This window comes from Leptodactylus fuscus, chromosome 4 (assembly GCF_031893055.1).
Source record: "Leptodactylus fuscus isolate aLepFus1 chromosome 4, aLepFus1.hap2, whole genome shotgun sequence".
NCBI classification, from domain to species: domain Eukaryota; kingdom Metazoa; phylum Chordata; class Amphibia; order Anura; family Leptodactylidae; genus Leptodactylus; species Leptodactylus fuscus.
This window is the reverse complement of record NC_134268.1, coordinates 69,623,277-69,744,378: the sequence shown is the minus strand read 5'-3', so window position 1 is coordinate 69,744,378 and position 121,102 is coordinate 69,623,277. Positions and strand designations below refer to the sequence as shown.

At 41.6% G+C, this 121,102-nt stretch overlaps 1 protein-coding gene across 1 annotated transcript; it reads left to right on the top strand.

Annotated features, from left to right (window-relative positions):
* The first annotated feature begins 7,345 nt into the window (after positions 1-7,345).
* SMCHD1 (structural maintenance of chromosomes flexible hinge domain containing 1) lies at positions 7,346-108,073 on the top strand. Its single transcript, XM_075270624.1, has 48 exons — positions 7,346-7,627; positions 14,606-14,681; positions 18,002-18,163; positions 20,343-20,425; positions 20,826-20,956; positions 22,671-22,785; positions 24,233-24,352; positions 28,453-28,616; positions 28,730-28,817; positions 29,105-29,315; positions 29,565-29,691; positions 30,636-30,819; positions 35,555-35,752; positions 41,564-41,677; positions 42,688-42,794; positions 43,019-43,101; positions 53,244-53,357; positions 55,053-55,130; positions 55,926-56,045; positions 58,704-58,845; positions 60,494-60,590; positions 60,798-60,870; positions 62,648-62,787; positions 65,498-65,632; positions 66,266-66,493; positions 68,266-68,414; positions 69,905-69,993; positions 70,403-70,521; positions 72,481-72,639; positions 74,591-74,716; positions 75,323-75,402; positions 78,484-78,641; positions 79,504-79,619; positions 80,916-80,977; positions 85,724-85,811; positions 85,896-86,027; positions 86,345-86,497; positions 88,187-88,316; positions 92,439-92,558; positions 93,054-93,139; positions 93,254-93,376; positions 96,969-97,159; positions 100,726-100,835; positions 101,765-101,835; positions 102,983-103,154; positions 105,294-105,452; positions 106,033-106,173; positions 107,955-108,073. The coding sequence occupies exons 1-47, from the start codon at positions 7,463-7,465 to the stop codon at positions 106,149-106,151; spliced, it is 5,967 nt and encodes a 1,988-aa protein (XP_075126725.1). The 5' UTR covers positions 7,346-7,462; the 3' UTR covers positions 106,152-106,173; positions 107,955-108,073.
* The last annotated feature ends 13,029 nt before the right edge of the window (positions 108,074-121,102 follow it).

Genomic DNA, 121,102 nt, shown 5'->3' with positions numbered 1-121,102 from the left:
GGATGCTTGTCATCCATCCAAGGTCTATTATTTTGAACAGGTACCAAAGTCCTGCACCCCGGATTTTCGTGTCCGCAAAAAATAATGTGCATATGACGGATTTGATATACATGGACATTAACGGACAACAAATAAAATCCCGAATCAATGAGATTTTTAAAGGATTTATGACAGTTCTGTTAGTGTCTGTTGTTAAAGGGGCTCTATCATTGGGAAAACTCATTTTTAACTAAACATATACTTGCATAGCCTTTAAAAATGCTATAACTGTTTGAGGTGACCCTCCCCTTCCCTCATGTACTCAGGGACACAGTAACATTCAGGGAGAGACAGTGTAAAAATGCAGGATTTCACAGAAATAATCCAAAATTTTTATAATAAAGTATATTACAAAATGAATGACACAAATAATGCTAATTCAAAAGTTGTCCAAAAAGTTTAGTTATGCTTTAATACAATTGTTATAGAAAAAATGGTCTATAATTATACCAGAAAAATAGCGAGAAGATGGCAAAATATGTCAATATATATATTGACATATATTGCCATCTCCTCGTTAATACAATTGTTGCCAAGCTTTACACTTATTCAAGCTCTATTATTTCTTCCTTGTACACTGGTGTCCAAAACTGTCCACAATAGGGGGCTAGACTGGATGCTATGGGATACGGGCTCGTTCACATGGGGCAAGAAGGGGCAGATTTTGACGCTGAATCCACATCATAATCAGCCCCCTCATAATGGAGTTCTCATGATGGAATTTTTCATGAGCGGCAAAAAAAAGTGAGCTGCCCTTTCTTCAGATGGATACTGCGGCTGATTCAGCCCTAGCATCCGCCTCGCACCCTCTGGATTAGGCCCATTCATTTGAGCCTACTTCGGAGGGGGAGGCAGTCACTGTCGGAAGCCGCAACAGTCGTGGCAGGGCCACTATTGTGATGCGGTTTCCTGCCTCACTCTCAGGACCAAAATCCGCTTTCCGTGTGAACGGGGCCTTATACTCTTTACATGTGAAAGGAATGGCCCAGGAAATACAGTTTTCCGCAATGAACCTGCATTCCGCCGCGTTCCAGTTCTGCTGTTCCCGGGGGCTTCCTGGCAGAAGTCCTCACCTCACGTGCCCATTAAGGCCATAAACCTTAGGAAATGAACTGGGCCATCACTCCTATACTTCACCTGTGACATTACGTGTGGCGAGGACTACTGTTGGACCAAGCCTCAGGATCGCGGTGGGGCACACTGGAGCATCGGAACAGTTTTTATTTTTTTTAGGCCCCGTTCACATGAGGAGCAGAGTGGCGGATTTTGGCCCAATGCAAAAAATGCATCTGCCACAACTTCCCCCTCCGGAGTAGGCTCAAATGAATGGATGTACCCCGGAGGGTGCTGCTGCGAGGCGGAAGGACAGCTCGTTTCCATTGCAAGGGGGCGGATTAAGACGTGGATTCAGCGCCATAATCCTCTTGCCCTGTGTGAACTAGCCCTAATGTTCCACTTTCCCCGGCCCTCTTGCCCCTGTTCTGTATTTCCTGGGCAACCCTTATTTAACTGGTTAAGGACCGCTGGCCGTAAATTTACGGCCTGCGGTCCAGGTACCTAAAGACCGGCCTATTGTAAAAATACGGCCGGTCTTCAGAGACCTCCTTGGCGGGGGAGGGGTGCGGGGGGGGACAGGGGTTAGGTGTTACTAACACCTAACCCCTTCCTCAATAACGTCCAGTCAGAACTGAGTCCGACTGGACGTTTTAACCCTTTCGATCGCGCCGTGAAACATCACAGCGATCGAAAGGCATCCGCCGACAATTTAATCAGATCGGCACCCCCCGCGGTGAGATCAGGGGGTGCCGATAGCAGTAAAAGGTAGTCTGGGGTCTGGCCAGTGACCCCAGACTACCGGAGCCCCCACATACCTGGTGATCCTGCCAGGACTTCTGATGTCAGGCTCTGCGTCTGCACAGCCTGACATCCTGCTACGGAATGCCATGTGGGACACGTGCATGATATTGCTGATTGAAGTGTCCTAAATGGACACATGAGAAAGTAAAAAATAATAAAAAAAAATAAATAAAATGAAGTGTATGAAAAAAATTAATAAAGTTATAAAGCCCAAAAATCCCTTTCTCTCTATAGAAAATGAATTATATAAAAAAAAAAGAACTAAAAAGTAATAAAAACAATGCATATTTGGTATCGCCGCGTCCGTAACAATCTGTGCAATAAAAATGAAATAATATTTAATGTACATGGCGAACGCCGTAAAAAAAAAAAACGGAAAAAACTCGCCGGAAGTAATGATTTTTCGCCATCTCACCATACAAAATATACTATAAAAAGTGATCAAAAAGTCATATGCACCTGACAATAGGACCAATAAAAAGCGCAGGTTGTCCCACAAAAAATAAGCCCTCAACCAACACTGTCAACCGAAAAATAAAAATGTTACGCCTCTTAGAAGATGGCGATGCAAAAAACATTGATTTATGTCCCCAAATGTGTTTTTCCTCTGCAGAACTAGTAACACATTAAAAAATACTATAAATGAGGTATCACCGTAATCGTACCGACCTGCAGAATACAGGTAACATGTTACTTATACTGTACGCTGCATGGTATAAAATTAAAAAAGTAAAACTCAATGCCAGGATTGATTTTTTTTTTTAAATCCAGCAAAAAAGGGTTAATAAAGTGTATTCAATAAGTTGTAGATACCCCAAAACGGTGTCATTACGAAATGCATCTCATCCTGCAAAGAACAAGCCCTTATATGGCCACGTCACCGGAAGAATAAAGAAAATATAGCATCTAACAATGTGAAGACAAAAGTCCGCAAAAATCGCCAAATTATTAGAACACAACTGGCTGCGGCACATAGGGTATAAGCTGTGCGAGCAAATATCAGGGGACTCCCCAGATTTACAGCTTATGAGGGAAAAGACACCAGAAGTGACCTCCAAAGTGACCCCCAGAGTGACTCCCCCAAACATAGGAGCTACTGGGACATAGTAGGGAATTTGGTGTTTGCAATGTTCTCCGCACAGCTTACATATTCCCTCTTCGCCATCCGTTGTGCAGTCACGTCTGGGATACTAATACTCACTACGCCCCCTGATAAATTCTTTGAGGGGTGCAGTTTTCAAAATGGGGCCACTCCTGGTACCCCATGGAATCCACTTTTCTGGTACCTTACAGGCTCTACAAACATGACATGGCGTCCAGATACCAAACATCTGAATCTGTACTCGAAAAGCCGCATAGCGCTCCTTCCCTTCTGCGCCCTGCTGTGCCCAAACTGCATTTTATGCCACATGTATGACACAGGTGTACCCAGGATAACGGACGTAATGTCATATGTGGGTGTAAACTGATATTAGGGCACAGCCGGACACAGAAGGGAAGAAGGGTCATTTGGTTTTTGGAGCACAGACGGTTTGGTTTTTGGATGCCATGACACTTTTGCAGAGCTGAAGCGCCAGTAAAGTGGAATCCCCTGATATGAAACGTTATTTTGGAAACTACACTCCTGAAGGATTTATCCAGGGGTACAGAGAGCATTTTTAACCCCCAAGTGTTGCTATAACTTATTATCCATAAATGAATACGAAGCTGATTGTAAGAGGTGAAAATGACCATTTTTCCAGGAATACGTCCTTTCAGTGCGTAATATGTTGTGTCCACCTTGTATCAGAGAGGAACGCTCTAAAAGCTGTTGTGCCCAGGATACCCGCTTAACAGTTTTTGGAGTGTCTCTGCTGACATAAGTCGGGCACAACATGTTGCACACTGAAATGGCAAATCTCTGTAAAATTTTCATTTTTAAAGGGGTTGTCCCACATCGCATACTCACCAGTCTTCGTTGTTGCAAAATCTTCTGTCTTCCGGCTTTGTTTCGTCATTGGTGGACGGGGTCTCATATGCAAAGCCAAACGGCGAGATGCCGCTGGCCCTGCGTGTGCGCTCATAGACCATCTAGCCTTCACAATGCGTGCACGCAGGGCCGGCGGCATCTCGCCGCTTGGCTTTGCATATGTGACCCCGGAGCGGAATAACAACATCGCTTCTGCCGCTGCTGGCTTCATGCAGGGCAGAAGCATAGCGATGTTGCTAGCTTCACCTGTGCCGGCGTAGTCCCCAGCATCTGCTTCTCTATTACAGCGGATGCTGGGGAGTGTTAGACGCCGGCACAGGTGTAGCCAGCAAACATCGCTATGCTTCTGCCCTGCATGAAGCCAGCAGCGGCAGAAGCGATGTTATTATTCCGCTCCTCCGCTCCCCCCCCCCCGGAATAGCAGCATCGCTTCTTCCGCTGCTTGCTTCATGCAGGGCAGAAGCATAGCGATGTTTGCTGGCTACACCTGTGCCGGCGTCTAACCCTGCATTGGCGGCCCCTTCCCCCAAAGGGTAAACTACCCCCCCCCCCCCCTCCAGGCTCGCTCCCGTGCACTTAGCCCCTCCTCTCTCCCCCCTGAGAGCAGGCAGACACATCACTTGACTCAGGAGCAGCTAGGTCAGGGCTGTGGCCACAAAAAAATTAATAAAGTGATATTGCGGCCAAACAAAGCAGTTTTGCTGAAGCAATGTATTTAGGAAAAGTCTTACATTCACATTAACAAGCACTATAGATAGGATCCTTGTGATAGGCCAACCCCTTTAACTTCTCCATCAGTTGCGATTTCATTTCTGGAAACTAAATAAATGCAACACTCAAGGGTTAAAAATTCTCGCTACACCACTTGATAAATCCCATGAGTGGGGTAGTGTCCAAAATAGGGTGACATGTCTGCGGATTCCACTTTATTGACAATTCAGGGGCTTTGCAAAAGTGGCATGACGTCCAAAAACCAAACTGTGCTCCAAAAACCAAAATAGCACACCTTCCCTTCTGTCCCCAGCTGTGCCCAAACAGCCATTTCTACCCACATATGGCATTAAGTACGTTATCCGGGGTACACCAGTGTCATACATGATGGCATACACTGCTATTTGGGTACCCAGCAGGGCGCAGATGTGAAGGAGCAATATGTGCTTTTGGAGTGCAGATTTAGATTCTTCGTTTTTGGACACCATGTCACATTTGCAGAGACCCTAAAATTGTCCCTACAAAATGGGGCCACTTCTTGGTGAATTCCAGTTTACTGGCACCTCCAGGGCTCTGCAAAAACAACATGGTGCCCAGAGGGTCCCTCTAAATCTGTACTCCAAAAGCTAAAACGCACAGTGGTCCTTCCCTTCTGAGCCCTGCTGTGTGCCCAAGCAGCAGTTTACACCCACATATATAATTTTTTGACCCTCGGGATGGCCCACTTAATAGTTCTAGGAGTGCAGGTCTCTGACAACACAAAGTGGGTGCAACGTATTGGGCACCGAAATGGCATATTTTTAAAAATTTAAATTTTCATTTTGTACATTAATTTTTGGGAAGCATTTTAGGCTCAAAATGATAATACCCCTTGATACATTCATTGACAGGTGTAGTTTCTAAAATGGGGTCACTTTTGAGGGGTTTCCATTGTATTGGTACTTTAGGGGTTCAGCAAATGCGACATGGCACCTGAAAACTATTCCAGCAACATCTGCCCTCCAAAATCCAAATAGCGCTCTTTCCATTCTGAGCCCCACTATGTACCCATACAGCAGATTTTGGCCACATATGGGGTATTGTCGTGTTCAGAAGAAATTGTGTAACAAACTGTGGGGGGCTTTAAATTCTTAAACTATTTACATAATTAAAACTATGGCGCTAAATGGACGATTTATTTGGAAAAAAAGTAATTTTTCATTTTCATGTCCCAATGTTAATAAAATCTGTGAAACACCTGTGAGGCCAAAATACTCACTCTACCCCTAGATAAATTCTATGAGAGGTGTAGTTTCCAAAATGGGGTCACTTTTAGGGGGTTTCCACTGTATTGGTACCTTAGGGGCTCTGCAAATGCGACATGGGACCTGAAAAATATTCCAGCAAAATCTGCCCTTCAAAAGCCAAATAGCGCTCTTTCCATTCTGAGCCCCGCCATGTTCCCATACAGCAGATTATGGCCACATATGGGGCATTTCTGTGTTCAGGAGAAATTGTGTAACAAACTTTAAGGAGCTTTTTCTCCTTTATCCTCTTGTGAAAATTAAAAATTTGGGGCTAAATTGACAGTTTATTGGAAAAAAAGTAATTTTTCATTTTCATGGCCCAATGTTAATAAAATCTGTGAAACAACTGTCGGGTCAAAATGCTCACTCTACCCTTTGATATATTCTGTGGGGGGTTTAGTTTCCCAAATGGGGTCACTTTTAGGGGGTTTCCACTGTATTGGTACTCTAGGGGCTCTGCTAATGCGACATGGCACCTAAAAATAATTCCAGCAAAATCTGCCATCCAAAAGCAAAATAGCGCTCCTTCCATTCTGTAAAAAGACGTTTCCATTGAGTTCTATAGAAAAATACGTCCGTTTTTTTGCGTCCGTTCTTTTATGGACGTATTTTACTATAGAACTCAACGGAAAAGTCTTTTTACGGCTGTAAAAATAAGCACAAAATAAGCACAAAAAACGCCAGACATTACTCCGTGTGAATGGAGCCTTACACTTGTAAGCCTTGTGACGTCCAAAATAAATTAAAAGACAATCAAAAGATGATGCCGATATAAAGCAGAGATATGGGAGATAATATTTATTCATGTATTTGGATGGTATGACTATCTGCCTGAAAAGTAGAGAATTTCACATTTTGAAAATTGCAATTTTTTTTAAATTTGCATCAAATTTCCTAGTTTTTTTTTTTTATAAATAAATACAAAAATATTGATTAGTGTTTACCACTAACATGAAGTATAATGTGTTACGAAAAAAACAATCTCAAAATCACTTGTGTAAGTTAAAGCGTCTCAAAGTTATTGCCATTTAAAGTGGCACATGTCAGTTTTGAAAAAAGAGGCCTGGTCTTTTAACATACTTTTGGGCCTGGTCCTTAACCGGTTAAAATTTATTAATTACATTTTACATATCCCATTCAAAACTACAACTTGTCTCACACTATAACAAACCCTTATACAGCTATGCAAATAGAGACACATAACATGTATAGGTGAATGCTTGGACCAAAATAGGAGCATATGGGAAACAAAAATGGATTTCTTGTGCCCCAATCGCTTCATGTTCGTGCGTGAGGGAAGATGAAAGCAGTGATGTGATTGGTCAGTCGGCTCTCTCCACAGTACAGTCGTACATGAGGCAGATGTGGAGATTTCCCGCCGCTCTTCAGCTCCCCTCAGCACGACACTAGCTGCCCTCAGGCGCGTACACATCACCACACTTCTCTGTCACACTCGGAAATTCTTGCAGACGGATGTGACGTCACGGGCCCATGTTTGAACCTAGTGCCCGGGGATTGTACAAGAAAGAGGACTTCTGTAATTCTACCGTGCGACAGTCGGTGACCGAGCCATTGGTGACCTTATATTACATTCAGAGAGATGGCCGCGGTGCAGGTCAGCCTTGAGGGGCAGCACAATGGCGAAGGCACCAGTCACCCTCTGTCTGCCATCCTATATGACCGCCGCTTCCAGCAGTCTTCCTGTGAGGAGAAGAGTCTGCAGGTTCGAGGGGGATATCAGGAGTTTCGTGCCGACATCTGTGAGGTGTGTACCGGGGTCTTTGTTCTCAGGGGGTGAGGGGAGACATTTCCACAGAAGAAGGCAGGTAGTCGTCCTGGCACTGTATATAGGACTATATAGCTGTCATCCCTTTGTATGTGCCGTGTACATGGCAGTGTTTATATACAGGAGCACGTGCCATGTCCTGGGGATAGAGTATGGTGCCCACAAAATGCCACTTGTTATGGCAATAATGATGGCATTCTGCAGGCAAGTCACTGACATATAATACATTTCATGTTTAATAAATATTCCTTGTATTAAATATAGAGAGAGACCTCTCACGATTCTCAAGTTAAAATTAACATGCATGATTTTTCATGAAGGAGCTTTTCTGCAATGTGTGACTCTCATTCACTTTGCTTGTACTGTAACATGCAGGGTTTTCGCTCTGCTGCGTTTCTGTAACATGGGGCCTTAGGCAGGGTTCACATCTGCAATGTAGCCTCCCCATTGTGAAATATGAATGAAAATCAGCAGAGCGAAAAGTCCTGCCTGGAGGACTTTTTTTCTCCATTGTCCTCAGTAGTCCAGTGCTAGTGTGAACCTAGCAAAAGACCTTTATTTTTTTTTTTCTGCAGCGTTTTTACTGCAATTTCTCTACCCCTATTAAATATATAAGGAAATCACAATTCTACAGGTAAAATTAACATGCAGTGATTTTCAAAAACAGGTCCTGGTACCGTAGTTCTTCACCGTCAGCCTGACAGTCAGTCAGGAACGCCCTTCTTCACAGCAGCGCCTATAGCGCTGTACTGTGAGAGCGGCGTGGAATGCCTTCCTCCTGATAGTGCTCGTCCATAGATGAGTACTGTCAGGAGTGGAGGTAAATGATGGTGCAGTAAAAACTGGAGTCCAGCGCATCCTTGTTGAATAAGGGAGCGTTCACACTACCGTCATTGTCCGACAGCTAGTGTCTGCTGCTAATGTCCGTTCAATATCTTGCACGGACATTAGCAGCGGACACTAGCTGTGTCCGTGACATTTTTCATTCATTTAAATGGCGATCGGGTGCGTTGTTTTACACTCCGTGCCTGTCCTTAAGTGCCCGTTCCTAAAGATGTCCGACTTTTCAAGCGGACAGCAAAACCCAACGTAGGTTTTTTCTGTCCGCTTGAAAAGTCAGACATCTTTAGGAACAGACAGTTAAGGACAAGCACGGAGTGTAAAACAACGCACCCGATCGCCATTTAAATGAATGAAAAATGTCACGGACACAGCTAGTGTCCGCTCCTAATGTCCATGCAAGATTTTGAACGGACATTAGCAGCGGACACTACCTGTCGGACACCGACGGTAGTGTGAACGCCCCCTAAAAACGTTTCTTCCTTTATTGGTTTGCAAAAAACTCTAAAATGTAGCAATCGCAGACACAGGATGGTATAGTGTAGTGTGGTTTGGATCTACCACACTATGCTATACCATCCTGTGTCTGTGATTGCTACATTTTAGAGTTTTTTGCAAACCAATAATGGAAGAAGCGTTTTTATTCAACAAGGATGCGCTGGACTCCAGTTTTAACCGCACCATCATTTGCATCTATACGTTCCTTGGCGGTGGAATGACAAGTCCGTGTGCTTAGTCCTTCAGTTGGGAGACAAACGTCTGGGTCAGTAATTTAATCATAATCTACTGAACTTTTTGATTTCCATATAATCTTAAATTGCATTTTGGACTGTTTCTGGTAGCTGTGATTTTCCCTTTTTCCCTACTACAGGCTATAGGCGCTGCTGTGAAGAAGGGCGTTTCTGACTTGACTGTCAGGAACGCCCTTCTGACAGTGTAGAGCTCCAGTACCGGCACTGGGGGCACAGATCGTGAAAACCGACAGTGCGCTGAATTCAGCGCACTGTTGGCTTTCCAGCAATATATGAAACCGCTTGTGCTCCAACTCATGAAAGGTCCTCTTTAAGCTCTTCACACAATTTCTTTGTCTAAGAGTAGCCGAACACGACCGTGTTTCATCCGTGAAACTCGATCCGTGTGTTAGCCAGATTTACTGGCTTGAACTTCATGCTGGGAGTCGGACTCCAATATACTGTCCTGTACCAATCAGAGTACAGTATGTTCCTGGGAGGCAGGAACTCCTAGTGTCATAGATAACTATACTGTTAGGAGTTCCACTCCCAACATGAATTTCAAGCCGGTCAATCTGGTTAACACACAGATTGAGTTTCACAGATGAAACTTGGTTCTGTGCTGCTACCCTAAGTGTAATTCGTTTTGGTGCCTGATATCCTGTATAGAGTCTGTACTGTCAGGCATGAACAGACAAGGGGTGCAATTCTGAGCTCTAACACTGGCTACCTCTGATTGGAGCTCTGAATCACACCTCTGCCTTACCCTTGGTTCACATCTCCATTTGGTAATCCGGTCGGGGAGTCCACAGGCCTGAGACTACACATAGTACAGAGCCTAAATAGCATATGCAGTAGCAGGTGTCATAATTAACAGCATTAATTGCTCAGGAATGGTGGGGACTAGAGAAAAAAAAAACTCCAATTATGTTTGGATGAGTGGAGCGGCACTTATTAACAGACACTAATAACTCGAGTTTGTGGAGGTGATGAAAGGTTCTCTTTAAATTAAATCCCATTCACTTTGCTGGTACTATAAAACGCTGCACTTCTACAGTTTGGGGCATTAGAGTTTATCTTTTTAAGATACACTTATGTTGAAATTACAGTGATCTCCATGTCAGCACACAGTGTCAGGCAGCCACGTTCTGGTTCCACCTTAGTACAGCTGCATCATGTAAACCCAGTCCAAGGAGATAGATGGAAGTAATGCAGTGTGATAGTCACCATGAAGTTGCTGGCAACTAATCCCGTGCGAAGTATGGTAGCAGCATGTGGATGGGTTTAGGCTTGGACTACACAGCGACCTTGTAACGCCTATCACGCAACCACAGTTCCCTAGATTGCCCTGCAAATCTCTCACTGATGTTGGGGAATTGTCACATTGCAACTTCTAGGATTTTTTTTTTTTTTTTTGAGTTTTTTTGTGCCTGTTGCTGCACCCTAGAGGTTCCAATGTGACTAGGTCATAGGATAACCTGCCAACTTTAGTTTTTTTTCTGCACGATGGAAATTGCAACCAAAGTTGCCATGGACCATTTCTCATCCACATGCTGCAACTAAAATCCGTAGTGTAAAGCGATCTGCACTTTAGGCTTCAAACCTACAGCTTGCCAATTTTTTACTGATCTTTGCTGGTTTGCTGCAAAACCCCCCAAAACCCCCAATTTTAGTTGTTTTTTGCACTCTTAGCTTTTCCCGGATGGAAATTCATCAGTGGGTTTGACTTTCGTAGCCTCACTACATACACTAGAGATTTCGTGATTTCAGACGCTTGTTGTCTAAACAGTCTTTTCAAGGTTAGTCTGTGAGGCTGTCTGCTTATCTAATGTATTTTGTTGCCACTTTTCTATACAATTCTGTACATAGAAAGTCTGCAGCAAATTACAGTGCCAACCATGTAAATGTGATTTTAGCAAATCTCATCTACATGCTGCAGAATGGAATATTGCAGTAACATTCAGAAAAGTTGCAGGTCGTATAAGCCATGTGTAAACGGATCTAGCATAGGCTCGTGTATTTACACACTACCCAGACATTACCACTCTGCTATTGAGAGTTTCTAACAGTTCTAGCCTCCTACTTTATTCCTGGTTTCTTAAACAGGACCTTTCATGTCTTTGGGAAAGTGCGGTTTTATATACCACTAGAAAGCGGACAGGGCGCTGAATACAACACACTGTTGGTTTTCCTGGTATCTGCCCTGGTGGAGGAGATATATCGGTGCTGTTAGTCTCAGCACCGATCTCTCCCCACTGTCAGAAGGGCGTTCCTCATAGCTCAGCGTCATTCCTGGGCTGCAAGGAACGGCCCTCCTGATAGTACTGTAACGCAACTTTTTACTGTCAGAGGAGCTTTTTTTTTTTTTTTTACTGCCCGTTGAAGACACTGAGCTGTGAGGAACGACCCCCCCCCCCCCCCCAACTTCCCAGTACAAGTCTATGTAAGAGTACAGTCCGGGTGGGGCATTACTCACAGACCACAGATGATGCTGAGCTATGGGGAATGTCCTGACAGTGGGGTGAGATTGGTACCAAAGCTAACGGCACCTATATTTCCTCCGCTGGGAGATATACCAGGAAAACCGACTGACGAACTCTCTGCTTTCTAGCGGTGTATTACACCGCATGTGCCCGATGGCTTGAAAGGTCCTCTTTAAACCTAAAGCTCACATCGGCATTGCAGAAACCACCAAAATCAGTGGAGAGAGAAGTCCTGCACGAAGGACTTTTCTCTCCGCCAATTTCAGTATGAAAACGATGGGACTCCATTATATTCAATGGGGCCCTTTGGTGTCCGCGTTAGGGGGAGTTCATGCGATGTAACGTACAGCGTGATGTGGCACGTATACGGCGTGTGAGAGTTTGTGCGCCGTAAAAGCTCCCATTGATTTCAGTGGGAGTTAGGATCGTATACGCCGCGTTATTTTGCGGCCGCAAAATCACAGCCGCAAAATAACGCGGCGTATACGATCCTAGCTCCCATTGAAATCTATGGGAGCTTTTACGACGCGCAAACTCTCACACGCCGTATACGTGCCACATCACGCTGCACGTTACATCGTGTGAACTCCCCCTTAAAACACTGTTTTACCTGCCTGGCTCTCTGTTGCTTGGGTCACTCAACGGAATGAGCACAAATGTGAACCCAACATCAGATCCCACTTTGCAGAAACAGAAAAAAAACACTGCATTTTACAGTATCAGTAAAGTGAATAAGATTTCATTAATATCATTCACATATTGCAAAAAAAAAAGAAAGAGAGAAAAAAAGAACTGCGGAAAAGCTGCATTTCAAAAAACTAAAAAGATTTTTAGTTGCATTTTGCATATGGGACCTCAGCCTGAAAAGGACCTGTTACCTCTCCTGACGTGCCTGTTTTATTTACTTGCATCTCCCATTAAATACCATTTCTGGAGCATCTTTTTTCATTGTTTTGTGCAGTTCTTCTACAATATGCTAGAAAATTTATGAACATGTTACCGTCTTGGTGTTACCTTTACCGTTGTCAAGAGGGTTTGCTTCAAAGTCTGGCACTGATTGAACACTGTATGGGTAGTGACGCACTGCCGACTGTTGAGTTACATTTCTAGTAAGAATAATAGCAGCAGTGTTAGGCTAAAGCCCCACATTGCGGAAACACAGATTTTTTTGTTGCAGATTTTGCTGTGGTTTTTAGAGCCAAAGTCAGGAGTGGATTGAGCAGAAGGGAGAAGTATAAGAGCGCCCTATATATTTCCCATTCCTTTTGTAGCCATTCTTGACTTTGGCTCAAAAAAACGCAACAAAATCTGCAACAAAAAAGCTGCATTTCTGCAATATGGGACCTCAGCCTTAAAGGTGTTGTCCTGGCTTTTTTATGGCCTATACTTAAGATACCCATTCACTATATAGCTAAACAACAAATTGAGTTTTTTTGCTTCCAGACCCATTTTGTTTACAGGATAGGCGCCAGAAAGTGTCTGATAGCGCTGGGTGTTAAATAAATAAACTCGGACAACCGCTTTAAGGTTAATGCAACAGTTATGTAATGTCTGTTGCTCTTATCTGTTATAGGATGAGAGCAACAGATGTTAAGTAACAGATGTAGACGGAGCCCCCTCCTTTGGGTGTTGATCTGTATTCACTCTAGTTTTTAAAAACAATTCGCATAATAATAGCTTTCTTGCTTCATGTTGTTTACTTTTCAGATGGAAGAAAATGTCTTGCTTGCACAAACAAAAGTAAACAAACGTAACAAAAGACAGCATTCATCACATTGTTTGCTTTAGAGTCTATTGTAATGGATACAGACAGTAGGAGGTTCAGTCAGTGTCAGTTACTCTTCCATTAATGCCCATTGCTATCATCCTATGATGGATTACTGCAATGGATATTAATAATTGTAGTGTGAAGATATTCTTTCATTGGTTTTAGAACTTGCTTGACTTTAAAGGGGTTGTCCCATCTCAAGGACCCTATCTATCCTGGTTGCTTATGTAAATTGAAGCCTTTTTCTAAATATATTGCTTTAGAAATTCTGCTTTGTTTGCCTGGTATGTGAATTAATTTCTCTAATTGTTTACACGGTGTTGGTATAACCATGGACCTGGGAGATAGGACAAGTGATGTCACTTACTCAGTGCAGGACAATCCCTTCAGATAATTGCACTTTGCTGATAAAGCCAAGTCCGTTACCTGTCTATACAAACACACAGATAACACTGAGTCCATTGTATACAAGAATCTGCAGATTATCTGACCTGCAGAAGTGTTGTTTGTCCCATTCAGCAGGGGGGAGGGAGAGAAATACTGGAAGTGAAAAGCAGACACTGAATACAGCCTGGCTGAAAGGCTGAGGTGGGAGAACCCCTTTAAGCAACATGTGCAAATAAAAGATGCATTTCTGAAAGTAATCTGATTGTTCTGTAGGGTATGTTCACACAGAGCTTTTTGCAGGCTGATTTTGAGGTAGAATCCACCTCAAAAACGCTTCCTATTCATTTCATTGGCTGTTTGTTTGTTTTTTTTTTGTTTTGTTTTTTTTACTAGAAGAAAAAAAATCTACTTGACCTATCTTAGGCAGAGTCCGCCTTCAAAAATCCATTGAAATCAATGGGAGGTGGGAAAAAAGAGTGAAGTGGTTTTTGATGCAATAACCTCATCAATAACTGCTAGTGTTTTTTGTTTGTTTTAAGTGAAGTTTACAGGTCCACACAGTGTACTGGAGCAAAAAAAAAAAAAATAACACAACAAAGAAAACTTACCAAAAACCGCATTATGTAAAAAATAAAATCCTAATTTTCATCAATTTTTTTTTCAGGTTGCAAAAATCTCCATGTGAACATACCCTTAGAGCTTCATTGGTGTAGTAAGAATTAATTTATTTTTTTTTTTTCATTACTAGGTCTTTGGCATCAGAGCAAGTGAAAAGTTTCTTATCTCAACAACAAATAGAATAGAACTGAAAGAAACAAATTTTCGTAAGTATTCAGTTTCCAATTTGAAGCATTGTCTCTAATAAATCAGAACGCCTCTTACCCTTTGATCACAGTCGTGAAAAAAAAAAAAGGAGATTATTTTCAGGGTTTGTTGTATTTTTCTTTTCAGGAATAGCCAAGTTAATTATAAAAAAAATTGCTTCCTCTACCCTGTACTTTATGCTAAACAGAGAGTAGTAGCAATGCTATACTGTTTCCATAATTGGGGTTTTGTGAAAGTTGTGCAGCACAGCCCACTCCCACCATGTCTGGCTGAGAGAATATGTTCCCGACATGCGCCGTAATAGTACGGCGCGTGTCGGGTCTGTAACTATGGCGACCGCCCGGGAGCCGGGCGGCCGTCATAGCCGCCGGGTGTCTACTGCTTTAAGCAGTAGACAACCGGCTCCCATGCCTCCGATCGGTCCCCGGACCGATCGGAGGCATTAACCCCTCCGGCGCTGCTGTTAAAGGCGCCGGAGGCGCCATTTTCCCGGCGGCGCATGGGCGCCGCCATTTTGGCAGGGATCGCCGGCTCCTGGAGCATGCTCCAGGGCCGACCCCCCGTTGCCATGACAGCCGGGAGCCTTGTTAAAGGCTCCCAGCCGGTCTGCAAATCCTCTCTTTTGCAGGCTGGTGTATACAGCCTGCAAAAGAGATGATGATTTTTTGCAATGCATTGCAATGCATTAGCATTGTAATGCATTGCATTAGTGATCAGACCCCCTGGGGTTCAACACCCCTAGGGGGTCTAATAAATGCAAAAAAAAAATATAAAAAAAAAATATAAAAAAATATAAAAAGTATTAAAAGTTCAAATCACCCCCCTTTCCCTAGAACAAATATAAAAGTAGTTAAAAACTGTGAAACATATACATGTTAGGTATCCCCGCGTCCGAAATCGCCCGCTCTACAAATCTATAAAAATATTTTTCCTGTTCGGTAAACGCCGTAGCAGGAAAAATAGTCAAAAGTGCCAAACCGCCGTTTTTTCACTGTTTTAATTCTGATAAAAATTTGAATAAAAAGTGATCAAAGCAATAACATTTCCCGAAAATGGTAGAACTAAAAAGTACACCCGGCCCCGCAAAAAAAGACGCCCTATGCATCCCCGTACACCTATGTATAAAAAAGTTACGGCCGTCGGAATATGGCGACTTTTAGAAAAAAAAAATTTTAACACCGTTTTGGAATTTTTTTTAGGGGTCAAAATGTAAATAAAACCATATAAATTTGGTATCCCTGGAACCGTACCGAAACACAGAATATAGGGGACAGGTCATTTTGGCTGCACAGTGAACGCCGTAAAACCAAAGCCCGTAAGAAAGTCGCAGAAATGCATTTTTTCTTCAAATCCACCCCATTCTGAATTTTTTTCCTGCTTCCCAGTACATTATATAGAATAATTAATGGTGGCATCATGAAGAAAAAATTGTCCCGCAAAAATTAAGACCTCATATGACTCTGGGAGCGGAGAAATAAAAAAGTTATGGGGTTTAGAAGGAGGGGAGTCAAAAACGAAAAACGAAAATCAAAAAATGCCATCGGCGGGAAGGGGTTAAAGGAGTTTTCTGGTAAAACAAACCAAATCAAAACGAAAGTGAGTAACTTGCTGGTGTAGTCCAACCGCTGAATCTCACCACCTTTAATGAGAACTGGCATGCTCTGCTGGGCAGCAGCAGACACTGCTCCGATTAATTTCAATGGAAGCGTTGGACTGGCAGCACTCGACTGTCTCCAGCAGTTCACTTCAAATGAATGGAGCAGCACATGATGCTCATCCTGTCACTCTGTACAAAACCAGGGTGATCGGTGGGAATCCCAGTGATCTGACCTCCACTGATCAGCAATAAGATCTAGAATTAAGGCAGAATATTACAAGTCTGGGTTGTAAGAGTTTAAGCTTTGTCATTGGTTTAACTTCTTATAGAGGCTGTCCAGGCAATTTTATTTTATTTTTAAATAGACCAAGTGAGTTGTAAGGAAAAAAAAAATCATACTCTCCTTTCCCCGGTGCTTCAGAGTCCTCCCAGGGCAGCCTGGTCCTTTCGCTGGCCTATCTTCTCAAAGTAAAACTAGATGCTAGATGGCTGTGACATCCTGGATCCCTTCTGCTTAAGCCGCTGATTGGCCTCAGTGGTTATGCGATCAGCAGCCTCAAGAAGAGACCTCGGAATGTCACTGGTAGTAACGTCACATGCCCTTCACTGAGGTGGCCTTCCGCTGGAGCACCAGCAAAAAGTGAATAAGATTTATTTATTTTTTTACTGCTCTCAGCCTACTTAGCTTATAAAATTTTGCCTGAACAACCCCTTACATGCGCAAAAAATAAAATTGGCTTGGTCTTCAGTTTTTCCTCCCCACCTTCCAAGAACCATAATCACAAATATGGGACAAATTGTATTTTGTAATGACACCATTCAATATCCTGTACAATGTACTGCGGCTCTCCAGCTCTCCTTACATCTGCCCCGTACCCTCTCCCTGCTACCGAGACTGGAAGGAAAGACACTGGGGCTCAATCCAGGCCCTGACAAGGGACGTGCCAATGCCGACCATAGGAATGGGGAGCTACGGCAAGCCAGGTGGACAAAATTTCCTGCAGCATCCGGCGACTAGTAGCGTTCGTTGCTCAGGATTTACGTTGAGGCCTATTAAGGGGAGAGGGTACGGGGCAGATGTAAGGAGAGCTGTGGGGGCCAGCACTGGGAGGAGGAGTATGTGGGGGGGGGGGGTTATCGATGTACTGGCTACTGGGCACAAGCATTGGGCCAGCAGTCCTCGGATGTAATTGTGATTCCCGCTGCTGAACTGAATTGCTCACCGCTGCTGTCCCAATGCTGATGCTGAACTGCGCTGCTGCTGGCCCGATAACAGAATAGTACCGTTTCTTCTTTTCACCTGTACTATTCATTTATGAAAAGATGTTTACAACTAGAGATGTGCTTGAATATGAAAAATAGTATTTGAGAGTTAAGTAATTTGACTGTAAGGGATTGGTCATACAGAGGAAGTTTTCCTAGCTTAAAATTCAACTTCAGAAATTTGAAGCAAAATTTTCTGCTTGTCCAAATTCCACACCTACCAGCGTTACATTCAGCGCCAATTTACTCTCTTTGAACATACCCTAACTGAGGTAGGGTATGTTTACATCATGTTGAACGTTGATCTAAAATTTCACCTCTTTTCCTACACTTGATGTATTTACATTTTTTTTTCCAATTTTCAATACCCATTTAGTAATGTATGTATATTTTAGAAATGTACTTCAAAATTCTCGTCTACTGACATTTTTTTTTCTTTTAATATTTGTGTCTTCTCAGATGATATCATTAAAAATGACATTGTGTTGTACATTCTTAACACCATTGATCAGCACCTACATTCATCAACTCAAGAGAGAATCGAATTTGTACCTCATTATGATACACTGGTGAAAAGTGGAATGTATGAGTACTATGCTAGTGAAGGACAAAATCCACTGCGTAAGTTTATTTTTACATCTGATTTTTTGGAAATTATTATTATTATTATTTTTTTAAATGGTCTAGTTTAACATTGGTATGTGTTTAATAGAAAATCCTTTTAAAGGGTTACTGTCAGGTGTTAAATCCACATTGTTTGACCATAGCATGAAGTATTAACCTTTCTTACGATGGCCCTCACTAAGTTATAAGATTATAAAGCCTTAATTCGGCATATTCAAATATACCTTAAATAGTAGCATAGGATGGGGAGCAGCTCTATTTACCGTGTTTCCCAGAAAATAAGTAATCCCCTGAAAGTAAGACATAGCAGGGGTTGTTGAATTGCCTAATATAAGGAACCCCCCGAAATTAAGATATAGTAGTTTTCATTTGTAGGGGCCTAACTACCGGGGTAGCAGCGGTAGCGGCTGCCACCGGGCCCGGGACATTAAGGGCCCGGCAACAGCCGCTACCGCTGCGATTTTTTTTTTTTTTTTTAATACGCCGTTACCAGCTGGAGTTACTCCAGACAGTAACAGGCCCTATTTACTTACGGATCCTGGCAGTGGCCAGAATTGGTAAGTGTCGCCACGAGCCTCACAAACACTATTATACTCGAGGGTCTTTTCAGACCCCCGAGTATAATGATCGGAGGCCCAGGAGAGGTAAGAGAACATAAAAAACATTGTTACTTACCTTTACGGGCTCCAGACAGGCTTTGGGCCTAGTTGTGTGACGTCCCTGATATCACATGACCTGAGCCTGCGTCCCGAGTCATGTGACGTCCCGGACGTCATTGAAAATGGCCGACACCACTGAGGACTGCAGCGGAGCCCAGGATAAGTAAGTAACAGTGTTTTTTATTTTGGTATCTCCCCCTGGATCTCCGATTATTGTACTCTGGTGTCTGAAAGGACCCCAGAGTATAATAATTGTTCATGGGTGTCCACAGTGGGGCATAGTACTGTGTGTAGGGACCATTGTGGGTCATAATACTGTGTGAAGGGGCCACTGTGGGATATAATGTATATATTTTTTTCTTTGTTCATCAATAAATGTGAATTCTTCTTCATTGAAAAAAAAAAAAAAAAGACATCCCCTGAAAATAAAATGTAGCACATCTTTGGGATCATGGGATCAAAAATTAATATAAGACACTATATTATTTTCAGGGAAACAGGGTATGCACGCCGCCAGGATGGGGCCACCCCCTGACCCGGCGATCACGTGATCCGCCGGGCTCAGTGTCTTGCAAGAGCTGCTGGGTCCTACAGGATCCAGATCAGTTCTGTAAGTCTAAAGAACAGCGTACAGGAGTCTGTATTCCTCCTGCAACTGGGGCTAAATGTACCAACCCCAGTTGCAGGGGAAATCAGCCTCCCTAACAAAGAAAAAAGTGATCAGATGTCCCCAAAGGTCTCTTATGACCTTAAAATTAATAAAGTTTTTTTTTTTTAAATGAAATAAAATAAGTAAAATAATACGCCAATAAAATGCCATTATTAAAGGTTATAGCCCCGACAACACCATACAAAATAAAAATTACCATAATGGAGAGGAAAAACTATTTTCTAAGGTTTTTCAGTAGCACTTTGTGTTATTTAAAAAAAAAAAAAAGAGAAAACCAGACACAATTTCCTTTCTATTTTGTTTATATTTTCCCGGATGTAAAAAAAAAATAATTAAAATTCATTTGAAAATAAAAACAACATAAAAATAAAGCCCTATGTATCCCCGAAAAAATATGCAAAAATTAGTTGAATGAGATGTATGAGAAAAACGTCACAGCCCTTTAAACTGCACATACAAAATAAACCTAAAATGTCTCTGGTCCTGGACCACAAATTGGCCCGGTACTGAAGTGGTTAAAATCAGTACACCTCGTTCTCCTCCTCTTCGCTGCTTTCATCAGCAGCTTGTCTCATTGGCACAAGTGAAATCACGCGCATATGCTGTATGCTCGGCCACTTTGACTTTGGGCCGAGTGTAGAGCGCATGCTCTGTGCACCATCTTTGGTATCTTCTTACATGAGTGTTCTTCCTCTTTTGTCCCTTGCGTTTCCTGAGCTTTTGCAAAGGACTTATAAAGGACTAAAATATGACAAATAGACACAATTCCTAATGTAAATATAATCTATCTATGTTGGTGTAGTGTATATTTACTATTTTATATGGCTGACATTTGTTTTATTTACAGCATTTGCCTTTGCTGAATTAATAGACAACTCTCTTTCGGCAACAGCACAAAATTCTGGCGTTCGAAATATACAGATAAGACTGGTAAGAAGCTTTATGGCTGTTTTGTGGCTCTTGTAAGACTGTTTTCACATGTTGCAGATTGTGTACAGATTTTTGTTCAGAAAATCTGCCATGTACATAGAAGCAACTTAAGTTAATCAGGTTTTCTTACTTAAATTTACACAATGCCGCTTTTTCTATGCAGAAATTGACATATGTTGCGTATGTTAATATCTTCAACATGTCACTTCTTTTTGTGAATTTTCACTGTGGATGTCATGTATTTCAATGACAGGAGATGATTGCACATACACATTGGCTGAGGATTTGTCGCTGATTTTGTTTCAGAAAATCCACATCAAACACTCTTATGTGTACATAAGAAAATTGTTGTAGTATAGTTTCTTTGTTATAATTTTGTTATGTATCTTTTGTTGCAAAGCTTTTTGATGAATCACAAGGAAAACCAGCTATTGCAGTTATAGATAATGGAAAAGGAATGAGCTCAGTCCAGCTTAAAAATTGGGCAGTATACCGTTTGTCAAAATTTAGAAGAGGATCTGAAGGATACAGGTTAGTTTCAAAAATATAACTCTGTCGTTATCACTTTGGTTCAGTAGAACTGCAAAATGTTTGCGTATTGAGGTGTTAGAGACACTAGTGATTTTTTTTTTTTTTTGGCTCATTGTCTTGTCTCAAAAACCATTCCTCTCAATGTAATAGTTTTTTCACAGTGTCTTTCCTTATCCTGTTTTTCACTTTCCCCAGTAAATCACATTATCACAATAGGACCATGCTATTGAGAACTACCATGCAACCTCAGATTTGTCCTGCCAGCCCTCCTTCTTCTACCCTAGCTCTGTTTCCCTGCTCCTATTCTACCTTTCACATAACAGCCCCCACTTTCACGGTCAGGTCACCATGCATCCATTATCTTCCTTAGTATTAGCAGCAAAAGTTAGACCACCTTTACAAAGCCCTTCCACTTTAGTATTAGCTCTGCAGTGTTTTGCAAAAATGGGACGTGGGCATGGGTGCTGCATTAGCAAGTTTTGAATCTACTTCAATAATTAAAGGGGTTGGCCACTTTCCGACAAATATTGGCAAACAAAAGTACAATAAAAAGATATACAATTTTCCAATATACTTTCTGTATTAATTACTCACGGTTTTCTAGATTTTGGCTTGCTGTCATTTGCTGTTACTTCTAGAGGATAAAACTCTGACCATGGTCATGTGATTTACGGTCCATGGTCATGTGATGAGTACACAGGTGCCGCTCGTTATAGTCACAGCACAGTAATCAGACATCTGCCTGGTAATCAGCTGTACACCTGTGTGCTCATCATATGACCATTGACCGTAAATCACATGGTCAGAGTTTTATCCTCTAGAAATAACAGAATGAATGACAGCAATCCGAAATCTAGAAAACCGTGAAGATTTACCGTATATACTCGAGTATAAGCCGAATTTTTCAGCACAGTTTTTTTTCTGAAAAAGTCCCCCTCGGCTTATACTCGAGTCAAGCAAAAAATAATAATTAGAATTTGTGTGTGTGGGAGGGGGGGGGGTGGTCTATGACCAGCTGCAATAGTAATGTATGAATATATAGAATCTCCCATAAAATAGTGAAAAAAAGAAGCTATAAAAAATAAAATAAATGTTCTAAATCCCTCCTTTCCCTAGAATACATATAAAAGTAGAGAATTACTGTGAAACACATACACATTAGGTATCCCTGTGTCTGAAAGTGCTCGGTCTACTGAATATAGGGTATCTGCAGTGCTCCTGTTCTGTCAGGAAAGGGTTAATAGGAGCACTGCAAATACCCTATATTCAGCCTGGCTGAGTTCCAAATGAGGGGAAAAAAAACAGTCCTCAAGCTCAGGGAAGGGGCAGACAAACAACCAAAACACCCCCTCCCCTTTCCCAGCACCCAGCAACTACTGCACCCAAAAACGCCGACCATTTAAATTTTTGAAATTTTCCAGTAGCTGCTGCATTTCCCCTCTAGGCTTATACTCGAGTCAATAAGTTTTCCCAGTTTTTTGTGGTAAAATTAGAGGCCTCGGCTTATATTCGGGTCGGCTTATACTCGAGTATATACGGGTAATACAGAAAGTATATTGGAAAATTGTATATCTTTTTATTGTACATTTGTTTGTCAATATTGGTCTGAAAATGGCCAAAACCCTTTAACTTTCAAAGCTTTGAGGGAAAAAAAAAATATTACTGTCATGTGAAACCAGGCATAAGAATGTGACATTTATTTCTCTATTATTAGCAATGAACCAGGCTATGTTCGTCCTCCTTCAGTTGCACGCAGCCTAAATAGCGATATCTCTTACTTTGGTGTTGGAGGAAAGCAGGCGGTTTTCTTTATTGGTCATTCTACTCGTGTAAGTACATTTTATTACATAACCATGGTTTTAACATAAGTACACAGCATTGCCTGTGGTTGGCACATACATTAACATGCCTCTGAATTTTTATAGTCAAAAATGTCCTTTTGACATATGTTTGACTAGTTATGCAGTTGAGGTACCGAAGTCTTATTTTAGGGAATCTCTTTTGACTACATTTTTCAGTATATTTTACTTATTGTGATGTTAACCTACTGTGTGCACTTTTGGTTACTTCTTTGAAAGCTTCATTGTTCTTAGTATGGACAGGGCTGGCACTCAGGGTAACCTATGAAGAGACCGCGTCACTCACATGAGAAACCAGCCCCTTTAAAACACCTGATCGGCAGGGCATTTGAGAGTCAGACCCCCACCAATCTAAAATTGGTGGCCTATGTTTATGCGTACCTCTAATTCAACTTTGCATAGATGAATAGTACAGGTGAATATAAGAAACTTTAACTTACCTTACTAAATAATAGTTATCTTCTCCACTGTTAAGGTTGAGTTACATTCTACATATTAGTGTATGAAAAGAGGAGTGCAAGGAGGAGACTGCAAATAATTGATGCTGCTACACTCTGCTACTCTGGGGTTTTAACACTTCTAGACTTTTAGATAAGAAGCTACCAGTACCAGGCACCTGGAAACAGACTGTAATAACTGCTGCTGGTGCTATTCTGTGAGTGAGGTAGTGTGACTTTGATGCTGCAATATTTCCCAAATAAGATTGAGAATGAGGAGATAAATCTTTTAACCGTTCTCTGTGTGAGGCTAGATACCGGCTGATCTCTGTTTAAACAAACAGTCTGAAGATATGGAGGAAAGTAGCTTAATAAAGCTAGGTTCACATCTGCATTGCAGTCTCAGTCTGAAATAGCAGAGAGAAAAGTCCTGCACAGAGGAGTCCGTGGGTACCAACCTTTTTAGTGGACGGGCTCTTCGTCATTCAAGTCCCCAGGTGGTGCCAAACGACAGAGGCCAATGCTAGTGTGAACCTAGCGTAAGTGGAGGTCTAAACAGGTCTCTTTAATAAGTTATACTACAAATTTTCTTATATTCACATGTACTATTCATTTATGGAAATTTTTTATAGCTGTACGTACACTTTAGCTACAGTTTACTGTATATTTGGTAGCTTCACTGTAAATCTCTATTCATATCTGCGTCGTAGTTTCCTTTTATAGCAGAAGAGAAGCCACAGTGTCAGATACAAAATGCTCTCCAACAGCACTTGATGGAGGATACGAACTTATGGGGTCCATCAGGTTTTGCTGGAAAGAAAATGGCTTTTCTTATTAAATGTGACGGAATCTGTGCTGGGGGGCTTGCAGATATCTAAAGTGTGCTATTCTCTCTCCGATTAGGATTGTATGAACTTTTGTTTATTTATTTTTTTTGTACTTGTTTTATTGTAATTACAAAAATGACTGTTTCTTTCAAGATTATTACAAAGACATCAGGGTCCCAAGATATCCATGAATTTTTACTTTCCAAGGATGATTTTGAGAAGAAAGAGAAGAATAAGGAAGATATTTATACTGGGTATATAAGAAACAGAAAGGTGGGTATATTGCAAAATTCACTGCCTGTTTTGTTTGTATGCTGAATGGTTGTCTTTAAAGGAATTGTATCAAGATTACAGCATTAACAGCCTATACTTTTTAGATCAGTGAAGATACAACTCATAGCACTCCCCCCCCCCCCCCCCCGATCATCTGTTTGAAGGATTTGCAGTGTTCCTGTACACTGTATGCTTAGTTTAGACTGTCCTGAGCATTGCAGCTTTGCTCTATTCACTTGAAAGGAACAAAGGTGTAATGATATCTCTAGAAATAATGCAGTTTGTCATTGATGACATATGAAAGCTGAGACTCTTTCATTTGACGCCAGGACAAAGCTATTGTTCTAAGTTTTATGATTCACAATACCTGGTTTTCATCTCCCTTCAGCAATTTCTGTGAGAAGAAGTAAGAGGGTATTGTGACAGGACCAGGGGCAAAGTGGTAGAAGGAGTATACATCTCTCCCAGGTTCCTGTCATATACAATCTAGATGCAGCTGAGAAAACTGTGTTCTCTGCTGGAGGGTTTTACCAAAACCCTGGTAAAAAGGTCTGGCTGCTGGAGTAGGGAGACTCTCCAGGTTTTGGGATGTGTGGGGTTAACTCCTTGCATTCTGAAATATGGGTATAAACCAAGTATATGGCTTTCCCTGCTCCTGGGAAACTATTTGTGAGTAATACTGCTATATATTGTGTCCAGATAGCTGTGCAGTAGACCCAGCTCTCTTTAGTTAGGATACCCGTTGTTGAAAGTAGAAGCCGGACGGCTAGGATTTTATTTTTGTATTGCTTCTGTTTTGTTTTGCCTGAGAAATTGTAATAAAACTTGTTGCGGCCAGTTGCACCACACTTGCTGGAGTAGAGGAGACTGTGACCTCTGTGCTAATCCCGTTACATTATGTACTGGCAATATAAAAACTTGGTAAAGAATAAAAAAATAAAAAAAGGGAAGAAAGTGGATTTTAGCTAGGATTGCAAAAGTACTGTATTTTGCGGACTATAAGGCGCACTGGACTATAAGGCGCATTACCCATGAGCGCCTTATAGTCCTGTCTAGGTTCATATATAAGGTGCACCGGACTATTGAAATGAATGGAAGCGCTCGGCACGCGAGGAGTTAAGTGGCGGCCGCCGGCAAAGTTTGCGTGCCGCTTCCATACATTGCAATGGGAGCGTGCTATTCGAATAGTATTCGCTCATCTCTAACTTCAATTGTAATTGCGAGTTCTGGGCACGGTAATCTTGACTTTCGTGGCTCTCCCTTTGTCTCCGCTCCTTCCGAGCCCTTGCAATTGGTTTTTCTGGGACACTGAGATTAGTCTGTGTCCAGCTCGTGCGCCTGTTTCTCCTGCCGACCCTAGTTTGCCGAGAGCTTCTTTGTTGGCTCTCTGTTCCAGGACTCCCTCAGAGGAATTCCTCCCACCTCCCTTTTCGTAGGTTATTCCCTTATGCCGGCAAGCATTCTTCGGTTCTTTGACAGTTTAGGGCCCGCAGTTCATAGCAGGGCCCTACTCCAGATCTACCTCTGGAACTGGGGGCTGTCTTTTTAGCCCTCTCATTGGACCTCTCTCCCCCAAGGGCGTCCGGTCAGTGTCCAGACCGGCATCTTCTCCACGGTCACCTACTTGAACCTTTAGCTCCAGGATGCCATACAACCTTCTAGACACCTCCTGCACACCTTCACTTCTGCCTTCGAGTCCTGGGCACGGTAATCTTGACTTTCGGGGCTCTCCCTTTGTCTCCGCTCCTTTCGAGCCCTTGCAATTGGTTTTTCTGGGCCACTGAGATTAGTCTGTGTCCAGCTCGTGTGCCAATTTCTCCTGCTGACCCTGGTTTGCCGAGAGCCCTGTCTCATTGGACCTCTCTCCCCCAAGGGCGTCTGGTCAGTGTCCAGACCGGCGTCTTCTCCACGGTCACCTACTTGAACCTTTAGAACCAGGATGCCATACGACCTTCTAGACGCCTCCTGCTCTCTTCAGGGGGTAGAGCGTTTCATTTCGGCTATTTCAGCGGTCCACGTTCCAGGTGTCGAAAATTGGGTGGCAGATGCCCTAAGCCAAGGAAAACTTGACCCGGTTGAGTGATTGTTTCATCAGTGGGTCATTTTAGAGTTATGCTCACAGCAGAAGCATGCCACACATCTCTCTTCATCTACGGCCTGAGTCAAAGGTTGCCCTTCTTCGGCCAGGCCCCTGTGCCCCTCAGCCCACCACTGCCCCTGCTCTTGTGGTTCCTGGTCTGACTTCTGTCTTCTGTGTCTGTTCCCTCCTCGTCTTCCTCGGTTTCATGAAGCTCAGGATCAAGATTAATGCGCCATCCTGTTTCTTTGGATTGGCCCACCAGGCCTGGTACGCAGATATCATGTTCTTTCCATTAGGCGCCCCTTGGTCTCTTCCTCAGCAGGTTGACCTTTTATCTCAAGAACTGCTGTTCGACTCCACCTTGCCTCAGCTGCGTTTCTTAGCGTGGCTGTTTAAGCTAAGGTTCTGAAATGCCATGAGCTTTCAGAAACCTGCTGTCCAGACCATGCACTGGGCCATAAACCACAGTTAGCTAAGGTCTACCATTGCACATCAAAGTCTTAAGCCTGCTGGTGTAGGAGTACCGATTGTCATCCGCTCTCCTTTTCTCTTCCCAGGATCCTGTTTTTTCTCCAGTCCATTCTGCACCACTGTCTTGGTCTTTCTTCTCTTGATGGACAGGTCACTACTCTCTCTGTTCCTTCCTGAGGACACTGGCCTTCCAGCCTCAGGTGATGATTTTCCTTCAAGGAGTGGCATGCTGTGCCCTCTCATCCACCCACTATCCACCTGTGGATCCGTGGGAACTTGACCTCGTCCTTCTGGCCCCCCCCCTTGCAGCCTCTGCAGGATATTCCCCTTTGCCTTCTGCCCTGGAAGGTCACTTTGCTGGTGGCCATTACCTCCATCCGCAGTGGCTCCAAACTGGCTGTACTTTCTGGCATCCTCCCTTTCTGGTTGTACAAAGTGACAAGCTTGTCTTTTGTTCACCTTCGTCCTTTCTGCCAGGTGATTTCCTCCATTCACATCTACTAGAGCATAGCTTGCTATCTTCCTGCCTAGTGCCCAGGCATCTATGTGAGCTTTCTCTTCCCTGCCTAGATAGCCAAATTGGGTCTACTTGTCTATCTCTGACCCTCTTCATTGTTTGGACGCTCTGTTTGTTGTCCCTGAGGGCTCTCGCTGTGTCTGCCTCCTTCTAGGGCTTCCATCTCCCCATGGCTCTCTTCTGAGATTGGGGAGGCCTATCTGTTACGGGAAGGACTCTGCCCTTCCATGTGTTGGCTTTCTCCTCGAGTCCTGTCAGAACCTCCTGGGATGTTCGGCAACAGGTTTCTACCGTACAAGTCTTCATGGCTGCCACCTGAGCCTCTATTCACACTTTCTCTAAAGCTTTTCCAGGTCAGTTCTGTAGCCTCTGCTATGCAGGTTGGGCCGTAAGGTTCTGCAAGTGGCTGTGCGCTGAGTTGTTTGCATGGCCATGTATTTCCCTCCCTCAGGGACTGCTTTTGGACATCCCATGGTGCTGTGTCCCCCAGTGAAATAAGCCAGAAAATGGGACTTTTATACTCAACGTAAAATCTTTTTCTTGTTGTATTCACTGGGGTACACAGATCCCACCCTTGTCTTTTTCCTGCCCGAGCTGTTTTGATTCCTTTTCGGGTGCAGGACATGTTGGTGGTTGTTCGTTTTGTCCTTTTTTGGGGAGGCTTTTTGGTGTCTTTCTCCTACTGCTGCAGTACAAACTGACTAGCTCAGAGTCTGTGAGAATGGTATAGCCCGAAAGTGGAGCTGACCGCTTTTATTTTCTTAGTGTCAACCTCCTAGTGACCAGGTTTATACACCCATGGTGCTATGTCCCCCAAAGAATACAAAATAAAAAGAATTTTACGGTGAGTACAAAAATCCCATTATTACAAAGTTCAGTTTGTATCTCTCTATCATATACTGTTTTCAGGACTGTATATTTCACCTTTACCCTGATTTTCGGTGAGGTTTTTCTACAGCTTTACACAGTTTATATTTTTGTAAATCTGTATTTACTTCATCTAATAAGACTGATCCTCATTTAATTTTGTAGCCTGCAGATTTTTCACATGTTCCAGAAGAGGATAAGAACTTGCGAAACCTCATCATGGAGGAGAAGGATAAAAAAAGCTTCACTGCAGTTATTGTAACTGGTGTTCAGCCAGACCATATACAATATTTAAAAAATTTCCGTCATCTGTGGGTCACACAACTAGCGTGAGTAGGACATTGCCAGTCGTCTTAGGTTTTAGGACTTTTTGATATTTTTTTTGTGTTGAAGTTATTGGTTTCTTCTATGTAAAAGCATATGTATTTTTTTTCTTCCCTAGACATATCTACCATTACTATGTGCATGGGCCAAAGGGACACGTATTGGATAAACCAAGAACCTCACCTTTCAGCAGTATTGACATAGAGGTAATTTAATCATCATAGGCTCACTATATGTAAAGTGTATTTTGTAGAGATTTGTTGTGCTGTGAATTCAGTTTGAAGATTTTTTTCGTTACAATATTACAAGTTGGGAGAAGCATGTCTAATTTACTTACTGTTCAGAATAGTTATTTGCAGTTTATTTAGGGTATCTTTACATCTTCATCCATTTTTCTTTTATAACTTGTGGTACACTTTAAATTTTATGTAAAGCAAAATGTTTGCCACTGTTTTTAAACAATTTGTACTTGTCATGTTTAACATCCTCACAGGTTTACATATTTGAAAAAGGAAAGGCACCTAAAATTCTCAATCTTAGAGAGAACAATGATGATATGCAGACTTTGTATATTAATTCTGCCTCCGATAGCTTTGAGTTTAAAGCTCTTGTTGAAAGAGAAGGAGTAGTTGAAGGGATCATACGCTACCATCCATTTCTTTACGATAATGAAACTTACCCAGATGACCCATACTTTACATCAAGTAAGTGAATAAGGTTTTAGTTTGAGAATTGAATTAGAGAAGTTTCTGAAATTGCAATTTGCTATGCTAATCAGTCCTGTAAGTTAATTTAATTTTGACCACATAATAATACATTACATAGAATTTTTTTGTGTTTTTACATTTAAATGTAGTCTTAAATGTATATATGTTGTATGTGTTTAATGACTTTAAAATTATTTATGAAAATTATTTAAGTATGTTATCTGAATTTATTTCACAATATTTTAGGAGAAAGTGACGATATTGATGACCTTGACGATGATTGCATCATTGTGGATAAAGAAGCTAGAGGGAAGAGACCAATCTTTGAATGTTTTTGGAATGGAAGGCTGATCCCTTATACTACAATCCATGAGTAAGTCTTGTCATTAATTTGGGATAACCTGATGGCTAAAGTGGAAACATTTTAATCCCTGCTTACTCTGGTTTGCCTACTAGCACTACAGCAAATGAGACTACCACCTCTCCAGCACTTTCAAACTGCCACCATAGTGAGAGAGAGATGCAGTAACACTATAAAAATAATACCTTTTTATGTTTCAGAGCAAAGTGGATGCTGAGTAAATTTAACTTTTATCCATTGTGCTAATTAGCGACTTGGAGCACTGGGCACATTCCTACAGGTCCTCAAGCACTGCTTTAGTTGATGAATCCATGCCCCTTTTCTTTCTTTGCAGGGGAAGTTGATTAGCTAGCTCTGACTTCATCCCTTTGGCAAAATCGTGCACTTGTGCAGTATATTCTTAAAGTCCTCTGCTTCTATCGGCTCTGCACCCAGGAAAGTGCAGCCCTTCTTGCACCTAGAAAAAGAGGCTTTGCTGATCTTGCAAGATCTTATAGAGGGGATGTGACATGGTAGTGGGAGAATCAACTCTCACTGTGCAAGGAGTGGGACCCAACTGTCTAAATTGAATATTTGATAAAAATGTTATTTTCTCGGTGTCCAAAGCACACTCGAACATAGAAATTATCTATGTTACGGCATCTATGTCACTGTGGGATTCATCTCTTTACATTTTATTTCAAGTTAAGGGGCAGTCCCCGTCTGGTAATGGAAGATTATGAAAAGTCATATGACTAGATTCTATCAGAACAAAAAAAGAATTACTAGGAATACTAGCTGAAGAGTTGTATTCTTTGCTAGCTCCTTTGTCCTGTAGATAATGAGAGAAAAATATAGGTTAGCTTTCTTTAAAATAAAGAAAGCCTAAAACTTAATTTTTTGGGAACCTGTAGTCCATTTGTTTTCATATGTAGTCCATTCACTTTTTTAACATCCCCAATTATGTTTCTTTTTAGATTTGACTGGTGTTCAGTACCAAAAAAGAGAGGGATTGTGCCTTCTGAGTGTTATAACCGGATCTCTGGAGTTTTATTTACAAATGACAAGTTTGAGGTCAGCACAAATAAATTGACTTTCTTGGATTTGGGATTAAAGCTGCAAGACAAAAACACAATTTTTACAAGAGTAACAAATGGACAGGTAAGTCGGGACTGCATTATTTCTTTCTTACTGCATCATTCCTGATTTAAAGACCCAGTGTAGCCAGGACCCCCTCCCAGTGTTTAAGAGACTGGGGAACAGAAACTGGCCATGAATATTCCCTCTGAATTAGATGCCTGCGCACTTGCATATTCATTGTTTACGCCCTCTATTTGCAACCACCCATGGGTGCTGTGCTCTGGTAAGAGTGCCTCGCCGGTTTCCCAGTCCCCATTACCATATTGGTGACTGAAATGCTGTTAACCCCACTCTCATGTGTGAGGGCACCCGAAGACAGCGGATCTGGTAAAAGTACCTGAATTAGTCTCATCTGAACGAGGTCCGCCTCTTCCCTGGATTCCTGTTACCCCTGTCACTGGTTCAGGGAGGTGCCTTTCAATCTTGTGGATGCATGAATTCTGTGGGAGGGCATTTTCTTCATCTCAGAAACCATTTTCTGTGTTCCTCTTTTCCTGAGCTTGATCTGTGCTCACACCCTACAAGCTCCTGTAGATTCTCTCTGTTTTTCCAGCCTTTTTTTTTTTTTTTTTTTTCCTGACACAGCACCTTGGAATCTCTATGTGCAGCTTTTATCTCTGGTGGTCTCCCTGAGTTGCCACTTTCTGCCATGTTCTCTCGCGAGCAGCCAATCTGCGCCGTGGTCCCCCTGGTGCTATCACATTTTATATGTACGCCCGCTGTAATAAAAAGTCTTTAAAATCATCTTACAGGTTATTGTCTTCCTCTAAGTATTCCCCGGATAGGGCCACAGCTCACGGCTCCACTCCGACAGGTGGAACCTTGTCTCCCCCTGGCTGGTCCGTTTCTCCTGGGGACACCTCTGACTCAGAGCCTCAGCTAGGCACATCCATATCAGCTGCTAACCAAGAGCTCATCCCTACATATCTCAGAGGACCCGGATCGTATTTCTCAAGAGGACATCTCCTTCTGCCACAGTTGCTGCCCTCCACTGGTCTTCTCCAACCAAGGGGAATTTGACCATATCTTAAAAGGAGAATGGCTTCACCTGAACTATCTCCTGCCTTCCCCTAGGAAGTCACATTTTTCCTTTCTCAGACCAGTGTATTTCCAAGTGGTCAGAACCTCCCGCGGTGGACCATACGATAGCTAGGTTATCCCATGCTACCATTCTGCTTTTGCCAGACTCTGCCTTCTTCAGTTATCCTTCGGATTAGAGGGTGGACTCTCTTTCCAAGGTGTTCTTCAAAGCAGCTGGGTCTTCCATGTGGCCTTCCTTTGCTGTATCTTGGATCAGCAAAGCCCACACTATCTGGGCAAAACAGCTCCAGAAGAGCCTCTCCCCTGGAGTTCCCCTCCAGAGCAACAAGCTGCTCATCTCCCAAATCCTGAGTGCGTCAAGTACTTGTGAAATGCCTCTATGGAAGCAGCTCGCCGTTCCTCCAAGGCATTAGCCAATGCACTGCCAATCCGCCCTTCTTTTTGGATCTGTTCGTGGAATGCAGAATCTGTCTCCAATAAGGCGGTTGTGGCCATTCCTTCCTCTTGGGACAAACAGGGCTGGCTTTTTGGCGAGGACCTAGGGAAGTTCATCTCTGAAACTACCAGAGGAAAAAGCTCTCCTCCCTCAGAGGCTTTTTAAAGGGATTCTACCATTAAACTACCTTTTTTTCTAATGAACACGTCGGAATAGCCTTAAGAAAGGCTATTCGTCTCCTACCTTTAGACGTGGTCTCCACCGTGCCGTTCCGTAGAAATATCGGTTTTAACTGGTATGCAAATGATCTCTCCGCAGCAATGAGGGCGGGCCCCAGCGCTGAAACGCTGATGAGCGCATCCCCATTGCTGCCCGAGAGCTCTTTCCTGCGCCGCCTCCTTCTTCTGCAGCAACTCCACCTCTTCTGGCTTCTCTTGCTCTTGTAGTTCTATACAAGAGCATAGAGAGGCCACCCCAAAATGGGTGCCGGCCAGCTCCTGTATTGAACTGCAAGAGCGGCTACCCCAAAATGGCCGCCGGCTGGCTCCTGTATTAAACTGCAAGAGCGGTTATCCAAAAATGGCCGCCAGCCATTCCTGTGAAAGTAAATCTGGCAACAATCTATACTAATCTAGTTAATTATACAAAATTAATATTTGTAAAATTGAATTAGTAACAATTATTCATTTTATTTTGAAGCCAGAGTTGCTAACTTTTTCATATTCCACCTAAATTAGGTTTCAGCTCCGACTCCACAGTCCTGGCTCAAGACATTCTTTCTTTTTGAACGGGAATACAGGGTGCTTCTAGCAGATTCTCTTGCTATCTCAAGTTTTGCATGAAAAATCTTGGTAGAAGGGTGCTGATCTCAAAAGCAATTTCATATAGTCTGCTTCAGCTTGGACAGAAAGATTCTTCTTCCAGTGATTGCTACTAACCTTTTTTTTGGTGACATTCTTTTCACGCTTGAGCCTGTGCCCTTCCTCACGCACTACTTTGTGTGGCATGTCCTTTATACCAATGTGGGTCTGATGATTTGGGTACAGTTTTCTCTTAACTCTCTGCTTACTATGACTGGATTGCATGATATAAATTGAGCTGTTCCAATTGTTTTGGTTCTTGATAGTAAGCTTGTATCATGTGACATCTATATGGTCTTCTAGTAGGAGAGCTCTTATTTCCTGTGCAGCTCACTTCAAAGGACTGGTGTTCAGTGGAAGAAACCACTATGGATCAACATGTTTTTCTTTAGATAAAAATATTACTGGTTGACCTCAATACGCCTATCAAAATGCAGACTGGATGTAGAGACTTCCTGAACCGTTGGGGGACATTATTTATTTTCTGCTGCTTTATATAGCTGCAAGATATTTCAGAATGCTGAATAGAGAAAGTCATTACTTGTATTTCAGTGCAGAAGGCGCTCTAAACAGGGCCGTTGAATTGAAATAAAGAACCAGTGTCCAGGCCAATTTCTGGGTGGAGTTGAAAATAATTGTATAATTTATATAATAATTGTATAGTTAATTAAATGCATAGTTTCTTCACTTTTAATAGGAATTCAATAACTGTAAGTATTTTAATGAATTAGAGGATTTTTCCTGCTGCTTACCATGAAGTAGATGCCTGTGACTATAGGATAATAGAGCAGTCCGTGGTTTCAACTATCTGAATCCAATCCCTAGGTGCATGTTAGAACCTTCTCTGGCATTGTTCACTCAGCAATAAACAACCCTGTAGCATACAGAATCCCAGGCGTAATCCTTTTTTTTTTTTTTTTTTTTTTTTTACCTTGCCAACTACCTTGTGATTCCGTAGCATCTCCTTGTACTTTCTGTTGCAACTTTTTTGATTGTCCCATACGGCCTGCTTTGCCTCTTTTTGGCTCTGTTTCATCTAACTTCTAAGGCAGCCATCTAAACCACTCTGATAGTACAGCAGTTGTAGTCAGCTAATATCTATTAATATCTATCCCTATCTGTGAAGCCAATTTTCATATATCTATGTACAAGATGGAGAGGAGAGTGGTATTGCTGAGCTCCTGGAATACGCTTAAATTATTATTTTTTTTCTATTTCTCACTTTTAATTCTTATATGAAACAAAATCAAAGAAATGAGATTCAATGAGATTGATTGAGTTACTGGAGTTATTTTCATTACATGTTTTGATCATTGCATTGATTTACATTTTCAGTTTCTGTAAATCAATCTGGACAATTTGTTTTTGTCTTGGGATACTTTATGTAGATCTTCAATAGGTTGGATTGCAATTTTGAAAGAAAACCATTTAGGTGTTTTATTTCCACCAGAAACTGGCCCCGACATGTAGGTTTTTTCTGTCCGTTTGAAAAGTCGGACATCTTCACAAGCGGACAGTGAAGAAAGGGCACGGAGTGCAAAAGAACGCACCCGATCGCCATTTAAATGAATGATAAGTGTCATGGACACAGCTAGTGTCCGCTCCTAATGTCCGTGCGAGATTTTGAATGGACACTAGGAGCGGACACTACCTGTCGGACACTGACGGTAGTGTGAACGCCCCCTTACACATATCTAGATTATTGCAGCAGCGATTAGTGGCAACAGCAGCAAGGATAAATAGACAAACACATCTCCATTGGTCTGCTGGGAGGGGTTTCATGGAAAAACAATGACACTCCTACAACCAAGAAGTATTGCATGAGCCTGAAAATATGTGGAATGGTAAAAATGGTTCAAACACACATAAAGGCACCCAATTATGTTTGTTCAGTCATAAAACAAGCACTTCTGCCTTTAGTCATACTTATTAGTCCAGGAAACCCCTTTAACCTAAGTAGTTACAGTATGTGGGGGTGCAGATTCAGCTTGGTCACAATGTGTCCCATTGCTAATCACACCTACTGGGTATGATTGACATCTTTTTCACAGTCCCCTCACTCTGTGATGTCACAAGAGAGATGTCAATCATGTCCAAAGGTGAGATTAGCAAGGGGATTGTGGAACTAGGCTGAAGCTGCTCCCCACCCCCCATGACTACTTATGTTCATTTACATAAAAAAACTTTTTATGCTTTTAAACATTTATAACTTGACTTTTCTTCACTTGAAGAACAGAAGGATTACAGAGGGCACCACTAGAATGGTAATTACTTTCATCCTGCACATGATGGGGCCAGTTTATGGTAGAAAAACCACCTGAGGGGTTCTCTTTAACTATCTCTGATATAATTTTCATCTTTGATTTGTGTTTTTAAAAACTTGTATATATCAAATCTATTTTTTCTTTCCTTTTCACAGGACCAAAGAGTAAAAATTGACAGAGAATTTGCTTTGTGGTTAAAAGAATGCCATGAAAAATATGACAAACAAATAAAGTTTTCTGGTTTTAAAGGCATAGTTACTCGACAGGACATTGCATCAAAACGTATGCAAACTCCCTGGGCAACCTATACATCTATTGAGTGGGATGGAAAGACCTATAGTGCTGGACAGCTGGTAAGTTTTATTATTGTACTGGAGTAATGATATGGACTACCAATGCTTGATTATTTTTTATTCTTATTGATAAATTCATTACAGTGTTTAGACTATTAAAATGTCTTATTATAGACTCCGCTTATGGATACATAGATTACATACTTGATGTTTGTTTCTTTTTTGTTTTTTTCAGTATTTTACTTAGTCATTTTCAGTTTTTTGTTTTTTTTTTTTCATTTTTTTATAGGTTTCAGTTTCTCACTGTAAGGATAGTTGTGGTTTTTTTTTTGTTTGTTTGTTTTTAAATAGTGACTTGCATTTTTTCATTAACACAGATGGTTATGAGAATACTTACAGTCACTACTTAAATGGGGACAAACAGATACTAATAAAAATAGAAAAATATTTTATTAATTAAAAATAAAAAACATACAAGATGACATGGGATGTATGTTTTTTTTATTTTTGTTAATAAAATATTTTTCTATTTTTTATTAGTATCTCTGTCTCAATTTTTTGGTTAAAGTATTTATTTGGTTTGAGACTTTATACGTTAGATCATTTGAGGTGTTTTCTTTGTGTTGGCTGTACTACTTAAATGGGTCCATGACTTTTCAACCAACTTGTGTGTACAAGAGAATATCCTATTAATATTATAAAGGTGAAAGTTTGTGAGTTTGGATGTTTGTGGGTTTGTGTGTTTGGATGTTTGTTCCTCAATCACGCAAAACCCGCTCCACCGATTTGGCTGAAATTTTCCACAAACATAGTCACTACACTCGATTGCGCAATAGGCTACTTTTCGTCACAATAGCGCACATACGTTTTTCCCAGGACCCCCACAAAACCCAAACTACTTTGGACCATAGCAAGCCACAAAATTCATATTACCCTCTACAGCAGAGGTCAGCAACCCCTGGCACACATGCCAAGAGTGGCACTCCTGCCATATTTCACTGGCACACCAGCAGCACAGGACCTGCAAGAGTTAAATGAAGTCCCTTAAGTGCTCTGCTAGAGCTCAAGTATAAGGACACTCCCTTTTGAGAGGGGTGCAGGAAACCCAGGGGGTGGAGCTTAATCGCTCAGGTCTGTGCCTGCTATAGTGGTCTGCATCCTGCCAACATTCTCCGAGGATAAGAGGAAGCTGCTAGCAAAGTGAAACTGAAAAACACGCAGGTACATAGGATTACTGTTCTCATTACTGTCAGGCATTTGGGGTTATTAGTTTAATGTTAGTAACTCCATGTGCCTCACATTAATAGGAATAAACCCCATCATGTCCCTCATATTAACCCCTGTGTGCCTCATATTAATAGAAATAAACCCCATCATATCCCTCATATTAACCCCTGTGTGCCTCATATTAATAGGAATATCCCCCATCATGTCCCTCATATTAACCCCTGTGGACCCCATATAAGGGTTACTAATATGTGAGACATATGGAGGGACTAATAAAAAACCTCAATAATGAAGATACTTAACTATTACCTCCAAGTCTCTCACATATCAGTAACTCTTACACAAGGGTTAATGTGAGGGACATGATGGGGTTAATTGCTATTACTAAGAGGCGCATGGAGTTACTAAACTGTCATGCACAGGGCCAGACTTTATGTGGCTTGCTCGAGAGTATCCTGTGCCCAAAACTTACATGTACTGGCGGAAAATAACACATCATACAATGTCGTATATTAACCTGAAATACCTCTGTCCCAAAGACACTATGTACAGTTTCTCACAACACCGTATAGCAGCTGAAATACAAATTACATTCATAACAAAAGTCTCACGTATTCTCTGAATTACAGCAAAAACAAGATACAAAGTTACATTTCATATCCCATACCTTATACACAGTACGAAAACCTTACCCACGCCTGTATATACCCACTTCTACAATCACCGCAGACGAAGTCGCGGGTACCAGCTAGTATATAATATATTATAAATTTGTCTGATCTTCCTACCAAAACTCCTCACTCACTCAGAAATCTCTGCAGAATCTGTCCTTGTCTTCTAACGCTGAGTGTAGGCGCTCAAAGATACAGTATACAGTTACAGCAGTCGTAGAAGCCTAATGAGTAAGGGTGTGTTCATACAACAGAATTTGTTAACAAATTTGATACTTCCACTTTGGATTTCTCTCCCAATTCCAGGCCTTTGTAACCCTCAGTGGAACGATGCAGAGCTTTGGCTTTCCATTGTGGGTTTATTTGCTAATTCAGCTCAGATACAAAGGATGTAATCCATGTTAGTCTCTCTCCATGGGTTTTGTGGCTGAATCAGCTGCAGAATTAGTAGGAAGATCAAACAGGAAGCTTTTTTTTTTTCTACTAGCTGAACATATGGCATATGTCCCTCATTGAAATGAATCGCGAAGGACCGGGAATACAGGGGATCACCGCACTCAACTGGTTGTCAAATGGATAAACTTTATTTTTGTAAAAAGCACACACTACGCGTTTCGGGCTGAGTGCCCTTTCTCAAGTGTATAGGCTTGCTTGTGTCTAGTTGGATAGGCTAGCTTGTATGTATAGGCTAGCTTGTGCCTAATTTGTTATTTAAGAAATCTTTCTCCACATACAAGAAAAAAACACTGTGTTCAAAATGAACTTAGAAAGATGTTGAGGAATAACCATCCTTCCTACATAGTATGAGGACAGCGATTGAGGAAATAAATTGTGCTATTCCTGGTCCTTCTACCTCTTCACCTCAAATCTTTGTCCAGGAATTTTCTGATATAGAGCTGGATCTGAATAAGGATGAGGTTATGACAGGAGAGGTTTGAATTCCTCCAAGGGTAATTCTGGTTTACCATTATGCTTCCCTGAGAAAGCTGAATCACTGTTACAAGCTACAAAAACTAACATGAACATCCCACCCACATTGTAACTTGATAGATGACATTGGATAAAAACAGCAGTCCATCAAGTTCAACCGATAAACCTACCAAGTTGATCTAGAGGAAGACAAAAAAAATATCACGAGGCAGAAGCCAGTTTCTCCATCAGAGAGAAAAAAAATCCTTCCTAGTTCCAAATCTATAATTGGACTAAGTCCCTTGATTAACATCATATCCCAAAAATATCTAGCTCCCATTAACTATGATATTCTTACTTTCAAGAAATGCACTCAGGCCCCTCTCGAACTTGTACAAGTGAACTTATCACTCATTGCCGCATCTTAGATCAGGAATTTCTAAGGACTTTAAAATGAAATAATCCCTTTTCTGAGGAAGATGCACTTTATTGAGAAAAAACAGACTTTACAGGCCTTAGCTTTATTTAAAGGGGTCCTATGGGTCCTATCATTCAGTAAACCCTTTTTCAGCTAAACTTATGCCTGAATAGCCTTTTAAAAGGCAGAACGGAGTGGTACTGCGCATGCCCAAGATTTCCATGGCTGGAGCGAGAATAGAGAAGATATGGGTGGTATAGGATGTCTGGAGGAGGAGGGAATACGGAGGAGTTGTTCTGAGGTATGACAAGTGGGGTGGTCGGAGGTCCTGGGGAACTCCCAGAGTACTCGGTGAGCCTCATTTACATATACTATTTCTTCGTTTTTCCAAGAAACTGTATTGCCATTTGCAGGACTAGAGGCAGCACCTGAATAGCCTTTTTAAAGGCTATTCGGGCATATGTTTAGCTGAAAAAAGGTTTTCTGAATGACAGAATCCATTTAAAAGGCTACTTGAAAACTTCCACTGCAATGTCCTACCTTAGCATAGCTTCCACCTGTACTGCCAGATCCTTATTCTCTTTTTGCTAGCTCAGCTTGAAATTCACCTCTAAGAATGTACAACAGAAGAGAACCTGGACTCCCTACTGTTGCTAAAATAGGCCTCAAAATAGGCTGATGATTTTAAACACCAATTGAAATTGTTGGCACTATCCTCTGGTTTGGCCAGTAGATCACATAGGGCCGTATTGGTCAGATCCTGGACTAAGGAGCATGAATTTTGTTTTACATCTGCTTAAGATGACATCCTTGCAAAACTGGCAAAGAAAAAGAGAAGAGGAAATCTTTCCTGTTTATCCCCGAGAATTCAAAATTTTAGCCCCAGAGCTGCAACACTACCTCTGGGGGACAGACAAAATTATTTTCTCCACCTTTAGGAGATCACTTCCCTCTCTGAAGTCATCAACGTTATTCATGAAGCTTACAAACAGGAATTGACATCTCCATCTCCTGACATATTCCTTTTAAATCCTTATTTTCCGCTTCTCAGCTCTCAACGGCCCCTTGATTCAGAAGTTTCTACTCAACTCTAAAAGAAAGTTCTGATTCCAGTAAATACAGATGAGGGGGTTTTATACTCTGGTATTTAGTGTGTCCATCTCTCAGGAGCCTATCACCTGATTAATAAAATGCCACAATCCTTCTTACCCAGGACTGTTACATGGCAACATTAGACCCTTACAATGCTTATTTTAAAGTCCCAATTCACAAGAATTATCAGAGATATGTTAAAATTGCAGTGTATGTTAAGAGTGTTCTGTACTATTTTACGTTCCAGATGTTCCCTTTTGGGTTTTCAGAAGCTAGACCGTTATTTTCAAAAATAAGGGCATAGGTTTACGATTATTAGAAGGGGATCCTGGCGGTCCCATAGCTGGACAATTTTTATTTTTTATTTATTTTTTTAAAACCCCTTCCTAATATCCACCGTACATGAACTTACTGGACTTAAAGAAGCACTCCAGCAATAACTTGTTATAACGCACTATCTCCCTTCACACAAAACCTGATTGTCTGACAATATCCAGGCTTCTTTCATGCATACTGCACTTATTCCTGCAGTTCAGCTTCATCTCATCCCCTGATCAAACACCACTTTGGCTTTCGTATTTCTTTTTGCTCTGCTATCAATCCCATGATGCATCAGCACAGTATCACATGGCCCGCTAAAGATTGTACTGTATCCTATAGATGGGGGAAGTGCAGTTATCATTTTCTCTATATTCTCCTAATCTAAGACTAGTTAGGGAGACAAAGCTATGAGTCCCTTCATTATAGCTGGGTGACAGTAACTGTCTGCTCACCAGTAGTTAGTGACAGATGTCTCTCCCCTGTGGAAAGCCTGTGTGGGACAGTCCATCATACAAGAAGCCAGAGAGCTATGCATTATTCCATGTAGAGTTTATCTGGTGAGCGTGAGAGTCACATGATCTTAATATTAGAATTTAGAGGATTCCAATAGAAAGGAATAAATAAGGTAAAATAGGTTTCTGTAAACCCTCCTGCTAATGCTGTGGTTGAGGTTAATGGAAAATGCCAGTAAGGGCGAGTTCACACCTTCGCCCGGTCTCTGCTTTCAGGTTTCTGTCTTCTGCCCAAGAAACTGGACAGGAGACGGAAACCATCAGTCGCTTTTCAAAGTGTCCGCTGGTGAGCGTTTTGTGGTCTCCACGGCGAAACCATTTTTTATTTTTTTTTTTTTACCAGACACAAAGTCGGACATGTAGGACTTTGTGTCTGGTTAAAAAAAAAACGTTTTCGCTGCAGAGACCACAAAACACTCCCGGGCACTCACTGACTGCCGGGTTTCCCTCTCCTGTCGGCAGAAGATGGAAACCCACAAAGCGGAGACCGGGCGCTGGTGTGAACCCGCCCTAAACGTAATTTTCATCTTTCCTTGATAAGCTATAATGCTATTAATTGAATTTGGAATTTTCAGAGTTAAGTAGGAATTACTTCCCTTTATTAGCTTGTACTGTTGATTTTGTGCAAAGTTTGATGAAAAGATAGTGACCATCTAAGTGCTGTTATTTGCAAGTTCTTTGTGTTAATTGATTTTATTGTAATATTTATTTTTAATAACAGGTAAAAACCATCAAAACTGTACCTCTAATTTATGGAAGTATAGTTAAGTTTCTCCTTTATGGAAACCACGATGGTGACGTTTATTCTACAGGAGGAGAGGTTCAAATTGCTTTGGTGAGTATTTGTATTATTAATAGGTTTGTTAGAAGGTAGGGTTAAAGTTTGCCAGGGAACGGAGTGGAAGTAAACCTCTATAGCTCTTCCCCAACCCTTTATGAAATGTGCAGAAATTTTTTTTTTTTAAACCAGCACAGCACTATACCAGAGGTGGGTGCAAGTCCAGGAGGAATACGGACACTTCCCATGGCGTATATATAAAAACGGCAAAACCGTCAGCCCTCCAAAGTTCAAAAAAGATTCAGTGTTTTAATCCAAGATGCAACATTTCGTATCCTAAGCTGGAACCTTTCTCAAGCAATAATGCCGTGACATAGGGAGCATCATATAGGGGCAATATGTTCAATATAATCATTCTAATTAAGATCGAATTAGTACAAAAATACAAATGCCACAAATGCTGCTGCTATGACTAGCTGCAATAGTAATGTATAGAATCTCCCATAAAATAGTTAAAAAAATAAATAAATAAAAGTTCTAAATCCTGCTTTCCCTAGAATACATATAAAAGTAGAAAATTACTGTGATACACATACACATTAGGTATTCCTGTGTCTGAAAGTGCCCGGTCTACTGAATATAAGGTATCTGCAGTGCTCCTGTTCCGTCGGGAAGGGGTTAATAGGAGCACTGCAGATACCCTATATTCAGCCAGGCTGAATTCCAAGTGGGGGAAAAAAACTCAGTCTTCAAGCTCAGGGAAGGGGCAGACAGACAACCAAAACACCCCCTCCCCTTTCCCAGCAACTACTGTACCCAAACACTCCGACCATTTTAATTTTAGAAATTTTCCAGTAGCCGCTGCATTCAACTCGAGTCAATAAGTTTTCCTAGTTTTTTGTGGTAAATTTAGTGGCCTCGGCTTATACTCAAGTATATACGGTATGTAATAAAAGTTAAATTTTGGTATCTTTTATATTTAGGTCATTTTTTGTTGTTAGTAGTATTGAATTTTTGACCTGTTTTTGATAAGTTAGGATATAACCTAGTACTATATTATTTTTTAGGAACCAAAAGAGCTGTATGATGAAATTAAATGTGTACCCATTTCCAAGCTTGATCGTAATGTAGCACGAACATCTATAAAGAAGTACATAGAAGATGAAATGGCAAAGTATGTTTGTCCCTTTTTGTTTTTAATAGCATTTGGGTTCCATTGCATTTTTGGAATTTCATTCTGTTTACCTTTTATATTTATTTATTTATTGTAATTTTACTCCCCTTTCAAATGAGAAGGTTGATCCTATTTTAGAATAAATATGAAAGTATTTATGAAAGTCAGCTGTGTATGTATTTATTCATTCATTCATTCATTCATTCATTTATTCTCGCTCTAAGGTTCCCAGATTCCTTGGCTTTGTCATGGCCTGATGGGGATGCTTTGTTAGAGAATGCTGAAATACCTGCAGGAGCACTTATAGGTAAAATTACACTCTTTACATATTGAATGCTATTTAGGTTTCTGCTGTAAAATACTAATCTTATATCTTCTAAACTGATCACTTGAACTGGATACGACCATTAATACAGGACTTTCTGAGGTCAGGAAATCAGCTATGATTTCCTTTATGGCACTCAGGATATCATCTAATACATGTAGTGTCCACTCCTGACAACCCAGCTGCAATAAGTAAATTATGGAGGTGCTTCTGACAATTTCCAGATGTTAGAAAGTTTCTGCATTCCTGATCGTATTCATTGGTAACTGAATAAGACAACAAACTGTCAGCACTGAGATGGTTAGAGGAAATCTTTAAAACTCTGCAGACTTTTTAACTTCTTATATTTGCAAAAATGTTTAACTTTTAATTCTCTACAAATGTAGATATTATTATGTTCATGGGAATACCCCTTTTAACTGTGCTTGATATGCTACCCCCTGCTAGGGGGTTGATATGCTACTTCATCACTTGCCCAGGATTTTAGAAAAGTACATAACAGCTTATCTCGAGCATAAGACAGTCCGTAAAACTGCATAGTTAGAAGTTACTTAAACTGTTCTAACTCCTTAGCCATGGGGGTTGAAGTTGAAGCTGCATATACTTGCAGTTTTCACTTCAACCAATGCGCAGGAAACACATTCAGCTGCAGGAAGAAGAGAATGTCCCTGTGATTTCAAATAATGCTAGAGGAGGTGGTGACCTGGACTTTGGTTCACAATATCATGCCCCTCCCATCACCAATCAGAGAGCATATGTCCCATTAACACTTTTTTTTTTTTTTTTCAACATTAGAAGTTTATTGAAGGTTTTACAAATTTTTACAAAACCGGGGAAGAAGGGGGGTAGGGGGGGGGGGGAGGGGGGGAAATAATAAACAAAAGAGTCAAATCAAGGCATACCATAGGGGTGGAGGGAAGGGAGGGGGTGGGAAAAAAGAAGGGGGGGATTACAAGGTGAAAAACAAATGAAGAAAAACAATAAACCAAAACAGGCAAACGCTCTGGCGCAGCAGAGCTGAAAACAAAGCCTATGTAAAAAATCTTAGAGCAAACAGAAATCAAATAGCATAGGGAACAGGGACACGCGAAACAGACAAAACGCACAGGGGGACACTACACAGGGGACACAGAAGGAAAGAGGGAACGGAAGTCGGCAGAATAGTAAAAATGGTTCCAAAGGAGCCAAGTCTGACGATGCTTGGTATCATCTTGTCGGAGCTCGGCAACCAGGGTCTCCATCGTTCGAAGAGCTAGAACCTCATTCAGCCAGCAAATGAGCGAGGGAGGGGTCGTGGATTTCCACAATCTGGGAATGACAGAGCGCGCTGCCACCAACAAAAATCCGAGAAGTCTACGGGTAGGTTTAGAAAACGTCCGGGAGAACAGGGAAAGAAGGAGCGGGGCCGGGTCGTCCTCCAAGTCAATCCCCGTTACCTGCCGAATAACCTGTCTGACCCCAGTCCAAAAAGGGCGTAATAGAGGACACCCCCACCAAACGTGAGTCATCGTGCCGCGGTCGGATAGACATCTCCAGCACCTGTCAGAGGTGGAGGGGTAGATATCATGAAAGAGGGCTGGGACTCGATACCAACTGGAAAGTATCTTAAAATTGGTCTCCTGCGCCCTGCATGATATAGAGAAAGTATGACATGCACGAAATGCCGAAGACCACACATCAGGAGGGAAAGAGGCCCTTAATTCCCTCTCCCACCCACCAGTAAATGACGGAAGCGAATCCTCAACCCCGTCCAACAAGAGACCATACAGAAGGGAGACAGTGTGGGAGGGAGGAGTGGAAGAGATACAGAGCCGTTCGAACAGCGACAAGGATCGATGAAGGTCCCGAGAGGGCAGCAAAGAGGAATAAAAATGAGATAGCTGGGAGTATTGCCAAGAGGAGATAGGCGTATCCGAACCAGAGGATTGAATCAAAATCTCAGAGTGGGGGAGAAGCGAAGAGGCAGAAGTGACCTGCTTAAAGCGAAGGGTGGGAGAGCCGACGCGATAAAACAAAAAGGAAGAGCCCAATGCTGCAGGAAAGTCCGGGTTACCCGATATGGGCGTCATGGGGCCATCGTTCGTATAGAGGAGGCGCATGGAACTATATCTACGGCACACTCCCATAGTCTGGCGTGCTATATAGGGAAGTGGATACCGTTTATCATCGGTCCAGTACTTCTCATGAAGCCAGGGAAGTGCAGTGAGGGGGACAGGGCTCAATGAGTCCTCGAGGGAGACCCAGAGCTTAGTATTGGCCGAATGATGCCAGTCAATAATGCGCGTAGCAACCGCCGCAAGATAGTATTTCAAACAGTCTGGAGCCGCCAGGCCTCCTCTTCGTTTGGAGCGAGCTAGTGTACTGCGAGCAATACGGGAGGGTTTCGAGGCCCAGACAAATTTGGTGAAGGCTTTGTTAATCACTGAGAAAAAACACGAAGGTAGGATCACCGGGACAGTCTGAAAGAGATACAGCAACCTAGGGAGGACATTCATTTTCAATAAATTGATGCGTCCCAGCCACGAGAGACCCTTGGCGTCCCAGCGCTCCAGATCAGACCGCAAAGTGCGGAGTATGGGAAGAAAGTTCAGCGAATAGGTATCTCCCAAATTACGGGGCAGCTGCACTCCCAGATACTTAATGGATCTGGGGGACCAAGAAAATGGAAAGGAAGAACGCAAGGCACCAAGGGTCGACGGAAGCAGTGAGACATCTAAGGCTGTTCTTTTTGTCAAGTTGATCTTATAATTACTAAAGAAGCTGTAAGTGCTAATCACCTTAAGCACGGACGGGAGTGAAGTGAGCGGGTTGGTGATGAACAGGAGAACGTCATCCGCAAAAGCAGACACCTTAAGGTGACAATTACGCATCTGCAGCCCTCGGATATCAGGGTTGTTCCTAATAGCGACTAAGAGATGCTCCATTAATAGCGCATACAGAAGAGGGGAGAGCGGGCAGCCCTGCCTAGTGCCATTATAAATAGTAAAGGGGGGGGAAAGTGAGCCATTAACCCGGACCCGAGCCATGGGAGAACTGTAGAGAGCCTGAATGCGCGCAAGCATGGCTGGGCCAAGGCCTATTTGAGTCAAGGTAGCTTCTAAGAATTTCCAGTCCACCCTGTCAAAAGCCTTCTCCGCATCGAGAGACAACAGCATCATAGGGGTTCGAGAGCGCTGTGCATGATGAATTGCAGAGAAGGCCCGCAGGGTGTTGTCCCGGGCCTCCCTACAAGGGATAAACCCCACCTGATCAGGATGTACAAGCTCTCCCATGAACGGGCTCAGGCGATTGGCTATCAACTTAGCGTAAAGCTTAGCGTCAGTATTCAGAAGCGAGATTGGCCTATAATTAGCACAGAGCAAATGGTCCCTGCCTTCTTTAGGTATTACGGTAATATGGGCTTGGAGGAAAGCAGGGGGGAAGGGGACCCCAGAGGTAGAGGAGTTAAACGCACGCAGGAGCGGTTGCGTCAAATCAGCCTTAAGCACCTTAAAAAACCGAGCCGTATAACCATCAGGGCCCGGGCTCTTGCCCCCGGGGAGGGAGGCAATACCCAGTTCTAGCTCACTCGCAGAAAAAGGAGTTTCCAGAGCATCAACATCCTCTGGGCGCAGAGACGGAAGGGCAGTACTAGCGATATATTGAGGAAGAGAGGTTCCAGCGGCAGGAGCCGGATGAACCAGACCCGGGGGAGGTAAATGATAGAGGGAACTATAGTACTCCTGAAAGGCCGCGGCAATGGCAGATGTGGTATGAGTGATAGAGCCCGAGGGCGATTTAAGAGCCATGACATGCTGGGCTGCATGGCGCTCTCGAACTGCCCGCGCCAATAGGCGGCCCGCTTTGTTACCCCATTCATAAAAGGAACGCTGACCTAATAGACGGAGCCGCTGATGTTTCCGTTCAAGAAGAGACCTAATCTCCTGACGCGTAGCGGTCAGAGACGCCAAAGTCGCCTGCTGGAGCGTACGCTTGTGCTGGGCTTCTAAAGTTGCCAGATCGCTCAAGAGAGAGCGAAGCTTTAGACCAGCCTCTCTATTTAGACGCGCACCATGCTTCATTAGCACTCCGCGGAGAACACATTTCAGAGCCTCCCACTGTATCGATGGGGAGGTAACATCCGTAGAGTGATCCTGTACAAAGTGAGAGACAGAAAGTTTCAGCTCCGCCAAACACTGCGGATCAAGAAGGAGCGATTCATTCAATCTCCAAGTGTTTGACCGCGAGCTGGAGACAGGCAAACGAAAAACACAGGAAACTGGAGAATGATCAGAGAGAGAGGCCACACCAATCGAGGCCGCTGAGACAGAGGACAGAAGATTATGAGAAAAGAAGATATAATCAATCCTACTGTACGAACCATGAGGATGGGAGAAAAAGGAATAGTCCCTGTCGGTCGGGTGGAGGATTCGCCAAACATCACACAACAGCAAGGCGTTTAACGCCTTCCGGACCTTATTTAGAGCGCCATAAGAAATCTGGGACCTACCCGTGGAAGTATCCAGCAAAGGGTTAAGCGGGAGATTAAAATCACCGCAGACAATCATGTGACCCCTGGCAAAGGACTGGAGCGCAGACAGGGCAGATAGCAGAAAAGGAACCTGATCAACATTGGGAGCATATATATTAGCGACGATGTAGACAACACCTGAAATTTCACAGATAAGAAATAAGTACCTCGCCTCACTATCCACTAAAGAATCTAAGATTTTCACCGGGAGATTTTTATGGAAAAAAATGGCCACCCCCTTAACCTTACCCGAAGCACTGCTACTATGGAACCACTGCGGAAAATATCTATTCTTAATCGTGGAAGCAAATTTGAAGAAAATCCAGCACTGCAGTCAGGTATCCGTATAAAATAAAACTTAACTTTTATTGACTTGTAGTTGCTACATTAAAAAATCTGTGTGCAGCAATAGGAGTAGCAGAAGCCTACGCGTTTCGGGATAGACCCTTACTCATGGCATACAGAGCTGTAATATGCTGCAATCTTATATAAAAATAAAAGAGACACACATAAAATCCAGGCCCCTCCCATCTGCACATAGACAGGAAGTTAATTAATTAAGCAACATCTGTGATACATGCGATAAGATGCAAGTGAAACAGGAACGAAAGCAGACAAAGTTGGCGGATTGTAGTCAAAATAGTTCAAACAGGTTAAGGTAAATAAGTAAATAAATCATAATTTTTAGTGACATAGATAAAACGTGACATGACCAAGAGATGTAACATCTTCATTACATAGTTGTGGCACCATACTGAAGAAACATAATGACAACATCCCTTTCTATGGTGCATAATGCACCAGGAGGATAGAGTACGTATTATACTAATATTAGTATAATACGTACTCTATCCTCCTGGTGCATTATGCACCATAGAAAGGGATGTTGTCATTATGTTTCTTCAGTATGGTGCCACAACTATGTAATGAAGATGTTACATCTCTTGGTCATGTCACGTTTTATCTATGTCACTAAAAATTATGATTTATTTACTTATTTACCTTAACCTGTTTGAACTATTTTGACTACAATCCGCCAACTTTGTCTGCTTTCGTTCCTGTTTCACTTGCATCTTATCGCATGTATCACAGATGTTGCTTAATTAATTAACTTCCTGTCTATGTGCAGATGGGAGGGGCCTGGATTTTATGTGTGTCTCTTTTATTTTTATATAAGATTGCAGCATATTACAGCTCTGTATGCCATAAGTAAGTGTCTATCCCGAAACGCGTAGGCTTCTGCTACTCCTATTGCTGCACACAGATTTTTTAATGTAGCAACTACAAGTCAATAAAAGTTAAGTTTTATTTTATATGGATACCTGACTGCAGTGCTGGATTTTCTTCAAATTTGCTTCCATTTGACCTCATCTCAGCCGAGAGAGATTTCCTGGCACCGGTCTTGAGGTTCCACGATTCACAGCAACCAGCAAACGGACAGAGTGAGTGCACAAGGTTTTTTACCTATTTTTGAATTGTATGTCACTTTGGATGAGGGCTGTAGCTATTTTTCTAGTTTTGGACTTTATTCTTAATTGTGGTTGTACAGGTAGCCAGAAAGTGAGTTTCTTGCAAACATAGAATTTGCACCCTACGCTTATGGGCATCATACAATACTTGTGAACGCTTTTCAGAGACATTGAGCCCCTTAACGTTGAAAGAGGAGACGGTTATATCCGACATTAGGGGGGAACAAAGACCAAATAAGACACAGAAGGGAAAAACGGAGGGGAGGGGGGGAGAACAAACTATACAAAGAACACACAAGAACTAAAGACCAGAGATCCGAGACCTCAAGAGAACTAGAGACCTCACACAAAACACTGAAGAAGAACACAAAAAGAGGGCTTGCGGGGTACCCTCGGGGGAAAGCTAGACAACAGGAGCACAAGTCTCCGGATGACCCCGCACTGCAGGGACAAGGCTATGTGGGGACAAAGAAGGCAAGCCACGCGGCCAAAAACAGAGCAACAGAAGAGAAATACACAAAGAAGAGTGTAAGACACAATCAAAAGGGAGAGCAGCTCCGGCTCCGACACACGAGCATCTACATAGTCAAATAACATATCAGAGGTAGGAGGCGGCTAGAAAACTATGGCAATTAACATATAAGTATAAGTATAGGCAAAAACCTAGAAAGGAGAAGATTAGAAAAAGTCATCACAGTAAAACAGGGCATGGAACAAACTCACAGAGTCCGGTCACAGACAACCAAAATGCAATGTAGACAGTTACTTCTGGGACCCTCGGACAAAAGAGGGTCTATGCTGACGTTGAGGCCTTTGAGGACGCAGGGGGCCTGAGTCATCCAAGTCCTCTGCAGAGTCCCATTGCAGGCGAAAAGGGCCGGACCGATTAGGGTCGGCAAGCAGGGAAGACCAGTCAGGAAGTTGCAAAGGTGGCAAACCCAGGGATCGCAGAAAGTTCGGAAGATCATCTGGATGGGCAAGAGAGCGCAGTCGGTCACCCCGGCGTACTTGCAACGAAAATGGAAAACCCCAGCGGTAGGGAATTTTTCGCTCCCGGAGGAGAGAGAGGAGAGGCTTCAGGGCTGCGCGCTGCCGAATAGTGTATCTGGATAGATCCGGGTAGATTGATAAAGAAGATCCCTTAAAGTCCACTGCGCCAACATCTCTAATCTTATGCATGATGGCTTCCTTGGTAGCATAAAAATGGATCCGGCAAATGACATCTCTTGGTTTTCCGGGGTCTTCACTGCGGGGGCGGAGAGCCCGGTGAGCACGGTCCATCTCAATGTGAGAGTCAGGAGGGCGCCCCAACAACGAATTAAAGATGCCAGACATGGAAATATTTCTGAAGAAGAAGCTCAGAGTAAGCTTCGAAACGTCATATTCTGTCATCATTTTGAGTTAGCCATTAAAAAAAAGGTATCACCCACTGAAGACTTGCAAGTTTTTGTTTTTTTATATTTCATAACCACTGGCTAACACGGTACGAGAACAAACATTTTCCTTATACAATAAAATTAGTACATTATTTATTCTACATGATAAATGCTATAAACTTTAAAATTCAGATTCCAAAATTGATGTTTTTGATTACAGATCACCTGTCAAAAACAAAAAGTAATAAAAACTGATCAAAAAGTCATATGTACCCACAAGATATAAGATCTTGTAAAACTACAATAAAATAAAATTTCTCATTTAGTTTTCACTGGAGGACACAGTGGGTATTTTCTCTGTCCGCTAGGAGACTTGACACTAGAAGAACAAAAAGTCTGTTGGCTCTGCCTCCGGGCAACAACCCTCTCACAGACACTGTGCTGATCAGTTTAAACCTAGCGTTTGTAGGAGACAGACACGACCTGACTCAGCGAGAAGAGTGAAAAACAAACAGCGCCAAACGCTAATAACGTGATACCGTAGCGGCAAGAAAGCAAATACCAAACAAATAGTAAAAGGCTCACCTTAAAGAGGACCTTTCATGGTTTGGGGCACAGGCAGTTCTATATACTGCAGGAAAGCCGACAGTGCTCTGAATTCAGCGCACTGTCGGCTTTCACGATCTGTGCCCCGGGTGAAGAGCTAGTGGTCCCAGTACTATAGCTCTTCACAGTCAGAAGGGCGTTTCTGACACTACAAGGAACATCCTTCTTCACAGCAGTGCCAATAGCGCTGTACTGTGAGAGTGGGGAGGAACGCCCCCTCCCCTCCTGATAATACTCGTCTATGGTCGAGCACTGTGAGCAGAGGGAGGGGGCGTTCCTCCCCACTTACACTGTACAACACAATAGGCACTGCTGTGCAGAAGGATGTTCCTGACAGAGTGTCAGAAACGCCCTTCTGACTGTGAAGCGCTACGGTACCGGGACTGATAGCTCTTCACCCGGGGCACAGATTGGGAAAGCCGACAGTGCGCTGAATTCAGCGCACTGTCGGCTTTCCAGCAGTATATAGAGCTGCCTGTGCCCAAATCAATGAAAGGTCCTCTTTAAGTGGTTGTGACCATAGCTCACAACCACTACGTAGACATGTAGTTGAGGGACCTCCAGGAATATGGAGACAACCTCTGCAGATGTGGGGAACTCTGTAGCAGCAGCCAATCCCGTGGTATGCCAAACAGCAAGTGGCAGCATCTGTAACATCTAAGGCACAGGGAAAAAAAAGCACGGCAGAAAGAGCGCTGGTCCGTAGGATCTTAACCTTGTCCTAGAGGTACTTCAGGCTTTCCCCTTTGAGTTTTTGCAGGATATCCCTCTTATCCTGGAAGGTTGCTTTCCTGGTGGCTATCACCTCCATTCGTAGGGTATCTGATTTGGCTGCTCTTTTACGGCAGCCCCCTTTCTTGTTATCCAAAGGGATAAGATTGCCCTCCGTCTGTCTCCATCCTTTCTACCTAAAGTTATGTCCTACTTCCACATCAACCAGGACATTGTTTTACCTTCCTTCTATCCAGACCCCAAGCATCCATGTAAACATGCTCTTCACTGCCTGGATGTTGTTCTGGCAGTTCGGATCTGTTTGTCATGCACAGACTCTTTTCGGAGCTTGGACACTTTGTTTGTCCTCCCTGAGGGCCCTCGGAAGGATTTGTTTACCTCCAAGGCTTCCATTTTGCAATGGATTTGTTTTGTGATTAAGAAAGCCTATTAGCTTAAGGATAAGGCCTTGCCCTTCCACGTGACTGCTCATTCTACGAGAGCTGTTGGAGCTTCCTGGGCTGTTTGGCATCAGGGTACTGCCACCCAGGTCTGCAAGGCTGCCACCTGGGCTTCCTTCCTCACCTTTTCAAATTTTTACAAGATCCATTCTGTGGCTTCTGCCGATGCCAGTTTGGGTCACAAGGTTTTGTAAGCAGCTGTGTGCTAGGTGATTCACATGGCTGTGTATTTCCCACCCTCTGGGACTGCTTTGGGACATCCCACTGTATCCCCCCAGTGAAAATTTGTCGAGAAAGAGGAATTTTTGTACTCGCCGTAAAATCCTTTTCTCGACATTTTCACTGGGGGACACAGATCCCACCCTCGTTATTACGTTTGTTTCTGTTCAATCACTTTTTTTGACTTTTCGGGTTCAGGACATGTTGGTTGCTGTTGGTTCCATGTTACTTTTTTCCTTAGTTTGTGTGACTGCTGCGGTACAACTGATTAGCACAGTGTCTGTGAGAGGGATATTGCCTGGAGGCGGAGCCAACATACTTTTTGTTTTTGGTGTCAAGTCTTCAAGCGGCCTGGCTAATATCCACTGTGTCCCTCAGTGAAAACATTGAGAAACGGATTTTCCGGTGAGTACAAAAACCTTTAAAACGTGATGAAAACTGGCCAGAAATTTAAAATTTGTAATTTGCCACTTACTTCTTTGTACCATTGGCAACACCCTCATTGCTCCAAAGATCTTGACAACAGACACAAATTTGAAAGTGTAAATCACTGTTTGATTCAAGTGACCCTAACCTATTTAGCTGGGTTGGTGTTCTGGCTTCTGGCAACTGACTACCTTTAGGCGTAGTCAAAGTCATGTGGGACAGTAAACCATGCCCAGGTCCTAGTGGATGAGTGAATAAGTGTCCTAACTAGACTTAATGTAAAGTTGTCTATACCTGCAGATTGTAGTATAGGTGTGTTAATATTTTTGTTCCTTAATGCTTTCAGGAGCTTTACGGGTTGAAATTCTGAATAAGAAAGGAGAAGCAATGCAGAAACTTCCAGGTACAAGTCACACAGCTTCCAAGAAACTCTTGGTGGAGTTAAAGGTCCTCTTACATTGTAAGTATTGTTTAGTGTGATATTAAGTGACTAATCCTTGTTATCTGTTATTATGTCATACTAGCTTCTGCCTGTGACTTCATCTGCGGGTTGTTGTTGGCGATGAGCTGCTAATTATCCAAATGTGGTCGGCGGTGATCTGCCTGCGCCCGCGTGTCGGCTCTGCTACATCTGTGCATATGCACAGCAGCCCCAGTTGTATTCACATCCGTTTGGAGAGCAGAGTAAGCTGTGGTACCACGCTGCCTCAGCTTGGCTACATCGGGCAATTTGGGTCACAGGGATTGTTTTGTCTGAGTGTCCTAGCAGCATCTGTGTTAGACACGGCTGAATGGCTGCTGGTGAAATTTGACACAATTCGCCCTCCCTCCCTCCCCCCACCACAGTCCGAAGACCACATGCCCCTGTGTTACACAGACAAACTGTTAGCGCTCAGCCTCAGTCTTCTTCATCTGCTAATTTTGAATACAGGGCTTATGTTGTGTGAGGGTGTCTGAGCAGCTTCTGTGTTAGATACGGCTGAACGGATGTTGCTGAAATGTACAACAGTTCTCTCCTCTCCCCCATTCGAGACAGAACAACAGATTCTCCGTTGTACTCACTGAAACTCTACAGCCGATATACTCCTCTTGGCCACACACAGCCTGTATGTTCTGTAGTCTCCTGATCTTCTATGAGACTCAATTTTCTTCAGTGTTCACACTGTCCGGCTCCTTCCTGTTTAGCCCCGCCCCCAAATTAGTGTGTAGCTCCACCCACCACATAGCGTTATCCTATGGGACAGCTGAAGGGCCTGTGATGACGTCATCAAAGGTCCTCAAAGGTAGTGTGTGTGTAAATTTGTGCTTAACGGTAGTGACGTCATTTACCGGGATAAAAAGTAGCCTATATTTTAATCAGGGTTCCTATGTATCTATATGTCAAATCCGTTCAGCCATTTTTGCCTGATTGAGTAACAAACACACAAACATACAAACTTTCACATTTATAATATTAGTAGAATTTAAGTTTTTAAACCAATCTGAACACTGGAGAGGGGTGGGGGGTTTATATAGACCAGTGTTTCGTAGTTTTAACAGTGTTGGAGCAACATGCATCAAATGTATTGTAGATCAGAGATTTTTATGCAAATGGCTTTTCCATTCTGGTGTTATTTCAATGTTGAGGTGTGTACAAGGAGCTCTGGACAGGGCCAGGATCTGCTACTTTTTGCTTGGAGTAACAGAATGAGTACTACCACGTCACTTCAGCATGATCTAAACAAGGCTATTCGTGTGCAAATTTCTGACCAAACTATCAGAAAGAGAAACCATGAGAGCCCAATGCTTGGTAGTGGGACTTGGGCTCACAGTTCAGCACAGTGCATATCAGCTGGTATTTCATTGTTAGCTAACCGTGTTAAGGGCTACATGTAATACATCATTTCTACTGCAGTTTTGTTGCAGGGTAGATTTGGAAGAGTTCTTGCAGCTTTCTTTAGTGATAACATGATCACCAGTGGTTCCAGCAGCTACACCTCTGCATCAATGGGGTGATTTCTGAAGAAAGGAACTTATTCTAAGTGGGCAACCCCTGTATAGGATACTTTTTAAGAATTATGAATGCCATCACCTCTACTGTAAAATAATGTAGCAGCTGTAATAGTAAACACAAATTTCGATCTCTTTACAACTTATGTTTTGATTTCTATTGAAGCGCCAAGTGGGGATAAAGAAATCATTTCTCATATAAGTCAACATGGAGGAAAATGGCCATACTGGTTTAAGAAAATGGGTAAGTTACTTAATATGAATATCTCTTTGATAGTTTCTGTACATTACAGCATTCAGAAAGTTGTTTGTTGAAATACATGAATTTAATTAAAAAGTGTCTTCACCGCGATAAACCCCTTTAGAACGTCAGATTGACATTCTATTTCACTACTTGGGACTTAAATAGGTTTTCCAGCCTAATGTTATTGATGAAATATATTATATTAACTTTAAAAGAGTTGTCCAGACAAAAATGGACAACCCTTTTAACGTTTAAATAAGCTGGGGGCACTGAAAAAATTTAATAAATAAAATAATGCATACTCACCTGTCCCCGTTGCTCCAGAGTCCTCACACGCCTCCTGGTTCACACTAGGACAAGTTGAGATTTTCTCTGCAGGGACAAATGGTCACTGAGAAAAAAACTGACATAAATATACATATTCAGTTTAGAGTGCATTCACATCAAGCTATTTCTACATCCGTTTAGCAGATTCACTTATGCAAACGGGTGCAAATGGCCATTCCGTTACATACAGATCAGCATAAATAAAAAAAAGTATGGTATCTTAAATTTTTGGTGCCCTTCAAAAATAGCGGAGGGAAAGCAGATCAGCTGTGTAACCCCCACCCCCTTCCCCCTTCCATCTAATTGCAAACTTGTGAAGGACTCGCTTGTAAGATACACTTCCTATGAAATAATCCCAAGGCGCGTATTTGTAAACAGTTAAGTTGCTTGATGCATATTAGCATGAAATTTTGAAGTATTTTCTTTTGTGACTTATCGTTTCTTTTTTTCTGTGATCTTATGTTTTAGAGAACATTACAAAGCTTGGTGATTATACCCTGAAACTTCAAGTCGTGTTAAATGAAAGCAATGCTGATAAATATGGGGGGAGAGCTCTTCCTTGTAAAAAGATAATGTTCAAGATTGTGGGTAAGCATTTGTGGCTCTTGTTTGTTGTTTGCATTGTTAACATACAGCATATTGCTTTTTTGTATCGGTGCTCCCATTTTGATTGAAATAATGTTTGAAGCTGTTTTTCATAACAACGGTGATTTTTGCTCATTCTAAAGACTTTGGACACCTTAGGGAGAGTTCAGATGGAGTAACGTGCTGCGTGATGTGGCACGTAGACGCCGCGTGAGCTTTTGCAGGCAAAATAGCGCCGCATATACGATCCACGCTCCCATTGATTTCAATGGGAGCGTGAACGGCCCGCTAAAGCTCACGCGGCGTCTACGTGCCATATCATGCGGCACCTTACTCCGTGTGAACTCACCCTTAAAGGGATTCAATCATTGGAGCCCGTGCACACTGAGTTTACGTGCGCGCATTTTAGGTCAATGGGACTGCTATTTTCACACGTGTATTCTATACACGTATATTATGGTAAAATGCGCGCACGTAAACTCCGTGTGCACGGGCCCTTAAAATACAATTTTTTTTCTCCCTAACATGTAGGAATAGCCTTAAAGAGGACCCTTCACTATTTTGAGGACATGTGGTTTAATATACATGCTAGAAAGCCGACAGTGTGCTGAATTCAGTCTGTTTTCACGATCTGTGCCCCAGGTGAAGAGCTATCGGTGCTGGTACGGTAGCTCTTCAGTGTCAGAAGGGCGTTTCTGACAGACAGGAACACCCTTCCTCACAGTAGCCTCTATAGCGCTGAACTGTGAGAACGATGAAGAACGCCCCCTCGCTCTCCTCACTGTATTCGTCCATAGACGAGTACTGGGGGGGGGGGGGGGGGCGCGCGTTCCTCACTTCTCAGCGTCATCGCTGGGCAGCAAGCAATGCACCCTCTCACAGTACAGCGCTAAAGACGCAGCTGTGAGAAAGGGCATTCCTGGCTGACTGTCAGAAACGCCCTTATGACAGTGAAGAGCTACGGTACCTTCACCGGGGCACAGAAAGGGAAAGCCGATAGTGCTCTGAATTCAGCCCACGGTCTGCCTTCTAGCGGTGTATTAAACCGCATGTCCCCAAAATGGTCAAAGGTCCTCTTTAAGAAAGGCTATTCTTCTCCTACCTTTATATGTCTTCTCCGTTTGGTAGAAATCCCCTTTTTCGTCTGTATGCAAATGAGTTCTCTCGCAGCACTGGGGGCGTCCCCAATGCTGCGAGAGAAATCTCCAGTGCCACCTCTATCTTTGTCTGGAATGGCCTCTCCCTATGTTTTCTTCCAGTGCTGGCTTCAAACTGTTTACCCCAGCTTAAGTGGCCACAGGAAAATTGCCACAGGCATGCGCAGTCTGCTCTGCCCGAGGCGCAGCGACAGAGCCAACTGCACATGCCTAGAAGTTTGAAGCCAGCGCCGGAAGAAGATGCAAGGAGAGGCCGTTCCAGGCGAAGATGGAGACTGTGCTAGAGATTCCTCTCTCAGCATTGGGGATGCCCCCAGTGCTGTTTGAGCGATTGGGCCCGCCCCCAGTGCTGCGAGAGAACTCATTTGCATACAGATGAAAACAGATTTCTACTGAACGGTGGTGTGAAGAAGACATCTAAAGGTAGGAGAAGGATAGCCTTTCTTAAGGCTATTTCTATGTGTTAGGGAGAAAAAAAAAAACATTTTTATGATTTAATCCCTTTAGACATAATTTTTTTTTACATTGAGGTTTACCTCAAGTTGAAAAGCTGCAGGCTACTAACTTCACTCCATCATTGATTTTGAGGCAAGCTTCACACCAGCATCTCCTCTGCTTTGTTCATGTTTTTGGGGAACTCTTGGAGCCCAGCGGATCCCATTGAGTGTATTGGGTTCTGTCAGTAGTCCATTGTTTTTAAACTGAAATTAGCAGAAGAAAAAGTCCTCTGTGCGTGATTTTTTTCTTCTGTCAACTTTCAGCCAACACTGAAGACTTTAGCATAGATGTGAATGTAGCTGCAGACCCTCAATATGGAATTTGCAACTTGTTTCTATTTTCAGACTTTTCTCATGTCGATATGTCTCTCCAAGTAATATATGCTAAATCTGAGTCCTTTGTCCAGGATGCTCCTGGCTTCACTAGTTCCTGTTGACAGCCCATTAGTTGTCTCCTCTCCCTTGTCCCCTTAGGAGTCTATGATTTCTCTCTCCCCCCACTCCATCTCTATCGATTCTGCTCCCGGTGCACACTCTCTGTCCACTAATATACAATTTTCTTCTCCCTATCTACAGTATCATTAGGTACACCCTGTGGGATCTTTCCTCCTTTTTAAAGACTTGAATGCTTTTCTTCCTCTCCACATTCTGATCTGCTGTATACATCCTTCCATCCCCTCCCTTCTGGTGTATATATAGCACTAAGCCTGTGAGAGAAAAAGGGGTGTAAAGCAAGTCAGCAAAGTTGGGAGCAGTATGCAGTTCTATCTGTGTTGATGGCAACATGGTAGCTAGTTATTTACAGAAGTTGCCCAGATTCTGTAGCAACAGAATGCTAGGAAATATTTAATAGAGAGTATTTAGAAAGTTGTTTTTTTCTATCTCATTTCATTGGGGACACAACACCATGGGAATAGAAAAATAAATATATATCAGTGCAAGGTGTCTATACTCTTCAAGTTTCATGAAAATTGACCATTAAAATCATATTTATTTATTTTTTCAAGAGGGCAAACCATTTAAATTTTTTCTTGGACCCCTGGAACCAGTTCAAGTTGGGATACCATTCAATATACCCTTAAATGTGCAAGATGAATTTGGTCACTCTACACTGCTTCCGGAAGATATTCAGCCAGTGTTGGAGGGGAGGTATTAACTAAATGTGTTTTTATGCTTTAAGTCTAGCCATGTAAACAGTATTTTTCATTGTTAAAGCGGTTATCTGGGCCTCAGGGGATTTCTTAAAAAAAACAAAAAACAAATCAGCATTTCTCTTCTGAAATCCAACACTCAATTTCAGCTTTTTCCCATTAATGTTTGATTGAGTTGTAGTAGTGTCATCACGTTGATATATGAATGCCAGTCACGAATCTCAGTCACATGCGGCTGTTGTGATGTCACTACTGCAGCCCCTTCAACAAACTCTAGTCTGAGAAACCTGGATAACCTTTTTTAGGGTAAAGCCCTTTGTGGTGTAAATGCCACTGTTTGGCTCTGGAGTTTCACTCTCCAGTTTTCTAGTGAATCCCATCCACACATTGCAGAAAAATACCTATAGGTATAATTGAGGAAAACTCTGCAGACTTTCTGTGAAAATCTCAAAGGGAAAAATGGCAATGCTTGGGGCCTTAGCCTTAAAGTGTCCCAACTTCACGGCTAGTTACAAGATCGTCCAGCTCTAGTTGTAATTTATGTTTTATTTATACATCTCAAAATTGTTAAATGGTGCAAAATATCCTGAACTACCTGGCAGTGCCAAAGGATTTAAATTTTTTTAAATCACTTATCATTGATTGATTAAAAATGCAAAACCTTTCCTTAAAAAAAAAAGAAAAAAATCCTTATGTAAGGGCACCCTGAATAAGTCCTGTGGAAACCCTTAGGTGATTAATGGGAATCACCTATTTAGTATCTAGTAGATAAGGGCGCATTCACACGGCTGAGTTTCAGCCGTGAAATTCAGTCTGTGTGTTGGCCTGCACCTTAAGTTATACTGCTAGTAGTCCCTGCCTCCCAGCGACATACTGTCCTGTACTGTAATCAGTAGGGAAAACTGTTGTGTAAATGCACTATAAGGTTAGGGTTACACTATTTTGCTGAAGAACGCTGTAGTTTTTGGCTACAGTAATGCCTAGCACATATCACCACTCAATTGAGAGCCTTTAATTGACTGATTGTCGGCAGAGAGGTGAAATGCATCGTGATGTGCTAGGCATTACTGCAGTTAAAACCAATATGTGGTTATTCAGCAAAAATTAAAAAAAGCACCATGTAAACCCAGCCTTAGGGCAGGCTAGCCATATAATCTGTTCACCTTTTTGTTACTCTCCTGCACACCTCCTGGGAAAAAGAAATAGGACTACAGCCAGTACACTATCCAGAGCTGAATTTCTCTGGCACTTGGCTTCTTATTGAGTTTCTAGAATTTCTCTGTGAATTTTCTGCCCTTATTATACCGATGAGGAAAACACCGGTGTTACTGCTGGTATATTCGACATGCTGTGATTCTCTGATGCAATTTTTTTTCTGCAACGAGTGGTTGGGATTATCCAGAATCTCATTCACTTTACAGGTACAGTGCATTTTCACAATGTAGAGCTTTCACCCTTAGATTGTTTTTCCCCTTTTTTTTTATTAGTTTGTCTACAGTGTCCGGTCATAAGCAAACTTTGTGTTATATCTTGGTTTGACTTTTATGTCCATTTTAGAAATGTCTGTTTTTATTTTATTGTACTATAGTTAGTCTGACAAGAGTTTCTTTTAAGTAGGACAATTATTTAGTTTTTTTTCCTTATAGTGGTCTAAACATTGACTATGAAGAAATCAGCACAGTGCCACAATTATGTATTAAGAGAGTCACTGTTACAGGACAAGTGAAGAACTGCCAAGGCAAGGTAACTAGAACCTTTTCTCTAACTACCTGAAGTAGTGAAAATACAGTAATATTTATTGCATTCTGTATTAACTGCATATTCTATTTGAATGTGATGATAGTAGTATTTTATTAATGTTGTAGCTTTGGAACATTTTTGTGCATTAAACATATGAAGGCCAAGTTCCTCATATTTTAGATTTTGTTCTATGGGTTTGTCTCCCAACAGAATTTTACATTGAAGGTTACATTGCCCGGTTTAGCAGAAGACAGCCAGACTACGAAGATAAAGCTATTGCCTGGTATGTATAGCTCCAGATTTTTTTCTCCCTCCCTCATGATTTCATAAATATAAAATTGTAAGGCTCATGGTGTGGCCACCTAATATTGAACTATTATACACTTTAAAATCGAATCACAGCCACCAGCTGCATTAAATTTCTCTGTAGGAATTCAGTTAAGGATGGTACCACATGATGTATCTGATTGCGGCTATAGCCACATCTAGTCCCCAGTGTTTTCACTTCTTATTAAAGGGGCTCTATCAGCAAAATTATGCTAATAGAGCCCCACATATGCGTGAATAGCCTTTAAAAAGGCTATTCAGGCACCGTAAATGTTATAATAAACCCTGGTCCCGTTTTTAAATAAAAGCATTAAAACATATATGCTAATCGTACCTGAACGTGCACCATGGGCAGGGATGCACGGTGCGACTTCAGCTTCGGGCATGCCTACCTCTTCTGTCTTCTTGTAGTGACGCCCTCTGGTTCCGTGTCTTCTTCCGTCTTCTTGTCTTCAAATCCCGCACCTGCGTAGTAGCGCTTCCCTCCGGAGCGCTACTGCACAGTACACTCGCGAACTGCCATTAAGTAAAATGGCGAGTGAGTCTGCGCAGTAGCGCTCCGGAGGGAAGCACTACTATGCAGGCGCGGGATTTGAAGACAAGAAGACGGAAGAAGACACGGAACCAGAGGCGTCACTACAAGAAGATAGAAGAAGTAGGCGTGCCCGAAGCTGACGTCGCACCGTGCATCCCCGCCCATGGTGCACGTTCAGATAGGATTAGCATATATGTTTTAATGCTTTTATTTAAAAACGGGACCGGGGTTTAATATAACATTTACGGTGCCTGAATAGCCTTTTTAAAGGCTATTCACGCATGTGTGGGGCTCTATTAGCATAATTTTGCTGATAGAGCCCCTTTAAGGCTCCATGCACACAACCATAGTTGTTTTCAGTATACTATGCACACTTGCGGATAGTATAAGGACCCATACACTCATCAGTAGATTTTACTGATCAGTATCCGGGCTGTAGAATCTATCTGCAAATTATGGAATAGGACCTCTTCTTGTCAGTATTTGCAACATATCTCACAGATACAAGTGTTGGGAAAATGCAAGTCCTTTTGCAGATCTGTGATTGCGGATGACGTACTGATACAATACAAACATGTTATATGCCGATATGTTTTTGCAGACAATAAAAACAATTACAATTGTGTGCATGAAGCCTAAATGCAACAGTAATTTATTTCATCTGTATCATTAATGGTCTCACAGCAATGACTCACGACCATCAATTAAATAAAGCTGAAATTAATTGGTCTTCCACTTACCGAGAATTAAAATCATCTGAGGCCTGGACCAAATCTGTCATGTGTCACCATCCGAATAGATTTACAGTTGGGAATTGCAGAAGGGGTTTATGTACACAATGAACTGGGTGATGCAAAAGACAGCACGTTGCTAAGATATTCATTGGTCTGTAAAAGGAGATCTGAATATCTTCTTGCATACTCTCCTATTACCGATGCTTCAGTGTCCACCCGGGGCGCGTCCCAATGGTTCTGCCCCTGCAGCTTCTTCCAGGCTTGTTCTGGAGTTCCGCTGAAGGTTTGCTATGGGATAAGCAGGAAGTGTAAAAAAAAAAAAAAAAAAAAAAAAAGCCCTGGATGATGAGTGTGCAATGAGAGGACCGCTAAATCCAATAAGTTGCTTGTAAAGCATACTGCTGCATGAATTATGTTTAACTTTTGAAGATTAATTTTTTTAATTAACTTTTTAATTTTTGTAGGGCCACCCAAACAACTTAAAGTGTTCCCCGATAATGATGTTCTTATTATTGACAATGGTCAATCTTTTCCCTTTCGAATTGAAATTCTGGATGAAGTAAAAAATACTGTCGCTCAGCCTAAGCTAATTGTTCAGTGTAAGGTGAGTATCGGCACATAATTGCCTTTTTAAGAATAAAAAAAGTACCTAAACCTTGACTTCAGGTATAAAATAAACAAAACAGAATACAGCCTAACTTCAGCAAAAACAAAATAAATACCTGCACTAGCTAAACAGAACTGATAACCTAACTATACGTGTGGCATACTTCGAGCCACACAAAAAAAACAGGCACAATATCGTCTCACCAGATTCTGGGTTACAGGACAGAACCATACACCTCCTTTCACCTCATGGAACTGCACACAATGGAGGATCTTCAGCCTTTTGTGGCCCAGTAATGAGCCAAGGATTTACATCTGGGCTGAGGCCTACTCCAGATCCACCCTGGACCACACATATGTCAGAAACCTGGGTCTGATATACCTGGACTCCAGCACTCTCCCTGTTGCCTTCTCACATATGCTATTCGTTCCAACACATAGTCTTCCTATGATCTACATGTGTCCTTTAAAACATTTGTTCAGGTTTTATGAGGCAGGATATATATATATATATATATATATATATATTTATTTATTTATTTATTTTTTTTTAAACTCGTTTTATTGAGAAAGTATATAACAAATTACAGTACAAGAAAAATCAAGGCATAAGAGATGGCAAAGGGTACACAATCCAAAGCAACCTTGGACCAAATAATCTTGTCAAACAGAACAAGAACGAAAAACCATGTTGCAAAGTCCATATTAGTAATTGAAGGCTTGCTAAAATCACCCAGTAGAAAGTCCTAATCCAGAAAGTCGAGAGAGGTATCAATCTCCATCCAACCTGCAGAGGACGAGAGTAGAAAACGAGAGACAACAGAAAAACATGCACAGGAACATACACATTACTCCAAATGCAGTATAAGCATGGACCAGCGTCACCCCTTGATCATCTAAGGAACAAGTGCATTCAGGGCAGAGCGAAAAGAATGGTCAGTATACAGTGTCAAGGGAGAGTCGCACCACAAGTCCCAAACCTTACAAAATTTTTGAGGGCAGCCTCTGCCTTTATATACCATGTTATTATACGGGACAATGGAGTTCACCAGCTTCCGCAATATGGGGAAGGAGGGGGGCCTGGGAGCCATCCATCGCAGGGCAATCGCCTTCCTGGTTAAGAAAAGTAATTCCTGTAAAAAGATACATGAGTGGTGCGGCCATACCTCTTCATCTAAAACACCGAACAGACAGGTAAGAGTGAAATCGGAGTGAGAAGTATATAAGATAACAGGCCTACGACCTCGGACCAGAAACCTTTAATGATCAGACACTCCCAGATCATGTGCCAAAAATCAGCATATATACCAGTACATCGCAAGCACCCAGGGTGTCTCAACCTTCCCATTTTGTGTAAGCGTGCAGGAGTCAGATAGCTTTGATGCTGGATGTAAACTTGTATCAGCTTATTATTAGTAGCAGGGGAAACAAACTGTGCTGACTCCAGAAGATCAGAAAAAGTATCGTCTGTGAGATCAGGGATAAGAGTGCGCCATCTCGGTAAAGCAGGGGTTTCCAAACTAGACATCTTAACCCGTATTACCATAGATGGTCATACAATGTCAAGATAAGACCTTGAGGACCCTGGGAACGGAGCACCCCTATAAGAGGATACGCTGAAATGGTTACACTAGGTGAGGGGAACTGTGCAGAAATAGCATGCCTGATTTGGAGAAATCTATAGAACTGGGAACGGGGGATACCAAAATGAGCACTTAGGGATTCAAGAGTACAGAAAGCCAGGATACATTTTTAGTTGGATTAAAAATCATAATAGACTGTTATTTCAACAGAGGCATCTTGCCCAGAAACATTTACTTCATGTTAAATGTTGCTTTAACATTTATACAATTAAACATAAATTTTGCTGACCCATGCACATAACTTAAGCCAAAATCACAAGGTCTAAAATGTTAATAATGTTAACAAAGTTCCCCTCTGCAGACTCTATCTCTAATTGTAAGTAGCCCCTGAACTTGCTGCTATGACATCTTCCATCTCCTGGGCACTCACCATTGGAAGAGTATAGAAATACCTCAAACCTTTATTTCAAACATCCATGTAAAATACAATACGGGAGGAGGCACGCTTGGAAGAGTTGAGCTTGAAAAAGTGCTACTAGCACGAAAACGGCTGTCGCTCTCCTCTCCCAGGCGTGCCTCCTCCCGTATTGTATTTTACATGGATGTTTGAAATAAAGGTTTGAAATATTTTTATACTCTTCCAACAGTGAGTGCCCAGCTTTTTCTATTTTCTGGACTGTATATGGACTTTTTTACTTGCTGTGAGCACGACCAGTGAAGTATATGGAATTTACCCCTGACCTCCCATAGCATAGTTTGTATGCATGCAGTAATGCCACCTCATCCTTTACATTTGTTCTTTTTAAACAACCTGACCAGTATGCAATAATATGTGGTGGAGCTGAAAGTCTAAAAAAAAAAACGTCACTCAGCTCAGCTTTTCCTGCTCTACAGCATGAGGCTTTCAGACAGGACTGCATATTCTATGTGGCAAGTTCCTTTTATGTATATACTATATGTTCCATCATTTTTAAAGAAGCAGTATATACTACCTCCACTAAGTGACATCTAAATAAGCCTACAGTTCAGTTATACATGTCTAATTGTTTATGTTCTACTTGTTGCACACATTTTACTGGCTGCAATGCCTAATTTATTTTATTTGTATTTATCTTTTCACCATAGTTTACTGGAGCTCCAAATCTTCCTGTCTACCGGTTGGATTGCAGTGCTACCGGCAGTGGCATTTTAACTGGTCCTCCTATTAAAATTCAAAATATAAAGAAAATGCAGTCATTGAAAGCAAAATTTGAAATACAGGTAAGTATACTAATATTGAGTTGACTTTCTAGGGCCACTTTAAAGGGCTTTTTTTGTGCTTATAGATCATCAATTGAAGATCAGCATTGATCCAATAACCTGCAATTGCGCAGATTAGCTGTTTGAAAAGATCACAGTGTTATATTGCACATCTGATATTGCAGCTCAGTCCCATTAACTTAAATGGAACTGAGCTGCAAACAGGCCATGAGACCAATGAACATGACCAATGGACATTAGAGATGAGCGAGTACTGTTCGGATCAGCCGATCCGAACAGCACGCTCGCATAGAAATGAATGGACGTAGCCGGAACGCGGGGGGTTAAGCGGCTGGCTGCCGTCAAAGCGGAAGTACCAGGTGCATCCATTCATTTCTATGGAGCGTGCTGATCCGAACAGTACTCGCTCATCTCTAATGGACATCACATAGTCTGTGAAGTGAAATCGTGAAATAGTCTTCCACTAGGTATTAGATCATCAATATTAAAAAGTAAATAACCCCTATAAGGCTTGCACATTTCTGATTCTTGTTGTAGTGAACCCCTACATCTTACAAGCCTACACCCTTCAAAAGTAGTTTTACACTAATATGATTATTTTTAAATTTGTACTATATTCTCCTATGATTATAGGGCTGCAAGGATGTTAAACCTGTGGAAAAATCAATAAAACTGCAACCAAGCACCAACATTGCTAATCTCAAGATATACATAGTGGAGGGTGAAAAAGCTATTCACATTAAAAATGATGAAGAGATCCAGTGGATGGCGGGAGATCTCATTCAGAATCTTATCTTTCAAATTTTTGATGAGGGGGAAAGAGAAATCCTCATTACTTCAGAAATTGCTGATAAGATCAAGGTTAGTAGTTTTTCTTTTTTCTTAGAACTGATTTGTTTTATTTTGCTGTTGTTGAGTTGAGTAACTACTTTTTGTGTGTCTGCATATATATCTGCCCATACAAAAGCTCACACTATAAGGATCTGAAATTAATGTAACAATAGGCCATAAATAAAAAAGAAAAATCATGGCTAATCCTTTTCATAACTAAAATATACAACCAATGAATCTTAAGAAAAAGTTCCACAAAGATTGACCAATTATGCAAATTAGATGTGCTTTCCAAAAAAACTGTAAGAAAGCGTATATATATATATATACCTCACATGACTACATTCACAGTTAAAGTGAACCTTTCACCACCTCGGCCAAGACCATCTCTTTGCATTTTTTAATAGATTTTGCTCCACTGATGCCAGCACAGTTGATTTTTTATTTTATTTTTTCTTTACACCACTATTCTCCCGCTATAAATGCTGTTAGTTTTGGTGTCTCTTATGCTGTTTATGCTCTGTAGTGTTAGGCAGGAGCAGGCAAAGGGGTGTGTTTCAGGACAATAAGGTGAATGGTGTGAGGGTCCATTCACACAGAGGAAAATGGTGAGGAATTTGGAGTGAAATTTCAGCGCTGAAAAAAAAGCCTCCCGTTGACTTCAATGGGTTCCTTTTTCTGCTAGCAAATTCCACGCCAAATTCCTCACCATTTTCATCCGTGTGAATGGCCCCTGAGAGCTCAGAATCACACGTCCACTGCCCTCCCGACAGTACTGATCTTAAAGGAGTTGTCTGGTGAAGACTTCTGCCACAAGGAAACAACGGAGCAGCAGGACCGGACCATGATAGGAGGCACAGGAGCATTGGGGATAGGTTTGTTTTGTTTTGTCTTTTTCACTTCCCCAGGCCTAATTTAAAAAAAAAAAAAAAAAAAAAGTAGCCTGAACAACCTCTTTATGCAGCATATAAGACACCAAGATGTATGGCTCAGGAGTCTCTAGTGTGCTGAAATCAATGGAGTGGCACTAAGAACTGGATTTGCTGGAGGTGGTGAAAGGTCTTTGCGATTAACAGAATTTTCCATCCCTCAATTGATAATTATAAATCTCTAAGCCTAATTTATGTGATAACTCAGGCCGCTTTCAGGTTGGTGTTACATGTGCTTTGTTACTTACGCATTGTGACCTCTGATGTTCCTGTGGTTCATCATTACCGCAGTTAGAGTGCCGTAACTGGATTTTTTTAAAAAAAAAATTTCATGGTGACAGTAAAGTGGCCAAAAATGTCTTTTTTGACTGGTGGAACTTTTCCATCAGAAACTCTCTGTTTTCATTTGGGACGTGTACGGCATATCCATGGGATGTGCAATAAATGCTTGATGGGTATGGGCCCCACCTCTAGGATATTCTCAGTGGGGAATCTACTAGTTCACGGCTATAAGTAGAAAGATGGTCGTGCGTGTGTGTGCAGAATCCTAAAATTTTGTTATTGTTAATTCTTTTATTTTTAATCTTGCAAATGTATTATTGTATGTTTTGTGGGCTAAAGATATATATATATTTTTTTTTACAAACCTTTTAGGATGGTTTATGACCAGATCAACGTTCAACTTTGAACGTAATCTTGTTGCTGGGAGAGTATACATATCAATTAACAATTTCTATATTAGGAAAGGTTTCAAGTTTGTTCTTTTAAATTCTGTTTTTCTTAATTTTTTATGATGATTCAAGGACATTCTGGTTCTGCTTTAAACTGGAAAATGTATATTATTAATATTTGTATCTTACTTCCTCCCAACAGGTTAATTGGACCCCAGAAGTTCCCAGGGAGAAGCTGCTAAATGGAATGTTGCCTAATGTTAAAGTGCCTACTTTAGTTACTAACATTCAGTATTGCCAAGTGACTTTTCGTGATGATAATGTTTCTCTGGAGACTGCATTCACTGTGAAGTATGTTCTGCTGTTTTCACCATATATTTTGTTGTAAAAAAATATTTATACAGTTCATAAGCTAAAGAGAACCCCATAACCAGGTTTGGGGCTCTAAACCAGGGGTCCCCAACCGCCGGTCCGCAGACCAGTACCGGGCCACGGGGCATGTTGCACCGATCCGCGTACCGGTTGCGAGGAGTCAGCAGCTTGGTCGGGATAAGGTGAGCAAAGTGCGGCGTTGATCCGTGACCCACTGTATGTCCGGGAATCTAGTACTATGCAGGACATGTAGCGGGTCTTGGCTCCACCCCGCACTCGCCTACCAAATTTTGGGCAACTTCTTCTTCTGTTTACACTTACTTCCTGCCTCCATAGTATCCCCTTGACATCCTTTGATGTCTTAATCATACCACTGTCGCAGCTCTCTATGCATCTCTCTGCCATGTGTTCCACTGTGGAATGCATGCGCTACTTCCGGTCGTCGGTAATGCAGATACCGGAGGTGCTTTTCTACACCCCCATGCTTAACCCCACCGCCAACCACACCCCTTCTTGCCCCCACCGGGCCATAGAAAAATTGTCTTGCTGAAACTGGTCCCTGGTGGAAAAAAGGTTGGGGGCCACAAAACAATGATATGTCCTTATGTTACTTGGCTTAGTTGCCCCAAATCGGGTAATCTTAGTCCCATCCAACACTTTGTCTAGAATTTGACATCTTTTAGAGCGCGTATTTAGTTACGTGCAAGTATATACAATGTACATCTTGGTGCACGCGTCGGGATTATCTGCAGCAGCGACCTGTCTCAACTATTATTTGATTAAGCAGGAAGTGTAGTGGGACATGAACACCATCAAAATGGCAGCAACAGTGTATCGGGGGTTAAGTTATTTTGTTCTTTTAACTCATTTGCAGGCCCCTACTGCACATTTTTATACAATTGCGAAATCTCTTTAATCCTTTTTTTGCCCTCCTAACTGTACAAAATTTTTGAAATTTATTTATCATTTAATTTAAAGAAGGAACAATTTGCATTTTGTGGAAAGGGCGAAGTGATTTTGTTTAACTTTTTTTTTTTTTTTTTTTTTTAAACACACAATGCAATACAGTGTACGAAATGAGAAAAGTACAGAGTATCGATCAGTACATACTGTATAGTAAGACATCTTTGGTTTGGGCAAATCAGGATAGAACCATATTGTTACAAGTGTGCAAGAGTGTATTGAAAACGTCCTTCTCACTTCATCAGGCTCTGTTATATACACTAGTGACAGTGTGATGTACTGTATTCACTACTATTATGACTTCTCTGTAAGACTATGTTGCATGTCTGTTACATATACATCATATGTCCCTCTTTTGGCATGAATGTTAACAATAAGAGAGTCTGATGTCTCTTCACCAGCTTAGCTGTGGTCTCTGACAAAAACTTTGGAGAGATCCTAGTTTACAGTGTTTTAGTAACACTTTTTTGAGTAGTGATATATTTTTTTTTTATGAATGTTTTCAGACCTATTCCTGATGAAGCAAAATGTCTGAAATGTAAGTTAAAAGGAGACAATGTTGTCCGCCTTGGTGAAGAACTAAAGAGTGAAATTGGTGAGTGACCTTTTGGAATATTAGACAGAATGTTTTTTTACCTAAAACATGACATGTTATCCTATACTGTAAAAATAAATTCTGTTAGGCTTGAGCTGATGGTCTCCTATTATTATTTCCTACCCAGTACTACAGTTTGAATAGATGATTGCTGTTTACAGACACATGCACCGTGCACATGTGGCTGGCAGAGACTCTTTTGCACACAGATTTTTTTTTTTTTTTTATACAACTCCCTTGGATCAGAAAGTCTCTTGGTTAGTTAGAGTAGCCCTACTCTGTTCTGTGATGTTATTTGATAGTACAGGACCTCTTGAAATGTTTAGTCATCAATATTCAGTAGCTTTTTCTTGATTTATGAATCCATTTCTGCTATATTATCACTAGTTTTTGCACTTTCTATTTTCAGAATTGGTATTAACTGACCAGTTTGGAAATCAAATAGAAACTTTGACACCTTCATGTCTTGAATACTTGGGTGTTTCTGGAAAAAACCTTGAAAAAGAAAAAATACATAAGACTTTTCAGGTATGTTTTTGTAAAGATCATGTACCAAGATAATTTTGTAGATTTTTTTTCTCTATGATTTACTAGTAGTCATTATTTTCTAAGGTTTGCAAAATCAAGCAGTTTACTTAATGTTACGTATTGGAGGATTTTCTCTTCCGCCTGAACAGTAAACAAGCATGGCCAATGAAAATGCCCATCGTAGTTTTTACTTCAGTGTATGCAGATGGAAGGGGCTCTGTCTGCATCTGTAATTCTTGTGACATTTAAAGGGGTTTTTCAGCAACTTTACCTGCTGTCTCTTCTACTCTTTTCTATATTCTTCCACAAACTGGTGGGCAGTTTTTAATGTTTGATAAACAGGACGTTATGAGGAACCTCATTGGAGATAGACACCTCCTTTACCTAGAAAGACTATTTATTATTGTTTCTAAAAATCCACTGTAAATGTAGATCAAATAATATGCACAGTAAGGGCTAGTTCACACGGGGACATGGAGTAGGATTTTGACAGCGGAATCCATGTCATAATCCTCCTCCATACAATGTTAGTCTATGTAGACTGCTAGTGTTTTTTTTCTGCTAGCAGAGAAAAAGAAGCGACATGACCTTTCTTCAGGCGTTTTCCGCCTGAAGAAAGCAATAGAAGTGAATGGGAAGTGTTTTTTACCGCGTGTTTTTTTTTTTTTTTTTTTTTTGTTTGTTTTGCAAAAAAAGCGTCACGTTTTTTTTTTTGTTTTTTTTTACAAAAAAAAAAACGCGGTAAAAAAAAGCGACGCCTGTTCTTTTAAAGGATGGGAAAACTGCCTGGAAGCGTTTTTTCCCAAAAAAACGCTCCACAAAAAGTGTGCCAAGGTAAAAAAAATGCTTCCTAATTAGGAAGCGGTTTTTTCCAATACCAAAATAAGCCACACGTTATTTACGTGTGAACTAAGCCTAAATGTATAGAACACTTAGGCAGAGTTCACACTACCATTGAATTCCATTATAAAGATATCCGTTAAAAAAAAAAAACAGACACCTATCATAATAGACATTTATCGACACTAACTAAATGTTAATGTGTCCGTTTTTTCAACTGATCCATTTAATGGATCAATTTAAAAAACAGGCACACTAGCATCAGTTAGCGTCAGTTACTGTCAGTGTCTTGGGTTTTTTTTTTTTTGGGGGGGGGGGGATGTGAAGAGTTATACTGCCTGTTTTTTTTTTTTCTTCTTCTGTTTTCTGGGCATGCTCAGAAAAGAAAAACGGACACAAAATAACAAACAGTAACTGATGGCTATCAGTTAATGTCTGTTATAAGTCCATTGCCCATAGACTTCAATGTTAACTTGTCGTTCGTCAAGAATCCATTTTTTCAAATGCACAAAAAAGTCCTACATGTAGGATTTAACTGTCTACTTGAAAAATCCGACATCTTTGTAAACAGACACTTAAGGACTCACACGGACAGTAAAGGACACTGCTTGATGTCCTATTTAAAATAATGCATATTTGTAAATGGACACAGCTAATGTCCGATGCTAAAATCTTGTGCGGACATTAGCATCGGACACTAGCTGTCAGACACCGACGCTAGTGTGAACTCAGCCTAAGATGGATAAGTGCATCGGTCTTTGCCACCGGAAATCTGAAATTAGCTTAAAGGGGCTCTATCATTGGGAAAAGTAATTTTTAACGAAGTACATCCTTGCATAGCCTTTAGAAATGCTATTCCACACATACCTTTTGTATGTAAATTGCCTCAGTGGTTTCTGAATGGCCCTGTTGTTAACTTGAATGTTAAAGTTTGCTACATCTTTACATTGAAGGCCATATAAACATTTTCTCAGTTTGCATTCCTACTGATGTGGTGAACATTTTGTCTGTTGTATATTAAAAACGTTTCGATTAAATGTACTGATTTTACATTTTTATAGTGAAGAAAAGTCTCAATGAAAATAACAAGAGGGTTTGTTTGTTTTTCTCTGCTTTCAGGAAAACACTCAGTCTATGATCATTAAAGGGATATGCTTTTTTGCGGGCCCTCTAGAGGACAAAGAGTTATGTTTTGCATGGAGAAGTTTTTCAACTTATTTGAGACTGAGACTCATTGCTGGGTCACCATCCAACATTGGTCTCGGAGAGTGGAATGAGGTCAGCTACTTTACATGTTTAGCCAGAATTTGCACGTTTTTATATTCTCTAGTTTTACATTTAGAAATTGTTGAAAATGAATCAAATTCTTTACATTATATATGATTTATGGTCTTTAGTTGACAACTTTGCACAACCTTCCATAGAAGAAGTGAGAAACTTTTTGTTAGTGGGGTCCAACTACTGAGATGATGGTCTCCCCATGGTCATGAGAACGTGGGTCCCCTGAGCCCCTCTGTGAATGAATCTGCAGGAATGTTGCCACTACATTCATCTCTGCGAGGCTGCCTGATAGAGCTTTGTACTCAGCTTCTCTTCAGCAGCCACATAGAGACACACTTTAAATTGATGCAATGTCTCTTCTTTTTTTGGACAAATAGGTAACTTCTCACTGCTCCCATACACCTCTAAATTGCTTGAACAACACGTCCACTCTGAACTATTCTCCTACCACTCGTCCAACTTTCTCTATGAGAGACTACAGTCAGACTTCAGACCCCATCACTCTACAGAGGCCGCTTTAACCAAAGTCACAAACGACCTACTAACTGCCAAAGCCAAGCATCACTACTCTGACCTCCTCCTCTTCCTTGACCTCTCCTCTGCCTTTGATATTCAACAGTCGAGCATTCATTCTTGTTAGAAACTCTCTCATCCCCTGGCATCACAGACCTATCCCCTTCCTGGATCTCCTCATACCATGCCAACCACACATTCAGCGTCTCCCACTCACATTCCACTTCCTCACCTCGCCCTCTTTCTGTAGGTGTCCCCCAAGGCTCCATCCTAGGACTCCTCCTGTTCTCCATCTACACCCTCTGCCTTGGCCAGCTGATCGAATCTCATGGTTTTCAGTACCATTACTATGCTGACGACACTCAAATATGTCTCTCTGGACCAGACATTACCTCACTGTTGTCCAGAGTGTCTAGTAGCTGTAGCCTCCTTTCTCTCCTCCTGCTTTCTTACACTCTGTTTTCTCCATATTGAGTTTATCATCTTTGCCCTACCTTGCATGGCCCCTCTACCTGACCCATCTATCACAGTTAATGGAACCACAGTTACCCCAGTTCCATGGGTCCGTTGCCTTGGGATAACCTTGGACTCTGACCTATCCTTCCATGCGAATATCCAAACCCTCAACACCTCCTGCCGCCTTCAACTCAAGAACATCCATCGAATCCGCTCCTTCCTCACCCCAGAAACTACTAAGACGCTAGTCCATGCCCTCATTATCACCCGCTTAGACTACTGTAACGCCCTTCTCCATGGCCTCTCAGCGAATACTCTTGCCCCCTCCAGTCCACCTTAAACTCTGCTGCTCGCTTAATACACCTCTCCCCTGTTCTTCATCGACGCTTCCCTCTGCCAATCACTTCACTGGTTACCTGTTGCCCAGCGAATAGAGTTCAAAATGCTAACGCTCACATACAAAGCCATCCATAGCCTGTCCCCTCCATTTATCTCTGACTTAATCTCCCGCTACCTGCCCACACGTAACCTCCAATCCTCCCAAGACCTCCTACTCCACTCTGCTCTCATCTGTTCTACACACAGCCGGCTCCAAGATTTCTCCTGTGCATCTCCCATACTCTGGAACTCCTTAGCCAGACACATTAGATTATCCCCTACAATCACAAGCTTCAAGCAGGCTCTGAAGACTCACCTATTCAGGAAGGACTACAACCCCCAATAATGCTACTGCCAACACACCACCATCTGAGCAGTCTCTATCCTCACCTTCTATCTTTATCCCTTTTTCCTCCATAGATTGTAAGCCCTTGCGGCAGGGCTCTCTAGCCCACTGTGCATTTTGGCCACTGTCATCATTTGTTTTGTATATTTTGTGTACAGTATGTAAATCTGTGAATGTAACACACCAGAGAATTAATTGTGCTATAAAAAGAATAATAACATTGTTTATTTTATCTAACATAATTTAATACATTAGTCTCTTACAGTGATCTCTGGAAAAAAGTTTCAGACACCTCTACTTATACAGCTATTTGATAAATGGGGAAATCCATCTCCAGAGCCAAACTTGAAGATATCAGTGATAAAGGACAATGTTCTAAAGGTATTACACTTGCATTAGATATTACTTGTATGAAGACCATAGTAGGGGTCACTAGACCAGTGAATTTGTTTTTGCTATTTTGTAATACTAGAAGGATGAGAAGGTCAATATACTCATTGATAAAAACAAACATGCTTAGCAATTTACCAATGTGCAGTCTTCTCCTTTCACCACTGGAGTACTGCAGAGTGGTTAGGTGCTTGTCTATTTGTTTTTCCCTCACGGTTTGGAGTGTGTACCAGGATGCCTACTTTTTACAATTATAGATACTGCTGCTATTGCTTTGCTTTCTCGCGGAGAAACAAGCCTATGTCCAGCCTAAATGATTTCCCTGCTTTTGTCCACTGAGAATACAGTGGACAGCTGTATTGTATTTACTCTACTGGACATGCATGCCTAACAGAGCCTCACTAGAATAACTTGTCCAGACCTATATATTTTCAACACCAGGGCTTTTTATTACAAGTAGATCATTGTGTGAAGAAATCTTTGTCAAATATTATTTAATAAAAACTACTCAAAAAATCAGTTTAGTTATTGCTGCATGTATCGATGACACGTCACCTCTTTATAATGTTCTCTTATCTCCTGATTTATATTTTATAGATGAGTCCTGTTCCTCAGCCACATAAAACTGATGCTAGAGGTCAAGCGAACCTGGGATTGTTTACTTTCTCTGCACCAAAGTAAGAGTCCTTAAAACTGTGACAGTGTGTAGAAATTGTATAGTTCAAATGTTAGCAAATTATGTGAATAATATATTTTTGACTAAGTCGGAAGCCAGTCTTAACCAGAAAGTATTGACTGTTTGTTCTGCAGCCATTTGAGCTGATTAATTTTAACTTGGTGACTGTTTAAGGATGTAATAAAACAACCAATATCATGAGCTGTATACACCCACCTGGAGTATCCCAGCAGGGTATACTATTCAACAGAGATCAATTTATACATCCATGCACTGATGCAATATTAAAACTTAACATTTAATTATGTCAATTAAAAACCTAAAATTGGAAACATAGGTAGGAAGGAAGTTAGACAATGTCATCCACTGCAAGTGTTACAGCGGTGCAAAATCTATAACTGCTGTAATAATCAAGCCAAAATGGTAAATAAAGAACACTGTTACCAATTGTTGAAGGTAGGGCAGGAAAAAACACTGGTGCCAGACGTACCACAGGAGGATCCTATACAATCCCTGTTGTCAACCTGCCGGTAGCCCTATCGCCCAAATGACTCCCGCCCTAACAAGAGCAATCCCAAGCTGCCCCTCACAGAAGACCCTATATGTCCCTTTTTTAGGTTCTTTTACAGTGAACTGTGCCAATGTAACATTCTGAGAGACCTTAAGGACCATACTAATCTATGCCTGAGTTGGCATAGAGTCCTAGTGTGGAATATGAATGATTGTCTAACTTCCAACCTTCAGATACTCCTGATCTGACACTTGGAGCCATGTTTGAACAAGGCTCAACAGAGGAGAGAAACCACAAGAATTAGTGAAAGTGCACTTCTTCACTGTTCTTACTCAACAATGCTATATTCATTTGGCCGCCTGTTAGAAGAGAGCCATCAGTTCTTGACACCTCCTGTCCATCCAGGCTATCCTGGGTAGCTTTCCTGTACCTTGTCATCACAGGCTTTTCTATATGAAGACCTTAGTGACCTACTACGGCCTGATCATAGCTCAGGGGCTAGACCAGGGGTTGTGAGTTCAGAAATTGCTGGGGCTTCCATCCCTTCAATGGCTCCCTTACCTACTGTTGTCCTACTGAGTTACATTTAGCTTGTCTGGACAATCAACTGCGGCAACTTACTGCATCTTTTCTCCAAACCATTTTGGCGTCCTTTCTTGTGGGGATGAATCTGATGAGTTCTTTGCTTGACCTTTTGTTTAGTTTTGCTCTTGTCTGGTTTAGAAGCCAGGTTCTGTCTTACCGTCCTTTTGTCACATCTTGCCGGAGGCAGTCATCCAGGGCTTCAGCCGCTGTTCCATTCCCAGTATTCCTTATTGTGACAGCTTACATTTATCTTGTCTACCTTTTAATCCCAGGATTGGACCATCAGAGTTCCCCAGCATCTTGCTGTGTTATTGTGGAATGAACCACTTGCTTCTGGCCATTTGCTAGTCTCCAGCTAGGACAGTTTATGGGCTTGTCATGGACACGTGACTTGTTCCAGTCCCCCTTACGCTATGCTTCCACTTTGCTGGTGTTGTGCTCCTATTCTGGTTAGACTCCAGTTGACCAGAAGTCTTTATATCAGTCCAATACCAGGCTCCTGGGGGAACCTTGTTTTTCACATTCAAGATCCCAAACAGGGGCCTCCACTTCCCTGGAAGACTCCTGTTATTTCCACTTGGCTTACAACAGTTTGCAAACATTCGTTTGTCCATCTCAACATGCCACTTACTGTGTGGGCTCTCTCCCCTCATATTGGGACCAGTTCCAGACTGCCTTCCCTGCGCATGACTGCCCTTCTGCTTTTTGAATAGGCATTCTACCTATTCTGAAGAACGTTTCCTTTGTCTCCAGTTTGCCTGCTCTTCTTATGTATACAAGCTTCCTGGCGGGAGTCATTGCTTTCCTGTCTCTTGATGGTAATCTGGGGGTGGAAATTTGGCTCTGATTCCCCACCTAGGGGTCTTCTGTCACTTAACTTCCTTGAGATCTCACTATCTGCTATCTAAGCCTCCAAGGCCATTGGTGCCTTACAGCTGCATTTGGGCTCGTTCACACGGGGCAAGAAGGGGTGGATTCTGACGCCAAATCCAGCTCAGAATCCGCTCACTCACAATAGAGGTTTATGTAGACCGCTAGATTCCTTTTTACCGTGAGCTGTATGTTCCGGCTCACGGAAAAAAGAAACGAGCTGTCCTTTCTTCAGGCAGATTCCACAGCTGAGTCAGCCCCGCGCCTGCCTCGCGACAGCACCCTCCGGACTAGGCCCATTCATTTGAGCCTACTCCGGAGGGGGAAGCTGCGACAATCGTGGTAGGTGCATTTTGGTTCAGCTCTGATGGGGCTTCCCGCATCAGAATCAGGACCAAAATGTGCGGTGCTTATTCCCGTGTGAACTAGCCCTTTGGGACTCCCTCGTTCATTCTTCTTTCTGGCAGGATCCTTCATCCTCGCATTTTCTTCCCCTCTCTCTAGGACTGCTTTAGAATGTGCCATGGTACGATGTCCCTCAATGATCTAAATGAGAAAATTAGAATTTTTTTTACTTACTGTAAAATCCCTTTCTTGTTGTATTCATTAGGGAACACAGATCCTGCCTTCTGCTTTTTCTGTTCCATAGGTCCTCTCCTTGGGCTCAGGATATATTGGTGCTTTGTACAAATCTGGTTAACCTCCAGTCTGTGGAGAGGGTATAGCCCACTTGGGCGGAGCCAACACATTCTTATTTCCTAGTGTCAGCCTCTTAGTGGCCAGGTCTATACCCAAGGTACTGTGTCTCGCAATGAATACAAGAAGAAAGGGATTTTATGGTAGCTAAATAAAAAAAATCTATTTTTTTTTTCTCTGCCACTTTCAGTTCTGAAACTGAGTACACCTTACAGACCCCATTATAGTCAATGGTGTCCACCACTGTCCGTGTGTCACCGCTGTTGTAGAGAGCTCAACACTAATGTGAACCTAGCATAAGTTCTGTATGACCTCTCTTGTTTAGATTTCTGGTTTATTTTAAGAAATAATATTTTTAGTATCAATATTAATTATTACCATTAGTGACACTACTCATAATACTCATTGGTTTCATTTCAGGGGAATTTATACTTTGCGGTATAAAGCTGTCAATAACAAGTATAATCTGGAAAGTTCTCCTATAAAGATAAATGTTGTACCTGATCCTGATAAACCAACCAGTGTTTCTGTAAAGTTTGATAAAAGTGTAGATTTTATTGCTGGCGATGTTTTTCCTGGTAAGTATATATATATATTTATCTTTTTAATGCAGAGTAGACATTGAAGATTATGCTGTAGAGAATGGAGCATGCTAATATTTTTACCATTATATACTAAACTGTTCATTGAATATCAACAATAGTGCAGTGAAGTGACAATTTTGTATGCAATGTGATTTATTTATTAGACATATTCACACTAATCTATAACTAATACTAAATATTAAGCTAAGCACTGATAACATGTAGAAATTACTTTTTTTTAATGATTTTTTTTATATATTATATATTTTTTTCATTGCAATGTGGTATGGAACTTTGAACTAGCCATGTGATGTTTTACTATCGATTTGTGTTTGTAAATGGTTCGTTTTTGATACTTTTTATGTGGACTTGAGAAAAAACTTGATTCAAACTTGAAATTTGTTGTCCGTTACCTACAGGTCCCTTGGTCTCTACAGTGACAATATTAACCCCAGCTTTTTATACTTATAAAACATTTGTAGGAGGAATAACAGGAGCAATGCACATTGCAGTTATAAGAAAAGATTATCCAAAATTGTCATATTATAGAGAATTATTTACAAAAACAGACACGTCAGGAGTACCTTGGGCTAAATTTAAAGTGTCATACATGTAATGTGATAACATTTACCCAGAAAAGTAAAAAAAATAAAATTCCTGCAATTGCTCCAACGTTTCCTCTCCTTTAAACAGTGCTTATTGTTTGTGTCCCAAGAAATTAACCATGTCCTACTTTTGTAGCTGTATAAGGAGGAGTGGTCAAGAGGGAGGGAACACTAAGCCGTGACCTGTGCCTAAAAGTCTAAAGCATCATGATATAATATAGAAAATAATGTCAATCTTTTAATCTGTTTAGACTTTGTGGTTAGTATTCTTTCTGAAGATGAAGATGTCATTAGGAATCTTAACCCTGCGTGCTGTTCCATGAAAATATGGAAGTCACAAACAATTGGCGGGAAACCTCCAGCTACTGTAAGTGCAAATAGCTTTAGAAACTACTGGAGACGATAAACAATATATATGTTGTTTCTATAATGGGTCTTGTGTTTCAATAAAAACACATTGTTAACCCTTTTCCGCAGCAGCTATTATTTATTTTTTAACCACCTGCTTTTTTGCGTTCACAGAGCTGTACAAGTCGTGTGTGTGTGTGAGAGAGATAGATTGTAGACCTCATAATGGAACAATTTCATTTTCTATACAACAGGAAGTTTAGAAAATTTCAGATTAAGGGGGATTTAGAGGAGAAAAACTACATTTGCAATCATTGTGTGTTCAGAGGACCTAGTAATTAAAGACCGTGAGGAGACCTGGGAATGATATGAACAGTAGACGCCAGGGATCAGTGAGTTGTGAGTTTATAATGCTGGAAAGCCAATTTAAAGAGTGCATTCCATTAGGGTCCATTCACACGGAGTAACGCGAGGCGTTTTTTGTGCTTATTTTGTGCTTATTGAGTTCTATAGTAAAATACGCCTGTATTTTTACGTCCGTAAAATTACGGACGTAAAAATACAGGCGTATTTTACTATAGAACTCAATGGAAACGTCTTTTTACGGCCGTAAAAATAAGCACAAAATAAGCACAAAAAACGCCTCGTGTTACTCCGTGTGAATGGACCCTTAAACATACTTTTCCCATACCAGCGATTGGGGAAGTTCAGTGCAAGAAAACTGCACACCCCATATGCCACAAACAATTCTGTGCAAGGCAACAGCCCTGTTGATGTGGGTTCCTTCTGGCACATGACACCCTTTTTGTGACAGTATGTGATCAGCACATGAAGTGCCCATATCACCTTGTCTGAAAGCTCAGTTATGTAGCAGCAACATATACTGTGCACATATCATCTGTATTATCTGCTCACTGAACAGTCACATTTTACACACCTGTTTCTATAAAGTGGGATTTTTAGTGAGTAAATAACAGTGTGGGTGTGTTGCCAGGGTCTTATTAGCTGTGTCACACATGTATCCACAATGCCCTCACTGTCTCCTCTATGCAGTAATTACACAGCCTCCATCTTTATAGTGAAACAATAGAATATACATAATAAAAAAAAAATATCTTTCTAAATCTACATTAGCCTTTAAAATGTTGCTTCTTAAGGAATGAAAAATAACTTGTGCAATTGTATTTGTTCTACTATTGAAATATACTTTAAATGGAGTAACTATTTATTGGGGCTTTTTACTCATATATATCTTCCTGGATAACTGTTTTGGAACCAGCAGCTTTAATCATGCCACAATATTTCTTTTATACAGGCAACAGTGTTTCACTGCAATAAACCAAGAGATGGGGATAAAGAGGGCTGCTTCTATTTCAGGTACAGCGACTATCCATTTTTTTAGATTCTTCATGTTTTCATAAGGCATAATCTGTAGGTAAATATATGAAGTGTTTGTCATGGTTGCAGTTTAACCCTTTCACTGACAAGGGTCTCTGGAAATTTTGCACCTCCAGTAGCCAGAGCAATTTTCACAGTTTTGAGATGGATAAATGTAACCTAAAGGGCAACATTAAAAAAAAAAGCATCCAACCCCCCCATACCTATATATTTTCTTAAAGTAGACACCTGCAACATTCTCAGGATGCCACTTGATAATGTATACGAACAGGCACCTTCATGCAATTTTGATTTAAAGTGAATGTTTTCTGAAAAAATGCAAATAATTGTATATTAGTTGCTAAAAGCGGAAACCAAACTAAAAATTAAATGCACCAAACCTCCTAAAAATAAGAGTTCAACATGTGCAGAGTTCATACATATCACTAAGGCCTACACCCGCATGCATGTGTCTTCAGGAAATCGCCAGAACTGGAAGGAACAAAAAACTGCTTTGAAGATGGAAATGTTAAAAAAGTATCATTCTATAAAATGTAGTGATTACACACCATGAAAAGAAAGTGAACCCCTAAACCCTATATATTTTTTTGAAAGTAGACAACCTGAAGATTACAAATGTCTTAATGGGTCATTAATAGTCACATCCACCTTCATGCAACTTTGTGACAAACGCAAATAATTTTTTGAAAAATGTACTAAAACACATATTTGCACCTAAAACTCATGTTCAATCTCAGATACAAAATACATTTAAAATAATAGCTTAACCCCTTAACGCTAAATCACGTACCTGTACGTCAGGGAATGTGGTTAGTTCCCGCATTCCCACGTACCTGTACGTGATTGAGATCGCACGGCTTCAGAAGCAGAGCCCGTGCGATCTCCACGGGAGGCCGGCTGTATCTGACAGCCAGGCTTCCCCTGTAGCAGCAGGGACGGTGATTGCACCGACCCCCCCCCCCCCCCCCCCCCGCTGTTTAACCCTTATGCATCTGCATAGCTAGCTTCCTCTATAGACTGCAATACACGTGTATTGCAAGTCTATAGTTAGTATAGAACCAGCGATCCTCTCTGATCGCAGGTTCTAGTGTGCTTACAGCACAAATGTAAAAAAGTTTAAAAAAATAAATAAAGTGTGTAAAACAAACAAAAAAACAAACATAGTTACATTTCTTGTAAATCTGGAAAATCGCTGTTACACTTGTAAGCCTTGTAACGTCCAAAATAAATTAAAATACAGTCAAAAGATGATGCCGATATAAAGCAGAGATATGGGAGATAATATTTATTACTATATTTGGGTGGTATAACTATCTTCATGAAAAGCAGAGAATTTCACATTTTGAAAATTGCATTTTTTTTTTCCAAATTTCCATCAAATTTCCTATTTTTTTAATAAATAAATACAAAAATATTGATTAGTGTTTACTACTAACATGAAGTATAATGTGTTACGAGAAAATAATCCCAAAATCACTTGTGTAAGTTAAAGCGTCTCAAAGTTATTGCCATTTAAAGTGACACATGTCAATTTTGAAAAAATAGGCCTGGTCCTTAACATACTTTTGGGCTGCGTCCTTAAGGGGTTAAGGTGTAGACAACGTGTATATATACTATATGTACTGCAAACAACTGCAACAAGAGCTCGGACTCCCAAAAACACTAATACAGAAGACAAGCAGGATTTTGCTGTTATTCACTAATATGTTAAAAATCTATACTGCACCTACCAAACTGTGACTGTGATACCAAAATCTAACTTTTTCAGATTTCACAGCAAACCGTAAAAAACACAATTTAATAGTTCATATATATATATATAACCACTTTCATGCAACTTTGTAGCAAACATAGATTGCTAGCAAAAATTTAACAAAAATTCTAATTTGTCACAAAAGTGTGACTCCACCAACCTCTTTCTGTAAACAAAATCTACTTTCCAAAAACTGCAAGATATGAGGAGTTCATACATACCACACATGTATATGTTTACAGGGGCGGGTGTTAAAGAAATGCCTAAATCGCAGAAATGCGCCACCCATTTTGTGCATGCAAATTAAATAGGACTTTACATAAAAATGTTATTTTCCATTCCCCTACAAAAATTTTAGCAAACTATACATTCATCTCTAGTGATAATCGTTATTACTATTATTTTAGCATGTAACTAGCACTAGAGATGTAGTTTACTCTAGAAAGCTCAGGTATGGACAGGACAAGGATTGGGTGAAATGTAAACTCTATTCGCGACTTTGTGTATGTGTTGTGTAAGTGTTTGGTGCGACTCTTTTTAGCGCTGCGACCTGGATAATGATAGATGTCTGGGTCACAGAGCCTATAAACTATTAAAATATTTAATGTGCATATTATATGATCTACATTTATATTAGATTTCTAGTAACCATAATAAATAATCTTTCTTTGTTGAAAGCAGTGTTGAGATAATTCATAGTGTTCTGGTCAACAAACCGTGAAAGCCATGAGTATAGGCCCGGCCACTAGGAGGCTGACGCTAGGAAATAAGAAAGTGTTTTCTGTGCCCTGCACCCCCACCTGTGGGTGCTAGCAGTCAGGCAGCTAGGTTATCCCTGTAGGCCTGTATCTCTCCTCACCGCCAGTCACCCAGTCCTACTACTTGTTTGCAGTCAGAGATGGACTTTATTGAAATGGGTCACTCTGTGTGCACCTGAAGACATTGGATGGGTGTGTAAGCTTACACCTTGTACCCCCTCCTTGCTAGACTCCATCTCCAGTGGCCCCTGTCTTCCCTCTCCTTTCCACCTATTATCCCTCCAAGTACACAGTCTTCTGCGATACTGTGCCCCTCCAAGCTCCCACCTGCTGCTGCACACCCTGGTGCCCTTACTGTTTCATTTCTGGGATATCCCTTGGCACCTCTTCAAATTGGATGAAACTCCCAGGCCCTTCTTCTTTTTCTGCTACCCTCTGTACCAGGGACCTCCCTGTTGCAGCATGGCTGAACTAATTTAGTCTTTAGCTCATAGCTCCCAACAGTTCCGGATTCCGTAGGACAGTCCAAATTTTAAACTGCGGTCCTGGATGGCTTACCACATGTCCCACACAACTTACCACATGTCCCGCAATGCCCCTGAAGTGTTTTGCTTGTTAACAAACTTTTCCCCAATCACCATCGGTTCTTATTCCAGTTAAAAGGCTGAATACTGCACTCAGAAGGACCTGTCTGACATCAGACGGTCACGTGGCTGGGTAGGCATGTCTTTGTATCCTGTGTAGTGCAGGAAGATGGAGAGATGTGGGGTGCAGGTTGGATTATGTGGGAAGCAGGGTGGACTGTGGGTGGAGATGTGGGGTGCAAGGTTGGCCGTGTGGGGTGCAGTGTGTACTGTGTGGCGGCAGATCTGTGGTGCAGGGTATACTGTGGGGGAGAGAAATGTGGGGTGCATGGGTGGACTGTGGGGAGAGAGATGTTTCTGACTCCAGACCAATTACATTAGGCCTCTCTCCCATATTCAGCATGCTTTCTCCTCCAGGCACATTTAGTTACTGGTCCTTGCCCTGGGCTCAGAAATGGAGTGACCATCTCCTCTTTGGTCCCCGGATCTATGGAGCAGTATAACTACCTCACTCTAATCCAGGGGTTCTGGGGCCTTCACTACCCTTAGGCAGCAGTTGGGGTTAGCTTGGACTAAGATGCTTCCTAAAGTACAGGTGTCACTCTGGCCTAGAACTTTGACCTTCCTAGCCCCTCTCTCAGGGCTGTAATGTTGCTCAGTCCCAGGCACAGTGGCATGCAACGATGGGTTCCTAGCGGTTCAGCCCAATGTCCTATTTTACATGAAGCTGTAGGCTGCTTTTCTGGCATCCTCTGATATCTTGTGTGCTGCAGCCCACTTTGACTTCTGTAGGTGGAATCTCTGATTAATGCTCGTTCTGTTACGTCCCTCTTTCACTGAGGTGCAACCCAGGGCCCTTTCCATTAATAATATGTAAAGTGGTTGGGAAACCAGGCTTTCCTCGACCGCTGTCATAATGGTCCGAACCCTGTATCCATCTGGTCTCAGTCATGGTCTCACCCCCTGCGACTTCGTTCATTATTTCCCTGGCCTTATTACACAGGGTAGTTAGTGGGAGATATCAGTCCTGTAAGCCACAACAAAATTTTGCAGGGAAATTATCACACACACAGGAGGAATTACAGTATATAGAGAGAGCAACATCTATAATGGGAAAAGGGAAAGGTGACAAATAGACAGCAACACTCTAGAGAAAAGAACCCCTTGGCTTGTCAGAAATTCAATATTGTGGCCGGTTTATCTTCCCATGTGTATAGTGACTCTGCATGGTTAACTGTCCACAATAAGGGAATTATGACAGGGTTTTTGCAAATTGTCAGATCATCTTATGATTCTATTCATTGACAACCAATCAAAACAAAAAACACCACTAACGCTAGGGCAAAAAATGTGGAGAAAAAAGAGCTGCTTGCAAAGCTTTTCTCTCCGCATTTTTTAAGCTGGTTTGAGGACAAAAACCCGTGAACATAGTTCCAGTGCTGGTGTGAACCCAGCTTGAGATGGGTAAGCATAATTTTTTAAAACTGCTAAATTCTTTATTGCGTAGATTTGCTAAAAAAATTTTTGTCTATACATTTAATTATATACATGGAAATGCCCCTTTAACAAATCAAATATTCACGCATATGTCCGTAGTTTTTAGTTTATTGATATGTGATATTTTTTTCAGGGATAAAGTGATACCTGAACGTGTTGAAAAGTACTGCATCCAATTTATGTATATGGCTGAGAAGGCTACTGTACTTTATAGTGAGCAGGTTTGTAACATCTATCCCATCATGGTACAGATATCAGAATATCTAAAATACTTACATCTAATTTTTTTGGCTTATTATTTTTAGTTTTTAATAGATGTTATTGCCAACAAGCCAGTGAAATTGGTTCCACTCCCAAACCCTTCCACCCCAACAGTGTCCAATGTAAAAGATGAGACCAGCCGGACGTTAGTCAACAATCTGCGGCTCAAGACTGTGGTAATACTGTGTTTTTATTAGTACAGATAGATAGATAGATAGATAGATAGATAGATAGATAGATAGATAGATAGATAGATAGATAGATAGATCTTTTTAAAAATGACGTTATAAAGAGCTTCTATGAAGTATCTGTATAATGGAATAGATCAGAGAGACGATTTTTATGCTTTCCAAAACTGATTTGGTGAAACTTCAAGCTAAATACAAGACAATGCAATACAATCCAACTGTTTATATATTAGGATATTTTGTTTGTTTTGTTGTTTTGGTTTTTTTTTTTAGATTCATAAAATGGTTCCTTTTTATTTTATTAGGATGAACACAGTAATTTGGCGGGTATCGACCTGAATGGGAAGATAATTGCACAAATAATTTCCTCTTCTGAAACTGAGGAGGAAATACCATGTTTCCAGTCAAATAGAGATAGGTTGGAGTTCACTTTTACGAATGGATCTGCAAACATCCCAGTGGGTAACTTTTTCTTGATAGAAATTGTCTATTAAACTAAGTAAACATAACAATATTGGTAGTGATTATGCTTGACTTAATAAACTCTTTGAGGCCAGAGCCCCATGTGGCATAAATGCCACGGTTTGCCTGTGGCGTTTTGCAATCAGAGTAAAGTAGATGGGATTCTGGTGACTCCCATGCCCACTTTGCGGTAAAAATCATGCTGCGGACACGCCGCGATTTCCAAAACCGGTGCAGTTTTGGAAATCGCATTATGTCAATTATACCTACGGAAATGCCGGTGGTTTCCCAATATATATAATTGAAACAGAAACCTCTGTGAACTTTGTGTAAAGCACTGCGGGAAGAACCATGATGCATTCCCGCCGCATTTTTTTCAGCAGCGCTTTTTTGCTGTGGGACGCCACCTGGGTCCTTGGCCTAAAGAACTTTTCCGGAACCAAGATATTGATGATCTAGTTTTGATAGGTCAGATTGATAACGATCCTATACCCAGAACCACTAGTGATCTGGTGCAGCCTTCTTATTACATAACAAACACAGAGCCATATATTGTAAAGTGGTTGTGCTTGGTATTGCAGCTAAGCCCTATTTACTTGAATTGTACTGAGGTGCAAACAGGTTATGAACCAATGAATGTAATGTCACAGGGCCTGTGAAGCAGAAGTGTTGCTGCTGAATTGCTAAAAAAGAAACCACAGCGCAAAGTGACCTGCTGCAGATTTGGTGCAGTGCCAAAGTTGGAAACTGACATGGCTGCAAAAGTAAAACTCTTGGCAAAAACCAGCCAGTTTCAGCAGTTTTTGTTTCCAGGGGTGGATCTGCAACAGGCATTCTGCAGCAGGCCTGCTGTGTTTTGGTCTCAGCATAACACTGGTTTCACACTACAATAGCCCTCCACTGTTCTGATCTGTCAGAAGATCTAAACAATGGATGTCGGATTGATGGATACAAACAGACATTCTATATGTATCTGTCATCATAGACCAGTGTGATAAAGTAAAAAGCCCCTTCCATCATTTTTGGGGTTTTTTATGAGAAAAGGTGCAGATCACAACAACAGTCTTAAATGGGTTTTCCAGGTTTAATAATAGATAACTGGAAATGAGCAAATTTTTCAAAAATGCGATTCAGCAGCTTTGCCGGACTTAATTTGCAAATTAATTTGCTGCCGTGAAGGACTCCCTGCAAACCGCGAGGCAGCATGGTGTGCACACAAATTGTAACAGCTGACACTGTCTTCTAATGCTCCTGGTTGGAGCTGAGCTCTGATCACAGGTGTTTGCCCCTGAGATGCCACAGTCTAGTCATGATCAGCTGTGCGATTCATTACCACGAAGTGGGAGGAAATCCGGATTAGCTGCAAATCGAAAATTTCCTGAAATTCGGATCGAATTCCACTTTGTCAGCTTTGATTCGCTCATCACTATTGATAACCTATCCTTAGGATAAGTCATCATTTGAAAATCAACAGGGATCTGACACACAGGACCTTGCTGATCAGCTGTTTGAAGTGCTCAAAAATCTTCTGTATGAAAGTAGCGTTAGTAATGTGGTGAGAACAGCCCTAAACACTTCACATGCACTGAAGTAAAAATCTAAATGTAAGCCTTAAAGATCAGTTGAAATGTAAGTATCAAACATTACCATAATTGTAAGAGTTTAATAGACTGTTTTAATTACAGAGTCTAATTCTTGCTGAAAACAGCCCAGGAAAGGACAGCACGGAGTATAAGATAAGGTTTTCACTTTTTTGCCAAACCAAGAAACAAGTGGATATAGAGCCCTATCTTCTTCCCTTCATGTTTTACAATGGTAATGTGAAACCTCCTTTATTTTTATGAAAATTAAAAATAGGCTAGTTTAATCTCACCTTCTATGAAGTCCATTGTTCTGATCCAACATAGGATGGTGTACGCAGAAGGAGCAGGTTCTGTCTGCCTCTATCATCATTCACTATAAAGTTTCAAACTGAAAATCCTGCAGGCATGTCTGAAAAGTACACAAAGCAGAAGAAATATTCCATCTTGTATGTTTATATTGCATTGAATGATAACAGTTGCAGACAGAACGTGTTCTGTCTTTATCCATCATATTTGTTTTTAAGTCCACTGTTCTGATCAGGGGCGGATCCAGGCCCGGGGCCCGGACCTAACAAAATGGTCCCGGTCAGCATGTCCCGGACACCGATGAGCTGAATACATAGGCGTTTAAAGCAGGAGCTGTCACAGTTCAGCTCCTGCTTTAACGCTGCGCTCCGGCATTTGTAGCCGCGGTGTGATGACGTCACGTCGCACTTACAACTATGTGTATGAGTGAGAGAGCTGCGGGGAGCGAGGGAAGGTGAGTATGTTTTTTTTTTTTGTGTGTGTGTTAAACTTTACGATGGAACATAATGTAGGGGGCCCATGAAACTGGGGGGAGAACGGCATGACACTGGGGCAGATGAAGGGGGGGGGGGGGAGAACAGCATGACACTGGGGCAAATGAAGGGGGAGAGAACAGCATGATCCTGGGGCGAAGGGGGGGGGGGAGAACGGCATGACACTGGTGCAGATGAAGGGGGAAGAACGGCATGACACTGTGGCAGATGAAAGGGGAGAGAACGGCATGACACGGGCAGATGAAGGGGGGGAGAACGGCATGACACTGGGGCAGATGAAGGTGGGGAGAACGGCATGACACTGGGGCAGATGAAGGTGGGGAGAACGGCATGACACTGGGGCAGAGACGGGGGGACATGAAACTGTGGGCAGATGAAGGGGGGAACGGCAGGACACTGGGGCAGATGAAAGGGGGGTGAATGGCATGAAACTGGGCAGAAACGGGGGGACATGAAACTGGGGACAGAGATGGGAGGGGGGGACATGAAACTAGGGGTATATGAAACTGGGGAGAGATGGAGGGGGGACATATAATTTACGGGTGACTGTAGGAGGATTATACTGTGTGGAAGCACATGAAAAATGAATGAGAATGGGCGGAGTCAACATAAAAGTGGGCGGGGCCTAGTTTGCCACGGCGCACACCGCACATTTTCTCCCTCTTTCTAATCTTCAAAAGTTGGGAGGTGTGGGTTACAAATGCGAGGCTTGGTGGGCGGGTTTTCATATGCAAAGCCAGCAGCAAGATGATGTTGCTTCTATGCCGCTGGCCTTGCGTGCGCGCTCCCAGTGCAGCTAATAGTACACAAATAAGGTCAGTTTTATAAGTTGTTCAAGCACAGCTAACTAGTTAAAAAAAAAAAACGCCTCAAAAACACATTTTTTGGGCTAATGTTTTCAAAAACATCATGGGGGGGGGACCCCAGACCCCCCGGTAAGTAGGGCCCCGTCAAAGTCAATTGCCTAAGGCCCCGCAAAGCCTGGATCCGCCACTGGTTCTGATCCAATGACCAATAATAAGTAAGGTGATGTTAACTTCACCTTATGCAGTATTGTATAATATGGTGTACAAAATAAATTCAGTTCTCTGTTTATTTCTTCGGACCACTATAAAAAATTCAGACAAGGAAAGATTCGAACTTATGTGCTTTCTAGTTCTTATTTGAAGATTTCAGGAACGTGTATAGAAGAAAAGGGGTGTTTGTCCACCTCCTATACCAGATCTTTTTTTTAAATTAAAGTTGCTTTGTTTTCTTTTGTAGTCCCACCTTTACTGGGGGATTACGATATTGGAAAAATGGGTCTGCTATTTTATGCTAGAAATACAGCTGCAATAGCAGAAGAAGCCCTCAAACAAATGTCACTCTTCTTATAGGAAAAAAAATCCATATTAACATTAAACATACTTTTTTCATGTAGATTTTACAGTCCTATGAAAAAGTTTGGGCACCCCTATTAATCTTAATCATTTTTAGTTCTAAATATTTTGGTATTTGCAACAGCCATTTCAGTTTGATATATCTAATAACTGATGGACACAGTAATATTTCAGGATTGAAATGAGGTTTATTGTACTAACAGAAAATGCGCAATATGCATTAAACCAAAATTTGACCGGTGCAAAAGTATGGGCACCTCAACAGAAAAGTGACATTAATATTTAGTAGATCCTCCTTTTGCAAAGATAACAGCCTCTAGTCGCTTCCTATAGATTTTAATCAGTTCCTGGATCCTGGATAAAGGTATTTTGGACAAACAATTCAAGTTCAGTTAAGTTAGATGGTCGCCGAGCATGGACAGCCCGCTTCAAATCATCCCACAGATGTTCAATGATATTCAGGTCTGGGGACTGGGATGGCCATTCCAGAACATTGTAATTGTTCCTCTGCATGAATGCCTGAGGATTTGGAGCGGTGTTTTGGATCATTGTCTTGCTGAAATATCCATCCCCGGCGTAACTTCAACTTCGTCACTGATTCTTGAACATTATTCTCAAGAATCTGCTGATACTGAGTGGAATCCATGCGACCCTCAACTTTAACAAGATTCCCGATGCCGGCATTGGCCACACAGCCCCAAAGCATGATGGAACCTCCACCAAATTTTACAGTGGGTAGCATGTGTTTTTCTTGGAATGCTGTTTCTTTTTGGACGCCATGCATAACGCCTTTTTTTATAACCAAACAACTCAATTTTTGTTTCCAAAATGAAGCTGCCTTGTCCAAATGTGCTTTTTCATACCTCAGGCAACTCTATTTGTGGCGTACGTGCAGAAACGGCTTCTTTCTCATCACTCTCCCATACAGCTTCTCCTTGTGCAAAGTGCGCTGTATAGTTGACCGATGCACAGTGACACCATCTGCAGCAAGATGATGCTGCAGCTCTTTGGAGGTGGTCTGTGGATTGTCCTTGACTGTTCTCACCATTCTTCTTCTCTGCCTTTCTGATATTTTTCTTGGCCTGCCACTTCTGGGCTTAACAAGAACTGTCCCTGTGGTCTTCCATTTCCTTACTATGTTCCTCACAGTGGAAACTGACAGGTTAAATCTCTGAGACAACGTTTTGTATCCTTCCCCTGAACAACTATGTTGAACAATCTTTGTTTTCAGATCATTTGAGAGCGGGCTGTCCATGCTCGGCGACCATCAAACTTAACTGAACTTGAATTGTTTTGTAGAAAGAAATGGTCCAAAATACCTTCATCCAGGATCCAGGAACTGATTAAAAGCTACAGGAAGCGACTAGAGGCTGTTATCTTTGCAAAAGGAGGATGTACTAAATATTAATGTCACTTTTCTGTTGAGGTGCCCATATTTTTGCACCGGTCAAATTTTGGTTTAATGCATATTGCGCATTTTCTGTTAGTACAATAAACCTCATTTCAATCCTGAAATATTACTGTGTCCATCAGTTATTAGATATATCAAACTGAAATGGCTGTTGCAAACACCAAAATATTTAGAACTAAAAATGATTAAGATTAATAGGGGTGCCCAAACTTTTTCATAGGACTGTATTTTGTCAGAAATTGGGAGACAGAGTGGACATGGGTGTATGCGTTGCTATTAGGCAGCTGGCACAGTTTTGTGACATATGCAGACTGTTCCCCTACTACAAATGTTGCTCATCTATGTTTTTGGACATCCAGGTACACTAGTCCACTGATTTGCTCTCCTTTCTTTTCTCAAGGTCCAATACTCTTTCTGATCTTGTTGAGGAAATAAACTAGCATACAACCAGACGTTTACTTCCCCATCATTCAGTAAATCCTTTAGCTAGACTCATGGTTGTTATTTCTTACAGCAAGCAGAGGCAGTTTGAGGGTCTTCACTATGAAATAATTTCATTGTCAGACTAGGCCACAAAATCAGTCTCCGTTAGCGGGCTACAGCCTATTCTGGAACACCAACACTTACTGAGACTTATCTTGTGGTTACCATGATCATGATCAGATTTGAGGAAAGATTACTAGATTTTACTATAATTATAAACACAACACTTTTCCTTTCCTTTTGAATAGTATGATGCCAATGACTGTCCACTTTCTTTCAAGATTTTAGAAAACAACAACAGATGGCACAGCTTACAAAGGAAAAAGACAAGCTAACAGAATCTATCACAGCTTACAGATGCTTATTTGATGCAACAAATCAACTGATCAAAGAAATGAAATGTAAGTTTGGAAATGTGTTTTTTACAGCTTTACTGTATGTATGTGCAGGTTAAAAATCGGTTCCTGTATGTTTCTTTACAGTACATTCATATTCAATTGTCCTGTTCAGTCACATACAAAATGTGTTCTATATTGGGCTTAAGACTGTATTACATAGCCAGATGTTGTCCCCTGCATGAGATATGTCGGCTCTTGTTTGCATCGGCCTTGATTACACTGACCAATGGAAACTGAAAGGGTGAGGAACGATCTCTGTTGGAATCGGTTTTTCCCCTCATTTGACTGCATGGATTATCGGCAGCATTGCCCTGAATACATGAGTGTTCATTGCCGATAATTGACCTGAATATCAGGAAGTCTTCTAGGATCTTTAAGATGTGGGAACTGCAGTCCTGTTATTGGAGTAAACATTGATGCAACCAACTCGAGTTAATAAATAGCAATTTTGTGACATTTTGGTTTAACTGTCTGTCTTAATACACTATCATATATTAGGTCAGTCACAAGACTCCAAGGCGAAAGAAGTGACCTTAAAAAATGAATTAAAGAAAAGGAATATTGATTTTCCCATGAACAACCAGGTAACACGTACTGTTGAAATATACTTTTATATGATAATGTAATTAACATAAGTTTGTATAATCAATACGCTCCAAACAGTCCTCATTCATTTTCTTTTTTTATTAATTTTGCAGATAGAACATATTAATAACCTTATAAACAAAAAAATGGCACAAGCACAACATTTGTTTAATCAGCCTAGACGTAAATGTTCTCTGCAGCCTTTTCCAAAGGGCAGAAAGGATGTCTTGGGAAAGGTGAGGTTCCAAATCTTTTGAGATTTTTGTTTTTATATACAATACTTGTACACTGAACTTGCTGTAGATACTATTTCAAAACCATGAACATTGGGTCTAATATAGCAGCTTAAAGCTATGCCAGGTAAGGTTTTACATATTTTGCCATTGTAAAGTAATTATTACTTATTCAGACAGAAGAGCATTTGGTGCATGGGGTGGTGCATTGTTGTTGGATAAAATGATCTGATTCATGATTTGCTTTCCATTTCACCACAAAAGTGTTTGATAGCATTGGGAACTGGGCTCTGTGCTCTTGAATTTCTCCCCACCAAAAAAGAAAAACATTTCTTTCTCGTTTATATTATTGGGGAACGCAGCACTGTGGGTATAGGCCCAGACGCTAGGAGAGGAGGCCAACACTAGGAAATATCAAAGGATCTCTGCTTCAACCCTGGGCTATACCCTCTCCTCAGACACTGTGCTAGCCAGTTTTAGCCTAGTATCTTATTTATTTTCTTTTACAGGCGCAGGGAAGTCGTCAGCATGCAGTCTTACCCCGATGCAGGTGTTGTTCTCAATTGAGCACCTTGCTGGTCATCCTGCGAGTGCCTTAAGACTTATTGTGCACCTCCTTCCATAGCCTTCCTCATGCTCGGTCTTTCTTCCCTCTCTTATTCCCCTGATTCCTGGCTTTGCTCTCCCAGGTCCCTAGCTCCTGCCTTTCTGCCTTGCCTTCAGCGGGTGGCCCCCATTCTCTCCCCCAAGGTGGATGGGATTAGGCCAGACTCCTCCCCTTGGCTTCCTGGCCAATATTGGTCCAGGGTTAAGGTCTCCTAGTCTCTGACTACCCTGTGGCTGTGGTAATTGTTTGTGGGAAGTCTCTCCCCTCACCACTTGTTCTTCTCTTCAAGGAGCATCTTCCTGCAACCATTGCTCTAGCAGCCTCAGGGATGTCATCAGCCTCAACATTTCAGCAAAAACTTCTCTGTTGCAGTTGGACTCTCTTTGGTGGTCCGCTAGCAAGCAGGGCCACATCTCCCCGATGCTCGGTATATTTTTCCTGGGGACCGTTCTGATTCTCAACTCGGAGCCGTAACAAGGCACATTAATACTCATTGTATTAATTGTAATACTCACATCTCTGAAGATCCCAACCATGCCACCTAGGAGGATGTCTCTTTCCAGCAAATCACCATCCCTCTGGTCTTCCCAACCGGTGGGGCCTTTGACCAGATGTTGAACAGAGTATGACTTCATCTAGGCTGCACCCTGTCTTCCACAAACATGGAATGTCCTGTTTCCTTTCCCAGACCAGTATGTCTCCAGGTAGTCCGAACCTTCTGCTGTGGATCCCTCCATACCATGGCTGTCTGAAGCTTCTACCCTTCCATTGCAGACTCTGCCTCCCTCAGTGACACCTTGAACGAGAAGGTGGACTTGCTCTCCAAGGGAGCTTTTGTGGCTGCTGGCTCCACTCTTGAACCTTCCTATGCAACCTTTTGTGCCAAATGACTCTAGAGGGGCGTTGTACCCAGTGTTTCCCCTCCAGAAATACTAACTGCTTATTTTTTAGATTCTCCATACCTCAAAGTACTTCAACGATGCCACTCTTGAAGCAGCCCACCAGTAAGCCAAAGTGGCAGCCAATGCGGTGGCCATCCATCATATCATTTAGATTCAGTCAAGGAAAGCAGCATCTGTCTCCAAAAAGTCAGTTGTTGCTCTTCTCTTTTCCAGGGACAAATAGGGCAGACATTTTGGTAAGAGCCTTAAAAAAACTAAACTATGAGGCTTCAAGGGAAAAAAGTTATGTACCTCCTTCAGTGCCATTCTAAGAGCTAAACCTCCTCCTCCAGCTAATCTCTATGTTTTTGCTCCTTGAGTGGCTCCTTCTACGTGGCCAGGTGTCCGGATCCCCAGACAGACAGCTTTCCAACATCTGTATATGTCCGCTCCTCTTCCTCTTCTACCCTGTGTTCTCAAGAAGCTTAAGGTGGAGAGGGTTCCAGCTGTTCTCGTGGCCCCAGATTGGCCCTGCAGGTCTTGTAATGCAAATCTCATGTTCCTGGTGGCAGACTCTCCTTGGCCTCTTCCTCTGAAGCACCACTTCCTTTCTGTGTAACAGCGTGGGTGTTGAAGCCAAGGTTCTGAGGCTTCTTGGTTTTTCTGAGCTGTTATCCAGACAATGCTCACAGATCGCTGTGGTGTGAGCATCACCATTTCCATTTGCTTTCCTTTTCCATCCACAGAATCCTGCCTTTCCTCCAATTTGGTCTGGACCCAAGGTCTTGGTCTGTCGTCCCTTAAGGAACACGTTTCCTCCCTTTCCATTCTTTTTCAAAAGACCCTGGCCTTCTGGCTTCAGGTGAAGACCTTCCTGCAGGGAGTGGCACTCTGTGTTCCTCCCTACCATGCTCCTGTGGAACTGTGAGATCTCAACCTAGTCCTCGAGGTGCTTCAGGCTCTCCCCTTCAAGCTGCTGCGGGAGATCTCTTTTGACCTTTTGTTTAGGATGGTTGCCTTCCTAGAAGTCATCACATCCATTCACAGAGTCTCTGAGCTAGCTACCCTATCTTTGAAGCCTCCTCCATCTTTCCTCCCCACATGTTTCCTCTTTCCACATTGTTTAGAATAATGAGAACAAAGTTCTTGCTTCAAAGAGGTAAGTTACGCTAGGTTCACACCTGCGTTCAGCCTTCCGTTCTGTGCTTTCCGTCTTCTACATGCCAAAAGACGGAAAGCACAGACCGGGTCCGGCCGTGAGCGGCGGAGAGCGTTTTATGCTCTCCGCCGCAAAACCGAATTTTTTAATCCGGACACAGAGTACTGCATGTCCGACTCTGTGTCCGGATTATAAAATGAATGGGTGAGAAAGAGTCCTGCAGGTTTCCGTCTCCTGCTCTGTTTTATGCAGGAAACGGAAACCTGCAGAACGGACACCACAACGCAGATGTGAACGAGCCCTTTGCTCCAAAGAGTTCATTTGTATATTGGCAAAAGTGATATCTGGTGTATGCAGGGATTAAAACACAGTGTAATGCAGGTGACTAACCCATCTGCAGGACTGGGTTCTGCAAACTCCCTTTTTATATTAGGGGTGGATAATTAATCAAAAAATAACCAAAACCGAACATCAACTAGACTAAGTGACATGATTTTGTTTGCATTGTTTTTTCAGTTCAGTTATTACAATATTTGCCGTTTTAGTCGGATTGAACATGTCCGAACCAAAACTATGTTGCTATAGCCTACTACTATTACATTCTGTCTTCTGCACTTCTGCCTGTAGTCAGGGACTGCTGAGGCCTTTGATTGGGATCGTAATACTTGCGTCTAAGCTGCATGACTCTTGAGAGGGTGCCATTTGTCAGGCCCCTCAATGATAAGCTGATATTTGCATTGTGATGGACCTGGAAGAAGTTTTGTGCACTGTATAGTGTTTGTGCTGCTTTGTTGCAGCTCAGCTTCCATTCTAAACATAAGCCCCCTTTATCCTTACATCATGGCTTTTTTTTTATTTTGCTGTGAATATACTCTTCTGCTGTTCTCAAATATTTCTGTGAAATATTTAGTAAATAGTAATAATTTTTGTTTTTGTCAATTTATTTAGATTGCTCATTTGGCATACATTGAAGATGAAAAAGCTGCAGTGGTAATCTCTTGGCACTTGGCTAGTGATATGGACTGTGTGGTGACGACCACCACCGAGGCTGCCCGTTGTATTTATGATGAGACAGAGGGCCGACAACAAGTCCTACCATTAGATTCAATTTACCGAAAAAGTCTGCCAAGCTGGGGAAGGTAAAATAATTTTTCTGAAATATATTCTGAAGCCTAGTTAATAGTAATAGTGTGCGTGAAATTCTCACCTATACTCACAACCACAAACTTCTGCAGTGGCTGGATAGATAAAAAAGATGCTGCTATCTTTATCATGGTACTCACTGCAATTCCACCACAACTAGCCCACAAAGAATCTTGAGCTGTCTCAGTGTTCTTTCTAGTATATTGTGGAGCTTCTAGCCCAGGTATGCCTTGATTTGCTGCACTGGAACCCTTTACAGGCTGACTGCTGGGGAATCCCAAGAATTTAAAGTCTGTGTCCTTTCACCTGTCCAGAAGTTACAGTTGTTTTGTGTCATATATTTCTGTAATGCATCTTAAATATTGCATGTTGTCTGACCCTGTAGTTATATTATTCATGTGGCTGATATTGTCATAATTTTATTTATTTTTGTTGCTTGTATAATGCCAACCTATTCCACAGCGTTTTTCAGACACTATCATTACTCACTGTTCCAAGTAGTGTTCACAATCTATCCGTATTTCTTTGTTTGGGAAGAAAGTGAAATAGTTGGAGAAAACCAACGCAAATAACAGAAGAATATTCATGTAGATGTACTCCATGTAGATATTGTCCTTGTACCCAGGATTCCAACGCTGCAAGGCAACAGTGCTAACCACTGCAAAGCTGCCTGCAGATAAAAGGTATTAACCTCGTAACAATGAAGGGCGTACTATTATGTCCTGGGTGCTTGGCGCAAATGGACATAATAGTATTCCCTGTGATGGCTGCCCGCTAACTATGTGAGCGAGCGGCATCATTAACTGGTGTTAGCTGTAACCAGGGCCGCCGATAGGCCAGTACTACTTCTACCGGCCAAATTTAAAAATGGGGGGGGGGGGCACATTTTGTCCCTCTTTTGGTTCTTCAAAAGTTGGGAGGTATGGGTACAGGGGGCAATGGAAAGATGTTAGAAGGTGTGTGGGGGGGGGGGGGTTGGGACATCGGGTGTGCGGCACTGCGGAGAGGGAACTGGGGCAATAATATATAAGTTTTTAGCTGGAGAATAATAATGATGTAGGCTGCTATGTTACTAGCATAGCAGCCTGTTTGGGGGTGGGACTTTCACTTTAAAGGAGTGTTCACATTGCGTTTTTGGCCTCCCTTGCAGGGATACGTTGGTAACCAGTCACAATCAGCTACACACTTATCCCTGCACGGAGAACTGCAGGCCCCCCTTTTTTCTTTAATGGCCAGTTCTTCGTGCAGGGATAAGTTGACAGCTGATTCTCACTGGTTACCAACTTATCCTGGCAAGGGAGGCCAAAAACGCAATGTGAATAAGCCCTGAGGATTTATTAGGAGGGCTCTTATAAATGGTGTTGGCTCTCTATAGGCGCTGACACATGTAGCAGATTGTACCTGCAAATAGAATCTGATTAAGCCTTGTAATGCTGCTAAATAAAGGGAAATGTAATACATAATTGGTATGATGCAAAATAAGGTAGTCTTAAAATGGCAAACCAATCAGGAGTATTAACCCCTTGGATGCGGGTGTAAAACCTGATCACAGCATCTAAGGGGTTCCAACCTGCAACTGAGCCCCCCCTTAGCACGTTTACCACTAACAGGAAGTACAATGTACAAAAACATTCTCAAAATCACTTGTTTACGTTAAAGCATCTCAAAGTTATTGCCATATAGAGTTACACTTGTCAGTTTTGAAAAATGAGGCCATGTCCTTTGGGCACTTGTCCACACTTTTGGGCTGCATCATTAAGGGGTTAAAGAGGACCTTTCACATCCTCTAGCACCTGCAGTATTCTATATTGCTAGAAAGTTGACAGAGTGCTGAATTCAGTACACATTCAGCTTTTCGAATGTGCGCTGAGGTGTAGGAAATATTGGTTACCTCAGTCTCGGCACCAATATCTCTCCACTGTGAGTGATGACACTGAGCATTAAGGCATGCCCTTCTGACGGTGAAGAGATGTTGGCGCTGAAACTAAGACCACTGATATCTCTAGCACCTGGGTGCGTACTGTGAAAGTTAACGGTGTGCTGAATTTGTCGCACAGTCAGCTTTCCACAGGTATATAAAACTTCCAGTGTCAGAGGATGTAAAAGGTCCTCTTTAAAGGGGGGTTATAATATTCAAATCTATCCTAATATTGATGGCTAGCAGGGCAGTGTGGCTCCCAGAAATGTTAGTCACTGTACAAAGTGTTGTGGTGCGTTTAGGTACTGCATTGCTTTCCCAATGAAGTATAGAAGAGTATAATCAATTTCTGTATACTAACCAACATTTTATGGTAAAAATTTCCTTTGCTTTGAATGAAAATCCTCTAAAAGGAAAACCACCCAAAATTAGTTTCCTCTATACTCCATGAACTCTGCGTCAGTCTGTTCTTTTTCTTGCTCCTCCTATAACTAAATGTCACTGGGGCTGTTGCATAGCAGCAGTCTAAAAATCAGTCTTCAATGACTGATGACAATCTTTGTGCTGCTTATTAAGATACCAGAAGTTCTTATTCTGTGAAATTGGTTATATTTGTAAGTGACTACTCCTGAATGATGATATGGGACTGGGAGACAGTTTCAATATGGACACAGTATGTTTGTATTATTCCCACAGATTTTTTTGTATGCTGTTAATTAATTTGTTTTTTTATATGGCAGTATTACATAAAGCACTAGTACTATATTACCTTGTGTATATGTAACATGGTATGTGAACACACAGTTTTTTGCAAGCTGAAAAAATGTTCTAAAGGGATTTTTTTTTACACTTTTTTATGATGTAGGTTTTTTTTTTGTTTGTTTTTTTTTTTAAATCCAGCACACTGTAATGACCTGGAAAATCCACTTTAAAAAACAAAAACAAAAAACGCTACAGGTTTTTGCAGGAAACACATTGAAAAAAAAAGAAAGTATAACGTTTTTCCCCCCTCATTTTTTGAGGCGGATTCCACATCAAAATCCTCCTGCAAAAAAGTCAGTGTGAACTCACCGATATTGGTTTTATAACAGCAAGGCTGAAAAACACAATGCTTTTGTTTACATCTATGTTTGAGTAAGTCTTGTAAGATTAGATAGAATAGCATTGCTTTCATCTTCCAGAAATGCCACTATTCCATAAGCTGTGTCTGTAATAGCAGCCAAGTCCTATTCACATGAATGGCACTTGCAATATAAGACAATGGAGTTGCAATAGAAGACATTTTAATCATGAAAAGATAGACATTAGACTTAATTAGAAAAAAATGTTAATAAATATAATGCTCTAATGCAGGGGTAGGGAACCTTCGGCTCTCCAGCTACTGTGAAACTACAACTCTCAACATGCTCCATTCACTTCCATGAGAGTACCAAGGACAGCAGAGCAAGTATACATGCTGGGAGTTGTAGTTTTGCAACAGCTGGAGAGCCGAAGGTTCCCTACCCCTGCACTAATGTCAAAGAATTTAGTTTCTTTCATACTAAAATATATTGCAATATACTCTAACTTTGAGTTGTCTGTCCTTATCATTGTATACTTTTCCATGTGTATGTATATAAACTTATAATATTGATTTGTTTGAAGGCCTTTGCCACACTTGCGTAATGGATCGTCATGTTTTCAAGCTACTGGTAATCCAGTGTACGCTCGAGATCTCCTGGTATTCACAGAAAACAAAGAACAATGTGAAATAGGTAAAATATAAGTACATAATAAATATAAAAATATGATCACATTTAAGGCCCCTTGCACAGGACTGTGGGCTAGGTCAGTGTGCTGACCCATTCATTTCTCTCAGCCCACATACATGACCGTGCCACAAAACTCAGGACAGGACCTATTCCTGTCCGCTTTTGCGTCCATGCGTCCACAGTTACTGTTCATTCAAGCATGGCCATGGAAGCACAGGCGGCACACAGATGATATCCATGTGCCAGCCATGCACTGGACCTTTTAACCACTTAAATCAACTTCAGTTCTGTGCATCTGCTCAACTAATGACAGCACTGTTGGGATTTTTTCTCTAGACCCCAATGTTCCTGAGCAATCAGTGCAGTTAAGTTTGGTGACTGATGCAACAATAAAATTTTCTACTGTCAAGTAGGTAGTGGTGTTGGACAGAAGCAGGCAAAGGGGCACACTGTCCATTCAAAGGCAAATAGTGACAGCTTAGAATCTGCTCTGTTGCAAGATCACCGAATTGACAGCAGAAAGAGTCTTACACTAGGTTCACACTAGCGTTTGGTATTGCATTCTTTGGGTAGAGACCTGAAGAATGGAAACCTAATCTGCTTAAAAAGCGGTTACCCGTGGAAACTATAATGAGGTCCACCGGGTGTCTGCCCAGTTTCCACACGAAGCATGCGGAGAGAAAAGTCCTGCTTGCATTTTTCAAGCGGAATGGGGAACCGAAACCTCCAATATAGCCCAAGCACTAGTGTGAACCTAGTCTTAGTAGCATGTTTGGCACTAAAAGTAACAGCACTGCTTACTCTACAACACTGGGTGCAAGTGGCGAAATGTTCTCATTGATCATCTTACTCTCTTTTAGTGAAACAAGTTTAACATGATAAAATGACACAGTTTTCCTTGTGTGTTCCTTTTTTTTTTTTTTTTCTTCCAGTTTTTAGCATGCTTTTAGGTGAAGCAATAATACTTGATAACCTTGATGCAGCTAACAACTACAGAAAAGAGGTAAGGAACCAACTTCATTACAATGCTTACTATGGTGTTAAACCACTTTTATCCTGTGGCATTATAGGGCTCCAAATGGGTTGCCAGTACGCCCTAGAATTTGCTGATGACAAGATAAATTTATCATGTGCATGGACTTCACACTGTAAAGCCACAGACTGATATGATTGAGTAGTCTCATACATATTGATACACATTTTCCTTGCTTTGGAGACATTGAGAGCCATGTTTTCAGATTCTACGCCATATTCTCAGTAGTTGTAAGTGCTTGACTAGTACTGCTCTCTCATTCACGATCTGTCTAGCTATTCTATGTCAATTCTAATTGTGACTGCCTCGCTACAGGGGGAGCCTGAGACATGGACACCTGAGATGAGCGGTCACTACCGCTCATTCATTGTTTTCCTCAAGGGTCTTCAAGCTTTCTAAACAGGGGGCCAGTTCACTGTCCCTCAGACCATTGGAGGGCCGAAATATACTTTAAAAATAAATTAAGATTAACTGCTCCACAGTAGCTCCCCCCACAGTATTATACGCTCCACAGCAGGCCCCCCCCCCAACAGTAATATATGCTCCTCAGTACACCCCCCACATTGCATTGTGTGCTCCTCAGTACACAGTTTGAGAGCATTTTTGAGCAGATTTTGCAGCTACAAATTTTACAAAATCTGCTCCAAAATACACTGTGGATATTTCTTGAGAAAAGTGTACAGACACTTGGCATCTTTTCTGTAGAGCTGTGATTCACTTAAGGGTACGTCCCTTAGGTTGCGGTAACATTATGCAGCCAAAGCCCTACATGCCAATAATCACAAGATTATACCATATCTCAATCTGCTCCCATTGTTCTTAATTTGTATATGAAAGGTAGTTTACTGATGATTTCCCTGCATAAATAGTGACCACTTAATTTTATCCATGCCTGCATATAATTTATACTAAGGCTGGTGATTCAACCTTAGTTTTCTGGTGGAAATCTTGCAAAGGAATGGTGTAGAGCAGATTCAATAACTAGAAGACAGGCCCTTTGGCCCCCTTTCAGCCCAGAATTTTAAGCAGCTTTCAAATTCAAAGCTTGTAGCATGACGTCACCCCTCCTGAATTGTCTGTTTTAGTAATATACTACTTTATTCATTTCTCCATTTAGCTTGTTAAGTTCTCGCATTGCCCAACTCTGCTGACTAGAGATGGAGACAGAATCCGTAGCAATGGAAAGTTCGGTGGGTTGCAGAATAAAGCCCCTTCCATAGCCCAGCTTAGAGGAATGGTATTTGGAGCTCCACTGCCCAAAGAATATGACAAAATATCTTCTGATATAGGTTTGTATGAAGAGGAAAAGTGCATCCTTTGCATGGCTTGAAATTTTTGGACCAGTTAGTCAGGGCTTTGGATAATTCCAGTACACATTTACAGATGTTAAGTGGTTGTTCAATGCATAGTGAGGAAACGTATTGCCAGATGTCTGCAATATGTTCAGTCATTAGTCAGGGGTACTATGAGCCAAATAATATATGTATAATATGTAATGTAATAGAAACACACAAAATACATATGACTTTTGAGCTCACAACTGAGTAATCCTTGTATGTGCTGTATATGAGTGAAGAGGAGTTTAGGATTTGGGGCTCAGTGACGAAACAATTGAGCTCAGACCTCTTATATAAATATATTATGAGCTTTCGTCAAAGTGACATGTCACAAATTTTTATGTGTGGAGATCCAGGTACTGAGACTCCCGTGAATGGAGACATCTCTCTCACAAGTGCTTCTGTCACAGCCTACTCTGTTCAGTTGGAACAGTGTATTGGCTCAATAGAAAGACTGACTCTGTACTGATCACAGCTGAGGGGCACAGTTATGCTTTAGTGATCACACAATTTTGAATCACCATAAGTAAAAAAATATAGATAGATAGATAGATAGATAGATAGATAGATAGATAGATAGATAGATATAATTTTTTTTTTGCAAAAGATGGACTTTCACTTTAAGAAGAGTCAGTCATACTATCTTTTAGAAATATTGAAGTCTAGAATATACAATGTTTGTGACTGCAGGCTTCTCCCACCAAATGCTGTGTTGCAGAATACTAGCTTTAACCCCTTCCTGCCATATACATTTTTAAATTTTAGTTTTTTACTCCACTTCTTCCAAAAACCATGACTTTTTTTTAAATTAATTCTTCTGTTTACAGAGCTGTATAAAGGCTTTTTTTTACATAATGAACTGTACTTCATAGTGGTACCATTTAATATCCCATAAAGTGTACTGGGAATAGGGTTGAATTAGAGTAAAACTGCTTTGTGGTGCTCTTCTATAGGTTATGTTTTTGGGGAATTCCCTGTGTGGCCAAAATTAAATGTAATTTATATTCTGTGGGACAGCATGATTACAGTGATACCAAATGTATAAAGTTTATAGGTTTAAACACCTTTTTAAAAAATCTAGAAATTTGAAAAAGTATTTCTGTTTTGGAGTCGCAATATTCTATTCCCACAACTTTTATAAATTTCTGTATATGGTGCTTCGTCTTTTTTTTTTTTTTTTGCAGCCCCAGATTTATTGTTATACCATTTTGGTGAATATCTGATGTTTTGATCACTTTTTATGTATTTATTTTTATAAGAGGTGAAAAAATAAAGGCTCAACTCTTTTTAATTTTTTTTCCCACTACAGCATTCACCATATTGAAAAAATATTTTTATATGTTTGTACTTTTGTATGTTAGTGTAGCTGTGTCTGCCGTGACTAGTTGCTGGAGTAGGCTATTCCACAGATTCACATTCCTTAGAGTGAAGAAGTTTTGTCAGCTCTTGAGATTAAACCTTTTTTTCCTCCAGGCAGAAAGAGTGGACCTTTTGTCTTTTGACGAGATTTTTGCATGGAGCAGCTTTTTCTCCATATTTCTTCTATGGGTCATTTAAATATTTATACAGGTTTAGCATATATCCCTTTAAACTCCTCTTCTCCAGGCTAAAACAGATGTAGGTCCTTTAATCTCTCTTCATAACTGAGGTTCTCCATGCCCCTTATCAGTTTGGTGGCCCTTCGTTGAACCTTTTCCAACTCTGGGACATCCTTTCTATGTACTGGTGCCCAGAACTGAACTGCATCATCCAGATGGGTTTATGTTTTACATTGTTTATTTTTATATTTGTTTCTGGGAAAAGGAGTGATATGAACTTTTTAGCTCTTCTCTTTTTATGTATCTTTTCATCACCCAGGGCATCTGATCACTAATACAATACATTGCAATTTTCACTAGGAAAATGGCTCCTCTGTCATATTTGACTGAGGCAGTAGCAGGGTTAATGCCCGTGATCAGTGAAAACCAACAACCATGAAGATTATTCATGATGATCGGAATTTGCTACAGTAAAAATAAATACATTCTGTGCTAGTGGAGTTGACATTTTATACAGAATATGCTTATGCATTTTTTTTTCTTTTGTATAAAGATCTTTTACAGCAGTATCGTGCAGCAGTAAGCAGGTCCCAGACAGTAAGTGAACAGCTTATGAAGCAGATAAAATCCATGGATTCACCAGATATGCAGCAAAAGAAAAAGGAGTTTGAGGAACATGAGAGATCTCTGCTGGAGGTAGAGAAAAAACTTGGTACGTGCTCTGCTATTGGTCTGGTTTTTTATACTTGTTAGGGTATGCTACAAGTACATTTTTATAGTCTTAATTAGAGATGAGAAAATGGGGATTTACACGAAAATGAGGCTCCAAAGCTGAATTACAGAGACATATTTGGAAACCTATAAAATCTCTATAAGGTACTGGGATTACATTTATAACCAATTTACTGCTGACATACTTCCTTTAACTTGAGGTTTGTCAGACAGTGTGTGCAGTATGACTATAAAGCTACATTTATATGGCGAAGGGGGGGATGCGTGTGAGCAAGAGAGCTACTAAACAGAAGAGAAAAAACTGTAAATTTCTGGAAATCCTGATTATCCACAATGCACAATATTTGTAATTTACTGGATTATTCTAAAGTTTCCTCTTAGTCCACCAACTTCCGGAAGCATCTGATTATATAGCTGCCAGAGAACCCATTTAGCTTCAGAACTCTTGTTGGGACTAATTGCTGCCTATGAGGACATACTATGTCTTATAAACTAGGATTTCACCATATGCTGCATTTTCGGTTTGGTTTAGGTTTTAACTTTCAAAATTGTTTTCTTAGGTATGACTCCAAAAAATCTAAGCAAGAGAGTGGACAATCAGTTTGATCATCTGAATATGTCTGATTGTCCTATTCCTCCAAAACGTGCAAAAAAGAGACACATTATGAAGAACCTCTAGATAAAGAAAGAAAAACCTAAAGGTATGCTATATATGTAAGCTAGCTAAATAAATAAATAATATGTTTGCCCCATGGGGTGTTGCTTTTTGTTTGTTTTATTTTTGTGGGGGTTTTTTCAAACTGTATTTTTTAATATAGCCATATTTGTAATTACTGGTAAATATTGAGAATCATAATCTTAGAAGTGTTATTTAGCACCAAGATGTCTAACAGCATGACCATGTATGCAAGGCTAAATATTCTGCATACTCTTAATTAATCCCTTAGGGTATGTTCACATGGAGGAAAAGGTGACAGAAACCTTTTCCGTCATGTGAACTTTCCGCACAGCTAGGCACGATGGGATGCTGATGCAGCATCAGCATTCCGTCGCAGCATCCCGTTCCTGATTAGGCCCAAATGAATAGACCTAAACAGGAGCATGTCTCGAGCCGTGGACACCGTGGCTGACTGTGCTGCAGAATCCGCAGCAACATAGGGCATGTCGCTTCTTTTTTTCCCACTACTACCTAGCGGGAAAAAAGGCAATGGGAGCCATTTTTACAGGCAGATATTGAGGCGGATTCCGCGGCAAAATCTGCCTGAAAAAAAAACTCCTTGTGAACATACCCATAGGCTCTATTCTGAGAAATGTTTCCAGCCCTTAATTTTACTGTTTTTACTGTATTTTTACTGCATTCATTGTGTAGAAAATGGGTGGCATTATGCCTAAATATTATATAGTTTTTGTTATGTTTCATGTTTGGAGATATAGTGCCTTGCGAAAGTATTCGGCCCGTTATTTGTTAAAAAAGTTTAAAATATCCAATAAATTTTGTTCCACTTCACAGTTGTGTCCCAATTGTTGATTCTTCCCCATAAAATTTAAATCTGATATATTTATATTTGAAGCCTGAAATGTGGCAAAAGTTCAAGGGGGCCGAATACTTTCACAAGGCACTGTATCTGTGCCGTTAGTTTCGGCACCAATGTCTCCCTACTGTCAGAAGGGCATTCTGAAAGGTCCTCTTTAAATTACCTGAAGTTACATTCCTTTACCAATTTTGCTGTGTTTACAGCTAGGTAACTGTCATTATGACCATGTCTGCTATCTAGCAGAAGGGGCTATACTTATGACATCAGTCTCTGTTCTTTGGAGGCTGGCGGGTAGCTGGGGTTCCAGTACAATAAGCCATCTGTCAGCTGTGCAAAATGTGCTTATCTGCTGAGCCCTTATAAGGACTAAAGCACTTCCGTTATTGTCTCTTTAATTTGCTCTCTACATCAGTACTTAAATACAGACTGTAGATAGTGAGGAAAGCACAAGGGAGGGGAGGTGATCCACTTGGTCGTGGCCATGAAGCCAGACACAGCCTGAGTGTGCAATCTGCGCATGTTCCAGTGCTTGGTTCTGTTCTTATATTTCCCTTTGAATTTAGACAGATCTGAAAAGGAACTGCCCTAAAAATATTGGAATGTATTCTGATTGTACACTTGGTTGTATGCATGAAGCCTCTCTGTACAGAAAGTAGTCTGCAGGCAGAAAATCGCTCTCTACAGTACTTGTGTGAGCACGAGAGAGAGAATATCTTTCATGAATTGTAGTGGAGAAAGCGGTATAGCCTCGAAGCTGTGCTGGTACGTAGGAGCGAGTGAAGGCAACCACATCCTCGACATACACTTCCCTTGTAGAATTTGTGACCTAGGAAATAGTTGCACTAACATAATATGTTAGTTGAATTATGTTGAAATAATTTTTCAATGTCATTGGTGTCCATAGAATTTTATGGTTTTTTGTGTTTTTTTTTTTACTACTACTCCAGATGAGAGCCGAAATGAAAATATACCACTTCCCAAAGAAAGATGAGCAAGAATTTATCTATTTCTGCTGGCAGCTTGGTTATTTGAAAATTTCTGTATTGCTATATTTTTATAAAGAAAAATTGTCTACTGTTTTTTTGTTTGTATAAACAATAGTTTTTTTTGTCTATTTTGTAAATATACTGTACTTACCTAATGTCTTACATGCATGTGTCTAAGAATGTTCTTAGCTAACATTTTGAGAAAAACAAAATACATGCAGTGAAAACTATTTATTTGTTTCTTTTCTAATTCTACAAAAAAAGTTTATGCAAGATATGATTAAAAATTTAAGTACTTGTCAAGAGTACTTATGTAGGCAAGAAATAAATGCAACTTTTATAATTTGTTATATGTCCTGAGCACCTATACCATTTTAGGTAATGTTGGTCAAAGAGGTTATGCCATGAAAATTTTGTCCCCTATCCATAGGCTAAGATGCTGACCAGGAGGTCTGTTTGCTATGATGTCCCCCAGCCCAAAAAGGGTGTTTTGCACTCAGAATGTGCACCTACAATCTTTTTATTTAATTGAGCGTGCCAGAGATAGCTGAGTGTATTGTGGCTGTGTTCGGTCCTCCCATTGACATTGATACAGTGGGGCATGCATCCAGTGTCCACCGCTACATTCTGAATAGGACTTTCACAAAGAAGTTTTTGAAACTGTTGGTGTCTCAGCCCCTCACCAATCGGCACAGTATCCCATACAATAATTTTCATTGCATAACCCCTTTTAAGTCCAATTATTTTTACAGTATTGTCGAGAAGACTAAGGATTTGTTAGTTCTTCAGTTTCAATGCACCTGACTGTGTTTTTGTGTTCTTTTACATCACTTAGATTATTGGTCATGAACTGGCATGTAATGCCACATGTTCTTACCCACTATTTTAAGACCCAATTCTCTAACTTGTTATACAAAGTGTCTTCATTTTCAAAGACAAATGCTCTTTATTTTATTGAAACTTTTTAGGTTTTGGAAAGAATTTTCAGTAATAAAAAATGTTGGAGTAAGTCATATTTTTTCATTAAACTGATTGTCAAATTTGCTTGATTAATTCTCCTTAACATAATGAATAGGTAATGACTCATAAGTCCTTAAGTCACGTGACTGTGAAAAATTTCCATTTTATGTTTTTGAACAGACATGGCCTTCCATAAAAGGAGTTTATGCGTGTATTCAAGGACAATGTCACCACCCATCTTACCAGGGCAAGTGATGGGGCCCCAAGCTCCTGAGGGGGCCCACTCTGCACTGGCATAGGGTACGGGGCCCACAGCCAGCTAGAAATGGCTAGGGTCCCAGACCACCATGATAGCAGTCGGAGAAAGCCTGGTTCCCCGACTGCTATACATACTGCTGATAGAAAAGGGCCTATCTATCGCCGGGACGTTTTCCAATAGATGCCAGCCCCAGGGAAGTGATTAAAAAAAAAAAAATTATACTCACCTGTCCTGGGCTCAGCATCCAATCCAGTGCTCTTCTGGTCAGGGACTGAAGTCCTGCTCACCAGGCCTCACTGCTGGGGCCTGTGATTGGGCTCCAGCGATCACATGGGGCGCACCAGTGTAATGACGTCATTGTGCCCACGTGACTGCTGATACCCAGTCACAAGCCCCAGTAGTGATGTCTGGGGAGCAGGACCTAGGTCGCAAAGGCAGAAGAGTACAGATGAAAAAGCCAGGAGAGGTGAGGTAGGGAAAGTATAAGTGTTAGTCATTTTTAATCGCTTCCCCTGGGCCTCTGTTTATTATAGCTAACAATTGGAAAAAGTATTGGTCAGAAAAAACCAGAGTCACTAAATCATAAAATTAATACATTTATTAGTATATAAAATCATCAATTACATAATACAGCAGGGCAAGATGGAAAAAAATGCCAAAGGACACATGGAAGTAAAACAGAATAATCTGACAGGCACCGACAACATACAATATCACAATGATATCTGAAAAAAATCAGTACAAAAATCTGAATGATATAAATATATTAAGGTAACAATATTAGAAGATATCTGATTGTCCGACTGAATAAAATATATATATATATATATATATACACATACTACTGGACCTCCTCTAAAACACTGGACTATAAGACGCACCAGGTTTTAGAGGAGAAAAATAGGGGAAAAAAATTTTCAGGCAAAAAATGGTAAAATATTTAATATATGGGAGTTGTAGTTTTGGAACAGCTGCAAGGCCACATTGACAGGTGACCCTGCAGCTGTACGGGGATGTATTGGGCGTTTTTTTTTGTGGGACCAGGTGTACTTTTTAGATATACCATTTTGGGAAATGTTTATTGCTTAGATCACCTTTTATTTAATTCAGAGGCAAAACAGAGAGAAAAACCCGGCAGTTTAGCACTTTTGATTTTGACGTTCACTGTACATAAAAATATTAGTAGACCGGGCATTTTCAGACACAGGGATACCTAATGTGTATGTTTCACAGTAATGTTATACTTTTATATGTATTCTAGGGAAAGGAGGTGAACTTTTATTTATTTTATTTTTTATTATATTTTTTTTTTAAGTGTTTTTTTTTTTTTTTTTTACTATTTTATTATCCCCCGCCTAGGGGGCTTGAACCTGCAATCATTTGATTGCAAGTCCCATAGACGGCAATACAAGTGTATTGCCGTCTATGGGAGATTCTATACATTACTATCGCGGAGGGTCATAGACCAGCCGCGATAGTAATATATATCTATGACAGGCCTGGGAGCCTTCATTAGGCTCCCGGCTGTCATCGGAACAGGTCGGCTCCTGCGGCCTCGCCGTGCAGGAGCCGGCCTGCATCACTAAAGGTATGGGGTCGGTGGGGGGGCTAACTGACTGCCGGGACCTGCGGAGGAGGAGCGGATTTACAGCATGGCCGCGCTACTGCCACCGCTGGTTTTCTTCAGCGGCAGTAGCGCGGCAATCTGCAGGCCCCGGCAGCTAAGACAGTCCCCGGCATCTGCTGTAATAGACCGGCGGATGCCGGGGAGTGTCTTAGCTGCCGGGGCCTGCAGATTGTCACGCTCCTGCCGCTGAAGAAAACCAGCGGTGGCAGTAGCGCGGCCATGCTGCAAACCCACATTCAGACTATAAGACGCACCCTCATTTTCCTCCGAAATTTGGAGGAAAAAAAGTGCGTCTTATAGTCCGAAAAATACAGTATATATATAATCCTGTAGTAGTTTGCGCTATACAAATCCAGAGTTCTCTCCCGATTTGGGTGAAATTTGTGCCCCTTCACCACGCACAGGAGCAGAATACTGCGCGTGTTACATCTTTCTAACGTCCCCCCATCATGAAATTTGGGCCCCTGAAGTTAGGCCCTATACATATAATGGGGAAATGTGAAATCTGTACTATACAGGAGCTTTCATCACTGAAGCTGCTGAGGTAAAGTGAAAGCTGAGCTCTGATTGGTTGCTATGGGCAACTCCACAAGTCTGCCTGTGAAGCTGCTCCTTCAGGTCATAGTAATACTGTGTGATGGCCGCTCTGTATTACTATTCATCCTATTACGTCTCTTATCGGTACTATTCCGTTATCGGGCCAGCAGCAGCGCAGTTCAGCAGCAGCTTTCGGGACAGCAGTTCAGCAGCGGGAATTACAATGACATCCGAGGACTGCTGGCCCGATGCTTGTGCCCAGTAACCAGTACATCGATGACCCCCCTCCCCCATCCTTCTCCTCCTGCCAGTGCTGCCCCCCAGCTCTCCTTACATCTTCCCCGTACCCTCTCCCCGCCACACGACTAGGCCTCACCTCAGCGCTAGTACCGAGACCGAAAGGAAAGACACCGGGGCTCAATCCAGGCCCTGACAAGAAACACGCCGACTATAGGAACGGTGAGCTACAGCGAGCCGGAGGGACAAACTTTCTGCAGCGTCCGGCGGCTATCTAGTAGCATTCATTGCTCAAGATTTACGGTGAGGCCTATTACAGGGAGAGGGTACGGGGCAGATGTAAGAAGAGCTGGGGGGCAGCACTGGAAGGAAGAGGAGGATGAGGGCATCGATCGATGTACTGCCTACTACACACAAGCACAGCCTCTATCATCGGGCCAGCATCGGCTTAGTCATGTGGCGGGGAGAGGGTACGGGGTAGATGTAAGGAGAGCTGGGGGGCAGCACTGGAAGGAGGAGGAGATGGAGGGGGGGTCATTGATGTACTGGCTACTGGGCACAAGCATCGGGCCAGCAGTCCTCGGATGTCATTGTAATTCCCGCTGCTGAACTGAACTGCTGTCCCGAAAGCTGGTGCTGAAATGCGCTGCTGCTGACCCGATAACGGAATAGTACCCTCTTATCATTGTCACGTGAATACTAAAGGCTCATAATACTAAGGACTGTTTTTTAAAATGCCGCCCAAAAATGACCACCTATTGGGCAAGTTTATCCAAAAGCTAAGAGCGCAAAATTGTGTCAGAGCTGAGACAAGTAAAGTGACTCGCAGCTTGAAAAGAAACGGATGAGACAGGCTAAATGTAAGGAACTGTTCACAAGGAGTAAACGCGTGTATTTTGCCAAAATACACGTGTAAAAATAAGACTCCCATTGACTTTAATGACATTTTACACATCTATTTTGATGTGTATTTTGACGTGTTTTTTTACATGTGTAAAAAAATGTCATTGAAGTCAATGGGAGTCTTATTTTTACATGTGTATTTTGTCAAAATAAACGCGCGTTTACGCCGTGTGAACAGGCCCTAAGGTATCTGAGACATCAGAGCAACAGGAATGTTGTCTTCACAAGAACTGGATAAGGCAGGCTGAAGCAAAGGAATATGGAAACATCTGAACAAAAGGATGAACGTTCTGAAAATGACCATATACGACATATGCAATGGGGCTGCCTGGTCTAACAACCACATACATGTCCATCGATTCACTCATGGAGCGTGAACAAGCCATAATGTATCCATTGGAGTTCCTAAATTCTTTGGAGCCTCCTAGAATGACACCGCATACACTCACTTTATAAATAGGAGCCACAGTAATTTTGTTTCAGAACCTTGACCAACCAAAAATATGTAACAGAAGAGGCAACACGGTGGCTCAGTGGTTAGCCTTGCAGTGCTGGAGTCCTGGGTTCGAATCCCCCACCAGGAAAAACATCTGCAAGGAGTTTGTATGTTCTCCCCGTGTTTGTGTGTATTTCCTTCCATTCTACAAAGACATTACATATTTACGTTACATTGTGATCCCTATATGGGGCTCACAATCTGCATAAAAAAAAAAGTAACGGCACAAAATTTTGCATTAAGAGTCTTCATGCCCAATGTTATTGATGCCACTATTCCTATGGGAAACTCTAAGGGTACGTTTACACATAGGAAAATGGCGCTGAATTGGGTGTGGAATCCGCGTCGGATTCAGCACTGAAAAAAAAGCCTCCCATTGACTTCAATGGGTTCCAATTTTGCTCCATGTGAATGCACCCCTAGGCTAAGACCCAACGGGCGTGAACGCATCACGGTTCTTCCTGCAGGGCTTTGAACACAAATTTCATGAAGTTTTCCTCCGCTGACTTTCTGTTTACAATTATATCTACGGTAAAGCCACCGGCGTTTCCGTAGATATAATTGACATGCTGCGATTTTCAAAACTGCAACAGTTTTGGAAATCACAGCGTGTCCGCACTGCAATTTTTTCCACAAGGGAGAAAAATTACGGTGTTTCCAGTCCGTGGGGCCCCAGCCCTAGGGAGCAAATGTTTTCATTCCGCGTATTCCTTTGCTACCAAGCGACGTGCCCTTCCCAATCCAACTTGCATTTGCTATGACTATAAACAAAGCACAAGGTCAATCACTTAACGTAGCCGGCATTAATTTGGAGAGCCTGTGTTTCTCACATGGACAGTTGTACGTTGCTTGCTCTAAAGTGGGTAACCCCCAAAATCTTTTCATATACAGGTATGCACCTGAAGGTAACACCAGAAACATTGTTACCAAACAGCACCACAATAGATAGTTGTGTAACTGTAAACCAATGTTACTCTGGTCCGTGAACTACTTATAGATTCACTAGAGGGAGGGGGAAGGGCTTCACTATGTTGTTAAAATTGTTTGTGTAAGGGGCATAAATTTAAATTTTTGATAAAAAAAAAAATAGTTCAAGAAAAAGATGTAATAGTTTATACTACATAATATGTATTGAACATTTAAAATCAATAAAAATGTCAAATTAGTAAAAAAAAAAAAATTGTGAAATGCCAAAATAATAAAAATTTTAAGTGGAAAAAAAAAGATTTACTGTAGATCTGAGAAATTCAGTTTCAGTGTGACACTGAAAATTTTACTTTAGCATAACCACCAATTTAACATTTTTCGCAAGCGAAGCAGCGGGTAATCTACTAGTAGTATATATATATAGCAAGCCAATCTTCTATATATATATTGAAGTGAGTACTATCACTGTGGGGTTAGTTTATATAAATCTCTCACATGTTGAAAAAGATCAAAAAAGAGAGGGTGGCAGACAACTCAAAGGAGTCTGCAAACCACATAAATAATACATACAGCAGGAGAAGGGGAAAGTTCCCACCCCTTGTTATGGTGTCTACTTATAAGGCTTTCGCTATAAGATCAGAAATAAAGCTGTATTCAGGTCAGAACAATGAATAGTCAGATTAAGTTACCTGTAGCCATGATAAGATGTCGGTGGACCCAGACAGACAAACGGAAGCCCTGGTGCGGCGAAACACGTAGGGATGCGTTCTCTTATATGACCTTTTGTCTGTCTGGGTCCACCGACATCTTATCATGGCTACAGGTAACTTAATCTGACTATTCATTGTTCTGACCTGAATACAGCTTTATTTCAGATCTTATAGTGAAAGCCTTATAAGTAGGGTTGAGCCGATCTTGACTTTTCAGGATCGATTTTAAAATCCAATTTCCGATCATTTTTCATTCGAACCTGATCTCGATCCCAATTCCGATCCCAATGTAAGTCAATGGGATTTTTTTTATTAATCGGAGATTGGAATTTAAAAGAATTTCCTACCCCCTGGTGTCCACTTACCTCCACAGATGGCTGGTCCTGTGCCCCGTGCCTTCATTCTTCGCCTCGCTGCTCCACGCTGCTCTTCTTTCTTCGCTGCCCCCTCCCTGCCAGGTTAGGAGAGTGTGGGCGGGTACTGGGAGGAGAGACGTCATGTCTCCCCGCCCTGTACCCACCCACACTAAGCCACAAGCCCCGCCTACCTAGCGCATTAAACACTAACCTGGGAGGCGGGGCAGCGAGGCAAGAAGAAGGAGGGCACCGGAGCAGCCATCTCTAGAGGTAAGTAGCTGCTAGAGATGTTTAGTTTAGCCTTCCATTCGAATGAATGAAGGCAGCCGACGCACAGGGGGTTAAGGCTGTGTGTCGGCTGCTTCCATTCATTCCTATGGAACTGCAGCGGAGCCTTCACACTGAATATACATCGTATACTCAGTGTGAAGGCTAAGCAATGCATTGTGGGAAAAATCACCGATCTCGATCCCACATAAAAAGATCGTGTTCGGAATTCCGATGGCGATCGTGAAATTTTCTCGATCGCCGATCGGAATCCGATCTTTTCCGAACACGATCGCTCAACCCTACTTATAAGTAGACAGTATAGATAAATAGTATAGTATAGATTGGAGGAATTCTGTGTAGTTTGTAATCTCTGTTTGTTATAGTCTGGGGTCTGAGGTGACCACACAGTATAATAATAGTACCAGCTTGTTGGGAGGACTTTGTAATACCTTTATATGCTGATATTTAGCACCGTTGCAGGAGACTGTCCTGCACATTAACCTCCTTATTGGTCTCCATATATGTTATTGTACTCTTTATTCTTTTTATGGTGTCCGTGCCCATATTTTACCACCTATGTACCCACGGTCAATTGATGGTAACTGCTGATTAGTCACCTTTTATTAGTGTTATATGCATTTTTGTTGTTAATAAAATTTATATTTTTATACGCTACTCCTGTAGTTCCCTTTTCTTGGTTTTAATGATATGCATTACAATTGAAAAGCCTGAGTATAAATATTAAAATATTCACCAACAACTCTCCTATTCACTTTCTCCCTCTAAGAACAGAAATATTAATTCTTATTATTATTGTTTATTTATATAGCCCCATTAATTCCATGGTGCTTTACATTTGGGGGTTTACATACAATACACAAAATATACAGGTAGATATAATACTAACAGTGACTGACTGGCACAGTGGGGTAGAGGGCCCTGCCCGCGAGGCTTTACATTCTTATATGTCTCTTTGAAGTTCTGACTTGAGAGATAAAACAAGTGGCATTCCGGAGAGGTACAGTATATAAACTCTACACAGTTACTGCTCCAAGAAATGCACCACAGGGCAGTAGTTGTATAACGGAATACTGGCAGTTGCAAAGCTGCAGCAATTACTTCAAATAGCTATCACATAGGTGTGGAGGCAGCAGCTTGTATAATGTATCACATTTGCAGTATGTATCAAGTTGCTGACTATACCTACCTTCTCCCCACTCAAAGATTTCTATTTAGCTTCCTATGCTGATACATAGATTAGACCAGATAAGTGCTGGTCACTCCTTTTCCCAAGAACAAATATAAAAATAAACAATGTAAAACATAAACCCATCTGGATGATGCAGTTCAGTTCTGGGCACCAGTACATAGAAAGGATTCAATGTACACAAAACTCGTAAAAGATTCAGCTCACCCATAAGATGTGAAACAAATTTTAAAGATGATGTGCTCCTGGGAGACTCGGAAACTGGCAGGACTTTAACCAGTGATAAAGTAGAATCCAATAGTGTAAAAATCCAGCTCCACCAGGCGACACGATGACAATTTCTTAAAAAATAACTTTTATTGTAGCATTCCAATAAAAAGTGTTACAAAGTAACATCCAGTGGACGGTCAGAGATATCACATGAAAAAAGGCTACGCGTTTCCGGACATGACGTGTCCCTTCTTCCTGGCCTACTGGTACAACCTAAAACCCACATTTATATAGAAAACACCTGACCCAAACTACTCCACCTATTATCCAAATTAACCCTAAATTTTTAGGGTTAATTTGGATAATAGGTGGAGTAGTTTGGGTCAGGTGTTTTCTATATAAATGTGGGTTTTAGGTTGTACCAGTAGGCCAGGAAGAAGGGACACGTCATGTCCGGAAACGCGTAGCCTTTTTTCATGTGATATCTCTGACCGTCCACTGGATGTTACTTTGTAACACTTTTTATTGGAATGCTACAATAAAAGTTATTTTTTAAGAAATTTTCATCGTGTCGCCTGGTGGAGCTGGATTTTTACACTATTGGATTCTACATAGAAAGGATGTCCCAGAGTTGGAAAAGGTTCAATGAAGGGCCACCAAACTGATAAGGGGCATGGAGAACCTCAGTTATGAAGAGAGATTAAAGGACCTAAATCTGTTTTAGCCTGGAGAAGAGGTGTTTAACGGGATATATGATAAACCTGTATAAATATTTAAATGATCCATAGAAGAAATATGGAGAAAAAGCTGCTCCATGTAAAAATCTCCTCAAAAGACAAAAAAGTAATGGTTTTTGGAAGAAGTGGAGTAAAAAACAAAAATGGAGTAAAGTGGAGTGGAGTAAAAAGGTGGCGTAAGGCTCCGTTCCCACGGAGTAACGCGCCGTGCATTCAGACACGTATACAGATCCCATTCATTTCAATGTGTTCCGGCTCACGCGCTACACAATGAAATCAATGGGTTAAAAAGCCTCCCATTGATATATGTATGTATACGTGTTTGAATGCGTGGCGCGTTACTCTGTGGGAACGGAGCGTTACTCCACTTTTTTACTCTGCAGTGCACCGGCATCCAGTCGCGCACTCTGCTCCGGATTAGGCCCAAATGAATGGGCCTAGTTGGGAGGAGAGAGTGTCTTCTTTTTTTCCAGGATCTGGAACAAACGGCTCCCAGAAAATAAAGACCTGACCAGCTCCCATTGATTTCAATGGGAGACGTCTTTTTGGTCAGGATTTTGAGGCCGTATCTGCCTCAAAATCCTGACCAAAATGCCCCGTGTGAACTCAGCCTAATACGGCAACTCAACACACTAAAGTGGCCATTCAGTTGATTTATTAAACAAAAAGAGCTGTGTAGGGGCATCACCTCGGCTTACTGCAGGGTTCTCAGGCATAAGTTGTATCCACCAGATAAGGATCAGGAACAAGGACGTTTAATGAACTAATAATTCAGGTAGAGGGTGACAGCCTTACTCTTATTCTATGGCTCACTGAGAATTTCATCTTTGATCTTTCAACTCTTTTTTTTTTTTTTATACTTTTGAAGAGTCAGCACACTACACAAAATAGGTTGACCCCTAATTTTAACACTTCCCTCTAAAGAAGCATCTAATTTGAGTTACTTGATACCCACCACAAGTGTATGTCGCTTGCTGAAGGCTCCTGTGTCTGCCATAGTATGTAACTATTGAGGCCTGCCTGTAGCAAGTTCCAATAGTTATGCAAGAATCTTACCATGGGCTGCAATACAGTAGCATTGTAGTCTATGGTAGAAATGATCTATTGATAGCTGGTTCAAGTCCCCCCTAGGGGGAGCTGATAAGAAGGGATATATATATATATATATATATATATATATATATACACTGTATATATATGTATATATATATATATATATATATTATATATATGTATAGTAAAAGTACCCTCCCCTTCACTAAAATACATATAAGCATTAAAAAAAAAAAAAAAAAAACATTAGGCACCTCCGTGTTATAAAATACCCGTGCTAGAATATCACCCGATTTATTTGTTTACTAGCAGCCAGACCGAAAAATCTCCCAGAGATCAGAACAAGGGACCTAAAGTCCCACTGAAACCTTATCAATGTACCGCCAGTGCGCTTGTGTGACCTCTGCTCCATTCATGTCTATGGGACTGTAATCTCCAGCAGGCTCATAGAAGCGAATAGAGCGTCAGTCATATAAGTGCACTGGTAACACATTCACAAGGCTTTAAGGGGATTTTCAATTACCCATTCTGATCACTGGGGTTCCAAGTGACTTTAACAGCATAACCCCTTTTTGTCCCTCCAGCAGAGCTATTGTCCAAAGCCCGTTTAGCACAGCGATCTATTCCACGCAGGCTTTCTCCTCCAGCCATCGCCTACAATCAGCAGTTCACTGCAGTCAATAGTTGAATGATAGGACAAGGAAGCTGCTTGAAACCCACATGACGTCCCACTCCTCCATTGACTGCTCAATTTTGTATAGAAACTAAACAAGAAAATTGAGATTAAAAGCAAAAATCGCCCATAAACTTAAAACGAAAAATAAATAAATAAAAAATCACCCAACTTTACATAAGTTGATGTATTTAGGTGACTAGTCTGCACCCAGCATCTGTTACTTTTGTTGTTAAGTAGAGATGAGCGAACAGTGTTCTATCGAACACATGTTCGATCGGATATCAGGGTGTTCGCCATGTTCGAATCGAACACCGCGTGGTAAAGTGCGCCAAAATTTGATTCCCCTCCCACCTTCCCTGGCGCCTTTTTTGCACCAATAACAGCGCAGGGGAGGTGGGACAGGAACTACGACACCGGGGGCATTGAAAAAAATTGGAAAAAGTCATTGGCTGCCGAAATCAGGTGACCTCCATTTTAGACGAATAGTGGATTTCAAATCCGGGTCATATGAGAATGTGAACTTTGTGACTATGAGACAGGGATAGCTGTACAGGCAGGGATAGCTAGGGATAACCTTTAGTTAGGGGGGAATGTTATTAAAAATAACTTTTTGGGGCTCTATCGGGTGTGTAATTGTGATTTTTGTGAGATAAACTTTTTCCCATAGGGATGCATTGGCCAGCGCTGATTGGCCGAATTCCGTACTCTGGCCAATCAGCGCTGGCCAATGCATTCTATTGGCGTGATGAAGCAGTGCTGAATGTGTGTGTTTAGCTCAACTACACCGGTGGAGTAGTTGAGCTAAGCACACAGATTCAGCTCTGCTTCAATCAGCGCTGGCCAATGCATTCTATTAGCTTGATGAAGCAGAGTGTGCACAAGGGTTCAAGCGCACCCTCGGCTCTGATGTAGGGTGCGCTTGAACCCTTGTGCACACTCTGCTTCATCAAGCTAATAGAATGCATTGGCCAGCGCTGATTGAAGCAGAGCTGAATCTGTGTGCTTAGCTCAACTACTCCACCGGTGTAGTTGAGCTAAACACACACATTCAGCACTGCTTCAGGAATTCGGCCAATCAGCGCTGGCTCTGCTGGAGGAGGCGGAGTCTAAGATCGCTCCACACCAGTCTCCATTCAGGTCCGACCTTAGACTCCGCCTCCTCCGGCAGAGCCAGCGCTGATTGGCCGAAGGCTGGCCAATGCATTCCTATGCGAATGCAGAGACTTAGCAGTGCTGAGCCAGTTCTGCTCAACTACACATCTGATGCACACTCGGCACTGCTACATCAGATGTAGCAATCTGATGTAGCAGAGCCGAGGGTGCACTAGAACCCCTGTGCAAACTCAGTTCACGCTAATAGAATGCATTGGCCAGCACTGATTGGCCAGAGTACGGAATTCGGCCAATCAGCGCTGTCTCTGCTGGAGGAGGTGGAGTCTAAGGTCGGACCTGAATGGAGACTGGTGTGGAGCGATCTTAGACTCCGCCTCCTCCAGCAGAGCCAGCGCTGATTGGTCGAGTTCCGTACTCTGGCCAATCAGCACTGGCCAATGCATTTCTATGGGGAAAAGTTAGCTTGCGAAAATCGCAAACTGACAGGGATTTCCATGAAATAAAGTGACTTTTATGCCCCCAGACATGCTTCCCCTGCTGTCCCAGTGTCATTCCAGGGTGTTGGTATCATTTCCTGGGGTGTCATAGTGGACTTGGTGACCCTCCAGACACGAATGTGGGTTTCCCCCTTAACGAGTATATGTTCCCCATAGACTATAATGGGGTTCGAAACCCATTCGAACACTCGAACAGTGAGCGGCTGTTCGAATCGAATTTCGAACCTCGAACATTTTAGTGTTCGCTCATCTCTATTGTTAAGTAATAAGTAAACTTGTCTAAACTGATTTACACCAAAAAAAAGTTGCAACTCGCACCAAGATATGGGTCATA

Coding starts and splice junctions, on each gene's coding strand:
- SMCHD1 (XM_075270624.1), top strand. CDS start 7,463: ATGGCCGCGGTGCAGGTCAGCCTTGAGGGGCAGCACAATGGCGAAGGC. Junction 62,788..65,497: donor AGCTAATTGTTCAGTGTAAG/GTGAGTATCGGC, acceptor TTTTCACCATAG/TTTACTGGAGCTCCAAATCT. Junction 75,403..78,483: donor TTTACTTTCTCTGCACCAAA/GTAAGAGTCCTT, acceptor GTTTCATTTCAG/GGGAATTTATACTTTGCGGT.